At 44.7% G+C, this 136,309-nt stretch overlaps 3 protein-coding genes across 4 annotated transcripts; all 3 read right to left on the minus strand.

Moving 5' to 3' along the window:
* Positions 1-380: 380 nt before the first annotated feature.
* Positions 381-65,436, minus strand: KNG1 (kininogen 1). Its single transcript, XM_084845708.1, has 19 exons — positions 65,097-65,436; positions 52,533-52,643; positions 47,244-47,328; positions 33,884-34,056; positions 33,434-33,541; positions 25,547-25,628; positions 22,468-22,634; positions 20,121-20,228; positions 18,721-18,813; positions 15,359-15,426; positions 14,058-14,113; positions 13,711-13,849; positions 12,125-12,272; positions 6,238-6,345; positions 5,553-5,645; positions 4,831-4,913; positions 3,466-3,618; positions 2,087-2,252; positions 381-440 (listed from the first exon to the last, which is right to left on the minus strand). The coding sequence occupies exons 1-19, from the start codon at positions 65,280-65,282 to the stop codon at positions 381-383; spliced, it is 2,187 nt and encodes a 728-aa protein (XP_084701834.1). The 5' UTR covers positions 65,283-65,436.
* A 13,912-nt stretch (positions 65,437-79,348) lies between these two features.
* Positions 79,349-89,789, minus strand: LOC146351599 (T-kininogen 1-like). 2 transcript variants are annotated; one of them, XM_084847623.1, is made up of 4 exons: positions 88,364-89,789; positions 87,230-87,337; positions 83,309-83,401; positions 79,349-80,614 (listed from the first exon to the last, which is right to left on the minus strand). In XM_084847623.1, the coding sequence occupies exons 1-4, from the start codon at positions 88,505-88,507 to the stop codon at positions 80,540-80,542; spliced, it is 420 nt and encodes a 139-aa protein (XP_084703749.1). In that variant the 5' UTR covers positions 88,508-89,789; the 3' UTR covers positions 79,349-80,539. The 2 variants fall into 2 exon arrangements, with proteins under 2 accessions (XP_084703749.1, XP_084703748.1); XM_084847622.1 differs by having other exon boundaries at positions 79,349-79,776; positions 88,364-89,318.
* LOC146351600 (T-kininogen 1-like) lies at positions 88,364-110,318 on the minus strand. Its single transcript, XM_084845709.1, has 13 exons — positions 110,121-110,318; positions 106,907-107,017; positions 104,870-104,957; positions 103,172-103,344; positions 102,747-102,854; positions 102,357-102,390; positions 101,125-101,258; positions 100,012-100,101; positions 99,120-99,201; positions 93,480-93,649; positions 92,421-92,528; positions 90,831-90,923; positions 88,364-90,219 (listed from the first exon to the last, which is right to left on the minus strand). Exons 1-13 carry the CDS (start codon positions 110,295-110,297, stop codon positions 90,148-90,150), a joined length of 1,440 nt encoding a protein of 479 aa, XP_084701835.1. The 5' UTR covers positions 110,298-110,318; the 3' UTR covers positions 88,364-90,147.
* Positions 110,319-136,309: the final 25,991 nt, after the last annotated feature.

A 136,309-nucleotide genomic window follows, 5' to 3' on the forward strand; every position in this document is an offset into this window, starting at 1 on the left:
CCTTAAATCTTTGCGGGAGGGATATACTTAGGGTAGAGGGGGCTCTTAGTCTCAGTCTGATTCAACACAGTCCCTCTCTCCTTCTAAAATCAATACTGGTTTATATCCTGCCTTGATTCAGAGGCCATTGTTTGGTTTGAGGACCTAGAAGCTGAGCCCCAGTCTGTGATCATATTCCCATCCCTCCTTAATTACTGAAGGTAATTTTGCTGGTGCAGGAGCTTTTGTCAAATTTTCATTTCATAAAATGCCTTGCAGGTCGGGAATCTGAGGCTTTGTCAATCAGTGGCAGGGCAAGAGGGGCTACCATCCTCTTGTTCCCAAATCTCCATCTCTGAGGGGTCCTTCACACGGAGCTTTTATCCTGCTATTGAGATGGCTCAATCACGGAAGTTGGCAGGCTCTTTAGATGCCGCATCTTGCCGCTTTCTCTGAGGGAACTGAAGCGGAACACAATGGGGTAATTTGATAGCTCATTATCTGCGATCTATTTGAAAACGGAACAAAGGGCATTTAGTGCAGGAGACGCCTTGGAGGTTCACGGCATCATGTAAAGAGCCTGCAAACCTCTGTGACTGAGCAATCTCAATAGCAGGATAAAAGCTCCATGTGAAGGAGTCCATGGAAGACTCAGATATGGGGAGAAGGAGAGGGAAAGGAAGCATGTGAAAAAGGTAGTCGTTGTCATCCTGCATTTAAAATGGAAGCAGAAAGCCCTGTTTTAAATGCAGGATTTTAGGCTGGTGTACAGTATTATTTAAAACAAGAATGAGCGGAAGTCTCCACTGTGCAGGGCGCAAGTGAGATGTTAACTGTAATTTTTAGGCATGAAGATATCTCAGGTTGTCCCTGATACCGGGCCAACCTTATTTAATAGGCTAAACTGTCAACATCTTTTGGCAGAGCTGAGGTGTGGCATGTTATTATCTGCATAACCCCTTTTCTGCATGCTATCAAAAACAGGAGGGCTGAATGATAAAGGAGAAGAAAGAGATTCTAGTTCAGAATAAGCTGCCATGTAATGGCCAAAGTGAAGAAACAGGTGGTTGTTTGAAGCAGTTAATAGCTGAAAGAAAACTCTTCTGGGGGTGTGGTGCCCTCCAGTTGTGTTGGACTACAACTCCCAGCATCCCCCCAGCCAGCACAGCCAAAGGTCATGACTTTCCAATTAAGTATATTTCATACGGTGATGCTTTGATACTTGGTTTTTATTTGCTATAGCTAAAGAAGAAAGCAAAGCCAAATTTACTGCATTATAGATTTGAGTACATTCTCTTTTCATTTTTACTGTTTAATGCTAATATCGTTCTACTGACTTCAGTGAAATTAGTTCTAATGTCTCAGAAAAAACAATCAGGTTCAGGACGCTAAATCACACTTGAAATTCTTACAGAAAATGACTGATCAACCAAGGCTGCAGACAAACAGAACATTTATCTGAGCAGTGGGGCTGCTCTAGAAGCGCAATTACCATGTTCTGTTCAAATGGACAATTTTCTCTCTAGGATTAAGGCAGGGATAACTGGTTCTGCAAGTTTGCTGCAGAAGCCAGCTGTGTATATTGCTGATTGGCTGACACCAGTGATGTCCTGAACACCCCTACTCCCCACTCTACCTCAATGCCTGGAGCAGTTTGAGAACTCTTCGAATTTGCTTTTGCTTTTTGAAGACCAGGGAAGGTGATGAATGTTTAAATAAAGATGCACACCGCACTTTAAAAATAAAAGGAGCGAGCCCATCTGAAGCATCTTGGTGGGGGGGGGGGGTAGAAGCAAGATTGCTGATGGAATTGGTGTTTAATATTTCTGGTTTGTACATCTGTCAATTACACTGCAAAGGCAGCAGGAAGCCAGGCTCAACTATCTGCAAGAGAACAATCTGCTCCTGTAACTCCTGTTTCAATGTTATGACTATATGCAGCCCCAAAGTCCCAAGAACCTTTTTACCTCCATTGCAGCAGGGTTTTATGAGTTCTTGAAGACATAATAAATTGGTTTTTGCATTACAGCAGAGCATCTGCAAGATCAAAATTTCCAAAGTCTTTCTGATTGGTATCTGTATCTGTTTTGTGGGGTTCAGCCGTTACTTCATCAGGGAGAGGTAGAAGATCTGCAAGTGTGAAGTCACTATGGTCTTCTTGAATGGGGGTTATGGGAAGTATAATAGGTTTCCATGGTCTTCCTGGACACTTTGGAGCAAGTGGTTCTGGCAGATCCAGCAGTGGGTCAAATAAAGACATTGGACGTGCAGGGCTGTCTTGTGAAGGGGGGTCGGGGAACCTGAAAAACTCTTCATTTGGATTTCTTCTTACATCTTCCTCTTGTAGAACATGTTTTGAAGTGGTTGGTTGATTTAGGATTTCTTGCTTTTGTACATCTTCATGTGATTCCTCAGAAGACCTATCCTTTGTCTTTGTACGATCGTGGCTGTGGTCATGGCCTTGTCTATGACCATGACCTAGCCTTTTTCCATTTGCATCTTTGTTTAGAGGAGCACTTCGGAAAGGGGTAAAACCTGGAAGCCTCCTGTCCAAAGACTGAAAAACCATCATAATATATTAAGTTACTTAAAAATGGTCCAACCCATCCTGTAGGTTGAGGCTGTGTAATAACATGCAAACTTACACATTACATAACTATTAAAATAGTTAAATGTAAATGGACAATTGACTCTCCGATCAGGCATAGTCCAGAATCCTGTCTAACCCTCCCCCACCCCACCCCAGCCCAAATAAAGAGCCTTCCAAAAGTTTGTTCAGGTCTTTAAGGGCATATCTACACTACAAACGTAAAGTGGTTTAAATGTCATCCCCTCTTCCCAGGCTGGGATCTCCTGAGCTGTAATTTGGTGAGGGGAGTCAAGATCTCTAACAGAGCATTCTCAGCTCACACATCAAACTGTAATTCCCAGTATTCCTTGGGGGAAGTCATGATGACTGTTAAACTGGTATAGGTTGGTAGTGTAGGTGTGCGCAGAATGTTTTAAGAAAGCTGGTTCCAAAGCTGCTACTGCATATTCCCCAATCCTACCTTTGTATGGATGACTTCTTTAAGGGTTTCTTTAAGATCTGTTTTTCTCCCCCAATCCAATAGTCTACAATGGCACACAGGGAAGAAGGCTTCTCAGAGATAGTGGATTAATAAGGGCTTCATTGGCAAAATACATTCAACATCTCGATTTGGGTCCTGGAAGTGGACCATTGACTCACTCCAGTCTGTACCAATTGTAACTTCTGAACATAATAGTTTAGCTGGGAGTGCACTGTTGTGAGGATGCAAGCTCACATGATGTCCTCAACCTGGGGGTGTCAGGCAGGATTTCAGTCTCTACGCCACCATAGTGTAGAGGATTTCAGTCTCTACACTAAGGAGCTTTGGGCAAAGGGAAGAACTCCCAAGACCATGAGTGAGATCTGCAGAAGGTTCCACTAGGCCAGAGCAGGTAATGTGGTAAAGTCTAACACACCCCCTGTCCCGTAAGAACTTTACGGTGAGAGCTGCTTCTTGGCTCTGAACAACGAAGGGTCTTGGTTTGTTGCTGCTCCCTGCCAAAGACTCAGCTTTCAACTTTTGCCAGTGCCTCATCTTCTCATCTTTAGACTTAGCCACCTCATATAGCCTGCAGTGAATTTTCAGGTGCTGTTTCTGTTATCATAGCCTTGTCTGTAAGTTGAGTCGATGAAAAATGCTTTTGGCTGTCTCCATAATCTGGAGTTCCTTGTGTGGCAAGAGCTAGTAAAGGCTTGGTCTAGGTGACCAAAAAAGACTGAATTGTAATTATTATTGGTATTTATTTAATTTAATTTGTATCCCACTTTTCTATAAATATTTGCAGTCAAAGCAGCTAATCACTTGATGTTCCTATTTCCTGCGTATCATAGGGCCAGCCAGTCATGGTTACTTCCGTCTTGCCTGGATTTAATTTCAGCTGCGTCATCCACATTGTCCACAGCCATGAGCCAGGTAATTATTATAGGCTGGAACTGAAATGCTTCAGTCAGATTAAGTGGCGTAATGGAGGCAGTGGAGGAGCAAGATGTCCCATCGCCTGGGGCAGGAGGACCTGTGCTGCACTCCCGCTGGGTGAGAGATTGGCTGGGCAGCCCCTTCACAGAACCACCCAGGCCTGAATGCCATGCTTTGGGGGGTGGGGTCCCTTCCTTAAGCAAAGCCTTGTGAGTTGCCCCTGGAGATTACATTTGTGTGGCTGACACGGCTCTCTGGACAGGCTGCTCACCCGCCCGATCTCTCATTTGTGGGGAGTCTCCCAGACTAAGAAATGGTGTGTGTGTGTGTGTGTGTGTATGTGTTGCTCCTCCAAGGAGTCTTGCATTTGCTACAGCAGGAAAGCGGGGCTGTTGCAGTGGTGGCATGCCCGCAGGGGCCTTCCCGGTGGAGTGTGTGATCTGCCGCTTCTCCCGATCTGCCGTCCGAGTAGGGGATTCACCCTGCCTCATGAGATGGCTGGCTGTGGATGGAGGTGGAGATCATCACCATATTGTTGATGCCTCATGCAAGTTGTCTACACCATCTACATTTGGTTACATGTTGAAGGAAAGTGAAGGATAAGATGGAATCCTCTGGACTAGGGGTAGGGAACCTCAGACCCAGGGGCCAAATCTGGCCCTCCAGGGTTCCCCAGATGACAGTGCCCCCTTTCCCCGCCTCCACTTCCTTTCCCCCAAACACCAATCATTTGGTAGTTTTGTACAGTTCCCTCCCCCCTAGTCTAAAAAGGTTGAAATGCCTCTCCTAAGAGCTTTAATCTAAAATATCCTGGCATATTTTTTTGTATTTTTGGCCCCACCCCTTTTACTTTGGCCCTACCTACCATTGGGATGAAGCCCCTGAGAGCTTCTTCAGAACTAAATTTAACTCTTGTGTCGAAAAAGGTTCAACACCCTTGCTTTGCAGCTTCAGAGAGAAGATCCTGCTGAGATGACTAATTATCCCATATTGTCACCTTCTGGAAGTTACCCTCGTAACCCTCCCATGTTTTCCCAACGCTTCTTCTGTCACTTGTTTTTACTGCAGAAAATCTGCTAAGGAATAAAAAAGACATAATTGCTGCACAGTAACTTCTGATTGGTAGCACTAGGAGCCCTCCATCTGGAGGACATCAGATTACAGGAACCATCTGCTTGACAAATTAGTTCAAATCTCTGAGCTTCTATTCTACCAAAGTGTCCTTCTCCATCATATACTACTTCATATACTATGTTAAAATTATTATATTATATCATTTTAATATTTAATTATTTTATGTATTACATTTCTACAGCACCCAAAAGCCAAAACATTCTGGGTGCTTTACAAAAAAATTTATTATATTATATATGTATTTTAGTGTGAACTAGGTAGAGATTTTACTAATATTAACCATTATAGAAGTATTATAAACAAATACATACTCTAAGTTCTTTGGTTTATCTTAACCATTTAGAATAGGATAGATGAATGGGTTTGGTTATTAGCTTCTTGGGAAGTGGACTGATCTTTTGCCAATTAATTATTACTAATACTTCTTTATTTTATTTTTTTGCATTTTCATACCTCTTCAGGTTGTTCATCAATGCAGTTCACTGTAGGCAAGATTACTGACTCCCTGGGTCTTTCATAAATCGAAGCATTGCACTTCATCGTTTGCTGTGAACAAAACAAAATTGAGCACAGACACATCTCTAATCAAAGATCACCATACAGAACAAAACACGGCATATATAATTATTATAACTGGAGCGCTGCCTTTAAACCTTGTGGAATTTTCTTCTCTTTACAAGGGATAGAGCTGAGACAAACTTCCATTTGTTTTCTAACCTGTTGTGCTGGGCTATTTTTGTGAAGAGGAAGAAAATGAATTCAACAAGTTATGGCAGGAAACACAAATTAAGGCAACAAATGTTAACTGAGTTATTGCTTATCAATATTACTAAGGAGATAATACTGGGATTTAAACAGGAGACTACAGCTGCAATCCTATACAGTATGCACACTTACCTGGAAGTAAATCCTATTGAACTCAATAGGACTTACTGAATAGTAGACATGCATAGGATTGCGCTGTAAAAAAAAGTTATGTCAAAGCTTAAAAGATTCATGGATCAAGAATGAATTTTTGTACAAGTAACAATGCAAATATTCATATGGGATTGCGATATCCACCCCACATCCAAATTTATGATTTATTTTAGCTCCTGAAAATAAACTATTCATCTTGAAAGTACTGCCTGTAACTTACACCGTCTTCTCTAGCAGTACAACTTTCATTCATTTTCGGGAACTCAGCCTTGGAACAATTTGTCTTCTGAACAGTGAAGTCTATTCGATACATCATTCCAGACACAACCTGAAATTCAAGCAGAAAGATGACTAGTAGGAGCCTCTTTTAATTTGGGTTGTAATGGGCTCAGAGGAGCTTGAACCGTGTAAAACTCAATGCCAAGCCCCCCTTTCATGTTCAGCAGTGACCCCCTGAAAGGAACAGGGCAGGGGTGTGTATGAACAGGGCAGAGGTGTTTGTTTTGTCCTCCTCCAACATCATAGTGATCTTACTGGGAAAGACGGTGCACTGGGGTGACGCTCCTTGCACGCATGCTTTCCCTCAACTCCTGTTTTGCTAAATAAGGGCATTTCTACACAAGGCTTTTATTGTGTGCTCATAATCACTCGCTTTTTTCGTGAGTCTTTTTACATGACGTCATTAACCTCCAGTGCCCCTCCCATGCTTTCTTGCCATTATAGCAGTGTAATTCTCAATGGCGATAATGTGCTTTTATCATGCTTTAAAGTGATACATTTCTGGTGAATTTCTGGAATGTCACTTTATCGTGGTGCCATCGTGGCTGTATAATTAAACATATCGAACTTGCCCAGAAAGAAGCCCCCCAGAAACAACCACGTGTAAAAGAGGTGATCTTAATCCCACAAGGAATCTGGAAGCAGACGCCCTGGTAAAGCTGCAGGATTTTAACCTCATGTGGAGAAGCTCTGTTCTTCATGTCCTATTCCCCAGCAGAACTGATTTTTCTGGGAAACATGGCATGCAACAAGAGTTAAGGCATGAGAAGGGTGGTTCAGAGCCTGTTGCACGCTGGCCCAGAAAGGTGGTTGAACTTTTTTGTGATCTACTTTGGATGCTCACCTCGTTCTGTTTTCTTGAAACTTTGGATGCCCGCTGAGATTTAGTTGCTAGGCTTTTTGAGGATAAAACTGCTTGCATTTGTTGGAACCTTGCCTCCATTATTTTGGCAGATCAGTCCCAAGAAGTTTCCAAGAGTGCTGTCTGGTTAAGTTTTAATGGATGAGTATGGTTTAAGGATACAGAAAAGATTCTTGCACAGGTACATGCAACCACTTGCACGTTGGATCCTTGCCCTTCATGGCTGGTGAAATCTAGCAGGGAAACTACAGCCGGTTGGGCCAGGGAAGTGATAAATGCCTCCTTACAATAGGGAATGGTCCTGGGCTGCCTCAAAGAGGTGGTGGTGGTAGCACCTTAACTCATCCTCCCTGGATCCAGCAGAAGATGTGAATAATTTTAGACTGGTTGCACCAGACCCTTTCCTGGGCAAGGTTCTTGAGTGAGTGGTTGCTGACCAGATCCAGGCACTCTTGGATGAGACTTAATTGCTAGATCTATTTCAATTAGGGTTCAGGCCTGGTTTTGGTACTGAGACCACCTAGGTTGCCCTGCATGATGACTTGTGTGGGGAGAGAGACAGGGGGAGCATGCCCCTGTTGATTCTCCTTTATCTCTCAGCAGCATTTGATACCATTGATCATGGTATCCTTCTGGAGCCAGTGTCCAATTTGGGAGTTGGGGGCACTGCTTTGGGATGGTTTCGCTTGTGCCTGGAGTGGACAGTTGTTTCCTCAGGGGGTGGTGCTTCTGGGGTAATACTCAGCCCCATGGAGCCCCCAGGGTGGGGTTTTGCAGGAGTCGATCCTATTCCCCATGCTGCTTAACATCTACATGAATGTGCTGAGCGGGGTCATCCAGAGTTTTGGGGTAGGTTGACATCAATATGCTGATAACATCCAACTCTACTTCTACTTTTCATTTTAAGCAGGTGTGGTGGTGAATATGCTGAACTGTTGTCTGGCCTCAGTAATGGACTGGATGAGAGCCAACAAAACGAAACTCGGTCCTGACAAGACAGAGGCTCTGTTGGATGGGTCCTTTGTCTGGATGTGGGGAGTGCAGCCAGCTCTGGATGGGGTCACATTTCCCTGAAGGAACAGCCGAGCAGCTTGGAATTCAGAAGCCAGGCTTCTGACCCAGGCAAAGCGTTTTGAATATATAAATCCAGTCCTTGCTTGCCTGCATTGGTTGTCAATATGTTTCTGGGCCAAATTCAAAATGCTGTTTTTAACCTATGAAGCCCTCTATGGCTTGGGACTAGGGGTGGACGAAAGTCACTTACCTGTCCTCGAAGCTTGTTCGCGGTGGGGGGGAGGCGCTTCCCCCGTGAAGTTCAGTCCGGGGGGGGAGGTTCCCGCCTCGCCCGGCCGAAATTCAGGCCGGGGGGGAGGCTTCCCGCCTCGCCCGGCTGAAATTCAGGCCGGGGAGGAGGCTCCTCGCCTCGCCCAGCCGCGAACTCAAAAGTTTAAAAAAAAAAAAATAACGCCCCCGTGATAGGCTACGTGACAATTAACATAGCCTATCACGGCTAGATCTGCAAAGTCAGCTGTGATAGGCTACGTTAATCGTCACGTAGCCTATCATGGGTGACTTAAAAAAAAAAAGCGCGTACGCAAATGGCGGCCCCCATAGGGAGCCGCCCCCATAGGGAGCCGCCCCCATAGGGAGCCGCCATTCGCGTTCCTTATTTGGTCGCTGTAGTCTACGTAAATCTTTATGTAGACTACGGCGAAAATAAGGGCAACGCAAATAGCGTTGCCCTTATTTTCGCCGTAGTCTACGTAAATCTTTACGTAGACTACAGCGACCAAATAAGGAACGCGAATGGCGGCTCCCTATGGGGGCCGCCATTATCCGTACGCGCTTTTTTTTTTTTTTAAAGTCACCCGTGATAGGCTACGTGACGATTTACGTAGCCTATCACGGCTGACTTTACAGATCTAGCCGTGATAGGCTACATTAATCGTCACGTAGCCTATCACGGGGACGTGTTTTTTTTTCTTTTATTGCAATGGCGGCGGCGGCAGCCGGTCAAAAGACCGGCTGCCGCTCCCGCCCTGGACGAACACCCGCCGAACCGCCGGTCGGACCCGCCGCCGGGAGGGACATTCGGCAAAGGTAAGTCCCATCCCGGGGGGGGGGTGCGGGGGGGTGCGGAGAATTTCTCCCCGAAACTTGTTCGGGGGGCCGAACACGTTGGCGCTCGGCCCCCCGAAGTTTCGGGGAGAAATTCTCCGCCATCCCTACTTGGGACCGCAATAGGTCATGGACCACCTCTCCTCGTATGAACGTGTCCTGTCCCAGAGATCAGCATCAGAGGCGCTTCTCTGTATGCTCACTCTGAGAGAAACTAGGGTGGTGGTAGCGGTTCAGGATCAGCCTCTTTCAGTAATAGCCCTGCGTCTATGGAACACTTTCTCCAAGCATGCTCCCCATGATACTGACACTGTCATCTTTTTTGCACCAGGTGAAGATCAGCACAGAATTGCAGGGATGGCGTCAGGGAGGCTAAAGCTGAGAACGTGCTGAGGTTAGCGCGGGATGCTAAAAGCAACAAAAAGGCTCTCTTCAGCTACGTACATAGTAAAAGACAGAGGAAAGAAATGGTTGTTCAGCTATTAAATTAGGATGGCAAAACGATAAGAGATGACAAGGAAAAGGCAGAGGTGCTCGATTCCTACTTTGGCTCAATCTTCTCCCAAAAGAGGGTCTATGACCCCCCTGGCAAAGGCAAAGTAGAAGCTGAAAGGGCAGGATTGCAGCTTGAGATTGATAGGCGTATGGTCAAGGAACACCTAATTACTTTGAATGAGTTCAGATCTCCAGGGCCAGATGAACTGCACCCTAGAGTAATACAGGAACTGGCAGAAGAACTCTCAGAACCACTGTCTATTCTCTTTGAGAAATCATGGAGGATGGGTGAAGTGCCAGATGACTGGAGGAGGGCTAATGTTGTCCCTATCTTCAAAAAGGGTAAAAAGGAGGAACCTGGGAACTACAGACCAGGCAGTCTGACATCAATCCCTGGGAAAATTCTGGAGCAGATGATAAAGCAATCAGTCTGTAAGGACCTTGAAAACATTGCAGTGATTACTCGAATCCAACATGGATTTGTCAAGAACAACTCCTGCCAGATGAATCTGATCTCATTTTTTGATCAAGTAACCTCCCTTGTGGACCATGGGAATGCTGTAGACATAATATACCTCAACTTCAGCAAAGCTTTCGACAAAGTGCCCCATGATATCCTGATGAGCAAAGTAGCTCAAAGTGGGCTAGATGAAACAACAGTCCGGTGGATCCACAGTTGGCTACAGAATCGGACTCAAAGAGTGCGTATCAATACGATCTTCTCAAACTGGGGAGAGGTAACGAGCGGGGCACTGCAGGGCTCAGTCCTGGGCCCAGTGCTCTTCAACATTTTTATTAATTATTTGGAGGAGGAGATGCAGGGAATGCTGATTAAATTTGCAGATGACACCAAATTGGGTGGGATAGCTAATACTTTGGAAGACAGAAACAAAATTCAAGGTGATCTTGATAGACTGGAGCGCTGGGCAGAAAACAACAGAATGGCATTTAACAGGGATAAGTGCCAGGTTCTGCACCTAGGAAAGAGAACCAAATGCACAGTTACAAGATGGGGGATACGTGGCTCAACAACACTACAAGCGAGAAGGATCTTGGAATTGTTGTCGATCACAACAAGCTGAATATGAGCCAACAATGTGATGTGGCTGCAAAAAACGCAAATGCTCTTTTGGGCTGCATTAATAGAAGCATAGCTTCCAAATCCCGGGAAGTACTAGTTCCCCTCTCCTCAGCACTGGTTAGGCCTCATCTGGAGTACTGTGTCCAGTTCTGGGCACCACACTTTAAGAAGGATGCAGACAAACTGGAGAGGGTTCAGAGGAGGGCAACAAAGATGATCAGGGGACTGGAAACAAAGCCCTATGAAGAGAGACTGAAAGAACTGGGCATGTTTAGCCTTGAGAAGAGAAGACTGAGGGGAGAGATATGATAGCACTCTTCAAGTACTTGAAAGGCTGTCACAGAGAGGAAGGCCAGGATATCTTCTCCATCACCCCAGAGTGCAGGACACGGAATCATGGGCTCAAGTTACAGGAAGCCAGATTCCGGCTGAACATCAGGAAAAACTTACTGACTGTTAGAGCAATGTGACAATGGAACCAATGACCTAGGGAGGTGGTGGGCTCTCCCACACTGGAGGCATTCCAGACGAGGCTGGACAGCCATTTGTCAGGGATGCTCTGACTTGGATTCCTGCATTGAGCAGGGGGATGGACTCAGTGGCCTTGTAGGCCCCTTCCAACCCTACTATTCTATGATATACATATTTTCTCAGGTGTTCAGATATTACTTATGGCTTGACTGTTGTGCGTTGCTTTCGTGGTGTTCATTTTAGGTTGTGGGAGCAGGGAGAATATTTGGCTGTTTGTTTTGTGCATTGGGATGAACGCTTTTAGTACTTATTGCTTTTAGATTATGTTTTTATTATGTTTGTTCACATTTCTATTATTGTGTCATAGTGATTTTGACTTTATCTTCTTTATTACATTGATTATGGGTATTGTGTATTCTTCCTTGTGTAAGTCACTTTGAGACTACTTTTGCAGTAGGAAGTGATGCATTCTCAGCAGAATTGGGTAACAGGTTGCGCAGGGACGAGCTCCCTTGCACATCCTGTGTTGTGGTAGTGGGGGTGATTTTGGAAGGTGCACAATTCAGGTTGGAAACGAAACTTCCACGTAGTGCAGCCACAGACACGGAACTCAAGGGCTACTGCATGGGATGGCTAGAGCAACACAGGAGTGTGTCTTATATGAAAACTACTGGCCCTCTGGCATCACCTCTGTGTTAAGCAAACGGACTTGAAAAGAACTCAAATTCAATTTGAATAGGTCATTCCCATTTGAATGTGGTTTTCTTAATACAACTGAAACATATATGTAGCAGTGCAGACCTGGCTTGTAGCTTTTGTTATCGTAACAGCTTTATAATAGAAGTCATCATGGCTTTCTGAATTATACTTTTCCACAGCAGCTGCCAGAGGTTTCTGCACTTCTGAACTGTCCGTTGGAATGTTCCTTCCGCAACCAGGACATCCATGACTGGGAAGAACAACATTTTTATGAACTGTAAAAAAGCCCCAAAATACTAGATGTTATCAAAATCAAAAGAAGATTTACAGTGTGTCTGAGTTCTCATGTTATTTCATTACATGGATTATCATTAGGGTTGGCGGAGAATTTCTCCCCGAAACTTCGGGGGGCCGAGCGCCAACGTGTTTGGCCCCCCGAAGAAGTTTCGGGGAGAAATTGTCCGCACCCCCCCCGCCCCCTGCACCCCCCCGGGACGAGACTTACCTTTCCCGAATGACCCTCCCGGCGGCAGGTCCCGGCGGCGGTTTGTCGGGTCTTCGTCAGGGGCGGGGGCGGCAGCTGATCTTTTGACCGGCTGCCGCCGCCGCCATTCCAATAAAACTAAAAAAAAAACAACGCCCCCATGATAGGCTACGTGACGATTAACGTAGCCTATCACGGCTAGATCTGCAAAGTCAGCCGTGATAGGCTACGTAAATCGTCACGTAGCCTATCACGGGTGACTTTAAAAAAAAAAAAAAAGCACGTACGCAAATGGCGGCCCCCATAGGGAGCCGCCATTCACGTTCCTTATTTGGTCGCTGTCGTCTACGTAAAGATTACGTAGACTACGGCGACCAAATAAGGAACGCGAATGGCGGCTCCCTATGGGGGCCGCCATTTGCGTACGCGCTTTTTTTTTTTAAAGTCACCCGTGATAGGCTACGTGACGATTTACGTAGCCTATCACGGCTGACTTTGCAGATCTAGCCGTGATAGGCTACGTTAATCGTCACGTAGCCTATCACGGGGGCGTTTTTTAAAAAAAAAACTTTTTATTTCGCGGCCGGGCAAGGCGAGGCGCCTCCCCCCCGGCCTGAATTTCAGCCGGGCGAGGCGGGAAGCCTCCCCCCCCCGGCCTGAACTTCGGGGGGAGAGCAGCGAAGTGCCTCCCCCCCGCGAAAACCTGCGAGACCAGGTAAGTGACTTTCGTGCACCCCTAATTATCATAAGAACATAGGAAGAACCATACTGGATCAGACTGAAGTCCTGTCTAGTCCAGTATTCTGTTCACACAGTGGCCAACCACAAATAGGATATGAGTGTAACAGCACCCTCCTGCTCTTGTTCCCCAGCAACTGGTATACAGAGGCATACTGCCTCTGATACTGGGTGCAACATATAACCACCATGACTAGTGGCGATGGATAGCTTTATTGTCCATGAATTGTCTGATCCCCTTTTAAAGCTGTCGAAGTTGGTGGCCATCACCACATCTTGTGGTAGCGAATTCCATAGTTTAACTATGCGCTGTGTGAAGAAGTATCTCCTCTTATCTGTCCTGAATCTCCCGTCTGTCATTGGATGACCCCGGGTTCTTGTATTATGACAGCATATTTTGTACACCTCTAACATGTATCTCCTTACTCGCCTTATTTCTAAGCTAAACAATCCCAGCTGTTGTAACCTTTCATCATAGGGGGAGTTGGCTCTGGCAAAGGCTTGGCTTGTACATTCCTGGCCTTCTCTTCCTCTCTCCCTCTCCCTTTGATGAGAACTGCTGAAGTCTTGCGACTGCATGAAGATGCACTTTATCTGTCCTGAATCTTCCTAAAGAACTCTAAAAAGTTAGTGAGACAGGACATACCTTTGTGGAAGCCATGTTGATTCTTTTTCAGTAGGGCATGTCCTTCTATATGCTTGATAATTTTATCTTTAATAATCTTTTCACCCATTTACCCAGAACAGATGTTAAGCTAACTGGCCTGTAATTTCCTGGATACCCCTGGATACCCTTTCAAAAACTGGCATTACCTTGCGAACTCTCCTGTCCCCTTGTAGAGAGGCTGATCTTAGCTGTCTTATATCTTCTGCAGTGAAGACCAATGAAAATAATTCATTCAGCTTCTCTGCAATCTCCTTATCCTGCTCTAGTACTCTTTTGTTGTCATTCAGCTATCCAACTGGCTCCCTTGCCAGTTTTCTGCTTCTGATATATTCAAAAGATTCTTTATTATTGTCCTTGATATTATTAGTGATATGTTCCTCAAAATACTTTTTTTGCATCCCTTATTGTCTGCTTGCATTTCTTTTTGCAAGTTTGTGCTTCTTGTTTTCCTCATTTGGGAAGACGTTGATTTTCTGAAGTAATCTTTCTTTTCCCTAATAGCTTCCTTGATACTGCTGCTTAACCATACTGGTAACCTTTTGGACTTTGTCCCGCCTTTCCTGATCTGCAGCATACATTCTAGTTGAGTTTCTATTATTGTGGTTTTGAGTAACCTCCAAACATTTTGGAGAGAGTTAACCATCTTGATTCCCCCTTTCAACTTCCTTTTTTACGCCTTCCCTCATTTTAGAGAAATTTATTCTTTCGAAGTAAAACGTAATTGTGTTGGACGTACTTGACAATTTTCTAATTAAATGTAAATTAAATTTGATAGTACTGTGGTCAGTTTCCAGTTGGTTCAACAATACTCATATCTCACACTAGGTCCTGGACAGTACTATACAGGATTAAGTCCAAGGTTGCTTGTCCTATAGTCGGTTCTATAACCAACTGTTCTAGGGCACAGTAATTGAAGATATCGAGAAATGTAACCCTTTGTCATGATGTAATTGAAGCCACTCATTACTACAACACTTTCTAGTGTTGTACTACAAGACTTCCTTCTTGCCTCAGATGAATCCTACGGGAGCCTTTGCTTGAATTGAACCCATGTTAGTGAAAACTTGTTTTACAGCAATTTGGAGACTGCTCTTTCTGTGATGGTCCTGTTAGGTTGTTTTCTGATGTCACTACTTAGGCACTTAATAGTGTGGACAGTGTCCACAGTACTGTAATTTTTTATTCTGCCTTACCGCAGATAATATGTGAAACAGTGACTAATCTGGGGGCTACTCTTTCATCCCCAATGTCTGTCCTGTCCTAGGAAAACTTAGATCCCTCCTCTGTGAACTTGCCTAATCCTTCAAGGCTTTCTAAGCTATTAGGAATAATAAAGACACACCATACCAGAGGTGTCCACAGAGCTGAATACATAAACTGTGAATGTGTTAAACATCCTATAGTTATGAAACATGGAAGCAGCAATCAGAAACCGTGATGTTTGCACTTCTGTATGGCATGCACAAGCTTGTTTGTAAGTTCCACATTGGCATTAGCTGTACAGGTACCTTTATGCTGGAGGGGGACAAAAAGAAGAAAAAGAAAAAAATCAAATGACCATTAAGTCCTGAACACAAAAGCAAATAAGCAAGTACTTCCTGTCAGCCCTCAAACTTCACCCTTCTAGATGTCCCATTTCAAGATTTGGCATTCTTGGCTAAATTGGAAAAGGAGGTGGAGTAGGGAAAGGGAATACAGTCCTTTGAATCTTAGTGGCATCCCCATTTCTTCCCCTAATCAAATTCCTTGTTCTTCCTTATAGGGCAGTGGAGATTTTCAGACTTTTTACCTTCAAGGGAACTTTCCACATGGTGCCTCATACAAGATGTCTACATCATCTCACATAGTAGGCCTGGTTACATGTTGAAAGAAAGTGGCAGGTAAAATGGAATCATCTGAGCAAGGGTGGGTAACTTGTGGCCCTCCAGATGGTTTGGGCTAGAACTCCCAGCATCCCTCACCATTGGCTGTGCTGGCTAGGGCAGCTGTAGGCCAAAACTTCAGGAGGGCTAAAAGTTGCCCACCCCTACTCTGGAGCTTCGGAGGGGAGATCCTGCTGAGATGACCAATTATCCCATATCGTCATCTTCTGGGAGTCATCTTCTGGCTGGGGATGAGTTTTGAGCTGGATATTCCCTTGCTTGCAGCACACACTTTCAGCAGCTATACTATACTGGGGTGCTTATAGATGGCGGGATCTTAGTGGTAACTATGAGCTATATGGTAGCTATGGTACAACTGGAGCTGGGTCATCAGAGGCAGAGCCAACTAAAGCAGGGGTCTCTAATGCGGTGTCTGCAAGCACCACTTACCAAGCTAGTCCCCCCTCTGCAAGTTAATGGAGCAATTCCTCCATTGGTATCTGCAGGGAGGGGAAAAAGTCCTTCCTGCTGACTAGAGGGTAGGTGGGGAAAAGCTCCCCTCCCCCAGACCTTTGGGGCAGCAGGGTCCTTGGAGTGGGGTGACCTTCATCATCCCTCCAAACATTTTTTAGCAGGGGAGCTTTTCCCTTCTTCGTATTCAAGCCAATGGATGGATCAGTCCCTTAACTTAAGTAGAGTGGGGGAAAGGTCTACCTTGCTGAAAAACAGCTCTGTGTGTGTGTGTGTGTGTGTGTGTGTGTGTGTGTGTGAAGCCCACCCCCACCAAAGACCCTTGAGGCAACAGGGTCCTTGCTGGGCGGTGACCTTCACCCATGTCCAGCCAATTTTCAGCAGGAGGGGTTTTTTGTACCATGCAAATGAATGGAGAAATTACTCTATTCACTTGCATTGGGATGGGAAGGTAGGGAGAGGGAAAGAGGAGCAAAAGAGAAAGAAAAGGAGAGAGAGAAGAGGAGAGTGTGTGTGTGAACCTGAGAAAGGAGCCAGAGAGAGAAAGAAAGAGAAGCAGTAGAGATGAAAGGAAGGAAGCGAAAGATTTATATGATCTGAAGAGAAACCAGAGTATGAAAGGAAGGACGGAGGGAGGAAGGAAGGGAAAGAGAAGCCAGAAAGAGAAGAGGAGCAGGGTGGGGGGAAGAGATGGAAGGAAGGAAAGGAAGAGGAGGCAGAGAGAGGAGGAAGAGCCAGAGAGCGAGAAAGGAAAGGGGAAAGAGAAAGGAGGGAGGGTCAGAGAGATGGTAGGAAGGAAAAAGGAGACAGAAAGAGACAAAAGGAAAGAAAGAGGAGAAAGAGAGAGAAAGGAAGAAGCCAAAGAGGTAGAAGGAAGGAAACAGAGAGAAAGAGAGCAAGAGAAGAGCCAGAGTGAGTAGCACACACACAGGGTACACAAACAGAAATGTGGGGGGAGGGCGCTCCCATCGTTTTTGTGATTACTCCCCACCCACGACATCCAATTTGTGGTGCTGCCCAGGCACTGTTTCAAAATGCCAAATGTGCCCACAGGCCCCAAAAGGTTGGAGGCCCTATGATAACGGCTGAAAAGCATGGGAGAGGCCCTGGAGGATGACAATGTCGTGTGAAAGGCCCACAAACTACTGCGAGTGAGCAATCACGAGTGCACAATAAAAGTCTCGTGTAGAAAGGTTTTCACGTATCACCTTGGCCAAAGCATGCCAACCACAGTAGCCAAGTCTGAAGTTAGCATGGAAATTGATCTCTACATATGTTTGTTCCTGACCAAGTTCTACTGAGTCAGCAACAAGAAAGTGACACAGGTATACAGAACAGTCACAAACTCCTGTGGCTGTAATACAGATTTATTAGACACAAGATTCCTAAACACATTTCCGATTACAAAGAGTTCTTCAGGAGAAATGGTATTCAGTATAACATAACGGTGGACTTGTTGTTTCTTCTTTCAAAAAGTTTCGTTATATGGAATAGTATTTTCTCTGAGGAGGAATTCTTTGTTGGGAAAAACATGGTGGGAATCTTGTGATTGGCAAATCTATGTGCTCCCTCAGATGCTCGTTGCTGTTACAATTTACAGGGAATGTTGGTCTCTGTTCAGAAAAGCATTAACTTTCCCTCCAATTCCCATACTTTTTGTCTAATTTTCTTTTTTAAAGATTGTGAGCCTGCTGGCAGGAATATGTGCCACCCACTCTATTTTTGTACAGTACCTGGTGCACATTGGATACTTCTGCAAATACTGAATTATGAGGATGGTTATGGTAAGGGTGAACTGACCCATGCAACACAGTTTCCAGTGGCACCTGCAGAGATTCCCAAAGCCTTTCAGTATAGATGCAGCAGAATAGCTGCTGATTAAATCAACATTGGCCTGTGGTAAATTCATAATGCATGCAGGCAAAGCTCTTAGGGTGCTTCCAGATGAGGCTTTTATTGTGTCATTGCCCACTTCGTTGAACATAATTTTTCAGGGGATCCAGACAACATTGTTGTCTTCAACTCATAATTCTCCCACTACTTTTTTCTTACTGCAGAAAATCTTAAGGAAAAAAGATGGAATTGCTGCACGGTGCCTTCTGACTGGTAGTGCTAAGAGCCCTCCATCTGGAAGCACCCTTGCAGGAGTCATCTGATGGCACTATAGTCCATATCTCTGAGTTTCTGTTCTGTTAAGACGTCCTTCTCCATCATACACTACTTAATAAAATTATTCGTCATTTTATATTGTATTATAGATACATTTTAGTGTGAATTGCTTAGAGATTTTATTATAGTAAGCATTATAGAAGTATTATAAATAAATAGATTCTCTAAATTCTTCCATTTATCTTAACTGTTTAGAACAGGATAGATGAATGAGTTTGATGATTCGTTCCTTGGGAAGTGGACTGATCTTTTGCCAATTAATTATTCCTAATCCTTCTCCAAGTACGTTTTGCTTGCATTTTCATACCTCTTTAGGTTGTGCCTCCATGCATTTCACTGTGGGCAAGATTACTGACTCCCAGACTTTCTCATAAATCGACGCATTGCAGTTCAACGGATGCTGTCATCAAAACAAAATTGAGCAGACACACATCTCTAATCATAGATCACCATACAGAACAAAACATGGCATATGTAATTATTATAATTGGACCTCTGTCTTAAAAACCTGTGGAATTTCCTTATCTTCACATGAGACAGAGTTGAGACAAACTTCCATTTGTTTTCTAACCTGGGCTGTGTCTCCATGACAATGGACGGAGAAGGGAGGAGTGGCTTACCCACATTTTTCTAGGAGCTGATTTTGGTCCAGGCAGGGCTCCACGAGGGTATGCATCGCCCCATTTTAAGTCGCTTCACACAACATACTTCCTGGTGGGGTGGGGTGGGGGTTGAAGTGAACGTCATCTGAGTGGCAGGGGCTGCTCTACCAGTGAGACAGGCTTCCCCTCCCTCCAGGCTCTCCTCCCTTTCTCCATAACGGAGAGGGGAAGTACTTACTTCCTATGTGCACATTTGGCAGACAAACCTCTAAAGGAGCCCCAGGCTTCCTAAAGCGTTGCTGTGCTTGAGCACTGTAATGGAGCGGGGGGGGGGGTAATTACTTCCTATGAGCACATTTCCTAGACAAGCCTCATTGAGTACAATGGGTGTTACTTCTGAGTAGACACTAATTGGTTTGTGCTGGGAAACAGACGGAAACACCCCTTGACTGGGGTCATGGTGAGAGGCACGCCCTTGGGCAAGGCTAGCATACCTGAGGTCAGTGCGGGGGCTGGGGCACACAACAGCTATACCGAGGAGAACCCAACTTAAGGAAAAGAATTGGACTTTAAGTAGTCTCGGAAAACCTGGTTTTTCTCTGATAAGCTCCGGGGTGGCTTCTGGATGGCTACGATGTCATGTATCCCTAACAACCTCAACACACAGCCAGCTCGGAGTAAATTGCTGGTGGAAACACCCCCTGTTGTGCTGGGCTATTTTGTGTGCGTGCGTGCATGAAGAGGAAGGATTCAACAAGTTAAGGCAAGAAACACAAACTAAGGCAATAAACGTTAACTGAGTTATTGCTTAGCAATATTACTAAGGAGATAATACTGGGATTTAAACAGGAAACTAAGGTTGCAAATCTATACATACTTATATGGGAGTAAATCCTATTGAACTCAATATGCATAGGATTGCACTGTAAAAAAAAGTTATCTCAAAGCTTAAAAGATGCATGGATCAAGAATGAATTTTTGAAAAAGTAACAATGCAAATATTCATATGGGCTTGCGATATCCACCGCCCCCCGGTCCAAATATATGATTTATTTTAGCTCCTGAAAATAAACTATTCATCTTGAAAGTACTGCCTGTAACTTACACTGTCTTCTCTAGCAGTACAACTTTCATTCTTTTTCGGGAACTTGGTCTTGGAACAATTTGTCTTCCTAATAGTGAAGTCTATTCGATATATTATTCCAGCCGCAACCTGAAATTCAAGCAGAAAGATGACTAGGCGCCCCTTTTAATTTGGGTTGTAATGGGCTCAGAGGAGCTTGAACAGAGTAAAACTCAATGCCAAGCCCCCCTTTCATATTTGGCAGTGACCCTCTGGAAGGAACAGGGCAGCTGTGTGTGTGTACACAAATGTGTGGCTTGCTTTGTTGAGCTACTTGAAGCTATTTTTTCTGCCTAGTGGCACAATTAACTGTTGCACCTTCTCTTTGACTGTGGGCTGTTTTGCACAGAAGGTGGTGTTTCTTGGGAGCAGACAGGGCCATTGCCAACTTCACACAAAAGCACCATTTGCATGAACAGGAAATTTGCTTGAGGTGGCAGCACATTATCGCCCAGCCCTTGGGGATGCAGTGTCACAAAAATAGCACATCAGGAGCTAAGCCTGTGTGTGTGTGTGTGTGTGCGCGTGCAAGCCAGCCATCGTGTGTAAATCAGCTTTAAATTACACTATAGTTTGGAATGTATGTGGTGATGGGTTGGTCCAACCTTATGGTAGAGGTTAGACTGGATGGCCTAAGCTACGGTGATAAGAAATTCTTTCCCCTCTGGTCAGCAAGAGGAAAGTATCTGTCCTGCTCTATGCCAATGAAGGGATGCTTCGATCTCAAAACGTACGCTGGAATGTAGGGACTGCTAGTTACCCTGAGCAATTACTGCCCTGGAAAGTTAATGTATTAACTGTGCATGAGTCAAAGTGGATATGGTATGGCTCTCATCTGCATATCTGGCCCATTCAAGTATAAAGTAGGGATGAAGTTACGCTTTATTAAATGAGCCACAACGAATGTTCCTGTGTTTTCCTTAGGAGCCAAGACAGGAGTTTTGCCTGTAGATATTAAGATTCAGCTAAGTTTGTTTAAATAATCCAGCCCTGAGTGGGGGGTATTTTCACTGGGACCACAGCAGGGGATGAAAGGATTGTAAAATCCCTCCTGACACCTGCTATTAACAATTTTTAAGCAATATTTGACATCTTTAGCACCACATCTAATTTGGCCCTAAGAGACTAACAGAGACTAAGATTTAGCTTGCTAAACCAGGGGGGTTTCTCCCTGACAATGGAAGGAGATGGAAGTAGACACCAGTCATGGCTTACCTGGATTTTTCAAGAGCTGGTTTTGCTCCATGCAGGGGTCCATGAGTGAGTGTACCCCACCAGTAAAAGTCACTTCACTGAACATACTTCCAGGTTGGCGGGGGGGGGGGGTTGGAGTGAATGTCATCTGACTGGCAGGGGCTGCTCAACCAATAAGAGAGGTTCCCCTCCTCCAGACTCTCCCCTCCTTTCTCCTTTGAGAATAAGAGAGGCTCCCCCACATTTCAGGAACAAGCCTCATTAACCACAATGGGAGTTACTTTTGAGTAGACACACATATGTTTGTGCTGGGTAAGAGGGAGGGGAAACAAAGGGAGGGGAAACCAGCCCCCTTTCTAACCAGACGCTGTGCAGGATTGGATGATTTAAGGTGGAAGTAGTTACTTCTGAATGGCAATAAACCAAACAACAGAGAATCGCAGATTGGGAACCATTTTACAGCCTTTAGGGAATTAGTGCTTTAAGATGTGTTATTTCAGTTGAGGGGGATCTCTGGTGTGTGCATTCAGGGGACAAGCCTCATTGACTACAATGGGAGTTACTTCTGAGTAGACACACATATGTTCGTGCTGGGAAAGAGGGAGGGGAAACCAGCCCGCTTTCCATGCTGTGCGGAATTGGATGATTGAAGGTGGAAGTAGTTACTTCCAAACGCCAATAAACTAAACAACAGAGAATCGCAGCTTTGAGAAAGCGCTTTTTGGAAGGTGCACAATTCATGTTAGAACGAGTAAAGGGCTGGATGTGCCTGATCTAGTCTGATTTCAGAAGCTAAGCAGGGTCAGCTCTGGTTAGTACTTGGATGGGAGACTGCCTGGGAATCAGGCTTCCTGCATTGAGCAGGGGGTTGGACTCGACGGTCTTGTAGGCCCCTTCCAACCTATGAAAGGAAACTTCCATGTAGTGCAGACACAGACATGGAACTCAAGGGCTCCTGTGTGGAATGGTTAAAGCAAGACAGCCTTATATGAAAAGTACTGGCCCTCTGGCATCACCTCTGTGCTAGGTAAATGGACTTGGAAAAGAATTCAAATTCAAATTGAACAGGTCATCCCAATCTGAACCTCCTTTTCTTAACTAAATGGTAATATAATGGTAGCAGCAGAGTCCAGACCTGGCTTGTAGCTTTTGTTATCTCTTCAGTTTTATAATAGAAGTCATCATGGCTTTCTGAATTATACTTTTCCACAGCAGCCGCCAGACGTTTCTGCACTTCTGAACTGTCACTTGGAATGTTTACTGGGCAACCAACACACGCAGGAGGAGGAACCTTTTCATTAACTGTAAAAAAATTCCCCACAAATACTAGATGTTACTGAAAACAAAGGATTCTTGACTTACAGCCTGTCTGAGTTCACATGCTATTTTCATTACCTTGATCATCATAAGAACATAAGAAGAGCCATGCTGGATGAGACAAAAGGCCTATCTAGTCCAGCATTCTGCCCACAGTGGCCAACCAGATGCCTATGGGAAGCCCAAAAGTAGGACATGAGTACAACAGCACCCTCCCCCTTGTGTTCCACAGCAACTGGCATACAGAGGCATACTGCCTTCAAGTCTGGAAGTACTATATAGCCATTGATAGCCTTATCCCCCATGAATTTGTCTAACATGCTTTGGTGGCCATCACCACCAAGGAGAGATTTTATTATATTCAGCAGTATATAAATGCCACAAATAAATAAATACATCTTGTGGTAGCAAATTCAATAGTTTAACTATGCGCTGTGTAAAGAAGTACTTTCTTTTATCTGTTCTGAAACTCCCATCATCCAGATACATGGGATGATCCCTAGTGTTGGTATTTTGAAATATAGTCAAAATCTCTTTCCATTTTCTCCACACCATACATACGTTTTTTTACATCTCTATCATGCCTTTCCTTACTCGCCTTTTTTCTAAGCTAAACAGTCCCAGATTTTGTAACATTTCCTCATTTTGGTTGACATTTTCTGCAAATTTTGAACTCTACAATATCCTTTTTTAGGTGTGATGACCAGGACTGTATGCAGCATTCCAAGTGTGGTCGCACAATAGATTTATATAAGAGCAGAATGATATTGGCAGTTTTATTTTCGATTCCTTTCCTAATTATGCCTAAATTGAATTTGCCTTTTCACAGCAGCTGCACTCTGGGTCAACATTTTCATCAAGCTGTCCACCACAACAACCCCAAGATCTCTCTAGGTCAGTCATCACTAGCCACTTTAGTATTTATATGAAGTTGGGATTTGTTTTGTCCCATTGTGCATCACTTTGTACTAACTTACATTGAACTGCATTTGACATTTTAATATCCATTTGTCCAGTTTGGAGAGATCCTTTGGGAGCTCTTCACAATCTCTTTTTGTTTCAACCACTCTAACTAATTTGGTGGTGAAACAGTTACCATTTATTCCTACTCTCTGCTTTCTGTTCTTTAACCAGCTACCGATCCATAAGACAACCTCTCCTCTTTTTCCATTACTGTTATGTTTGCTCGGGAGCCTTTTGTGAGGGCTTTTTAAAAAAGGCTTGTCTAAAGGCTTTTTAAGTCTGGGTAAACAATGTCTACCAGATCAGTCTTGTCCATATGTTTATCTATACTCTCAAAGAACTCTAAAAGGTTACTGAGGAAGGACATACCTTTGTGGAAGCCATGTTGATTCTTTTTCAGCAAGATTTGTCATTCTATATGCTTGATAATTGTATCTTTAATACTGGTTTCAAGCAATTTACACAGAACAGACAGTAAGCTAAGTGGCCTCTAATTTCCTGGATCCCCTCTGGATCCCTTTTTAAAGAATGGTGTTACATTGGCCACTCTCCAGTTCTTTCGCACAGAGGCTGATTTTAGGGACCTGTTACATATTTTTGTTAGAAGATCAACAGTTTCACATTTGAGTTCTTTAAGAATACAAGGATGGATACCATCTGGTCCCAGTGATTTCTTAGCCTTCAATTTGTCAATAAGGTCTAGAACGTCATCTACTGTCACCACTATTTCTCTCAGTTCCTCAGATTCCTTTCCTGAAAATATCAATTCAGGCACAGGTATTGCCCTACATCTTCTGCAGTGGGGACATACTAAAATAATTCATTTGTCTTCTATGAAATCTGCTTATTCTCCTTTAGTACTCCATTGTCATTCAACAGACCAACTGCTTCTCTAAAAAGTTTCCTGCCTCTGATGTATTTAAACAATTCTGTATTGATTTTGTTAGGAATATGCTCCTCAAAATACTTCCCCCCATCTCTTATTTCATGCTTGCATTTCCTTTGTACAAGTTTGTGTACCTTTCCCCCCACTCTTCATTTGGGCAAGACTTCCTGTTTCTGAAGGAATCATCCTTTTCTACAAAAGACGCTGCTGATTAACCATGCTGGTGTCCTTTTGAACTTGGTGCTACCTCTCATGAACTGTGATATACATTCTAGCTGAGTTTCTATTATTTATTCTGTTCTAACACAGATAATTCGTGAAGCAGTGGCTACTATGGGGCTACTCTTTCATCCCCAATGTCTGCCTTGTCCTAAGAAATCTGAAGGTGCATTCTGTAATGCTGTCACCAGGTGTCACTAGCCACTATTTCTCACTTGTCTCCTTCGGTCTGAAAAAATGAACACTGTTCTATAACACTTCTGGCCAAAACAAAATGAATTACTGTATTCTCTCCAAAACCAAACTAAAAAGTCCCCAATCCATTTTGTTCTTACATGGAGATGATGTATATTAACTGAAGGCAAAAGGAGAAGGGGACGGCAGAGGATGAGATGGCTAGATAGCATCACCGATGCGATGAATATGACCTTGAGCACGCTCCAGGAGAGAGCGGAGGACAGGAAGGCCTGGCATGCTATGGTCCATGGGGACACGACTGAACGACTGAACAACAACATCTGCATCTAACCCCGGGAAACAAGTATGCCAGTTGCTTCTGGATAGTCACAACCAGACCATAAAGGCGATGAGCTCCCCAATTTATTTCCAGCATCCAGTACTCAGAAATATACTGATATACTCAAGGCTTAATTGAGTTATGGGTAATAACTTTTTACAGACCGCTCCTCTATGGACTTGTCCAATTTTTCAAAGCCTTTCTGAGATATTAGGAATGAAAAAACACACCATGCCCACAGAGCTGAATGCATACAATGTGAATGTGTGAAGCTCTCAGTGTTTATGAGGCATGGGAGGGACAATTACAAACCTTGAAGTTTGCACGTCTGTGTAGCACTCACAAGCTTTTCTGTAAAGTGCACATAGGCAGTGATTGTACAGGTACCTTCACGCTGGAAGAAAAAGAAAAGATGAAGTGGCCATTAAATCCTGAACACAAGTGCAAATACTTCTTGCCAGTGTTTATATCTCAAGCGCCACCCTTCTAGATGTCCAGTCTCAAGATATGGCCTTCTTGGCTGAATTGGAAAAGGAGGTGGAGTAGGGAAAGGGAACACAGTCCGCTGAAACTTAGTCTCCATTTCTTCCCCCAATCAAATTCTTTTTTCTTCCTTACAGGGCAGTGGAGATTTTCAAAACTAGGGCCCCATCTAGATGGGGGATTTACTCTGATTCTACTGTGCCTTACAGATGATTGTAGCACATGATGTATGCCCCTCGCTGCAGCAGTGATGGGGTTTCATGCCATAAAACCTGCTTTTTTGAAAACTGGTTTTGTGACAGATTTTCCCATCACAGCGCCTTCAGTGCGGTTTGGGAGTCTGTGTAACCTCAACTGACTTCAGTGTGGGCTGCGGGGAGCAGTGCTGATAGGCAGAAGAGAAATTTCAGCATGAAGGGGTGGACATGAGGCATGGGCTAAACATGTCTACTCAGACATAACTCATTGTCTTCAATTGCACTTCACTGAGTACAAGAGTGGAGAGACGGGTTGGGAGAATTCCTTTGCTTGTTGGTTTAAATCTTTGCTCACCCAGACCATGGTAGGTGCGGAGATGTTTAATGAGTTTAAAGGTGATCACCACCAAGTGACCCTTACTCCCACTGAGAAAGGGTGGACACGAGGGGAGGAGTGGGCTAAACATGCCTACTCGGAAGTAACTCATTGCCTTCTATTGCACTTCACTGAGTGTGGAGCAGGGAGAGGGGCAGGGAGCAAGCCTCCGCTCATTCACAGCACCATTCCTACGCAGTTGATGACGTTCTGTTCTACTCGTGGGACTGTGCCCACCCAACCCCAAACTAATGCGGTTTCAGGTGCTGTTTGCCCCATCAAAACGGGTTTTTAAAAATGTATACACCGCTTTACTGGCTACAGCAGGAGCACATTTGAATTCATGAAAATCCAGCTTTAAATGGAATTGCATCATAAAGCGTCTCTGTGTAGAAGGGGCCTAGCTTTATTTATAGACCATTACTAAAGCACCAAAATAAGAACTTCTCTGCACCATCCGACAAAACGGGGTGAGACAGAATTTTATCTAAACTATCTTGAGAATCATAGTTTGCTGAGGGTGATGAGTATTACCAACCTCTAGCCTCTCAGAGAACTACAATTCCCAGGACTCTCTGGGAAGAGGGAATGGCAGTAGAGCAATAGAGATCTGTAGGTAAATCAGTGAGGTGGGGATAATGATGCTGTGGTGTGGAAGTCATGCTGTGGTGTGTTTGAAAAACCCAACTAGATATGCCCTCCAGCACAGAAGGCAGGAAGTGCACAAGGTGTTTTCTTTGAAAGGTAAAATAAATGTTAAAAGGCTCAGAAAATAGTGGGGTGGAGTGAGAACCCTGGCTGTTCTTCACCATGCTGACAGATGGCTTTAGTGCTAGGGTTACTGAGCAAAGGAGCTCCAAAAATGTAAACAAACAGCCTCATGCCAAAAGCTCAGATAAATGGATGCAGGCAAGCTCACCATACGGTATAGTGCAAAGCTGGCATAACGTATACAGAAACAGGGAACAGCAATGAAGTTACCATGCCTAAACCCAACCAGCAGGCAGGATTTATTTCCTGGTTCAGAGTCCAGTCTCTAAACCACTGCACCATACTGGCTCTCATGATTTAATGGTTCGTTTTGGATCTCTTTTAATTTGTATCTCTTCCATACAGACTTAGGTTCATCTGCACATTTACTTAAAAAAATGTGCAGGTCACAGCCATGTGGAAGAAGAATCATACTTTCTTCTGCTAACCCAGATTCCCCATCCACCTTAATCCAGCCATGACCACTAACGGGGGAATGGGGAGGGAGAAATGCACAAGGCTAGAGCAAGCAAATAGCTGTTTCCCTAACACAGTGCAGTAGCTGGTAAATTCCAGGCGAGCCTGGCTAGAATGTGTGCGCCTGTGTAAATAATTCCACTTGAAGGTTCCCTCCTCCAAACTGCATTACAGATGCATACTGTAGAGGATTATTTAACAACTTCCTTTTTATGGACATCTCTGCCCGAAGTTAAATTGCTTTCTCTCTTAATCTTTTTATTTCTTTTGGCAACTGTGCCAACGCAGCTCTCTTTGCCAAGAGGAAAAGCACAACTTATTACACTGCTGTTTCCTGAAGTGCTTTGGCTGCACATCAAAAGGTCTGGGGGGGCGGGGGGGGGAGAATTGCTGTAGTCCAATAGTTAGTCAGAAGTTTGGTTTCCACCTCTGCCCTGAAGTTGTTGTCACCTTAGTCAATTGTCTCTCTCTCTCGCCTTTAGTTTTTCCCACTCTGTAAAATGAGAAAACCAGTGGCTTATGTCACAAGGTTGTTGGGATATCCAACACAATACATATCATGGCATGCTGACTGGGGGTTGATGGGAGTTGTAGCCCAACAGTTCTGGAGGGCACCAGGTAGGGGAAGGCTGTTCTAAATCAGAAGTACTATATGAACAGGAGGATGTCTGGGGCTGGACCTAGTCCAGTTCAATGTGTTACACAGGTCAAACCTATCCAGTGCGACACAAGCATGAATGAGCTCTATGCGTAGGGTTGCAGTCATGCTGATCCTAATAAATGGGGTTGTGAAGGTTTGAGACATACAGAGGCAAAGGGAAAAATGGTCACACTTAGAGGCCTGGAGTTTTCTGCTGGGAGGGGGTATCCCTGAGAGGAGTAGTTTCATTTCCTTGGTTAAGTTTCATTTTCATTTCCCCATTTAAGTTTCATTTCTTCGGTTTGAAGCAGTACTTTCTGTTTTGAGGGAGGAGAGTAGATAGAGTGAGAGCCAGTAAGAGCAGAGTTGAGGAGACCAGAGCCTGAAGAGGGAGCAAGAAGAGGCAGCCTAGAAAAGCCTAAGTACCGCTAGGGTAAAGGAACTTGCATTTTGCAACTTTTATTTTCTCTTAAGGCCTTTTGTATCACTCACCTCTATTGTGTAAATACCTTTAGTTGTGATTTGCTTGCTTTAATATACCAATAAACTATTGTGGTTAAACCCTGGGTCTAGAGTGTCAATCACCTGACACCTACAGCCTAAACTCCATGTTACTGGAAAGGGGAAGGTAAAAGAAGGAAGGAGGGACTCTTAAGGAGGCATGAGCTTCTTAAGGAGTTGCTCAGGGAGTCCAGGTCAAAAGGGGAACACTGACAGGTGTATTGTGCTATGTACCGCTGTTCATTGGTGTGTGTGTGTGTGTGTGTGTGTGTATGTATGTATGTATGTATGTGTATGAATGAGTGTATATGCCAGGAGTGTTGAATTTCAGGCCCAGGGGACAAATCTGGCCACACTCCTTCCTCAGATGGCCACACTCCCCACATCACCAGGTGGTTCTCATTTCCCTCTCAGTCACTGATTGTTTGATTGTTTCCTAGCTTTTGCATGCCCCCCCCCATCTCATTCTACAACATGGAACTGCTTCCCTAAGGTTTAGTTACTGGCAGTAAGCGTTTTAAGCTAAACTGTGCTTGTATTTTTGGTATTTTGGTCCCGCCCCTTTGCCTTTGGCCCCTCCCATCTATCTTCCGCCCCACCCACCACTGGCATATGGCCCCTGAGAACTTCTCCAAAATTAAATTTGGCCCTCAGGCTGAAAGAGTTTTGAATGATGCACTGTCATGGACGCTCCTGGATATTAACATTTCCCACTACACCATTGGATTTGAACCTCTACATGGGGCTGCTCTTGAAGAAGATTTTGAAACTGCAGTTTGTAGAGATCTACCAGTACCAGAGCTCTCTGTTTTGCTCAGTCCTTTCCTCTTTTCCATTAGTTTCCTGGGAAATATTTCTAGGAATTGTTCCCTTTTTTCAAGGAGTAGCACAGGGAGAGATACTTCCGTCCTCTCCCCCCCAAACCTGAACACTTCAAACACTTATTTTGAACTGCCTTTTCTTTCTCTGGGGGTAGGGAAGGAGAAGGAGTTGGTTCAGGTTCAAAGTAATTGAGAATGTTTTAGTTGGAGTTCAGTTCAGGTTTTCTTTCTTTTTCTTTAAAAAAAAAAAAAGAACAACCCTGTTGAAACTGTTTCATGGTGTTGTTGTTGTTGACTTCTGAGTGTTTTGAGAGAATAATCTCTCTCTATTCACTGACCTGGTTCACACATAATGCTAACCACATTTTATTTAACCCATGGTTAAATGGGTAAGCTCTGATGTTTTAAATCTGTATTTTAAATCTCTGCATTGCTGCTAGGTTTTATTATGGTTGTACTGTTATATTTCTAATCAAAGCTATGGTTTTCCCAGTAGTAATGTATGGCTGTGAGAGCTGGACTATAAGGAAGGCTGAGCGCCGAAGAATCGATGCTTTCGAACTGTGGTGCTGGAGAAGACTCTTACGAGTCCCCTGGACTGCAAGGAGGTCAAATCAGTCCATCCTAAAGGAAATCAACCCTGAGTGCTCATTGGAAGGACAGATAATGAAGCTGAAGCTCCAATATTTTGGCCACCTAATGCGAAGAGAAAACTCCCTGGAAAAGACCCTGATGCTGGGAAAGACGGAAGGCAAAAGGAGAAGGGGACGGCAGAGGATGAGATGGCTAGATAGCATCACGGATGCAATGAATATGAACTTGAGCACGCTCCGGGAGAGAGCGCAGGACAGGAAGGCCTGGCGTGCTATGGTCCATGGGGTCACGAAGAGTCAGACACGACTGAACGACTGAACAACAACAACAACAACTGTTATATTGTGGTTTTAAGCTTTCATATTTTATGAAATATTTTATATTGTTTTATGCTGCACTCCGTGGTTTTAATTATTGTGAACTGATTAGAGAGCTTCGGCTATTGGGAGGTATTGAAATGGAATGAATGAATGAATTAATAAATAAATAAACAAACCCATTTTTGTTTACCTATCCAGGGTTTGTCTGGCAGATGATCTAACAAACCTTGTTTTGTTTTCTCAATCCCTGGGTTGTTTATTATCTTCCCCCTCCATCCACTCCCACCCTGTATCCCAAATGCCCTTGTGGTGCTGTAGTATGGGCATGTAGAGTGGCTGGGTTCGTTTTTTTACCACTCTTGCCTGCTGTCTCTGTAGCATGGTGAAAAACCCATGAACAACCCATGGTTCTGTATTAACGTGTAATGACAATCCATGATTTAAACAACCCAGAGTTCACAACCCAACAACAACCCATGGGTTCTCTTTCTAGGTTGTTAGTGGTTAACAAAGCATGGTTTATTAGTGTGGCTGTTTCCACACATCACAAAATCCAGAATTCAACAACTGTGGGTTAGCATTATGTGCTAACCAGGTCACTCTCTCCACCATGCATTTCAAAGGGTAGGGGTGGGGTGGGGTGGGGTGGGAGGAAACCCAAGGCTTCATGCATGCCATTGACTCTCATGGGAAATAAAAAAAATGGCTATAACCTTTTTTTCTTTTGGTCAGAACTTAATTATATTTTCATAGAATCATAGAGTAGTAGGGTTGGAAGGGGCCTGTAAGACCATCAAGCCCAACCCCCTGCTCAATGCAGGAATCCAAGTCAAAGCATCTCTGACAGATGGCTGTCCAGTCTCATCTTGAATGCCTCCAGTATGGGAGAGCCCACCACCTCCCTAGGGAATTGGTTCCATTGTTGTATTGCTCTAACAGCCAGGAACTTGAGCCCATTATTCCATGTCCTGTACTCTGGGATGATCGGGAAGAGATCCTGGCTGTTTTCTCTGTGACAACCTTTCAAGTACTTGAAAAGTGCAATCATATCTCCCTTCAGTCTTCTCTTCTCAAGGCTAAACATGCCCAGTTCTTTCAGTCTCTTCTAGTAGGGCTTTGCTCCCAGTTCCCCGGTCATCTTCACTGCCCTCCTCTAAACCTTTTCCAGTTTGTCTGCATCCTTCTTAAAGTGTGGTGCCCAGAACTGGACACAATACTCAACATGAGGCCTAACCAGTGCTGAGTAGAGGGAAACTAGTAGTTCACGTGATTTGGAAGCTATTTCAGACACAGTGACCTGTTAGGAAAGAATTATGCCTGCCAAATTTCAGAAAAATAGGTGCAGGTGTTGTGCTATGCACCTTTATATTATGAATTTTTTAAAAGGGAAATTCTGATAAATTTTTAATTTTTTTGGCAGGACTGGATGAAAATTGCCAAGATAGTTGCCCTTTCTGAGTGGATTAAACCTGCCAAATCTCAGAAAGATAGCCAAAGTAGGGGTTTTGTGCAACAGCAGCCTTGACATTTTCAGGGTATCCAAAAGAGGATGCACTTATCCTCCTATATTTCTTGTGGACCAGTGTCCTGAATATGACAGACAGCCTAGAGATGGCCCTAACTAAGAAGCCTACAAAGCTTCAGAAGGATAGGTGTAACACTTTATGTGGAAGGGGGGATCTCACATTTAGGGTGCGGGGAATGATTCACTTCCCATTCCCTCCCCTCATCATTTTTTGGGCAATTTGTATGAAAATGGCAGACATCATATAGATGTCCTCAGGCAAGAAACAGTCAAAGGATAAGTGCAGAAGGATAAGTGCAGGGGCTAGGGAGTTATGATGCTTTAAAACAAGTTCACGGCTCTTTCACAGTGAAGCGTGGTGGCACTGGAAGAATGGCCATCTCATAGTCCCATCCTTGCCCAACCCTGTTGGATTGAACTGCCTGCCTAAGACACACAAAACAGAGGGAATTTCAGGAGGAAAGCTAACGAATAAATAAATAAATATAATATTATAAATTATAATTAATCAATGTTGGTGCAAAATGTACAGAATGAAACCAGGAACAAAAGGAGAATGGCAGCAAAATGATGAGGGAAATCCAATTAAAAAAATTTCAATCAGGAGGGAAAAATAAGAACTAAGACATGGTAAACCACTTGCTGAGAAGCAAAGTAAGAGACACAGACAAAAATGGGGGGATAATATCACACACACACACACACACACACACACACGTGCAGGACAACAGGAAATAAAATCATTTCTTTTTCTTAACTAGGGGAAGCGGAAGTGGATTCACTACCTAATTTTACACAAAGAAGCACACCAACAGTGACACAGAATGACTGAGAAACTAAAGGCTATCTCAGTTAGAAAGATTTTGCAGGAAAGAGAAGGATTGAGTTAAAGCAGGAAGAATGAAATAGTGAACAGATGCAACATGAAAGCAAGTGACTGCACCCCAACACACAAAAACCATCACTTCACTACTAACCCATCACTACTCCCAACTGCTATACTGTACAACTGAGATAAAATGGAAGATAGTGAAAATTTTACTGAAACATTCAACAGAACTCAATCCCTCCCCTAAAGCACAGTGATTGCAGCCCCTAGTAAAACATGCCATAGGATCAGAAGGCGAACCTTTCAGTCACTCAACTGCACTCCCTCCCCCTTTCCCTGCTGAGTGTTTTAGAGAAACAAAATGAAAAGACGCTATTTGCAGGATACATAAATTTTCCACATCTCCGAATCACCAGATGGTAATGAAGCCTCATTCAGCTTCAATTCTGGTTCAGTTTGGAGGGAAGCCCGCTTCACCTCGGGAAGCACCAGAACTGGACCAAAGAGGCCGTATTGTGCTTGGGCTTCAGATGAATCTGATGGACATTCCTAGTATGCACTCTATATTTCTCCCATATCTCTCTATCTTATTTCAGACCTACTTCCATATATAAATATATATTGCACAGAATTATGGAACCTTTATATATTTGGGGATAGCAATATATACAAAGAGGATCACTTACATCTCCAGGAATGATTTTGCATGTTGGAGTCATAATCGGAAATTCAGCCTTGGAACAATTTGTTTTTTTTACTGAATACTCAACTTTGTAATTCCATCCAGAGACTACCTGGAAAAAATATTTAGGAGAGTTTGCAAGTGACTCACTAAAGCACATGGTTGGGAGCCATGTGTGTGTGTAGCGTGGGAACAGCTTAAATAAAACATCACTGCCATCATCAGCAAAGATATTTGTATTTTGCCTGACTTTCCATCCAGTCATCTAATAGGTTTTTTTTTAATGCTGCAGTTTTTAAAAATATAAAATGTGGAGCAGAGAGAGGATGGAATTTCTCCCCTTTCTCTCTGCCTAGCTTTCTGGACATTGTTTTTTGCAGACCTGACCATAAGTGTATCCAGACAGTCTCCTTCTGCAAAATGAAGATGGGCAATTCTTACAACACATACGAACCTGACGCTGTGCTTTTAATATTTTCCCAACATCAAAAAGGGCGGACTCGTCACTTTTGTTATTAAATTGCTGTATGCCATATCCCACAACAGGCTGCAATTTCAAGCTCTTGGTGTCTATGGATTGCCAGCAGCCAAGGCATACAGAATGGGAGATGGTCACCCTCCCTGGGCCTGAAAAAGAAGCAAATAAACCACATGAAACACAGCTTCAGCTTCACTGCACAATGCACAAACAGGTAATAAGTCTTATAGGTAACGAACAGGTAGCAAAAGTCAAAGATTTGGGGGGGCAAATCGTTTCTGGGGGCAAATAGTTCACACCAGAGAAATAATGGTAGTAAAAATGTTCCAGTCCAATATTTTCCTCCTGCAGTGCTTTGAATGGAGATTTAAAGAAAAAAGAGATTCGACTATGGTTCTCTAACAACTAACATAGCTTCACCCTTGCAGTCCTGGATAAAGTGAATATGCAAGAAGACTGAATGAGAGGATCACTGGAGGAACAAGGGGGGTGCCTCGACGACAACAGAAGGAGAAGTGAATGGTGGCTTACCCAGATTTTTCAAGGAACTGGCTTTGGTCTGTGCAGGGCTCCACAAACGAGTGCACTGCACCATTCTAAGTTGGTTCACGGGAAGATACTTCCAGGTGGGGTGGGGTGATTGGAGTGAATGTCATCAGACTGGCAGGGGCCACTCAACCGTAAGAGAGGCTCCTCTCCCCCCGACCAGGCTCTACCCCCCTTTCTCCTTCCCCTGAAGCTCCCGTAATGAGAAGGAGTGAAGCTTTGCATTAATTACTTCCTTACAGCAACAAAGCAAACACTAAAGAAATGCAGTATCGATATTTAGGGAACAATCCTCATTGACCACAATGGGAGTTACTTCTTTTCTTTTTTAAAATACTTTTAATACTATTTTTAGTCTTTATAAATTAAATAAACAGTACCAACAACCTAGTCATTATCTACAGTTTCCAACAATACAGTATTCTTAGGAGGACACAGCAATTAATGAAAAAAGAAAAAACAACAACAGAAGAAGGAAAAGGAAGAAGAAAGCAAGAAAGAAAAAGAAAAAATATAAAAAGTTACTTTAAAGGATTAAATTTAAACTCCATTACACACAAACTTCAAGTATCATTCTACTTAAAAGTTATACCTATAACATTGCCAATATTACAATTCAGTACAGCATAGGTAATCAACCTTACATTTCAATATCATATCATCAGTCTTATAGCAAGGGAGCAAGCCTACAATTCATTTCCAATAACCATATATTGCCCTTCAGTTAACATAAAATAGTAAAGCTTAACAATTTAACCAGCCAAAAATATTACTAATCAAAGTCTCATAATAATGATAGTAATAATAATTTAAAAAGGAAGGAAATTGAAAAGGATAAGTAATAATAATAACAAATCTCTAATAAATTTTATGCTATCTATATTTTAGATAGTGTCATTTCTAAATCTAAATATGAATGTATACATATCTATACACACACAAACAGGAATTTTATTATACAGTATATTATGTCTAATGTAAAAAAAGAGGAAGTAAGAAAAAGGGGGAGAAAAAAGGGGGATATATGTAAACAGTCCTCTGCACAGGCATACTGCCTGGACCTTATAACCCAAACAAATCCGAAGTACAGTAATAATTGAAAAGTTCCCAGCTGATGAGGCTGGGGAAGATGTCTCCCGTGCCTTACTTTGAATGCCAGCTAGCCAAGCCTCTGCCATTTCATGATTTAAAAACTTTTTCATCTGGCCTTCAAAAAGAATGCAAAATATAGCAGGATATTTGATATGATATTGCAGATTCATTTGTCTTGCCTGATTTCTCACCTTGGTAAACTGCCTTCTTTTGTTAGTTATTTCTTTAGTGTAATCTGGAAATAACGTAACTTTGTCTCATGTTGGCCCCCCCAAAAGTTCTCCCACTTCTCTTGCCAAGTGCAAAATATGATTTTTTGTAGAAACTCTTGCAAATTGAACTATAACAGTATAGGCAATCCCTTTGAGAGCCAGTGTGGTCCAGTGGCTAGAGGGCTGGACCGGGAGCCGGGAGATCCGGGTTCTAGTCCCCACTCAGTCATGGAAGCTCACTGGGCGACTTTGGGCCAGTCACAGACTCTCAGCCCAACCTACCTCACAGGGTTGTTGTTGTGAGGGCAAAATGGAGAGGAGGAGGATAATGTAAGCCGCCTTGGGTTCCTTGCAAGAGGAAAAAAGGCAGGATATAAATGAAATAAATAAATAAATAAATTTGATGCCACGAACTGGACATGGCACACGGTATGCATGCTCAATATCGAGTAAATAATTAGATGGCAGAGCAAGTAGCTCATGCAGAAATTTATCCAAGAATTTAGTCAGACTTATATCAGCAGGCAGATCTTTGATACCAAGGATACGCAGATTTGCTCTACGAGTATATGCCTCCAGTTGGGAAATTCTCACAGACAGGATATTATGGGAGGCATGCATAGCCGTCTCTTGTGCAGACACCTGGTCTTGGAGAGCATTAACCTTCAATTCCATCTTTTGTAAAGAGCTATTAGTTAAAGCCACAGCCCCTTGAAGGTTAGTAATAAAATCTTGGATCGTATCCAGCCTAGGGATGTACAAAAGTCACTTATCTATTCGATGGGGTGATTTGCGGTGGGGGGGAGGCGCTCCGCACCTCCCCCCGAAATCCTAACCCGGCCAGCTTCGCTCCATGGAGATTCTGCGGAGCCGCCGGCCAGGGCCGCCCGCAGCCAGACATCCGGCTGCTGGGCAGCCTGCAGGCAAAAAAACCACAACAGCATACGCAAATGGCAGTGGCTACGGTGGCCGCCATTTGTGTTCCCTTTTTTTCACTGTTTTAGCCTACGTAAATATTTACATAAGCTATTATGGCGAAAAAAAAGGGGAATGCAAATAGCATAGTGGGCGCCATTTGCGTTCCTTCCCCCCCTCCGTTTTAGCCTATGTAAATATTTACGTAAGCTATTATGGCGGGAAAAAAAAGGAACGCAAATAGCGCCCACTACGCTATTTGCGTTCCCCTTTTTTTCCCGCCATAATAGCTTACGTAAATATTTACGTAGGCTAAAACAGCGAAAAAAAGGGAACGCAAATGGCGGCCGCCATAGCCGCCGCCATTTGCGTACACTTTTTTTTTTTTTTAGCTTGCCGTGATAGGCTACGTAAATACTTACGTAGCCTATCACAGCCTCTGCAGGGATGCAAATGGCGTCCCTGTGTTAGCTGTGATAGGCTATGTAATTATATACGTAGCCTATCACAGCTATGGTGAGGAAGCAAATGGTGGCTGCAGCACAGCTGCCATTCGCAAGTCAGCGCGGACGGCAGCAGGTAAGTGCTCTGTTTCGCGCGCCTTTCGTGGGGGGGGGGGCGGGGGCTTTGTTCCGCCACGGATTTTGGGGGGCCGAATGCATTGGCATTTGGCCTCACCGAGATCCGTGGTGGAATTCTCTGACATCCCTAATCCAGCCTATTAGCCTGTTCTACTAAGCCAGCAACTCCTCTACATCTCCGGCATCTCTAGAAACCTTTGCCAAGGGAGGAGTTGGGGGAGTTGGCGGTGGTCCCACAGCTTTTTCCCTTCCCCTTGATGCTGCCATCCTCCTTTTCCGTAAAAAAAGCAAGTAATTATAATTACAAACAAACAGTCACTTCAACAGATTTTGCAGGTCCTTATATATTGTTGGTATTTTTAATTCATAAATACTTTTGGAGCTTGTCAGCCCTGAAGTCTCCTAATTGCATAGGAGTTTCAAAACAGCTCTGAGTAGATGACGCTCAGGAAAACCGACCTTAGAGTCCAGCTCTTCTGCTGCTCTGCAAAAGGAGTTGTTCTTCCAAGATCTTATCCAGATGGTACTCTAGCTTCCCCTTTTAATTCCAGGGGAAGATGAAAAAGTTTTTCAACCTTTTAAAAGCTGTTTGAGGAGCCGACATGCGGATTCTCCGCAGGACGCTTGCCAGGGCGACATGGCTCCTGCTGGAAGTCGCTCAATGGGAGTTACTTCTGAGGAGACACTTGCTTTCCCTACCTATGCCCAATTCCGCTAATTTTTTTATTTCTTTCCCTTTAAAACCACATTAGCAAGCACTACCCCATCTCACTATCTCCCTATCTCACATTTGCCAGCAATTCCTATACCTCCCACCTCACTATCTCACTATTGCGCAACTGGGGGTATAGGAATTGCTGGCAAATGTGAGATAGTGAAATAGGGGGTGTAGGTACTGCTGACAAAACCGCTATTTCGCTTTAATGCTTTACTTCTTTAAAAAAAGTTAGAGGGTACCCGGAGCAACTTATACTTTGCAGGGATGGCCACCACAATTTAGCAGTATGCAAGGTGAAGTAACACCACGAGGTAGCTCAGAACTCTGATGGCCAGCTGTGAAAGGGCGGAAACATTGGGGAAACACCCCTTGACCGGGTCAGTGAGGTCACGGCCAGGTGAAAGACACACCCCTGGGCAGGGAAATCATGCTGGAGTAAATGTAGAGGGTGGTACACACCACAACAGAAGCACAGACAAGCCGAATTAAAGAAAACAATCAGACTAAAAGTAGTCTCAGAAGAACTGGTTTTTCGATGCGAAACTCCAGGGTGGCTGCGAGATGGCCATGACATCATGTGCCCTGACATTGAGCACTGCAACCTTGCAGTAAATCGCTTGTGGAGACACCTCTAAGGTGGAAGGCACAGCAGCTGTAAGCACTGTAAATCAAGAGTGGGGAGACTTCAGGCTTGTGCGATCCACTTTTTTTTTTTTTAACTTGAACTCTGAGATCCATCAGGTGGAGCCAGGAGCAAAATAGTGATGCAGGCGAGCAGACATGCACAAAGAATGAAGGAACAGGGTACCTCTGAGCATGCTAAGCCCAGGAATTTGTGATCATTACCATAACCAAGCTCAGAATTCCGTTCACAGAAAATCCACTCCTGGTTTCCCCCCAAGCTTTTTCAGAAAACTAATTTAGGGAGCAAAGGCTTTTTAGTTGTTGCTATTGTTGACAATTGGGAGGGAGAAACCCTTGCAGATGTATTGCAAATCACTACCTTTTGCCCATCCCTGCTATAAAAAAATGTGTTGTTGTTGTTGTTGTTATATCCCTCCTTTCCCCCCAATACTGGGACTCAAGGCGGTATTATTATATTTATTGTTATTTGTTGTTGCAGGGCTTGAACTTGGCAATCCTACTCAATTACTAATTTCCCACTCCCCTGCCATGTGAATTTGTCCAGATAATAACATATTAGCCTGCATATAGTATATCCATTTCATTAGATTTGGATGGATAGGGGAAGATTGCTTATAGTTCTGTTGTTAAATACAGTGAGGAACTTTTCTCAGGCTTTGGAATCACAGCTGTGTTTCCCAGTGATGTACAGCAGACATGCCCAGTGCATATAAGTTTAGATTTCAGCTTTCAGAAGTCAGAAAATCCCCTTGTGAAGTATACACATCTGCCATTTAATGTCAGTGACAACTAGGTGTCACCATTGCCTTATAAATATGTCTGAAAGCTAGATAGACTTGCTGGTAGATAAAAAAATAAAATAAAACTGTTTATGAAAGAAGCTTAACACTGGGCTTCTTCACACGGAGCTTTTATCCTGCTGTTGAGATTGGTTACCCACGGATGTTTGCAGGTCCTTTAGATGACGTCATCAACCTCCAGGGTGTCTCCTGCACTAAATAACCTTTATTCCATTTTTTTAAAGATCGGAGATAATGAGCTATCAAATTATAGCGCTTGTGTTCTGCTTGAGTTCCCTCCTTGAAAAGAGGAAAACTCACAATAAGAGGAGCTAGACCATGGTGCCATCTAGCAGCTGTATAATGAACCATATGGAAGACTCAGATAAGGGGGAAAAGTGGGGGGAAGGAAGCCTATGTAAAGGGAGTCATCATGATCCTGCATTTAAAATGGAAGCAGAAAGCCCCATTTTAAATGTGGCATTTTAGGCTGGTGTAAAAGTCCTATAAGATGCTCTGAAAAAGTGCTGGTTCTTAGTAATTTGGATTGTGCTTGCACAGACACTTGCACATCCACAATGTTCCTTTCCTGGGCAAGGTCCTTGAGCAGGTGGTTCCAACCAGATTCAGACATTCTTGGATTAGACTGATTATCTAGATCAATTTCAGTCGGGCTTCAGGCTGGGTTTTGGCATGGAAACAGCCTTGGTTGCCCTGTATAATGACATATGTTGGGAGAGAGAAAGGGAGAGTGTGACCTTGTTGATTCTCCTTGATCTCTCATTGGCTTTCAGTTCCATCCACCATAGTATCCTTCTGGGATGATTGTCTGAGCTGGGAGTGGGAGGCATTGCATTGCAGTAGCTTTGCTCCTATTTGGATGGTCGGCTCCAGAAGGTGGTACTCGGGGAATATTGCTCAGCCCCGTGGATTCTCCAGCATAGGGTTCCACAGGGGTCAGTTTTGTCCCCCATGCTATTTAACATCTACATGAAACGGTTGACTGCGATCATCCGGAGTTTCGGAGTGTGTTGTCATCAGTATGCTGGTGAGACATATAGCTCTATTTCTCCTTTTCATCCTCAGGTGAGGCTATGGATCAGTGCCTGGCTGTGACAATGGACTGGTTGAGGGCTAATAAACTGAAACTCAGTCCAGACAAGACTGAGATGCTGTTAGTGGGTGGTTCTCCTGACCAGATGGAGGTTGCTCAACCTGTTCTGGATGGGGTTGCACTCCCCCTGAAGGAGCAGGTTCGTAGCTTGGGGGTTTTCCTTGAGCCATCTTTGTCATTTGAGGCTCAAGTGGCCTCAGTGGCACACAGTGCCTTCTACCAACTTCGTTTGGTGGCCCAGCTACACCCCTATCTGGACAGGAATAACTTGGCTTCAGTTGTCTATGCTCTGGTATCCTCCAAGTTAGATTACTACAATGCGCTCTCTGTGGGGCTGCCTTTGAAGATGGTTCAGAAGCTGCAGCTTGTGCAAAATGCGGCAGCCAGACTCATAATGGGGACCAGAAGGTCTGAACATATAAGATTGATTTTGGGCTGCTTACACTGGCTGCCTATATATTTCCAAGCCCAATTCAAAGTGCTGGGTTTGACTTATAAAGCCTTACACAACTCGGGACCACAGTACTTGACGGAACGCCTCTCCTGGCATGAACTGACCTGTACACTATGCTCTGAATCTAGGGCCCTCACCTGGGAGCCTCCTCCTAGGGAAGCTTGGAGGGCGGCAACAAGGGAGAGGACCTTCTCAGTGGTGCGCCCCCCCCCCATTTATGGAATAATCTCCCTGACGAGGCCTGCCTGGAGCCAACATTGACATCTTTTTGGCACCAGGTTAAAACTGCCCTCTTCTTTCAGGCATTTGGCAGCACAGAAGAAGTCTCTTTGTCTATGGTTCCGGCCCAGCCTATATGGTTGGAACCTACATGGTTCCTATATGGTTCCGGCCCAGCCTATCTTAAGGAGCGCCTCCAGCAGCACCAGACAGGCCGCTTAACAAGATCAGCCTCGGATGGCCTTCTCTCTGTCCCATCAGCCAGGACAGCTAGACTGGTGGGGACGAGGGAGAGGGCCTTTTCTGTGATGGCCCCCACTCTGTGGAACTCCCTCCCTAGGGAACTCCGTCATGCCCCCTCTTTAATGAGCTTCCGTCGTGCATTAGAAACGTTGTTGTTCAGGCAGGCATTTGGGGTGGGTTAGGGTATTTTAGAAAATGTTTTTATTGTAGAATTTTATTGTTTTAAACTGTTTTTATTGTATGTTGTACATCGCCCAGAGTGGCTGGGTGACCAGCCAGATGGGCGATTAATAAATTTAATAATAAATTAATAAATAAATAAATGGCTGATTATTTTAAAGTGTTTAAGGTATATGTTGTTGTTGTATGTGCTATTTGTTCTATGTCATTACATGAATGGTTCTATACTTTGTATAATGTATTTTAATTTTTGTGAACCGCCTAGAGAGCTTCAGCTATGGGGTGGTATAGAAATATAATAAATAAATGAATGAACGAAACATAACTTGCACTCATGTCCTACTTGTGCTTTCCCACAGGCAGCTGGTTGGCCACAGTGTGGACAGAATACTGGACTAGATGGACCTTTGGTCTGATTCAGCATGGCTTTTCTGATGATTTATTTATCAAGGAAGGGGAAAAAGGGAGAAGAATCAAAACAAAACATTCAAATGATTGAGCATTTTAAAGTAAGACGTTAAGGGTGCAATCCTATCTAGATAGGCTGCCGCCTCTGAACTTGGAGGTGACCGCCGATCCAAAGCAAGGCAGGAGAAGCATGGGGGGATCGTTCGCTCTGTGCCTCTCCTGCTCTGCTTCTTCTGCTAGACCACCGATTTCGGGGGAGGGGGGCTGAGCGGGAGAGGAGGCTGATGTACGACACATAGGATGTGTCGTACATGCAAATCCACTCTCCCTGTGCTGGAACGCCCCCAGCCCCGCCCCTTTTCAGCTGCTCTGCGCTCCTCTTCCGAGCATGGAGGATAGGGCTCCTCTGTGCTGCCTCTAAGGCAGCATGGACCTGCGGGGAGGTCAGTTCCCGGAAAACAGCATATCCTATGGCCATCTAGCTGCTGTCTAGGGGCCATAGGATTGCTCCCTAAACCATAAAACAGAGGGAAGGGAGTCCAACTGTAATACTATCCACAGATGTAGATGGTGTCTTAAGACATGTCTCAAGCTGTGCAGTTCTGTACTCAGATGTAGCTGTACTAGGCCTCAGTTACTGGGAGGTGGTTGTGGGGCCGCTGCTAACTGGTAACTGGGGGGAGGTCAGAATGCTGCTACTGCTTCTGCTCTCTTTCCTGGTCTTTTCTCAGCCTTCTTAGGGCCTGTCTCTGCCTCTTCATAATGTCTTCAGAACCTTCTTTTATAACAGGGGTTCCCAACCTTTTTGGCCCCATGGGCACCTTTGGGAATTTGAGAAAGTGCTGTGGGCACCACCACAAAATGGCTCCCATGGAGGCTCTGGCTAGTCAAAAGAGGTTGTGGGAGGGAAAAATGGCAAAAATATCAGTGCTAGAGGCTGGGAGTGGAGAAATAGGTCTGTGTGGATGGAAGAAGATTGGGTGGAGCCAGGAAGCAACTATTTCCTTCTCTTCCTGCCTACTGAACAGCGGCAGGTTCAGGAACAAGAAGGAGAACTTAGCGCCCTAACATTTTTCAAGTTTTTTATTTAAAATAAATTTTTGAAGGGGGGTGGGAGTGGAGAGCTTTGCAGGTGCTGCGTTGGGGACCCGTGCTTTATAATCTCTGTCTTCTTTTCTCTCCTCCCACTCTCCCTCTCTCTCCTTTTATACTGACCCCTCCCTACAGTGGCTCATCAGGGCCAAAAGGTTTCGAGATGCTGGTATTCCACCAGGCAACTTTACTGCACAGGGTTACACTTGGATGAAGCTGTTTTTCTAGATCCATTTCAATATGGGTTTTGGACAGAAACTGTGATGACCTTTGCTGAGAGAGAGAGAGAGAGAGAAGGGGGGAGTGTGACCAGGTTGATTCTTTTGAACTTCTCAGCAGCTTTCAATACCATCAATCATGGTATCCTTCTGGATCCACTGTCTGGGTTGGGGGCAGTGTTTTACAGTGGGTCTGTTCCTACGTGGATGGCCATTTCCAGAAGGTATTGCTGGAGGATTATTGCTCTGTTCCATGGGAATTACGTCCTGGGGTTCCACAGGGCTCAATTTTATCCTCTATGCTATTTCATCCCCTATACTATTTAAAATCTACAAGAAACCACTTAGGGAGGTTATCTGGGGTGTGGGCTGAGAGATGCCATCAATATGCAGATGACGCCCAGATATACCTTTCCCTTTCATCTACCCTAGGTGATGTGGTGAATATTCTGAATTGGTGCCTCAGCAGGGTAACTGGATGAGTGCCAACAAACATAAGCTCAATCCTGACAAGATGGAGGTACTGTTCATGAGTGGGTCATCTGCCCAGCTGAGCAATGTTCAACCTGTTCTGAAGGTTGCAGCCCCCCTGACAGATGAGCAGCTTGGGGGTGCTTCTAGTCCATCATTGTCAGTTGAGGACAGGCGGCCTCAGTGAGTGGGAGTGCCTTTTCTCAGCTTAGGTTGATATATCAGCTGTTGACCCTATCTGGACAGAGATAGCCTGGTGACAGTTATCCACGCTCCGGTAACCTCCTGGTTGGATTCTGCCATGTGTTGTGCATGGGGCTACCTTTGAAGACTGCTTCCAAACTTCGGTTAGTTCAAAATAGAGCGATTAGGCTACTAACTGGGACTGGTTGATGTGATCATGTGACACCAGTGCTTCATTAGCTTCCAGTTCATTTCTGAGCCCAATTAAAAGTGTTGGTGTTGATCTTTAAAGCCCTAAATGTCTTGGAACCAGAGTATCTAAGGGAATGTCTCCTCTGGTATGTATCTGCTCAGTTCCTTAAGTCATCTTTGGAGGCCCACCTCTGGTTGCCCCCGCTGAAGAAAGTTTAGTGGGTGGCTGAAAAAGAGAGGGCCTTCTCAGTTGTGGCACCCTCTTTATGGAATGCCCTCCCCAAGGAGGCTCACCCGGCTTCTACATTGTTATCTTTTCGGTGCCAGGCAAAAACTTTTCTTCCAGACATTTTAGAGTTTACTTTTTAATATTTTATGGCTATATATTTATTCCTGTGAAGTTTGTTGTTTTTACATTGTATTTTATTCTTTTAGCTTTCATGGATTTATATTGTACTTTATTGTTTAAGTTCTTGTGATCTGCCCAGAGAACCTCTGTTATTGGCTGTAGCTGGATTAAAAAAATAAATAATAAATAACTTTATAATAAAGATATTCTCTCCTTTTCCTCTTTTTTGTCTCTTGCCTGTATTTAAGAGTGCAAGCAGTATACCTGCTTATTTTACCCTTTTGCAAAGCACTTTGTATATTTTAGAACCTATAAAATAAATCTTTATAATCTTTATCTGTAACAAACCTTCCCCTGGTTCTGCTTGCGCTCTAGCCTAGTCCTCAGAATGGTCACATGAACGTCTGCTGGATTAGGTCAAACCAAACATTTTGGCTACAGCCTGCCCTTCTCTCATCAAGATTCGTTAGCCCCTTGCTCCAGTTGTGCAGTCTTGCCTGGTGTTGCAGCGGTAAATGTTGAAGTGCAGGTGGTCATCATAGCCACGCCGCCAACGAGAGTCCAAAATGCAGGCAGCTGTGTTCATGCATGTGTGTGTGTATCCCCCCACCCCCACCCAAAGAGCAGCAGTACCAGTGGAGGCTGGTGGCTCTGACGTCAGTGGGGCGGCAACTCCGGGTTTCAGTCAGAACCAGTCAGAACTCTAGAGGAGCTCTCCAAGGTGCTTGGCCTCCACTGAGCAGTGCATAGCATAATACCCAATTAATGAGGATGACGTGCGTGTGGTAGAATAGAGATATGGCAAAGGGCAGTGTTGTTAGCATGTTAGACTTTGGCTGGAGAGACCTGAGATTGCATGAGAATGGGTCCCCAAATAACATAAGACCACCAGCTCAAGGTTTTACAGGAGTTTCTTCTATCTCAAAGTCAAGAAACTAGTTCAAGCAGTTTTCATTTCCATCAAGAGCAGATCTTTTGTAATGCTAATGCGTATTAATTACCCATTCAAAACCAAGCTGCCCCACAGAGCACAATACTTCGCAGTATAACAGGGATAGCTCACAAAAATAAACTGTTGCTGGGAAAATAAATTTCCCCACCAGCTACTGTGAGGATTGCAGCTAAACTCAGAGAGAATGGAGAAGCCTGAACAGAGAAGGTGTGGCGGATGTCATCTTCATCCCAGCTAATCAAAAGGTCCCAATGCTTTGACCCTGGGATTTACTCCAGCTCTACTGTGCCTCACAGGCAATCATGGCACATGATGCACACCCCTTGCTGTTAGGGATGGCAGAGAAATCTGCTGCAGATTCAAATCAGGCGGGATTCTCAAGAATCTGATCTGCAAAGTCTGCAGCGGACTGACCCCACTCACCTCCGGGTCCATCGTATTTCCCACAGGGCAGCTCTCCATTCTAAATGGTGCTGATTGCCGCTGAGGCTTTCCTCCCTGTGCTGGCTGTCAAGGGCTTCCTTAACAGCCAGCTCGGGGAAGAAGGGTCCCAGCGCGGCTAGCCCCCGGTGCTCTCGCCCTTGTCTGCCCTTGAGGGGACCAGGGCGAGAGCGCTGGGGTGCCGCAGAGGTCCTTTCTGCTCGCACCGGCTGTCAAGGGCTTCCTAACAGCCAGTGTGGGGAAGAAGGGTCCTGGTGCAGCCAGCCATCACGGAGGAGAGCCACCCCACAAAATCCGATGGATGCGTTAATGCTCCAGGGAACTCCACAGGCCCCAAGCAGCCCGGATTTCCCGGCTATGGACCCCCCCAGACCTGAAGTCGTGGGGTTCACACACCCCTACTCGCTGTAGCAACTGTGGGTTTTCATGCCGTAAAACCTGCTTTTTTGTTTGTTTGTAGTCCTCCAATCATGGAGAAATAGCTAAATCTGCCATAATATACCTGTACTACTAATCTTTTTTGTGTGGTATTTTTCAAGGGTAGAAATGTTGTTTGCAAATTACGACCATACCGTCCAATGGTAAGCCACCCATAAATGTAATAAAAGAGAAAGAGACCTTCAGATGTCTGGGCCCTAATCACTGAACTGATGTGAGTGACTCACTTCTCAGCTAGTCTTGCCCTGGGTGTACTGAATTAACACATCACAAAATCAAGCTTGGGGTACTTATTTGTTTTGTTTGTAATACTATTTTATTTTATTTTATCTGTACCTCACCTTTCTATGAAGAAAAATGGCAATCAAGGCTGCTTACAAACATAAATAACACTTGATTAATAAGAACAATAAAACAAATGCATTAGGACACAACAATAACAGAATAAAAACAACCCCCAACCCAACAGACCCGGTTACACGCCAAAGGCTTGCTTGAATAAAAAGGTATTTGCTTGCTGGCGGAAGGATAGCAAAGAGGGAGCAAACCTAGCCTCCCTTTGCAGGGAGTTCCACAGCCTGGGAGCAGCTACCAAAAAAAAAGGCCCTTTAATCAAATCTCTAAGTGGTACTTCTGTGCCAGATTTTCCTGGGGAATGTCTGCTTACACTAGCCTTCCCCAACCTGGCACCCTCTGGATGTGTCACACTACAACTCCTATCATCCCCAGCCAGTATGGCCAATGTGGGAGCATGGTGGAAGTTATAGTCCAAGACTGGAGGGTACCAGGTTGGGGAAGGCTGCCTTACATGCATCAATAGGGACCATTCTTTTGGCCATTCCTAGCCATTCCCATTCAGTCCATCTTCTGAGTGCTAACTCAAAATTTACATACCTGGGATAATTTTGCATGTCTGTTGAACACTGGAAAGGTTTAGAGAGTCATCAATATGAACTTCGGCTGTACACTCGCCTGATTCCTACAAGGAGAAACCAAAAAGGGCAACAGTTAGCTTTCATCTAATCAAACATCTAAGAAGGAAGGACTTTACGCAGCACATAGTTAAACTATGGAGTTCGCTACCACAGGATGTAGTGATGACCACCAATTTGGATGACTTTAAATGGGGGTTAGACAAATTCCTGGAGGAAAAGGCTATCAATGGCTTCTAGTCTTGATGCCTATGTGCTACATCCAGCACCAGAGACAGCGAGCCTATGTACCCCATTTGCTGGGGAACATGGGTGGGAGGGTGCTGTTGCACTCATGCCCTGCTTGTGGGTTCCTGGTCAACAGCTGGTTGGCCCCTGTGTGAACAGGATGCTGGACTAGATGGACACTTAGTCTGATCCAGCAGGGCTCTTTTTATGATCTTATGATCTTATCTACCTCATGTAGAAATCAGGTAGCACCATATTTACCTCTCTAGTAGTTAGGTACATTAAAATGTATTGTGTTTAATCAGTGCATTATGGGTAATATACAAACAAGTAAATATGTTTAAGAAGATCCTTCCTGTATATTATCTTAGGATGAAGACAGATCTGAAGTAAAAATAGAGTGAGTCCCTGAGGCATGAGGGTGAGCCAGTGCCATATAAAATCATATAATGGCCCCTTTTGGGTGAAAGAGCTCCTGAGGTTTGAATGGAGGGAAGTTATCTGAAGAAAAAAGCTAAAGAATTGCGAAAGCAGGTGACTCTATATGCAAAGCTAACTGTGGAATGTGAACAACAAGATGCAGTTGATTAGCTGAGTTTGGGGGGGAAAATACTGGATAGAGAAACTCCCCAGATAAGGCCAAAACCTGAGGCAAAGGTCATATAATTCAGGAATTTTGCCAGCAGGTGAAGTGACAGTCCAGGTTTCTGAGAGAAAGGCGATGTTCTACAGCACTGGAAAAAGGAATTTCCAAAAGAGATAGGACACGTAGTCAAACATGTTTTTCCACATTGTGCAAAGACTTGGGAGAAAGAGTATTTAAGGGCACAGTCCTATCAGGATGGCTATAGGCCTCCAAACTCAGGAGCTTACAGCCATCCAATGCAGAGTGGGAGGAGCAGCGGAGACGATCTTCGCCATATCAGCTAGATGGGCTTTTTTGCCCATCTAGCTGGGACTCTGTGGAGTGGGAGCGAAGGAGGCTGGAGAGGCCTGGGGATATGGTGTAAACTGGCCTCCGCAGTCCCCTCCCCTCCCTGCCCACTGGCATGCCCCCTGTGCAACCTCAGAGAGGCAGCCAGCCTGGTTTATTTATTTATTATTAAATTTATTAATCACCCATCTGGCTGGTCACCCAGCTACTCTGGGCGATGTACAATAAAAACAGTTTAAAACAATAAAATTCTACAATAAAAACATTTTCTAAAATACCCTAACCCACCCCAAATGCCTGCCTGAACAACAACGTTTTTAATGCACGACGGAAGCTCATTAAAGAGGGGCGGGGGGAAGTTATCTGAAGAAAAAAGGTTCTTTCCATGCTGGCTGCAAGGGGGAGGGGAGCTTGGATTCCTGGCTCCGAGGCTGGAGATGGAGCCAGGAATCCATACTATCCTACCCCCCTCCCCCAGTCTCTGTCTAGGCACCATAGGATTGCTCTCCCTGATACATCAAAAGCAGCAGAACTCTGAAGAAGACATGGACACCAGAGAAGCAGCAATCACAATAGCACACCTCCTGCTTCAGAGTATACGACCTGGGTTGGTCATCAGGTTCTGTTGCTCCAGCACTGTTAACTATTTGAGTGAACGTGGGAAGTGTGAATGAACTGAAATTAACTTTATTTTAGTTAAATAAGGATGTTCTAAGAATAGCATTTACAACTGAAATAGCAGATGTACATATCAGCAAATTGAATACTGCCTTATCTGTCAGTCTTGTCCTAGCCCGCTGCTTCATGTGATCGGGCTACCTTTTTATTTTTAATAGTGCTACATAAATTATTTGTTGGCCATTTGTTCATTGCCTTACTTTAAAAAAAAATGTTGTGGGTTTTTTTTAAGTGCATAACTGATCCAAGGACTGGAAGGCAGATTTCTTGGTGATATCACAGGTAGCCAGCCATTCAGTGCCATGCAGAACCACTTTTTCACTCTCTCCAAAACTCAACCCTGGAAGATTTGGGCTGAATGAGGGCACTTCCATAATGGTGTCACAACTGTAAAAACATTAATAACTCCGCACCCAGAGAACGTCTTCTCCTATACATCCCTTCCCATTCTCTGACCTGGTTTACATGTAACGAGAAGTCAATGTGGATGAATTTCCCCACAGGGCTTCTCATTGTGGTGGCAGCCACCATTTTGAATATTCAAGCTACAGTGGGGGTTAGCCATAGCTTGTCGCTATGTGCGAACCTGGTGGGGGTGGGGTGTTGGGGTGGTTGACAAGCTACCCAGAACCCATGGGCTGTTTTAGGGTTGTGGGTGGCTTGTCAACCACCCCAACAACCTATCTTTGCTGGGTTCGCATGTAACGAGAAGCTACAGCGCTCCCCCGCCGTGCCCCGAATATTGAGAATAGTAGCCGCAGCCACAATGAGAAGCCCCACGGGGACATTCACCCATGGTGGCTTCTCATTACATACAAACCAGGCCCCTGAATTCTAAGGGGGATGCTCTGCTGCATGTTCCATCCTTTGCCCAAGTTAAACCAGTGAGGACAAGGAGTAGAGCTTTTTCTGTTGCTACACCCACACTATGGGGCACCCTCATAATGGAAAGCCTTTATGTTATTCTGTCAGAAAGTACAAATATTTATTTCTAAAGCATCTGTTGGTAGCTACATGGGTGTTCTGATGACAGTTGCTGAACTTATTATCTCGGAGTGCTACTGTTTTACTATTGTACCTGTTGCCATTGGATTGGATCCAGGATCTGCCTTCTGTGGACAGGAGGGCTTCACTCAAGGAAGGTGTCCTCACCTGATTTTCATGAACTTCCCTGCCCTCCCAGAGCTCACACCATTCGGTCCTCCAACCCTCTGTTATCATTTTCAGATGGCTGAAGAGGCTGCTGTGGGAGAAGGGGGCAGGCAAGTCCACTTCCACCATCCCAGTTTCATGCACCTAAATTTGGATCCAACCCAGTGACTTTTAACTGATATTTTTAAAGTAATTTATTGACCTTCTATTTTATCATTTTAGGATGTGTTTTTAAAATTCATAAATCACTAAATACATAAATTACATTTGATATATGAGCTGATCTTGCTAAGTAATTCTTTTTAAACTACCATTTTGCAGTGTTTTCATTCTGAACTTATCCAGATATGACTCTTTACACAGATATCCTGAGATCCTCTGATTTGTTTACACAAAGGATTAAAGTAATGTTGAAAGTAAGTTGAAAGTAAGGAAGCAAAGAAATGTTATCATATAATGGATAATTGCTGGAAATGTGGTTTAGGAGGAACAGATTTTATCCATTGTTGGTGGCTTCATAAAGAGAAGAAAAGATTAATGTTTACTGGAGAACTGCTTAACCGTAATTCATGAAATGACAGGGTATTTGAAGCACTGATAATCTTGGGTAGTTATTTGAAAGAGTGTAGGGACAAGTCTGATATGGAGCTAGTAGTGAATATATTGATCTCTGTAATAGATGGGATTAGCATGGAAATGAAAGTCTTTAGAATTGCCAGCAGCAAATCTCTATTTTCTAGCACTCCAGTCCAGCAGTTGCTTTGCCAGGGCAGCAAGGGCGTTGTTCATGTGGCTAGCTATCATGTGAACAGACAACCACACTGGATGCTGTTACATGTGTGATTGTATGTGTGTATGTATTTATTTGTTACATTAATATCTTGTCTTTCTTCCAAGGAGCCCAAGGCGGCAACGTCTGCTGCTGCATGTGGGTAATCTGGGAATCACGTGTTTATATGGCTGTTTACTTATTTCAAAATTTCGTAACCCACTTTTCAACCATTTTTCCCCAAAGAGGTGTACAAAATGATTTTTAAATACAGTAAATAAAAGTCACATAACATTAAAACTCAAGCATTAAATAATAATACATTAGCAGATAGAGCAGCAGCTACTCCAACAACAAAACTTCCCACTATAAAATATGTGATAAAACAACAGTCACATGAATAACTTCAGAATTCTGGTTCATTAAAATGCACCAGCAAAAAAAAAGGACTTCACCAGGTGCCTAAAATACAGCAAGAAAGATGTTAAGTGACCATCTCTGGATAGGAGAATCTATAACATGGGTATTACCACAAAGGCCATGGTTATCACCAGTCTATAACAAACAGGGAACCACCCAAAAGGCTGCAATCTCTCACCACCACCTCTACTTCTGAAGACAAGGACACCCAGTGGAAGAACCTCAGCTGAAGGTCTGACTACCCAAACAGTTTCATCTGGGAGTAGGTAGACCTCCAGATATTAGTGTGGTTTACAGATATGTACTGTAATTTGCCTGGGTGTGGAGCCCACATAATCTCACCCTTGCTAAGGACATCAGTGTAGATGGTACCAACGCACACAGTTTTTCCATGTTCTTTTCTAATCTCATCCAGTGTCTTGTTACACATGGCTATTCCGCCAGCCAAGGGTGTTGCTAGACACGTAAAACATTTGGGGCTCAGGCCCATAGGACATAAATCTGCATAAAATTTGCATATGTTGATTTATAATTATATATGCACATGTAGAAATAATTACTAGGATTTATTTAAATTTCAAGGAGGCAAAACTAGCTAATTAATTTCTCATCCAAATAATCTCAAATAAAATAAATTCTTCAATTAATTTGTACTCTGTCCCAGATTGTCCCAAACCAGTGGGAAAAGGTTTTCTCTAAGCTTAATTGCTATGTAGAGAGAGAGAGATCTGGGTGTGTGTGTATGTGTGTGTGTGTGTTGCAGCATGCAGGGAGGGGAGAATTAACCTTTAAATTGCCTCTGCATGGGAATTAAGCTAGGAAAAAACCTTCCATTGGCACCAATGGGGACACTCAGGGCTCTGGGAAATAAACCCAGGGCTAGGAAATAGATTTCAGTCTGGCGACCCATGGGCCCAAGGCAAGCAATGCCCTGCTGCCAGCTCACTCTGCCACAGCTGAAGATGGGCACTGTCTGTTCTCCTGCTGACCCCTCTTGTGCCACCTTCCTGCTGAACTTACACACTCACACACACACACACATTTTGAAGAGGAGGCATATGTATACTTACTCCCTCCGAGGCTGCTATGAATTCGCAGTTTTGCCAGGAAACACCTTCTCTAGCAGCACAAACGGTTTCCCTTACTTGATACTTCACAAGGAAATTTTTGCCAAGGCCTGCCTGGAGAAAACATTTATGCAAGTGGTCTTTATTTCCATAGTGAGAGATGGAGCAACAAATTGTTGGGAGGAAGATTTTCAAAGGGATTTCTTAATGGTGTATTGCACAGCATTTAAAATTGCTTCAAAGGAGGCCTATTCTCCACAGTCTCAAATGAGCAGGGCCCTGGGATCCTTCTGTGGTGGAAAAACTGTATTTTCTAAAAGTGTGCAAGGAACCCTGCCAGATTTCCCAAAAGCCTTTGGTAGACAGCATTTTGACAACTCTCCTGTCCAGGTCATCTGGATGGCCGTTGTGATAAACTGTAAGTATAAGATATTATGGTGGGCTCTTGTTAGACGCTTTATTTATTTTATGTGTTTATTTACAATATTTGCATACAGCTCCATATCTAAAACATTTCTTTTTTAAAAAAAAAATAATTTCTATTCCATTTTTAATTTTTATAAATGTAATGAACAATAACAACAACCCAGTCATTATCTACAGTTTCCAACAATACAGTATTCTTAAGAGGACACAGCAATAACAAGGGAAAAGGGGGCGGGGGAGGAAAAAAGAAAAGAAAGAAAGAGAAGAGAGGGGGAAAGAAAGACAAGGGGGAGGAAAACAAAAGGGGAAAGGAAAAGATATAAAAAAGTTACTTCAAGGGATTAAATTTAGATTGGATTACACACAGACTTCAAGTATCATTCTGTTTCAAAATTATGCCTATATCATTGCCATTATTACACTTGATTTGTAACAGTACAGCATAGGTAATCAACCTTAAATTTCAGTATCATGTCATAACACAGAAGGAAGCATACAATTCATTTCCACTAAGCATATATTGCCCTTCAGCTAATGTATAAAAGTAGGGCTTAAAAATTTAGCCAACTACAAATATTACTAATCAAAGGCCCATAATAATAAAGGTAATATTAACAGTAAGAAAAAGAAAAGAAAAAAAAGGATAAAAAATAATAACAAATCACTAATATATTTTATACTATCTATATTTTAAATAATATCATTTCTAGATATATATATGAATGTGTACATATCTGCACACACTCAAATAAAAGTTTTATATAAAGTTTTATATAAAGTATATCATTTCTAATATAAAAAAGAAGTAAGAAGAAAACAGGAATATATCATATCTAAAACAGATTTCAGAGCGGAGAACATAAAAGGTAATATAGTAAAAGGATACAAAGATTAAAACACAATATTAAAATTATGCTTTTTAAAAACAGAATGCTATTAAAACTGTGGCTGGTCAGGTAAGGAATGCCTCCTGGAACAGTGCTGTTTCAGGAGGCGCTGAAAGCAACACAGTGTTGGTACCTGCCTGATCTCCACGGGCAGGGAGTTCCAAAGAAAGGGGGCCACCACACTGAAGGCTGTTCTCCTGGTGAACTCCAATCAGGCCACAGATCCATGTGGAACCACCAGGCGTATGCCCTCTGATGACCTCAGTGACTGGGCAGGTTGGTAAGGGAGAAGGTGCTGTCTCAGGTATCCTGGTCCCAAGTTGTTGAGGGCTTTGCACACTAGTACTAGAACCTTAAATCTGGCCCAGTAGCTAATAGGTGGCCAGTGCAGTTCCCTCAGCAAAGGAGTTGCATGCTGAAAAGGGGCAGCTCCAGACAGGGTTGAGCTGCTGCATTCTGCACTAGCTCCAGCTTCTAGAGCAGCTTTAAGGGCAGCCCCACATACAGCGCATTGCAGTAATCCAGTCTTGAAGTTACTAGTGCCAGTTCCGCTGTGGCCAAGCTATCCCTGTCCAGGAGAGGCTGTAGTTGGCGAACCAGCCGAAGCTGGTAAAAGGCACTCCAAGCCGCCATGGCCACTTGGGCCTCCAGTGACAGAGATGGATCTAGGAGTACCCCCAAACTACGGACCTGATCTTTCAGGGGGAGTGCAACCCCATCCAGAACAGGCAATGAGCCTATCTCCTGGACTCGGGAACCACTCACCCACAGGGCTTCTGTCTTGCCAGGATTCAGTTTTAAAACTGTTCTACATATTACACAGAATGAGGCCCAAACAAAACTTAATGGGAGCAGCCACTTTGGTTTATTCATATGCCTCCATCTATAAAGTGGAGTAGGAATTTTATTTTGACTGCAAAAAGGAGTGTGCAGGTGAGGGGGCCGCCCCACGCTCAGTTGCTTCCAGCATTTTTTTCCCTCAGCTGTGAGGCACTGTGGGAAATTTAACTGGTGAGAGTGGTTCTCAGAGCCAGCCAGCCAGCCAGCCAGTGCAGGAGGCCCATGGCAGATATCAATGGAACTGTGTACAGTGATATCAGGGCACTGGGACTATGGTAACAAGGACCTTGGCAGCTGGTGGAGGGTTGTAGATATAAAATGAAAAACATTGCATGTTATGCTAACTAGGGATGTACGAAAGTCACTCACCTTTTCGCGGATTGTGTTCGTGGTGGTGGGGGAGGCGCTCCGTCCCTCCCCCTGGATCCTTGACGGGGGGGGAGGCGATCTGGTCCTCCCCCCCGGATTCCTGCCTGACCGTCTCTGCTCCGCAGCAGCTCTGCAGAGCAGCCAGCCAGCCAGGGCCATCTGCAGCCGGATTTCTGGCTGCGGACTGGCTAGTGCGGACTCAAATGGCGGCCGCCGTAGTGGCCACCATTTGCAACCAGCCAGGCAGCTGTGATAGGCTACGTAAGAATTTACATAGCCTATCACGGCTAACCCCCCCCCAAAAAAACTGGTGTACGCAAATGGCGGCGGCTCTGGCGGCCGCCATTTGCGTTCCCTATTTTTCGCCGTTCTAGCCTACGTAAATATTTACGTAGGCAATTATGGCGAAAAAAAGGGAACCGCAAATAGCATAGTGGCCGCTATTTGCGGTTCCCTTTTTTTTTCGCTGTAATTGCCTACGTAAATATTTACGTAGGCTAGAACAGCGAAAAATAGGGAACGCAAATGGCGGCCGCCGGAGCCGCCACCATTTGCGTATGCTGGTTTTTCTGGGGGGGTTAGCCGTGATAAGCTACGTAAATTCTTATGTAGCCTATCACGGCTGCAAAGCCGCCAATGGCGGCTGCAGCAGCCCGGCTGTAGCTGGCCAGGAGAGCAGCTGCCGCCGGAACCGCCGCTGCCGAATCCACCGCATCCGCCCCAGGTAAGTGCCGTCCCGGGGGATTCCGCGGGGGGGGAGGAGGCTGTTCCGCCATGGATTCCGGGGGGGCTCCTCACTGGAATCCGTGGCGGAATTCTCTGCCATCCCTATGCTAATCCTGCAGCATGTAGCTGAGGCATATCTATAAAAAAAACACTCTGTCGTGTAGCTTATGTGGCCCTAATTTGGTCTGGGACCACCGCACTACAGGAGAGGAGGATTAAACCTCCCACATACCCTGTTTCTGGAAACCCCCCCGATGTGTGTGTGTGTGTGTGTGTGTGTGATACAAAAGCGGGGGAAGCCTCCATCGACACCAACAGAGACCTTTTTTCTTTTGTTAATACCCCTGTGTATGTGTGGGAGGGGGGATTTTGGGAAGCAAACAATGGTGGTGGGGAAGGTTTAATTCTTGTCTCCCAGAGTGCTATGGTCCCAATCCAAATCTGGGCCACACGCTCTTACACTAGAGTAAAAAAATAGAAGCTTCAGCCAGGCACTGTTTGATTAGTGTTAACGTTTAGTTTGGCTCTAAGGCCTAGTTTTTGCAAACAGTGATAAACGTATGTCTAGGCTATACCACAGCATGTGGGGACTCTCATATCTAAATGCTCCTCTGACCACCCAATATGGAGAAAAAAAAAGATGTCACCAAGAAGAGGCTCTTGTCTAGCTTTCTCTCTGACATACTGGTTTTATGAGTATAGTACACAGGTTTACCTCATCTACTGTTTTTGAGAACTAAGCCTCAGTCTTGTACCAAACTAACTTCACTGTAGTCATTATACCAGATTTATATTAACGACTGAACAACAACAACAATAACTAGAATGTAATTGGAGCCAAGATTTTCTTGTGCTCCTCTGCTATGTGCTATGAAACAGCCCTTTCAGCTTGTGAACTCATTTCCATGAACTGTGAACAAGAGCAAACATTTACAAAAAGCCTGACTAAATATTTAAACACTATGACTAATACCAGGTTTTTGACTCAAGTGCTGTGAATTATACAAACTGAAGACGTTGTCCATTCATGGTCTAAGCTCTGCTACGGTTTACACCAGCCTTCCCCAACATGGCAACCTCAAGATGGGCTGTACTACAACTCCCACCATCCCCAAACAGTTTGGCCAGTGGCTGTGCTAGGTGGGGTTGATGGGAGTTGTAGTACATGTCTGGAAGGAACCAGCTTGGGGAAGGCTGGTTTAAACTTAGTGTCACACAATGCACTTCTCTGAGAAGTTGATAAGAACCATATATCTAAAAGGGCAACCAAAATGATCAAGGTGCTGGAGCATCTCCCCTATGAGGGAAGGTTACAACACCTGGGATTGTTTAGCTTGGAGAAAAGGTGAGTAAAGGGAGACATGATAGAGGTGCACAAAATTATGCATGGTATGGAGAAAGTGGATAGGGAGACATTTTTCTCGCTCTCTCATAATACTAGAACCCGGGGTCATCCTATGAAGCTGATTGGAAGGAGATTCAGGACAGATAAAAGGAAGGACTTCTTTACACAGCACATAGTTAAACTATGGAATTCACTTCCACAGAATGTAGTGATGGCCACCAATTTGAATGGCTTTAAAAGGGAGTTAGACAAATTCATGGAGGATACGGCTATCAATAGCTGTTAGTCCTGATGGCTATATGCCACCTCTAGTATCAGATGCAGTGTGCCTATGTACACCAGTTTCTGGGGAACATGGGCAGGAGGGTGCTGTTGCATTCATGTCCTCCTTGTGCGTTTCCCGTGGGCAGCTGGTTGGCCAGTATGTGAACAGAATGCTGGACTAGATGGACCCTTGGTCTGATTAAGCGTGGCTCTTCTTATGTTCTTCTCAATATTTCTCTCCCTCAATAGCCACTTGCTCTTTTCTTCAGTACCACCTACTGTGTCTGAAACAGAGTGACTTCGGTCTCTTATGAGTGAGCTTTTATGTTTAATTAAAGGTAAAGGTAAAGGTGTCCCCAACCAGTCGTGTCCGACTCTAGGGTGCGGTGCTCATCCCCATTTCTAAGCTGAAGAGCCAGTGCTGTCCGAAGACGCTTCCGTGGTCATGTGGCCGGCATGACTGAACACCGAGGTGCACGGAACGCTGTTACCTTTCCTGCTGTGGCGGTACCTATTTATCTACTTGCAATTTCTTGCTTTCAAACTGCTAGGTTGGCAGGAGCTGGGACGGAAGACGGGAGCTCACTCCGTCACGCAGCACTCGGGTCTCGAACTGCTGACCTGCCAACCTTCCAGTCTGCAGTTCAGCGTCTTAACCACTAAGCCACCACGGCCCATGATAAGCTAATGATAATTAGCTTATTGATAAGCTAATTAAATTTATGTTTAATTAGCTTATCAATAATAGATGGCTTAGAACAAACCACTTAAGTAATGCAAACTGGACATCAAGGGCTGTGTTAAAGAATAAATCATAGATCAATAGATGGATTTAAGAAGATGACTGACCCAAATCTCACCAGTGGGATTTGACAGCAGCTGCAGCTCCTATGCTAACATCTGCATCAGCTCAGAAATTCGGATGAATTTCAATATTACTGAAGCACTTTAGATCATGTAAATTCACATAAGGCAAAGATAAATTGGAAGTGCCTGCATGGTTTGCATCTTTAGAGTGGTCACTTATGCATTGCTAAAAGAGGTGGGGAAGGGTAACAGATTTGCATAAAATTGGCATTTGCTAATTTGCATGTATAGATGCAAATGTGAAATAACTATAATTTATAAAGAAATACAATCCACCATAGTGAGGAAGTCTGTGATGAGGTGACCTGTGTGCCTGCTCAGTCTGCTGTGCAGGTGCTAATTATTAATGGGCAACTTCAAGGACCCTGATTTTCTTCTTCTGGTTCTTTATCTTTAAACTGGATTGGACTGGACAGTCCTTCAAAAAGAGGATGCCTTCAAATAGAGGACTGTCCTCTGTAAAGTAGGACACATGGCTACCCTATGCATCATGCAGGGGTATAACAAAAAAGTGGGATAGAGGAACATTAGCGTTCCTCTCTCTCTCTCTCTCTCTCTCTCCTGTTACTAGCATTTGTGGGTCACCGAATGAAGTTGATTGATAATAATCTGGACTGAAATGCCTCATCACGCAGTCTGGACCAGAGTACCATTTGGTCCAGTTTTATTGGATGAGTTTCAGTTATTGAGGCCCGAGGATGTGGACAAGGTGCTTGGCCAAATCCGATTGACCACCCGTGTGCTCGACCCTTGCCCTTCATGGCTTATTAAATCAAACAAGGAGGGGATGTCTGGCTGGGTCCAGGAGGCTGTAAATTCCTCCCTGAAAGAGGGAGTGGTGCTGTCTTCTTTAAAAGAGGCAGTAATCAGGCCACTCCTGAAAAAGCCTAACTTGGAATCTGAGGATGTTAACAACTATAGGCTGGTGGCTAATATCCCCTTCCTGGGCAAGGTGCTTGAGCGGGTGGTTGCAGGACAACTCCAGGCACTCTTGAATGAAACAGATTATCTAGATACATTTCAATCAGGCTTCAGGCATGGTTTTGGAACAGAAACTGCCTTGGTTGCCTTGTGGGATGACCTTTGCTGGGAGAGGGACAGGGGGAGTGCGACCCTATTGATTCTTCAGAATCTCCTGGCTTTCGATACCATCAACCATGGTATCCTTCTGGATAGGTTGTCTGTGCTGGGGGTTGTCTGCTCCTACTTGGATAGCCAATTCCAGAAGGTGGTGCTGGGAGATTATTGTTCTGTGCATTGGCAACAATGCTATGGGTTCCACAGGGCTCTATTTTATCCCCTATGCTGTTCAACATCTACATGAAACTGCTGGGGTAGGTTATCTGGAGGTGTGGCCTGAGGTGCCATCATATGAAGTGACACCCAGCTCTACCTCTCTTTTTCATCAAATCCAGGTGAGGCAGTGGCTGTTCTGAATCAGTGCCTCGGCACGGTAATGGACTGGATGAGGGCCAATAAACGGAGACTCAATCCAGGCAAGATGGAGGTACTGTTAGTGGGTGGTTCATCTACCCGGCTAGATGATGTTCAACCTGTTCTGGAAGGGCTTGCACTCCCCCTAAAGGATCAGGTTCGTAGTTTGGGGGTGCTCTTGGACCCAGAACTGTCAGTTGAGGCACAGGTGGTCTTGGTGACATGGAGCATCTTTTATCAGCTTAGACTGATATACCAACCACGCCCTTATCGGAAGATAGCCTAGCTACAGTTATCCATGCTCTGATAACCTCTTGTCTGGATTACTGCAATGTGCTATATGTGGGGCTGCTTCTGAAAGTGGTTCAGAAACTTCAGCTGGTCCAAAACAGGGCAGTAAGATTGTTAACAGGGACTGGCCAATGAGATCACATTAAGCCAGTACTTTTCCAGATGCACTGGCTGCCAGTCCATCTCTGGGCCTGATTCAAAGTGCTGGGTATTAACATTCAAAGCCCTAAACAGCTTGGGGCCAGGTTATCTGGATGAGCGCCTCCTCCCATATATACCTGCCTGGACCCTAAGATCATCTTCAGGGGTCTTTGTCTGGGAACCCCTGCAAAAGGAAGTGAGTCAAGTGGCTACCAGGAAGAGGGCCTTTTCTGCTGTGGAATGAGTTCCCTCGAGAGGCTCACCTAGGGATCTTGAGAACATTCGTTTCCTACTTCGTGTTTCATGATCTTCTCTCTGTTCAGCTCCCTGAACTGAAGTTTGCGAACCCCTCCTTGCCTGCCCCTGCTCTGCTCCATTTGAGAGATTCCCATGAAGTCTCGGGTGCTATGGCGATCCTGTTTGCCAGCTCCCCCCAGCTCTCGTCGATGGTCTGTTCAGTGAATGGCTTCGGCGGCTATCCCTTCAGTTTTGCGCATTTGCCCTTCTTTTTTTCGCATTTGCCCCCGATGTGCACATCTGCGTATATGAGCATTTTTGGAGCGGGGGGGAAAAAAGCGCAGCTGCCAGAGCCCTTTTGATTTTGCGCATTCAATGAATTGAGAAATGACACAGCCACAGAGAGATCCAGAAAAAGATGAGATCAAGCAACCCCCTTCCTACCTGAATGACAGTCATTTCATTCAGAATGAAATGGGCATTGCCCTCAATTTCTGAGTAACAATTAGAAAGTACTATTCCTTCACAGTGGCAAGTTGAGATAGCCACCGCAAGGAGATGTTGCAAATCTCTCCTAAAACTTAGAATTTAACTCCAACATTTGAGAGAATATGTTCCCACGCAGAACAAACGGAAAGAAAAAGATAGTTTCTTCATTCATAAATCAGGTGAGAGCAAACTAGCCCAAGGAGGAAATAAATAATTGTTTTACAGTGTGCTTTTTGGTTGTAATTTCTGTGAACGGTGGCCCAGAGAGCTTCGGCTGTTGAGGGGAATAGAAATGCAATACTCAAATAAATAGATAGATAAATACATAAATAATAAAAGGGGCAGTGTGGTCTTGGTCTCTTGGTTGTGTGGTGTCATTTTGTGTGTTTGTGTTTCGGCTTGGCCGGGGTGACCACTGGGCTGTGAGAGAACCAAAAGGACAGCCCAAGAAATATGCCCATGATGGTGATACCACTGTCACACTAGTGAGAATTATATACTATATATATCTGGAGAAATGGGAAGTTCCTTTTCCAGCTGCTGCAGGCATGGTCCTATACCTACGTAATTCTTTTCACCTCCTCCTTGCCAGTCATCCAGACTGGAAATGCGCACAAACCTCATTTTCAACAATTATGCTTCCGGTATCAGTGCTGGCGAAATGCGCACATACCTGATTTTATGTATTTCTGCTTCTTGCATTTCTGTGTGACTGTTGCAGTGTGGAAGCCATCAGAACCCCCGCCCCCCAAAACAAAGGTCACCATGTCTCATAGGAAACAGCTGGAAGACCTTCATGAGTAGGAAGAATTGCTGCGAAGGGCTGGAGTTTCTTGTGGCCCACTGAATGTGCAGTGCATTTTTAAAAAGTTCTCCTTTTTTCCTCAATTTCTTGTTATGATTTAACTGGAGCTGTACATATCGGAGTACCGTTGTGTGAGGAATTTAACCAGCAACACATCCCAATATTGATAACAGAAGACAGAAATGTGCCTTTTCTGCACAGCAAGAATTACTCCAACCCTCCTACCACTCTGTTCTGAAAAGTATTCTCCTCGCCAATAACAAATAGTCAGATTGCTGCTGGACTGGGTATTTGGGTACCATGGCATCTCACAAACATACACATACCCTCAGTGCAGGCTGCCCTCACTCCCATTCCCACCACTGCCCGCCCTCAGCCAGGGAAATCATAGGAGGCCTGGAATGTCTGCCTATTCAGGCTTAGGAGGCAGAAAATGGGAAACTTCCCTGAAAGGAAATCAGAATCTGTCATTCCCTGCAGGTGAGAGAGACCATTCCCTTCTCCTTTTTCCTCAGAGAAACAAGCAAGTCCCTCTGCTCTAGCCATGCCTGTGTCTCATTCAGAAGAACCCACAAACTAAAGCGACTGATACACTTTCTGGCACAGGATAGGCAGTATCCTAGCAGGAAGGAAGCCAGATGATGCCAAAGGGGACAGAGCACCTGAACTTTCAATGGCTGAATAGAAGGAGACTTTCAGCATGTATAGGTGATCATGCAAGTAACACTGCTGAAATTCCCTCTTCCACACAACTATTAAAAGTGCAGGAGCCTTGCTCTGTTTTGCATCTGGCAAATGTTGCACAGATGTAGCTGAATGTGCGCATTTCAGAGATTTAAGTGTGCACAAATTCAAGGCTTTGTGTGCAAACTTGCCCTTTTTTGTGCAAAAGGGTTCCCGAGTCACACACACACCCCCCGGCGAAGCCACAAACGCTTTCTGGGACGATCGACAGTGACCGCTGATGGCTTGCGTGCTTCGACGAAGGGGAGGAGAAGCGAGCAGCGGGGGGTTCTCACATCCCTAGGTTCACCTGGCTCCTACTTTGTACTCCTTTCAGCGCCAGGTGAAGACTTTTTTATTTTCCCAACATTGTAGCATTCTAGTCTTTTAGCTCTGCTGTTTTTAATCTGTATTTTAAATATCTGTGTTGCTGCTAAGTTTTATTCTGGTTAAACTTTTATATTGTAGTGTTAAGTTTTCATATTTATATTGTTTTATGTGGTACCTTGTGGTTTTAGTTTTTGTGAACTGCCCAGGGAGCTTTGGCTGTTGGGCGGTATAGAAATGAAATACATACATACATACATACATACATACATACATACATACATAGATGTTTAAAAAAGTGGACCCAAAATTGAGGGGTATGGGTAGGGTGACTTTGGCATGGGGGGGGGGGACAGCTGAGAAAAATGTTGGATAAGATTTTACATGTGATCAGTACAGGAACAACTGACATCACAGTAATGGGCTTCACTTTCTCTATGTAGTAGTTGGTTACATAGCATCATAACGTCAGCATGTTGGTATATGATCCCTGATTGATTTGGAGCAGTCAAGGATGGGTGGGAGGGAACAGTCATGAAAGCAGCCATTTTAAAAGCAGTTGGGGGAAAGTAGCTAGAAACAGCTGAGGAAAACCATGAGAAAGAGTAGGATCAAGAGATTTTTCAGGGAGGATTTATCTCTGCTTAGTAAGTACTTATAAGGAGATAATTGGACCTAGAGAACATTTGGCCTAACTCTAATAATTTGTAGGTTAGATGGCTTTTTTAAAAAAATCGAGCATAGTAGGTCTATCAATGGCCATTAGATGCGGTAGCTAAATGGATCCTTCCATGTGCAGCAGCATGTGAATTCAGGCACTCTGAATACAAAATGTTGGGGGAAAGCAAGAGATGAATGCTGTTACTTATTTCTGAGATTCCAAGAGTCATTTGGTGTAGCCGCTGTTGGAAAACAGAATGCTGGACTCTTGAACTGTTCTACAAAGGCAATTCTTTATGCTCTTAATATTCTAAAGCAACATTCTCCAATCTGCTGTCCTCCAGGTATGTTGGACTACAACTCCCATCATCCACTGCCAGCATGCTTTTATGGCTTTAAAAACACACGCTCACATACACATACATGCAAGCAATCTGGATCTAGAGTGGAAACCTTGGTAAAATTAAGACTAAACATTAGGAAGGATGTTGCGATGGAAGAAGCTGTTCTGCAGTGGAAGAGGTGGACTGTCCTTCCTGAGAGGTTTTTAAGTGAAGGCTGGATGGCCATCTATTAGGGATGCTGCATGAGTGGCTCTCCTGCATCAGCAGGGATGGCTGGCCAGGTGCCCTCTTTTGTGTTGGACCACCCAGTATTTTAAGAGCTGTCCAGGAAAGCGTCCGGGTTCGATATGTTCAGTACTGGACAAAAAGGATGAAACAAGGTGGCTGGCTGATGTGGCTGCCTTTTTTTTTGAAGAAGGTAATAAAGCTAGCCAAACGCAAGGTGATGCAGCAGCTCAGCTCAGCTGCCTGGCACATGGCATGAACTCAATGTCTCTGCATAGGGAGAGGAGGGAAGTGACGTTGTTTCCATTTCTTTTACAGGGAAAATTGTATGGAAAAAGAAACGGGCAGCCTATGGCAGCCATTTCTTTTTCTGTACAATTGTCCCTATAAAGGAAACAGAAACAACATCATTTCCCTTCCTACTGAGAGGTATTTTAAAAATATTTTAATGTTTTTTGATTTAGTCCCTGTGATGTGGTTTTACCTCTTACACCTAATGTAATATTTTATGCTGTGTCGACATGTTTATTAGTTTTATATTGTTGATTGTTTTTATTGGGATTTTATTTGTGTCATTACGTTTTAAATTGTAACGTCTAGAGACATTTATTTTCTGAGGCATTTAATAAGTAAATACATAAATCCTATAGGAGGGATGTTGGATTAGATGAACTTTGAGGTTCTTTCCAACTATCATTATATGAACATTTTGGGAGAGGCTTGAAGTCAGGCCAAATGTTCAGCAAAATTGCATGGTAGACCCTTTCCATGAGGGTTTCTCTTAAGAATATCATGTTGATTTTTAAAATTATACCTGCATGTGCTCTGTCTCTCCATCTGTCTGTCTCTCTCACACTCAGACCTCTGCAGTGAGAACTATTAATACAATGGAAATTATAATTAAACAGATCCCTATTAGTGCTAATTTCATTTTATTTTGGCCAGAACTATTAAATATAAAAGATAGAACTATATGAGAGAAAACTACATAGAGGAACAATTAGCACCAACTGTGACTGATGTCATAGTCTACGAACAGTCCCACTGATTTCTATTAAATTTCTTCTGGTACCACAAGTTGCTAGTCCTTATGTGTAAAGGGTTCAAAAATCTGATGTGCTCATAGATTATCTTTTTGTTGTTCTTGCTATTGCAAAGTTTACTTACTGTTCTATTGGCTTCAAGGATCATACTGAGGGCAAGTTGATTGCCACCTCCTCTACCGCCGTTATATTCCTTCAGTGCTATATCCACAGCATTGAAGACTTCATGGTCATCGCAATCCAGGCCTTGCAGAGGAATGGTTTGGGAACAACAAAAACCGCTGAGGAGGAGTAGAATAAAGAGTTCCATATCTGGATAAAGAAGCTCCTTCTGGGGAATGAGGAAGGGGGACTCCTTAAAAAGCTAATGGGGAAGTGTCTTTTTGGCAGACTCTTCAGCCTGTTCTTGTCCTAAGTAATCAAGCAAAAACTGTGGGCAGCATTGCTTGATGGACTCTTGTCTCATCCTGTTTACAGTGCAAACAACTTTGTGGATTTATCCAAACATCTGCTATTTTTTTAACCTATGCTGTTATGACACCATGTTTGTCTACCTGCTATTCATGTTACAGGATGAACCTCAGAATGTCAGGGTTAGAAGATAGACTGCCAATCAGATTTCGGTCAGATTTTGTTAGTGCTAGAACATTCTGCAGACTTGTTGCTGATATGTTGATTTCAAAATTCCCTTTCATAAAAGCAGAGAAGGTACAGCCTGAGTCTTACATTTTAGATAGATGGATAGAACAAAAACACTGTTACATTAGAGAAACTGTGGAATTTAATAATTTAATAATAATTTAATAATAAGAAGAATTTAATAATTTAATAATTCCACAGTTGCAGTATCAACCAGGGGCTCTGTTCACTCTACACTGGCAGCCTTCAGGAGATGCGGGTTCGCGAGGTGGAGTGAGGGTAGAAGCAGCGTAGTGGAGATGCAGGGCCAAGAGGCATGGAAACTGCTAACTCCTAGAAGCAAAATAGATTGGCATACTGGATATAGTATTAGATTTTAGACCACCTACCCAGACACTCTCTTTTAGACGAAACTCAATCATGTATGTCTGCTCAAATGCTAGTCCTATTACCTGATCGGTGCTTTGATGAGAGAACCTTGAGCACCGCATAAGCTGCTCAGAGCATTCTAAAGGAATATAATGTTATCTGTTCGGGCTAAGTCTAAATGGCCTTCAGATTCAGGATCCCACCCAACTCTGTAGCTCTCAATTCTAACATTTCAGTAAGTAGAGCTATCAGTGCAGATGCCTGGGGCAACCCCTCTGAAAGACCTGACAATAGGCCCCTGATAGCCAGCAAACTGTTCTGTTGATATGTTTTGATGGGAGCTGGGATGGGCCAAGAAGATATGGTTGATAAGGGGTTGATGGTTCATCCTTTTGTCCTACTAGGCCAAGGGGAGAGGATGAGTGAGGTCTATGTGTATAGCATGAAGTCAGTGACCTGGTTCCCACAATCACTGCAATTCACTATGGCTTATTAGGCATGGTGGGTTGCACTGCCTGTGGGTGGCAGATTAGCAATTCAAGCCCCTGCTGCAGCGGCTTCTCATTACATGCAAATCCAGCGAGGGTGGATTGTTGGGATGGTTGACAAGCCACCCAGAACCCATGGGTTGTTTTTGGGTTGCAGGTGGCTTTTCAATCATCCCAACAACCCACCTTCGCTGGGTTCACATGTAACAACAAACTATATCACATCCCGAATATTCAAAATAGCACAGGCTGCTGTGACAAGAAACCCCACAGGAAAAGTCACCCATAGTCCTTCTCATTACATGCAAACTGGGCCAGTCTGTGATAGGACCAAAACTGGAAAGGAGGCAGAGAGATCACTTTGTTCTCTGCAGAGGTCCCACAGGACTGTAGGTTCTCCTAGACATGTGATGGGGAACGGCGGCCTCTTGGAGTTCTGTTGCTGTGATCACCCCCCCCCCCGGCCTTTCTGGCCCATCTTATTCTCAGCCTGCATATATGTATAAATAAACCTTATATTACAGAAACACCATAAGTCTCCAGCGACCTCTTCTAAGGAAACTGAACCCTGAGTAAGTGTGGGAACCCGTGAAACTTCTCACCACTTGAAAGTGGGGTGGATGTGTGTAACAATCATCTATGACCATAATAAATGATAGCGTGTTGTGATATGGTAGAGCCCAGACCTCCTGGTGGAACAGATGTGAACCTTGTCCTCATTCTGTTCTCCTTCCATCATAAACATGGCCATCTACTCACATCCCTTTACCATTGATATACCTTACTAATTTCTTTTGAAGGAAAGATGGCATTGTTTCTGAATGTACACAATACAATTTCATGTTTTAAAGACATTGCATTGGGCCCCATCTACACGGAGACGCTTCATGACGCGATTCCGTTTAAAAGCAGATTTTCAAGAAATCAAATTAGCTCTTTCCGTGGCACACAGAGCCAATAAAGCGGTGTATACATTGACAAAAAATGCTTTCATGGGGCAAATGGCACTTGAAGCCGCATTAGTTCGGGGGTGGGTGGGTGGACTCCTGCAAGTAGAATGGAGCATCATCAACTGCATAGGTGTAGTGCAGCAAATGACCACAGGCTTGCTCCCCTCCCCTCTCTTTGCTCTGGTGCTCAGTGAAGTGCAATTGAAGGCAACAAGTTACTTCTGAGTAGACATGTTTAGCCCGCTTGTCCCCTTGTATTCAGCCTTTCTCAGCAGGAGTAAGGATCACTTTGGGGCGATCACCTTTTAAACTCCTGCACACCTCTTGATGAGCAAAGATTTAAACCAACAGGCAAAGGAATTCTCCAGACCTCTCTATCTGCTGTGTACTCAGTAAAGTGCAATTGAAGACAATGAGTTACTTTCGAGTAGACAGGTTTAGCCAACTTCTCTCCTCTTGTCCACCCTTTCATGACACAACTTTCCCTTTCGCCTATTACTGCTGCTTCCCTCAGCCTGTGCCAAACACAACTGAGGTCATGCAGACTCCCAAACACCACTGAGGCTGCTGCGAGGAGAAAATCTGGTGCAAAAAGACTTTGCAAAAAAGTGTTTTTGGGGGCAGAAAAAAAGTGACTGATGCAGAATGGGGGTAACGTGGTCTACTATGATCATCTGTGAGGTGCAGTAGAACTGGAGTAAATCCCACATGTAGACAGGGCCTTGGTTGTTTCCAGTTTTGCTTACAAATTGGGGCTCTCTCTGACGCTAATAGCTACTAGTGAGATACTTGGTGTCAAATTAGAGGTCAAATAGACATCCAGTTAATAGTCAAAATCTTTAGAAACCAGTGATATATATTCAACAATGGTTCTAATTTTTATGTCTTTTGGGTTTGTTTTTTTTTTTTTTGCTTTTTATAAATGTAGGAGGCTTCAATCAGGAACCTCCTGCTCTGAGTCTGGGTCTTAGCTTAGTGGTGCAGTGTGTGCTTAGGGCTTGGAGCACTTTTTAGACACAGGAGGGAAAATGTGTGTGCAACTTCAAACTGTAGCTCTGTCATAGAGCACGCCCTTGATTCAATCCCCAGCAATCCAGGTAGGACTGGGGAAGACTCCTGTCTGAAACCCTGGAGAGCAACTATCAGTCGGTGTAGACCATGCTTGACAGAGTGTGGCCCTCAACAGATAACAGGGACCGGATCTACATGGCAACAGAATGAGAAACGTGTCGGGGTATTATCTGGATTTTATGAAATCAGCTTTGGTCCATCAGGGGCACGTGAAGCAAGAAAAGTGGAGTAGACAGCCCTGCTCACGCTTTCCCAGTCACATGGGGCTTGAAACTTCGGGTTTGGGTGTGTGGAGTCTGGGAGGAGAGCTGAATGTCATCAACCTGGGAAGTGCTGCTCAGCGAACAAGAGAGGCTTATTTCCCATCCCCTAGCTCCCCCAGCTCTTATGAATTGGAGAGCAAGTAATATGTAACTAGCTTGCCTTGCCCATTCATCAAACTGCTACACCTCCCCATCAGAATGGTAATTTACTTCAGGGAGACTAACTAACCTGCCTTGCTAATGCATAAAAGTGCAACAGCGCTATTCCTCCCCATCAGAATGGCGATTTACCTAGAAAAAAGGAGGGTAAGGGGAGGCATGATAGAGGTCTACAAAATTAGGCATGGTGTGGAGAATGTGGATAGGAAGACATTTTTCTCCCTCTCTCAAAATACTAGAACCCAGGGTCATCCTATGATGCTGATTAGTGGGAGATTCAGGACAGAGAAAAGGAATAACTTCTTTACACAGCACATAAACTATAGAACTCACTACCACAGGATGTAGTGATGGCCACCAATTTGGATGGCTTTAAAAGGGGGTTGGCCAAATTCCTGGAGGAAAAGGCTATCAATGGCTACAAGTCGTGATGGCTATGTGCTATCTCCAGTACCAGAGGCAGTGAGCCTATGTACACCAGTTGCTGGGGACCATGGGTGGGAGGGTGCTGTTGTGCACGTGTCCTGCTTGTGGGTTCCTGGTCGACAGCTGGTTGGCCACTGTGTGAACAGAATGCTGGACTAGATGGACCCTTGGTCTGATCCAGCATGGCTCTTCTCACATTCATATGTTCATATGTACCTCAATGGCGGCTTATGGATCCAAATGGATTCCTGACTGGGCTTGGGGATTCTTTGGAGCGCGCAAACAGCCACTTGGCTGAGACTGCAATGCTGCAATCACCGGGGCATTAGACTGTGTGGCTCTGAAATGCCCTCTCCCCCTGAAGAGAGCTCAGACTGCACCATGGTTCACCCCACAGTTGTGAGCTCTGAAGTGGGAGGGGAGATGGCTAGAGCGCTGGTGGCAGAAATCTCGCTCTGAAGATGATTTGACACAGGTTAGAGCTGTAGCTGCAGCCTACCACATGGTGATAAGAGCAGCAAAAAAGAATTTTTAAGCTGCCTCTATGGCGTCTGCAGAGTGCTGTCCCAGGAGGCTGTTTCAAGTGGTCCGGAGCCTGGTTGGTCCAGTTTTTCTGGAACCAATGGAGCATTCTAAGGCCTACTGGGATGAGTTTGCAAAGCACTTTGCAGATAAAATCGACTGGATCAGGAGTGCTATTCCATGCACTGTGGATACAGTTAATGAATGAGGGGCAGCCAGTGGCAGACCAGTTGTGTGGGATCAGTTCCAGCTTCTTCTGAGGAACTGGACAAGGTGCCTTCATCTTTAAAGCCGACCACCTGCTTACTTGATCCTTGCTCATCTTGGCTCATTATGAGCTGCAGGGAGAGACTTCGGGAGGGGATCAAGGCGGTGCTGAATGACTCCCTTGAGGAGGGACTGATGCCATCAGTCCTCAAGGAGGAGGTGATAAGACCACTGTTAAATAAGCCCTCCTGGGATCCCCAAGACTTGACAACTTTCGCCTGGTCTTGAATCTGCCGTTTTGGGGCAAGGTGATTGTCAGGGTGGAAACAGAGCCGATAGAACCCCAGAGCAGTTCTGATTCTGAGGAGGATCAGCAAGCCGTGGAAGAGGAGCCAGCTCATCCCTCACAGGCACAGCAGCTGGCAGAGATTCCTCCTGCCAGCATTCCTGAGATAGATAGTGATCCTAGCAGTGAGAAAGTGCAGGAACGGGGTTTGCTAGACACTCGACGCAGATGCAGGGAGTGACGTGCGATGGAGGGCGCGGAAAGGAGGCGTAGCGCCCGTTTGGCGTGCAAGCAACGGCCACCTCCCATGGACCCAAGGGAAAGAGGGAGGATCTCTCTCTAGCCCATAAGTTCAGGGTCTTCAAGTGACTCTCCTTCAAACGGGGATCAACTGCTTACTTGGAGCATAAGCTACTCTGCTGTTCCTTGCTTAGTCGCTAGTGATTAGCATCTGAAAGAGTCATTAAGTTGTAAAAGGATTAAAGCCTTAAAAAGAATCCTTTCATCTGTGTCTTGAGTTGGCTATTGGAGTCTACTGAAAGAGGCTGCTAGGGCGCTTCTGACAGTGATTGAGTGAGTGGTGGTGTTGCAGTTGCAGGCATACTTGGAAGAAGTTGATTATCTGGATCCATTTCAATTGAGCTTCAGGCCCGGGCATGGGACAGAAACGGCCTTGGTCGCCTTGGTGGATGATATGAGGAGGGCTCTGGATAGGGGCCAATGCTTCTTCCTTGTTCTCCTCGATCTCTCAGTGGCTTTTGATACCATCAACCACGGTATCCTCCTGGACTGCCTGGAGGGGTTGGGCATAGGGGACACCATATTATGGTGGTTCTGTTCCTTCCTTTCTAGCAGGCACCAGAGGGTAGCTCTGGGGGAGGAGACTTCAGACCCTTGGCTGCTCACTTGCGGGGTGCCACAGGGTTCCATTCTCTCCCTGATGTTATTTAACATCTATATGAAGCCGCTGGGGGCTATCATCAGGAGGTTTGGGGTGCAGTGTCACCAATATGTGGATGACACACAACTCTGCCTCTCATTTAAATCCTCGCCAAGGGTGGCTGTAGAAACCCTTTCCAAGTCTCTGGAGTTGCTGAGTGGCTGGATGGGAAGGAATAAGCTGAAACTGAACCCCAACAAGACTGAGGTACTTTTGGTGGGAGACAAGGGGAGGTTGGGGGATGTTGACCTGGTGCTGAATGCGGTGCGGCTGCCCCTGAAGGACCAGGTCTGCAGCCTGGGGGGTCATTTTAGACTCCCAGCTGTCCATGGAGGCTCAGGTGTCAGCTGTGAGCTGGGCAGTGCTGTACCAACTCCATCTGATACCGTGGCTGCGCCCCTACCTCCCTAACCATCTGCTCCCATCAGTAGTTCATGCCCTGGTCACCTCTCGCCTAGACTACTGTAAAGCGCTCTATGTGGGGTTACCCTTGAAGACGGTTCAGAAGCTTCAGCTGGTACAGAACACGGCAGCCTGCCTGATTAAAGGCAGCCATCGGCGAGTCCACATCACTCCAATGCTGAAGGAGTTGCACTGGTTACCATTTTTCCAGGCCCAAACAAGGTGTTGGCATTGACCTTTAAAACCCTATATGGTTCTGGCCCAGTCTATCTTAAGGAGCACCTCCAATAATACCAGGGATGCCACTCAACGAGATCAGCCTCGGAGGCCCATCAACCAGGACAGCTAGGCTGGTGAGGACTAGGGAGAGGGCCTTTTCTGTGGTGGCCCCCACTCTGTGGAATTCCCTCCCAAGGGAACTCTGCCATGCCCCCTCTTTGATGAGCTTCCACTAGGCTTTAAAAACCTGGCTGTTCAGGTGGGCATTTGGAGTGGGTTAGGGGTTTTTAGAGCAGTGTTGTTTTGTTATGTTGTTTTGTTCAGTTGATTATGTAAATTTGTTGCATTTTGTGCTGTTATTAGTATCGTACGCCACCTAGAGTGGCTGGGTAGCCAGCCAGATGGGTGGCTAATAAATCTAATGAATGAATGAATAAATAAAATGGGACTAACTAGCCTGCCTCGCTCACACATAAAAGTGCCACAGCACTATTTCTCCCTGTCAGAATGGTGATTTACGTCAATGGGACTTGTCACCCTCCTGTAGGAGGAGGGGGGATGACAGCCTCCTCCTCCCTGCCCCGATTTATAAATGAGAAATGGCAGAGAGTGAAGCTGCTACTTCTCTCCCCGACCCCACCATCCCTGATGTCAGGGTGGAAACTGAGCCAATAGAACCCCAGAGCAGTTCTGATTCTGAGGAGGATCAGCAATCCGTGGGAGAGGAGCCAGCTCATCCCTCACAGGCACAGCAGCTGGCAGAGATTCCTCCTGCTGGCATTCCTGAGATAGACAGTGAAAAAGTGCGAGAACGAGGCTTGCTAGACGCTCGACGCAGACGCAGGGAGCGACGAGCGATGGCGGGCGCGGAAAAGAGGCGTAGCACCCGTTTGGCGCGCAAGCAACGGCCGCCTCCCGTGGACCCAAGGGAAAGAGGGAGGATCTCTCCCTAGCCCATAAGTTCAGGGTTTTCAATTGACTCTCCTTCAAACGGGGACCAACTGCCTACTCGGCACAAAGGCCTCTCTGCTGTTTCCTTGCTTAGTCGCTGGTAATTAGCATCTGAAGTGAAGAGAATCCTTTCATCTGTGTCTTGAGTTGGCTATTGGAGTCTACTGTAAGAGGCCGCTAGGGCACTCCTGACACCTGCTGCCTCTTGCTTGCTCCCTCCTTGGCTCACATGTTACTCCAGAAGGGCAGGGCGCTTGTTATGAATAGGCAAAGAGGCTACAGCAGGAAGTGGGAAAGGAAGCCTCCAAAAGCCCCTACTGCGAATGGGGGGGAAAGGGAAGGGGGGGAGGAGGCCCCACCCCTTGACCATGTCACTGCCAGGTCACAGCCACGTCACAGAGGCATGCCCAGGATTTAATGTGTGTCTGGGTGTGTGGGGGGCACACAGCAGTGGGGCTGCTTGGGAGCCACTTTAACTTAAAAAACCTGGAGTAACAGGAATTTTCAAAAATGCGGGTTTTCAAGACAGAAACTGCTTGGTTGGCTGCGGATTGGAGACAACGTCATGTGATGTGAACAACCTCAAAGTGCTCTCACTCTGCACTAAATCAACTGTGAAGATGGCCCCAGGGTGATAAAAGTTCCCCATGACTTCATATGTTTCCCTAATATATGTGCAATTTGCTTTTGGAAAACATAATCTACATCTTCTGCTTGGATGGGTGGTTTGTAGTAGATTCCACCTACAGTATTGTTTTTATTCCTTCCTCCATTTATTTTAACACAAATGCTTTCAGCAGGGCCACCATGTTCATTCTCTTGAATTTCTATGCAGGTGTGTGTGTACGTTTCTAGCATATAGTGCAACTCCTCCCCGCTTTCTATGGCTTCTCTTAATTTTGATGAAGAAGGGGGAAGACAGGATGAGAAAACGAAATGTATTGTGTTCTACTCTTGAAGCCTATTGCTCTCACATAGGTTTCAGGAGTAGTGTGTGCAAGTATCCAGAGGAAAGAATATTTGTGTATTTCAGAACAAGAGACAAAACAGCTTTTAACAGCTCCTGAAGAAGGACATATTCCGAAACGCATAGAACACAATAATTTTTTTTTTCCTCGAGCACCAGCGCCTGTCTCTCCCTTTTATTTATTTATTTATTTATTTATTAATCGCCCATCTGACTGGCCACCCAGCCACTCTGGGCAATGTACAACCCACCATAAACAATTTAAAACAATAAAATTTTACCATAATTTTTTTTTAAAAAAAATACCCTAACCCACCCCAAATGCCTGCCTGAACAACCACGTTTTTAATGCACGACGGAAGCTCATTAAAGAGGGGGCATGACGGAGTTCCCTAGGGAGGGAGTTCCACAGAGTGGGGGCCACCACAGAGAAGGCCCTCTCCCTCGTCCCCACCAGTCTAGCTGTCCTGGCTGATGGGACAGAGAGAAGGCCATCCAAGGCTGATCTTGTTAAGCGGCCTGTCTGGTGCTGCTGGAGGCGCTCCTTAAGATAGGCTGGGCCGGAACCATATAGGGTTCCCTTCTTCATCCTTAGTCCACGGTGCTCTTTCCCTCTTCACTTCCCTTAATGCTGAACCAGTTATATCCTTCAATTGATATAACCAAGTCTCAGTTGTACCTATTGAGTCATATTTACTTGAGGAACGGTGAGTTTGATCAGAAGGGCTTTAAACTGAATAGGAACACAGGGAGCTGCCTTATACCAAGTCAGACCATTGACCCCCCTAGCCCAGTATTGTCGACACTGACTGGCAGCGGCTGTTGAGGGTTTCAGGCAGGATGCGTTCCTTGCCCTACTTGGAGAAGCTGGGGATGGAATCTGGGACCTTCCGCATGCAAAGCAGGTGCTCTGTCACACTAAGCTATGGCCCCTCCTGTGTGTGGGACAGAGATGAAAGCCCAGAAGTAAGGACTACTATTAAGGACCAATGCACTGTTGAAGGAATTGGGAGAATAGCTGTGGTTGAGCCTGCCCATATGCCCCACAACACGTTTGTATCAGAAGTGAGACTTTTTATGCAATCAGATAGCACTTAAAAAGACAGAAGAGATTTCTTTTTCTTTCCCTTTAGCAGGAGATGGAGGAATCCTATCTTTGTGTTGTGCATTAATTAATTTGGAAAAATGAACACCCAGTTTCTACTTCAATTGAAAAGGTGGGGGGAAATACTGCTTTTTATCATCTTGATGGTGAGAGTGATGGGATGAGCAAAGGATATTAAGGGATAACTAATTTTACATTTAGGGATCTTGGGTATGTCCCCAGCAGGTGTGGGCTTTGCGCAATAGGGCGAAGATGTCTGCTCCTCCTATATGAGGTTATGATGGCTTCTGCGGGGATGTTTGGGTGCAAGCAATGGAGAGAATGGCATACACACCATCTGTCCCTGTTTATCAGGCAGAGAACCTATTTTGTGGTCCCTCTCCCTAGTGAATCACCACTGTCTGTTATGTCCCAATGTTTGCATTTTGGGGATGACTTGTTAAAATTTTGCTAGCGTGAATTGTTAGAGATGCCATTCTTCATGGTCCAACCACCTCCTCACAGTCTCTTGAAGGCAGGTAATAAATCTGGGTGTGAAATGAATGAATCTTGTTGTTTCTAGTACACATGCATGTATATGCACATTCATGAACATTAAGGCCCTGTGCAGCCATTGGCCAGTATCCAGTGGGGCGCTTATACCCATGCTGATTCTCCTGTGCCCTGCCGATTCCGTTGAGCAAGTGGCCCTCACCACTTGCGCCATGGCGATTTACCACTTCTGGGAGCAAGCTGATTTGGGGGCAGCTGTTTCTGGAAGGCAATCTGTTTCTGGCAGGAGGCAGGTCGGCAGAGCTCGCATAGGGGTATGGAATAGGGTATATACTTCAGGGTACAGGGGCCCCTTAGGCCTCAGTATGATTCAACACAGTCCTTCCCTCCCTTCCTCCCTCCACTTCCTCCCTCCTTCCTTCTTAAATCAACACTGGTTTATGTCCTGCCTTGATCCACAGGCCATTTTTTGGTTTGAGGACCTAGAAACTGAGCTCCAGTTGGAGATCATATTCCTATCTCTCTTTAATTACTGAAGGTAATTTTGCTCATGCAAAATTTTGCTGGTGCAGGAGCTTTTGTCAAATTTTTATTTCATAAAATACCTTCCAGGTCTGGAATCTGAAGCTTTGTCGATCAGTGGCAGAGCAGGAGGGGCTACAATTCTGTTCCCAAATCTTCATCTCTGTGTATCATTTAAAACAAGAATGAGTGGAAGTTTCCACTGGGCGGGCTGCAAGTGAGATGATGACCTTGGCACATAGCTGTTAGCTATGGGTTAAAGAGCCCAGAGTGTTGGGATCTCACATCACAACAACTATTCAGAAATGGGGCGTTCCTGAGTTTTTACAAAGCCAGATGTAAAGCAGAAGTGATGAGTGCATGGTACTCAGTGTGCTCGTTTGCCACAGAGGGCCATGGCTAATTATGGGTTGTTTAACCCATAGTTAGCTGTTACGTGTGAACCAGGTCATTGACTGTTAGTTTTAGGCATGAGCCTATCTAAGGCTGTCCTGATAATGGGGCCAACCTTATTTAATAGGCCAAACTGGTGGCATCCAGATGTGTTGGACTACAACTCCCACCATTCCCCATCCAGCATGTCCAAAGACTATGATCTTCCAATGAAATATACTTCATACTATGATGCTTTTATGCTTGGTTTTTATTTGCACTGCCTTGTTGGGGCGAAGGGGCTTGAGTAACTCAGTGAAGCCATAAGCTATGCCGTGCAGGGCCACCCAAGACAGACAGGTCATGGCAGAGAGTTCTGACAAAATGTGGTCCACTGGAGAAGGAAATGGCAACCTACTCCAGTATTCTTGCCAAGAAAACCCCATGGAACTTATCACAAGGCTAAAATATATGATGCCAGAAGATGAGCCCCTCAGGTCGGAAGGTATCCAATATACTACTGGGGAAGAGCAGAGGGAATTTCCAAGTAGCGCCAGAAAGAGTGAAGCGGCTGGGCCAAAGCCGAAAGGACACTCAGCTGTGGATGTGTCTGGTGGTGAAAAGAAAATCCGATGCTGTAAAGAACAATATTGTTTACGAACGTGGAATGTCAGATCAATGAATCAAGGTAAGCTGGAGGTGGTCAAACATGAGATGGCAAGACTGAACATCGACATCTTGGGAATCCGTGAACTAAAATGGACAGGCATGGGCGAATTTAATTCAGGTGACCATTATATCTACTACTGTGGACAACAATCGCTTAGAAGAAATGGAGTAGCACTCATAGTCAATAAAAGGGTGGGAAAAGCAGTACTGGGGTAAAATCTCAAAAACGATAGAATGATCTCAGTACGAATCCAAGGCAAACAATTCAACATCACAGTAATTCAAGTCTATGCCCCAACTACTGAGGCCGAAGAAGCTGAAGTTGATCGGTTCTATGAAGACCTACAGCACCTTCTAGAACTAACACCAAAAAAAGATGCCCTTTTCATCATAGGGGATTGGAATGCTAAAGTAGGAAGTCAAGAAATCACTGGGATAACAGGCAAGCATGGCCTTGGTGTACAAAATGAAGCAGGACAAAGGCTAATAGAGTTTTGCCAAGAGAACATGCTGATCATAGCAAATACTCTTTTCCAACAGCACAAGAGGCGACTCTACACATGGACATCACCAGATGGTCAATATCAAAATCAGGTTGATTATGTACTTTGCAGCCAAAGATGGAGAAGCTCTATACAGTCAGTAAAAACAAGACCTGGAGCCGACTGTGGCTCAGATCATGAGCTTCTTGTTGCAACATTTCGGCTTAAATTGAAGAACGTGGGGAAAACCACTAAACCATTCAGGTATGACCTAAATCATATCCCTTATGAATATACAGTGGAGGTGACGAATAGATTTCAGGGATTAGACCTGATAGACAGAGTGTCTGAGGAACTATGGACGGAGGTCCGTAACATTGTTCAGGAGGCAGCAACGAAATCCGTCCCGAAGAAAAAGAAATGCAAGAAAGCCAAGTGGCTGTCTGATGAGGCTTTACAAGTAGCTGAGGAAAGAAGGGAAGCAAAAAGCAAGGGAGAAAGGGGAAGATATGTCCAAATGAATGCAGAGTTCCAGAGAATAGCAAGGAGAGAAAAGAAGGCCTTCTTAAATGAACAATGCAAAGAAATTGAGGAAAACAATAGAATGGGAAAGACTAGAGATCTTTTCAAGAAAATCGGAGATATCAAGGGAACGTGTTGTGCAAAGACAGGCATGATAAAGGACAAAGAAGGCAGGGACCTAACAGAAGAGGCAGAGGAACCAGATATCAAATCACCAATATTCACTGGATCATGGAGAAAGCAAGAGAATTCCAGAAAAACATCTATTTCTGCTTCATTGACTACACTAAAGCCTTTGATTGTGTGGATCACAACAAACTGTGGCAAATTCTTAAAGAGATGGGAGTACCAGACCACCTTACCTGTCTCCTGAGAAACCTGTACGAGGGTCAAGAAGCAACAGTAAGAACCGGACATGGAACAACCGATTGGTTCAAAATTGGGAAAGGAGTACGACAAGGCTGTATATTGTCGCCCTGCTTATTTAACTGATATGCAGAGTACATCATGAGAAACGCCGGGTTGGATGAATCACAGGTTGGAATTAAGATTACTGGGAGAATTATCAACAACCTCAGATACGCAGACGATACCACCCTAATGTGAGAAAACGAAGAGGATCTAAAGAGCCTCTTTTTATGGGTAAGAGTGCAAAAGCTTGTTTGAAATGCAACATTAAAAAAACTAAGGTCATGGCATGTGGCCCCATCACTTCCTGGCATATGGAAGGGGAAGAAATGGAAGCAGTGACAGATTTTATTTTCTTGGGCTCCAAGATCACCGCAGACGGTGACTGTAGCCATGAAATTAAAAGATGCTTGCTCCTTGGGAGGAAAGCTATGGCAAACCTAGACAGCATAGTAAGAAGCAGAGACATCACCTTGCCGACAAAGTTTTGTCTAATCAAAGCTATGGTTTTCCCAGTAGTAGTGTATGGCTGTGAGAGCTGGACTATAAGGAAGGCTGAGCGCCAAAGAATGGATGCCTTTGAACTGTGGTGCTGGAGAAGACTCTTACGAGTCCCCTGGACTGCAAGGAGGTCAAATCAGTCAATCCTAAAGGAAATCAACCCTGAGTGCTCATTGGAAGGACAGATACTGAAGCTGAAGCTCAAATATTTTGGCCACCTAATGCGAGGAGAAAACTCCCTGGAAAAGACCCTGATGCTCGGAAAGATTGAAGGCAAAAGGAGAAGGGGACGGCAGAGGATGAGATGGCTAGATAGCATCACCGATGCAATGAATATGAACTTAAGCACACTCCGGGAGAGAGTGGAGGACAGGAAGGCCGGCCTGCTATGGTCCATGGGGTCACGAAGAGTCGGACACGGCTTAACGACTGAACAACAAAGAAGACAGTGAAGCCAAATTTACTGCATTATAGATTTGAGTACATTCTCTTTTCATGTTTACTGTTTAATGCTAATATTGTTCTACTGACTTCAATGAAATTACTTCTTGTGTCTCAAGAAAAAAAACAGGTTCAGGAAGCTACATCTCACTTGAAATTCTCACAGAAAATGACTTAATTAACCAAGGCTGCAGACAAACATAACATTTATCTGAGCGGTGGGGCTACTCTAGAAGTGAAAGTACATGTTCTGTGCAAATGGACAATTTTTTTCCCAGGGTTCTGACAATTCATTCTGCAAGTTTGCAGCAGAAGCCAGCTGTGCATATTGCTGATTGACTAACACCTGTGATGTCTTGAACCCATCTACCTCCACCACTGCAATCCCTGGAGCAGTTTGAGAACTCTTCAGATTTGCTTCTTCTTTTTCCCTTTATGAAAACAAAGCAAGATGATGAATGTTCACATAAAAATGCATGCCGCACTTTAAAAGAAGCAGAGAGCCCATCTGAAGCATGTTGTGCGGTGGGGGAGAAGCAAGATTGCTGACCAAATTAGTGTTTACATTTCTGCTTTGTATGTCTGCCAGATACACTGCAAAGGCAACAGGAAGCTGTGCTCAACTATCTGCAGGAGAACAATCTGCTCCTCTAACTCCTGTTTCAATGTTATGACTATATGCAGCCCCAAAGTCTCAAGAACTTTTTCACCTCCAGTGATACAGGATTTTATAGGTTCTTGATGACATAATAAATTGGTTTTTGCATTACAGCAGAGCATCTGCAAGATCAAAATTTCCAAAGTCTTTCTGATTGGTATCTGTATCTGTTTTGTGGGGTTCAGTCGTTACTTCATCAGGGGGAGGTAGAAGATCTGCAAGTGTGAAGTCACTATGGTCTTCCTGAATGGGGGTTATGGGAAGTATAATAGGTTTCCATGGTCTTCCTGGAGCAAGTGGTTCTGGCAGATCCAGTGGTGGGTCAAATATAAAGATTACACTTGCAGGGCTGTCCTGTTATAGGGGATCGGGGAACCTGAAAAAATCTTCATTTTGATTTCTTGTTACATCTTCTTCTTGCAGAAAAGGCTTTGAAGTGGTTGGTTGGTCTGGGATTTCACAGAAGACCTATCCTTTGTCTTTTTACAATGGTTGTGGTGGCCTCATCTATGACCATGGCTTAACTGAGCTGTGTCTCAGTTTGCAGGGGAGGATGTGTTTACAAACAAACTTCGGAAAGGGGTAAAACCCGGAGGCCTCGCCTGCAAAAACTGAAAAGCCATTATAAAATATTTAGTACTTGAAATTGTTCGACCCATCCTGAAAGTTGAGGCTGTGTAATAACATGCAAAATTACACATAAAATAACTATTAAAATAGAGTTGAAAGGAAATGGACAATTGAGTCTCTGATCAGGCTTAGTCCAGAATTGTGTCCCCCTTCCCCCTCCCCAGCCAAAATAAAGAGCCTTACAAAACTTTGTTCAGGTCTTTGAGAGCAAGAGCATATCTCCATGACAGATTTAAACTAGTTTAAAAGCCATTCCCTCTTCCCAGGCAGGGATCTACCGAGCCGTAATTTTGTGAGTGAAGCTCGAGATCTCGAACAGAGCATTCTCAGCACACTCACTAATCTGCAGTTCCCAGTATTCCTTGGGGGAAGTCATGATGACTTTTAAACTGCTATAGGTTTGTAGTGTAGGTGTGCCCAGAGTGTCTACAGAAAGCTGGTTCCAAAGCTGCAGCATATTCCCCAATACTACCTTTGTATGGATGATTTCTTTAAGGGTAATGAAGATTTCTTTAGGAGTGGGTTTTCTCCCAGTCCAATAGTCTACAATGGCACACAGGGAAGAATGCTTCTCAGAGCGTTAATAATGGGTTAATAAGGATGTCATAGGCAAAATACACTCAGCATCTTGATTTGGGTCCTGAAGGCTACAGGAACCATTGACTCCTCCAGCTTGAGCCAGATGTTACTTCCAAACATAATAGCTTAGCTGGGATTGCTGTGAGGGTGCAAGCTCACAGGGCATCCTCAACCTAGAGGGTGTCAGGCAGGAATTCAGTCTCTGCACCATCATGGAGGTCTGGACAAAGGGAAGAACTCCCAAGGCCATGAGCCAGTCTTGCAGAAGATACTACTAGGCCAGAGCAGGTAACGTGGCAAGGGCTAACCCCACCCCACCCCTGCATAAAAACTTTCAGGTGAGAGCTGCTTCTAGGGTATGAACAACTAAGGGACTTGGCTTGTTGCTGTCCCTGCCAGAGACTTAGTTCACTCTCAACTTTTGCCAGTGCCTCGTCTTCTCACTCGTTAGACTCAGGCACCTCACATAATCTGCAGTGACTTGTCAGGCACTGTTTGTCTTAATCACAGCCTTGTCTGTAATCTGAGTTGATGAAAGGCGCAGATGGAAATTTGGAGTTCCATCCACAGCAACAACCACTTATGGCTTAGTCTAGGTCACTGAAGAAGAGTGAATTACAGTTATTATTACTATTTATTTTATTTATTTCATTTATATCCCACTTTTCTATAAATTGTTGTAGTCAAAGGAGCTAGCCTCTTCATTTCATTTCATATATTTCTATACCGCCTCATAGCTAAAACTCTCTAGGCAGTTCACAAAAATTAAAAAAACATTAAAATTAGGGATGAGTGGATTCCCTACCTTCCGGTTCATGGGGGAATCTGCCGGGGGGGGGAGGGAGGCGATCCGTTCCTACTCCCCGGAATCCTCTGGAGCGGCTCTGTGTTGGGAGGATTCCACGGAGTCACACACCGGCTCCGTATCACTGGCGATACAGTAATGGCGGCTGCCATTACCGTGTCTCTGGGAGGAATACAGCTGCAAATGGCGTAGTGGACGCCACTTGCGGCCGTAAAGCGCTTAGTTTAACCTAAATGCAGTCGTAAATGGCTGCATTTAGGTTAAACTATGGGCTTTACGGCTGCAAGTAGCGTCCACTATGCCATTTGCGGCTGTATTCCTCACAGTGATACGGTAATGGCAGCCGCCATTACCATATTGCAAGTGGTCTGGAGCTGGCGTGCCATTCCAGAGGGAATCCTCCGGAGGTGGAGGTAAGTGATCCGTTCTGCCACAGATTCCGGAGGCCGGATTCAAAAGAATCAGGCCTCATTTGGGTCCACGGCGGAATTCTCCGCCATCCCTAATTAAAATACATTATATAAAGTATAAAACCATTCACATAATGACATAGAACAAATAGCACACACAACAACAACATATATCTAAAACAATGTAAAACAATCAGCCAGAGACAATAAAAGAGACTCATTATATGTTGCCAAATGCCTGAGAGAAAAGGGCAGTTTTAACCTGGTGCCGAAAAGATGACAATGTTGGTGCCAGGCTGGCCTTGTCAGGGAGATTATTCCATAAATGGGGGGCCACCACTGAGGAGGCCCTCTTGATGTTCCTATTTCCTGTACATCACAAGCGCTGCCAGTCCAGATTACTTCTGTCTTGCTTGAATTTAGTTTCAACTTGGTCGTCTTATTACTACACAGTGCCTTTTGATTGGCAGTGCTAGAAAACCTCTGTCTGGATTGACCCTTAAAGAAGCCATCTGATTGACAAGGTAGTTCACATCTATGAGATTCTCTCCTATGAAGATCTCCTTCTCTATCATATACTACTTTATATACCATGTTTAAATTATTTATTATTTTATACTGTTTGAAGATTCTTATATGCATATTAGTGTGAACTGCTTAGAGATTTTACTATATTAAGCAGTCTAGGAGAATTATAAATATATTAAATAGATACTTTAAATTCTTCAACTTCTCTTAATAACGGTTTATAATAGGATAGATGAATGAAATCAATTGATTAATTGCTCCTTGGGAAGTGGGCTGATCTCTCACAAGTTAATTGCTGCTAATCTTTCTCCAATTACATTTTGCTTGGGGTGGGGAAAGCTGCATTTTCATACCTCAGCAAGTTGTTCCTCTGTGCATTTCACTGCAGTATTGATTACTGACTCCCATGCCCTCTCATAAATCGAAGCATGGCAGTTCAAGGGTTTCTGTCACCAAAACAGAATTGAGCACAGTCACATCTCTAAGCAAAGATCACAATACAGAACAAAGCATGGCATATAATGATTATAACTGGAGCTCTGTCTTCAAAACTTGCAGAATTTGCCTGTCTTTATAGCTGTGGCAAACTTCCATTTGTTTTCTAACCAGTTGTGCTGGGCCTTTTTTGTGTAGAGGAAAGAAATGAATTTAACAAGGCAGGAAATACAAATTAAAGCAATAAATGTTAACTGAGATATTACTAAGGGCCAATCTACACTTACGGTTTTTTACGCTTCCAATCAGGTTTCGTCCCCCGTGTTTCACATTATGCCGTACCCGCTTCGTATTGGAGCCGCAATTTCCCGCCTCCCTGCTACCGCTTTCAATACCCCGATATCCCGGTATTTCCCATTCATGTGCTCTGCTCGTCCGTGTTCGTTACCTTATAAGGTCGTAGTACCCTCCCACGCCTGTCCATATATGGTGGTGTTTGTATTTCCCTCCTGTCCAGTCACAGCTCTCGATGCCCCCATCTGGTCTTCCAGCTACTGATAGCATAGCTTCCTCAGCACTGGAAGTTTTCTCAGTAACAAGCAAGGGGCTGGAGCTGCCTGCTCTTGTCTGATCTGGGAAGCTCAGCAGGGTCAGTTCTGGTCAGGACTTAGATGGGAGGCTGCCTGGGAAACAGGCTTCCTGCACTGAGCAGGGGGTTATTTTCCCTTCAATTGACACTAACTCTTACCTCCTTCTATCCCCTGCTTTGGCTTATTTATTTATTTTTTAACTTAAGGGGTTAACTTTGAATATTCGAAGAAACGTAGCTTTTCCAGCCCGATTTCTCTGCACACTAGCAGTCCGTCCCCCCCATGCTCGCAGCAGGACAGACACACCCACACATCCAGGCAGACAGTTATCACTGTTCACGGACTAACATCAATAAAAATGTCCGTGGACAATTTCAATGTCATCTCATGAGCAGGGGACAAAAACAGGGCATTCTTCGAAGCTTCGAAGACCGCCCCCCCGCCAACCCGAGTGTCTTCTGCCTCCACATTTCTCAGTCGGAGGGAGAAGAGGGTAAAATGTCTCCTTGCAATGAAGGGAGACACATCTGATCCCCCACCCCACCAAGCACAGAAACAACGTCGTTTGCTGTTTCAGAGTGCTCTGTTAGGTTCAATGGGGCTTACTGGAGGGATGCAGAGTTACAGGGTGATCTTATGTCTACTCAGAAGTAAGTCCCATTGAGTTCCATGTGGCTTACTCCCAAGTACGTAAGTGCTCAGGATTGGGGCCGCAAGAAAACAGTACAGCAGAAGTTAAGCTACTGGGGTAAGGGGGGGGGGTAAGGGAGCGTGTGTAAAGGCAGTCAGTTGTGATCCTGCATTTAAAACAGAGGCAGAAAACCCAATTTTAAATGCAGGATTTTAGGCTGGTAGAAGAGCCATATTTTTCAACTTCAGCCCATGGAGGCAGGTGTTCTCTGTGATATGATGGTGTTTGGGGGTATGTGTCTTGTTAAAACCATGAGGATCACTGGGGATCCCTGCCTCAGATCCCTGCTTTGGGGCTGTGGCTGCACACATGGTGGTTTGGGGGGGTCTCCCCTTTAAAAATCAAATGAAACGATAAGGATCCCTTTTTGATTGCCTGGATACTTGTTTTACTTTCTTCCCAATGTGTTTACTCAATGTGCGTACAGCCAATGTGTTTACTCAGAACTAAGCATTGCTGTGTTCGGTGGGATCTTGGAGAAACCTTGTGGAATTTACAGCTTAAGCCTGTGCATGTCTACTCAAAAGTAAGTCCTATTGATTTCAATGAGAGTTACTCTTGGGTAAGTGTGTATTAGATTGAAGGCAAGAATGATGTCAATGGGTGTTTTTCCTCTCTGCAGGCAACTTCCCAGCAAACAATCTTTCTGGAATGCCCATGAAAGGATACAAAATTCCAGGAACTGCACCTTCTCGGCCACCTCTGCCAGGGTAACCCAGAGCAGAAGCAATATTGTCCAGTTTCATTCCAGAGAGGCTTCACTGGGTCCCACGTATATAGGCACAGGCGTGCACACACTAGGGATGGTGTAGAATTCCGCCACGGATTTCAGTGAGGCCGAATGCACTGGCATTCGGCCCCCCGAATTCCGTGGCAGAATGGCCTGCCACCCCCCACCTGCCCTGCGGATCCCCCCTAGGATGAGACTTACCTGGGGCGGATGTTCCGGACGACGGCAGCAGCTCCAGCGGCGGCGGCTGGTCTTTCGACCGGCTGCCACAGCTGCCATTTGCAGTCTGGTCTTTTTTTTTTTTAACCCAGACGTGATAGGCTATGTAAAGACTTACGTAGCCTATCACGTCTGGGTAAAAAAAAAAGGCGTACGCAAATGGCGGCGGCTATGGCTGCCGCTATTTGCATTCCTTATTTTTTGCCGTTTTAGTCTACATAAATATTTACGTAGACTATTACAGCAAAAAAAAAGGGGAACGCAAATAGCGTAGTGGGCGCTATTTGCGTTCCTTTTTTATTTGCCGTTTTAGCCTACGTAAATATTTACGTAGGCTAAAACGGTGAATACAAAAGGAACGCAAATAGCACCCACTACACTATTTGCGTTCCCCTTTTTTTTCGCCATAATAGCTTACGTAAATATTTATGTAGGCTAAAACGGTGAAAAAAAGGAACGTGAATGGCAGCTGCCATAGCCGCCGCCATTTGTGTACGCGCTTTTTTTTTACTTTGCCTTTTTTTTTACTTTACTAAATATTTACGTAGCCTATCACGGTTAAATACAGGGATGCAAATGGCGGCGGCTACAGCAGCCGCCATTTGCGTCCCTGATGCCCAGCGGCTGGATGTCCGGCTGCAGGTGGAGCCGGCCGGCAGCTCCGCGGAATCCCTGCGGAGCAGAGCTGGCTGGGCAGGACTCCGGGGGGAGGGACGGAGCGCCTCCCCCCCCGTTGAGGATTCCGGGGGGAGGGACGGAGCGCCTCCCCCCCACCGCGAAGCAGATCCGCAAAACAGTAAGTGACTTTCATACATCCCTAGCACACACACACAGGAAGACGCGCACGCGCGCACACGCACACACACAGAAAATAGGGAAGACTGACAGCTAACAACATAGCCAGCCATGTACAGATTCTGATCTTCATATCATGCAAAAAAAAAAAGTACAGCACACAGAAGGAGCAGTCCCTCCAAAGGATTGAAGTTTTGGAAAGCTGGCAGGGAAAAATAATCAGTGGGGCCAGGTGCTGAAACAGTTAATGTTGAGGTCCGTAGAACAAGGAAGGCGGGGGAGAGGGCTGGGAATTGGGAGAACCAGTAAAAAGAGACTGTTCCCCTTCCGCAATCCGCCCAACTTCTACCGCATTGAAGACTCTCCGATTGAACAGTATGTATCAAGGTTATGGTTTCAAGGAAGTACTGAAACGGGGAAACAGAGTGAGTGTGAATAATCACGTTTTAATGCGATTGAATTTCTACTGACTTCTTTGCGCTAGCAATCAAAATGTAGATCGCCCCTTAGAGAATGCTGGAATTTAACCAGGGAACTAAGCCTGTAATCCTACACAGTATACACACTTACCTGGGAGTAAGTCCTATTGAAAACAATAGGACTTACTGAATAGTAGACATGCATAGGTTTGCACTGTTAAAAATGTTTAAATCAAAGTTTAATAGGTGAGTGGATCAAGAATGAATTTCTCAAAAAGTAACAATGCAAATATTCAATATCCCCCATGCACCTACCCACTAAGAATCCGGATGTAAGGTTTGTGTTAGCTCTTTGAAATAAAATGTGCTTCTTGAAAGTACAGCCAGTAACTTACGCTGTCTTCTGCAGCAGTACAATATTCATTCGGTTTCGGGAACTGGGCCTTGGAACAATTAGTCTTTATAATGCTGAAGTCTATGCGATATATTATTCCAGCCACAACCTGAAATTGGAGCAGACAGATGATTAGCAGCCACGTTTAGTTGGTATTATACTGAGTTTGGAGGAATTTAAACAGCGTGCAACCCAAAGCTAAACCTCCTGTCAGATAAGGTAGTGACTCCCTGGGAGGAAGAGGGCAGGTGTTTGTGTATGGACAAAGTTACAGTAGTGTGTGTCCTGGGCAAAGGCAGGAAATGAACTGGAAAGGAGCCAATCAGAGGGACTAGGCTAAAAGTCTGGTCATGTGATCCCTGCCATGCAGTGGGGTGATGGGGGAAGCATATCCCATAGTAGATGCCTCTTTGCTAGAACAAGGAATGGGCTTTTTCTGTGGTAGACTTGCATTTATGGAAGTTTGCCTGCTCTGACACTGTCACATGTTCAGTGCTAGACAAAGGCATATTTATTTTCTCAGATGTATGGCTATTAGTTATGGCCTGATTCTTGTGGGCTGCTTTTGTGGTGTTCATTCGGAGTTGTGGGGGCAGGAAGAATATTTGGGTGTTTGATTTGTGTATTGTGATGAACACTTTTACTATTATCTTGTTTTTAGATTATTTTTGCATTCTGTCTGTCTATATTTGTGTTATTGTGTTACATTGATTTTGACTTTGTCTTTGTTATATTTAGGATGGATATTTTGTATTCTTTCTGCGTAAGTCACTTCAAGACTGCTTTTGTGGTGGGAAGCGACACATAAATGTAATAAATGAATTAATGTTTCCTAAAAGAATCAGATTCAGAAAACAGGACACGCGTGGTTGTCGTCTGTTGTGATCCCTGTGTTGCGGGGTGGGAGGGGAATATGCAAGGTGCACAATTCAGGTTGGAACGGACACTTTGATGTGGTGCAGACATAAATGCAGAACTCAAGGGCTCCTGCGTGGCACGGAAGAGCAACACCTTTGTGTGTCTTTTATGAAAATTACTGGCCCTCTGGCATCACCTCTGTGTTAGGGAAGTGGACTTGGAAAACAATTCAAATTCAAATTGAACAGGTCATCCCAATTTGAACCTAATTTCAAACCTGGCTTGTAGCTTTTGTTATCTCTTCCACTTGATAATAGAAGTCAGCACTGCTTTCCGAGTTATACTTTGCCAGAGCAGCTGCCAAAGGTTCCTGCAGTTGTGGACTGTCAGGTGGAATCCTTACTGGGCAACCAGCACACATAGGAGGACTAGTAGGATCTTTGTGAAATGTAAAACACACACACCAAAATATCAGGTTTTATCAAAATCAAAGGATGCATGATTTCCACCCTGTCTGAGTTCACATCTTATTTTTCATTATCTTGATCATCATAAGAACATAAAGAGAGCCATGCTGGGTCAAACCCAAGGCCTATCTAGTCCAACGTTGTGTTCACATGGTAGTCATCCAATTACCTGTGGGAAGCCCCAAAGTAGGACATGAGTGCAATAGCTCCTGTTTCCTAGCAACTGGTGTACATAGGCATACTGCCTCCAATACTGTAGGTTATATATGGCCATCATGACTAGTAACCACTGATAGCCTTATCCTCCATGAATGTGGTTAATCCCCTTTTAAAGCCATCTAAGAGGTAGTGATTATATAGTTCAACTATGCACTGTGTGAAGAAGTCCTTCCTTTTATCTGTCCTGAATCTCCAACCATTCAGCTTCATAGGATGGACCCCTTTGGGTTCTAGTATTATAAGAGGGGAAGAAAAATGTCTCCCTGTCCACTTTTTCCACACCTTACGTAATTTTGTTCACTTCCCCTTACTTGCCCTTTGTTTTGTATAATTTTGACTCCTTACTTGCCTTTTTTCTAAGCTAAACAGTCCCAGACATTGTGACCTCTCATAGGGCAGTTTCTTCAGCCTCTTGATCCTTTTGGTTGCCCCTGTCTTTCTAAGTTATCGAGAAAGTTAACCTCTTCACTGTGACAGGAACATGCTTTTATCCAGTCAATGTGAGGGTAACTGAAGTCACCCATTATTACTACAATGCTTTATCATGTCATACTACAACACTTCCTTCTAACCTCAGACTCATACCTCATGACCCCTTGCTTGTTTTAACACCACGCGGTCACGAAGAGTCGGACACGACTTAACGACTGAACAACAACAACAAACAAAATACTGTTTTACAGCAATTTGGAGAATGCTGTTTCTGTGAGGGTCCTACTTGGTGATTTTCTATGGTAATTCCATTGGCACCAATTTATGTGTACACTGGCCACAGTACTGGAATGGTTTATTCTGTCCTACCACAGATAACTCTTAAAGCCGTTGCTAATCTTGTGGCTAGTTTTTTATGTCTACCTGGTCCTAAGAAATCTGAGGTGGCATTCTATAATGCTGTCACCAGGTGCCGCAATTTCGTACTTGTTTCTTTGGCTTGTAAGAATTAGTGCTGTGTTCTGTAATACTGTATTCTGACCAAAACAAAATTGCCCCACCTGTTTTGTTCCCATTTGGAGGTGATGTGTATTAACTACAGGTATCTGCATCTAATCCCAGGAAATCAATCGCAGCCCAATGCCTCTGGCTAGGCACAAGCAGGCCATCAAGGTGATGACCTCCCCCTATTTATTTCCAGCATCCACGGTATCCAGAAATATACTGCCTCTGTAAAAACAAGGTTCAGTTTAACTACCATGGGTAATAGCTGTTCACAGACTTCTCCTCACTGAACTTGGCCAATCCTTCCAAAGCTTTCTAAGCTATTAGGAATGAGAAGACACACCATACCAGAGGTGCCCTCAGAGCTAAATACATAAAATGTGAAAGTGTGAAACTCTCCATGTTTATGGGAATGCAGCAATCAGAAACGGTGAAGTTTTCACTTCTGTATGGCTTGCACAAGCTTGTTTGTAAGGTCTACATCTGCATTGGCTGTACGAGTACCTTTATGCTGGAGGGGGACAAAAAGAAAGAAAGAAAAGAGACCATTAAATTAACCATTATATCCTGAAAACAAAACCAACTACTTCCTGTCAGTCTTTACATCTGCAACATCTGATGCCCCATCTCAAGATAAAGTCTTTTTGGATGAATTGTACGAGGAAGTAGGGTAGGGAAAGGGGAATATGGTCCAACGAATCTCAGTGACTTCCCCCTTCCCTGCCCCAAATCAAATTCTTTTTGTTCCTTATAGGGCAGTGGAGATTTCCAAACTGCTTGCCTTCAAGAGGCCCCTTCCACATAGACTCGCCTGCCAAGCTAGTCGTAAACATCATGCCACAGAACCACAAACCTCTTTAGGGCACAAAAAAATCAGTTCATGCAGGGCACTGGCAGGCCTGCTGGGCCTTAGCTTACTGTTGCCGCACTTGAGACTGTACCGTAGGTAGAGCAGAATCTTTAAATTCTTCCATTTATCTTAATAAGTGCTTATAATAGGATAGATGAATGTGTTTGATTAATAGCTCCTTGGGAAGTGGGCTGATCTCTCACAAAGTTAATAGCTGCTAATCTTTCTCCAGTGACACTTTGTTTGGGGTAGGGAAAGTTGCATTTTCATACCTCTTTAGGTTGTTCTTCCGTGCATTTCACTGTAACAGAGGTTACTGACTCCCAGGGCCTCTCATAAATCGAAGCATGGCAGTTCAACGGTTCCTGTCACCAAAACAAAATTGAGCAGACACACATCTCTAAGCAAAGATCACCATACAGAACAAAACACAGCATATATAACTATTATATCTGGAGCTCTGTCTTTACAACTTGCAGAATTTACCTATCTTCATAGGTAAGAAAAGCTATGGCAAACTTCCATTTGTTTTCTAAATAGTTGTGCTGGGCTTTTTTTGTGTAGAGGAAAGACATGAATTTAAAAGTCAAGACAGGAAACACACATTAAGGCAACAAACGTTAACTGAGTTATTACTTAGCAATATTACTAAGAAGTTAATACTGGGATTTAAGCAGGGGACTAAGGCTGCAATCTTATACACGCTTACCCGGGAATAAGTATTACTGAACCCAATAGGAGTTACTGAGTAGTAGACATACACAGGATTGTATTGTTGAAAAAAGTTTTAAATTAGGGCTGTGCAGGGACCCCCCGATCCGGCTCGGGCAGATTCAGGGCCCCCCCGACCTGCTTCGGCCCCGAACCCAAAGTGGGGTTCGGGTGGGGAACCCCACTTTGTGTCCCCCCCCGACGCCCCTTACCTGGGCCTCCTCCTCTGCCACCGCTGCCTTCTCCATTGCCACGCCGCTGCCTTCTCCGTTGTGCTGCTGCCTTCACTGTCTTCTTCTTTGCTGCCGCCCACTGCTGCTGTCTTTGCTGCTGCCACCGCCATCTCCTAAGGCCTGGATGCACGGCGACTGGTCTTCTTCCAGGGAGTTGCCATGTTTAAAATGGCAACCTCCTGGAAGTTCCAGGAAGTTGCCGTTTAAAAAATGGCAACTCCCTGCAAGAAGAGTTGCCGTGTGTCCAGGCCTCAGGAGATGGTGGTGAAGGAGAAGATGGAGGCAGCGGTGAGAGCAGAAGCGACATGCCACCGCCTGTTGCTGCTACCCGCTGCTGCCTGCTGCCAGCCCCTGAGGCCTGGATATGCAGCAACTTTTCTTGCAGGGAGTTGCCATTTTTAAAATGGCAACTTCCTGGAACTTCCAGGAGGTTGCCATTTTAAAAATGGTGACTCCCCGGAAGAAGACCAGTCACCACGCATCCAGGCCTCAGGAGATGGTGGTGGTGGCGGTGGTGGCGGCAGGCAGCGGTGAAGAGAGCAGTGGTGGCAGCAGCGGTGAAGATAGTGGTGATGGTGGCAAAGGTAGTGGCAGTGTGGCAGTGGTGGCGAGGAGAAGGCAGCTCAGGTAAGGACCTGGAGGCACTGGGGTGTGGGCTGGGCCGGGTGCTGAAGCTCCAAAGTGCACCGAGCACTTCGGTGAGCCCCTGACCCACTCCAGGCTGCTTTGTGTCCCATGCACAGCCCTAGTTTAAATCAACACTTAATAGGTGCATGGATCAAGAATTAATTTCTCAAAAAGTAACAATGCAAATATTCCTATGGAATTGCAATATTTCCCCTCAACAATGCAAATTTAAGATTCATTTTAGCTGTTTGAAATAAATTATTCATTTTAGAACTACTGCTAGTTACTTACACTGTCTTCTGTAGGAGTACAACTTTCATTCCATTCTGAGGACTCGGTCTTGGGACAATTGGTCTTCTTAATACTGAAGTCTATTTGATACATTATTCCAGCCACAACCTGGAATTGGAGCAGAAAGATGATTAGCAGCCACTAGTTTAGCCCTAAGAGACTAAGGGTTTTTTGCCATGAAACTTTTAACCTGCACCTTCACTGAGGCTTCTGCCTCTGGATTATTTGTGGGATTTAGCTCAGCTCCTTTACACGTGTGTTTCCCAAGGGTTCTCTTTCTCTGCCTTTCTATATGTTCCATTACACAACCACAAGGTGGTGCAGTGGTATAGTGGAATTGCCCAAATATATGAGGCTTCTATAATGCCATTGAGAAAAATACCAGACTTTCCTTGTTAGGGGAAAAAACCTGTGATAGTGGTTGTAAAGCATGGGAGAGGTGCTGGAGGATGACGATGTTGTGTAAAGGACCCACAAACCACCGTGACTGAGGAACTGGGAGCGCACAATAAAAGCCTCGTGTAAAAAAACTCTAACAGAGCAATCCCAACCCCCAGCTCTAACTTGCTGAAAGGGATTAGGATCAGTGAGAGGTGCCCCTCTGCAATCCATTGCCTGGAGGGGGAGGGTCTGAAGTTGCAGAGGCCCCCACTATGCCTGCAAAAAGGTCCACAGGTGTGAGGCTATTGCTGGCAGTAGCTGACAGAAGGCCACAAACTAAGGCATTCTGAGGGTGGGGTGTCACAAATAGAAGGGGGGAAAACAACAACTCCACACCACTGGGGGAAAATACCACCACCCAACCATCTGTCCTGGCTGGCATGAGCCAGTAAGGCTTTGGATGAGGTGGTACATCCTTCGCTCCCCCCTGCCCCACTGTTGAAGATTACTGCGATGGGGAAGAGGCATTAGGAAGTCTGAGTAAGGCCCACCGCAGTGATTCAACTGGGAAAGTTAACATCTACATGCAACTGCTGAGTAGGGTTATCTGGAGTTCTGGGATCTGAACCTGATTTTCTTAACTAAATTGAAATACAAAGGCAGCAACACAGTTCAAACCTGGATTGTAGCTTTTGTTATCTCTTCAAGTGCATAATAGAAGTCAACTTTGCTTTCTGAGTTATACTTTTGCAGAGCAGCTGCCAAAAGTTTCTGCAGTTCTGGACTGCCAGTTGGAAGGCTTACTGGGCAACCAGCACACATAGGAGGAGGAGGAACGTTTTCGTTGACTGTAAAAACCCACACAAATATTAGATGTTATGAAAAACAAAGGATGCGTGATTTACAGCCTGCCAGATTTCACATGTTATTTTCATTACCTGGATCATCATAAGAACATAGGAAGAGCTATGCTGGATCAAACCAAGGGTTCATCCAGTCCAGCATTCAGTTCACACAGTAGCCAACCAGATGCCTATGGAATCATGTTCCCCTGGAACCAGCACACTGGAGGAAACATAGGAATATAGGAAGCTGCCTTCTACACTCAGACCCTTAATCCATATAGCCCGGTATTGTCGACACTGACTGGCAGCAGCTCTGCAGAGTTTCAGACAATAACTTTTCATCCCTATCTGGAGATGCAAGTGATTGAGCCTAGGACCTTCTGGTTGCAAAGCAGGTGCTCTACCACTGAGCTATGACCCCTTCCTAATATAAACCCATCATGATTAGTAGGCATTGATACTTTTATCCTCCATTAATTTGTCCAATCCTTTTCTAAAGCTATCCAAATTGGTGGCCATCATTACATCTTTGGATAGTGAATTCTGTAGTTTAACAATGCACTGGGTAAAGAAGTACTTCCTTTTATCTGCCCTGAATCTCCCACCAATCAGCTTCATGGGATGACCCTGGGTTCTACTATTATAAGAGAGAAAAATGTCTCCCTATCCACTTTCTCCACTCCATGTATAATTTCGTACACCTCTATCTTGTCTCCCTTCACTTGTCTTTTCTCTAAGCTAAATAGTTCCAGACATTGTAACCTTTCCTTATAGGGGAGTTACTCCAGCCTCTTGATCATTTTGGTTGCCCTTTTCAGCACCTTTTCCAACTCTACAATTTATTTATTTATTAAATTTATTAATCGCCCACCTGGCTGGTCACCCAGCCACTCTGGGCGATGTACAAAGCACACAATAAAACAGTTTAAAACAATAAAATTCTACAATAAAAACATTTTCTAAAATACCCTGACCCACCCCAAATGCCTGCCTGAACAACCACGTTTTTAATGTACAATATACTTTTTGAGGTGCAGTGACTAGAATTGTACACAGTATTCCAAGTGTGGTCGCACCATAGATTTGTATAAGAGAAGTATGATATCGGCAGCTTTGTTTTCGATCCCTTTCCACATTATGCCTAACATGGAATCTGCCTTTTTTACAGCAGCCACACACTGGGTCAATATTTTCATCGAGCTGTCCAGCACATCCCAAGATCTCTTTCTTGGTCAGTCACTGCTAGCTTGGATTTAATCAGTGTATACATGAAGGTGGCATCAAATTATTTGGGATAGTTTTAGTAATAAATACTAAAAATAGTTGTTGTTCAGTCGTTAAGTCATGTCTGACTCTTTGTGACCCCATGGACCATAGCACGCCAGGCCTTCCTGTCCTCCGCTCTCTCCCCGAGTGTGCTCAAGTTCATATTCATTGCATCAGTGATGCTATCTAGCCATCTCATCCTCTGCCGTCCCCTTCTCCTTTTGCCTTCAGTCTTTCCCAGCAACAGGGTCTTTTCCAGTGAGTTTTCTCTTCACATTAGGTGGCCAAAATATTTGAGCTTCGGCTTCAGTATCTGTCCTTCCAATGAGCAGTCAGGGTTGATTTCCTTTAGGATTGACTGATTTGACCTCTAACACCAAAAAAAGATGTCCTTTTCATCATAGGGGATTGGAATGCTAAAGTAGGAAGTCAAGAAATCACCGGGATAACAGGCAAGCATGGCCTTGGTGTACAAAATGAAGCAGGACAAAGGCTAATCGAGTTTTGCCAAGAGAACACGCTGATCATAGCAAACACTCTTTTCCAACAGCACAAGAGGCGACTCTACACACGGACATCACCAGATGAAATCTGAAATCAGATTGATTATGTCCTTTGCAGCCAAAGATGGAGAAGCTCTATTTGTTGTTGTTCAGTCGTTCAGTCGTGTCCGACTCTTTGTGACCCCATGGACCATAGCACGCCAGGCCTTCCTGTCCTGCGCTTTCTCCCGGAGCGTGCTCAAGTTCATATTCATTGCATCCGTGATGCTATCTAGCCATCTCATCCTCTGCCGTCCCCTTCTCCTTTTGCCTTCAGTCTTTCCCAGCATCAGGGTCTTTTCCAGGGAGTTTTCTCTTCGCATTAGGTGGCCAAAATATTGGAGCTTCAGCTTCATTATCTGTCCTTCCAATGAGCAGTCAGGGTTGATTTCCTTTAGGATGGACTGATTTGACCTCCTTGCATTCCAGGGGACTCGTAAGAGTCTTCTCCAGCACCACAGTTCGAAAGCATCAATTCTTCGGCGCTCAGCCTTCCTTATAGTCCAGCTCTCACAGCCATACATTACTACTGGGAAAACCATAGCTTTGATTAGACGGACCTTTGTCGGCAAGGTGATGTCTCTGCTTCTTACTATGCTGTCTAGGTTGGCCATAGCTTTCCTCCCAAGGAGCAAGCGTCTTTTAATTTCATGGCTACAGTCACCGTCTGCGGTGATCTTGGAGCCCAAGAAAGTAAAATCTGTCACTGCTTCCATTTCTTCCCCTTCTATATGCCAGGAAGTGATGGGGCCAGATGCCATGATCTTAGTTTTTTTAATGTTGAGTTTCAAACCAGCTTTTGCACTCTCCTCTTTCACCCTCAACAAGAGGCTCTTGAGATCCTCTTCGCTTTCTGCCATTAGGGTGGTATCGTCTGCATATCGGAGGTTGTTGATAATTCTCCCAGCAATCTTAATTCCGACCTCTGATTCATCCAACCCAGCATTTCTCATGATGTACTCTGCATATAAGTTAAATAAGCAGGGTGACAATATGCAGCCTTGTCGTACTCCTTTCCCAATTTTGAACCAATCGGTTGTTCCATGTCTGGTTCTTACTGTTGCTTCTTGACCCTCGTACAGTCAGTAAAAACAAGACCTGGAGCTGACTGTGGCTCAGATCCTGAGCTGCTTCTTGCAACATTTCAGCTTAAATTGAAGAATGTAGGGAAAACCACTAAACCATTCAGGTATGACCTAAATCATATCCCTGATGAATATACAGTGGAGGTGAGGAATAGATTTCAGGGATTAGACCTGATAGACAGAGTGCCTGAGGAACTATGGACGGAGGTCTGTAACATTGTTCAGGAGGCAGCAACTCAATCCATCCCAAAGAAAAAGACATGCAAGAAAGCCAAGTGGCTGTCTGATGAGGCTTTACAAGTAGCTGAGGAAAGAAGGGAAGTGAAAAGCATGGGAGAAAGGGGAAGATATATCCAACTGAATGCAGAGTTCCAGAGAATAGCAAGGAGAGACAAGAAAGCCTTCTTAAATGAACAATGCAAAGAAATCGAGGAAAACAATAGAATGGGAAAGACTAGAGATCTCTTCAAGAAAATTGGAGATCTCAAGGGAACGTTTTGTGCAAAGACGGGCATGATAAAGGACAAAGAAGGCAGGGCCCTAACAGAAGCAGATGAGATTAAGAAGAGGTGGCAAGAATACACAGAAGAACTATACAGGAAAGATCTTAATGTCCCGGATAGCCATGACAGTGCGGTCACTGAACTTGAGCCGGACATTCTAGAGAGTTAAGACAAGTGGGGCTTAGGAAGCATTATTAACAACAAAGCTAGTGGAGATGACAGTATTCCAGATGAGCTATTTAAAATCCTAAAAGATGATGCTGTTAAAGTGCTGCACTCAATATGCCAACAAATTTGGAACACTCAACAGTGGCCACAAGACTGGAAAAGGTCAGTTTACAACCCAATTCCAAAGAAGGGCAATGCCAAAGAGTGTTCGAACTACCGTACAATTGCGCTCATTTCACATGCCAGCAAGGTGATGCTCAAAATCCTACAAGCTAGGCTTCAGCAGTATGTGAACCGAGAACTACTGGAAGTACAAGCTGGGTTTCGAAGAGGCAGAGGAACTAGAAATCAAATCGCCAACATTTGCTGGATCATGAAGAAAGCAAGAGAATTCCAGAAAAACGTCTATTTCTGCTTCATTGACTATGCTAAAGCCTTTGATTGTGTGGATCACAACAAACTGTGGCAAATTCTGAAAGAGATGGGAGTACCAGACCACCTTAACTGTCTCCTGAGAAACCTCTACGAGGGTCAATAAGCAACAGTAAGAACCAGACATGGAACAACGATTGGTTCAAGGAAAGGAGTACGACAAGGCTGCATATTGTTGCCCTGCTTATTTAACTGATATGCAGAGTACATCACGAGAAACGCTGGGTTGGATAAATCACAGGTCGGAATTAAGATTGCCGGGAGAATTATCAACAACCTCAGATACGCAGACGATACCACCCTAATGGCAGAAAGTGAAGAGGATCTAAAGAGCCTCTTCTTGAGGGTGAAAGAGGAGAGTGCAAAAGCTGGTTTGAAACTCAACATTAAAAAACTAAGATCATGGCATCTGGCCCCATCACTTCCTGGCATATGGAAGGGGAAGAACTGGAAGCAGTGACAGATTTTATTTTCTTGGGCTCCAAGATCACCGCAGACGGTGACTGTAGCCATGAAATTGAAAGACACTTGCTCCTTGGGAGGAAAGCTATGGCCAACCTAGACAGCATAGTAAGAAGCAGAGACATCACCTTGCTGACAAAGGTCCGTATAATCAAAGATATGTTTTTCCCAGTAGCAACGTATGGCTGAGATCTGGACTGTAAGGAAGGCTGAGCGCCGAAGAATTGATGCCTTCAAACTGTGGTGTTGGAGAAGACTCTTACGAGTCCCCTGGACTGCAAGGAGGTCAAATCAGTCCATCCTAAAGGAAATCAACCCTGACTGCTCATTGGAGGGACCGATACTGAAGCTGAAGCTCAAATATTTTGGCCACCTAATGTGAAGAGAAAACTCCCTGGAAAAAACCTTGATGCTGGGAAAGACATCATCACTGAAGGCAAAAGGGGAAGGGGACGGCAGAGGATGAGATGGCTAGATAGCATCACCGATGCCATGAATATGAACTAGAGCACACTCGGGGAGAGAGTGGAGGACAGGAAGGCCTGGTGTGCTATGGTCCATGGGGTCACGAAGAGTCGGACACGACTTAACGACTGAACAACAACAGTGACTGACCAAGAAAGAAATCTTGAGGTATGGTGGACAGCTTGATGAAAATGTTGACCCAGTGTGTGGCTGTTGTGAAAAAGAGAAATTAACGAATCCTAGGGAATTAACCACTGCCAGTTATTTCCAGGCAGTCACTAGCAGACCATAAAGGCGAAGAACTCCCTGTATATTTCCAGCATCCAGTACTCCGAAAATATACTGAAGGTTCAATTTAGCTATCATGGTTAATAGCTGTTCACAGACCCTTCCTCTATAGACTTGTCTAACTCTTCAAAGCCTTTCTAAACTATTAGGAATGAAAAAAGACACACCATAGCTGCAGAGGTGGACACAGAGTTAAGTACATAAAATGCGAATGTGTGAAACTCCCAGAGTTTTATGTGGCAGGGAAGCAGCAATCACAAACCTTGATATCTGCACGTCTCTATAAGATGCACAGCCTTGTTTTTAGGGTCGGCATAGGCACTGACTCTGCAGGTACCTTCGTGCTGCAGGGGGACAAAAGCAAGAAAAATAAAAGATTAAATTACCATTAAACCCCAAACACAAAAGTAAATAATTCACGTCAATCTTTATATCTCAAACTTCACTCTCCTAGATCTTCCATCTGAAGATACGGCCTTCTTGGCTGAATTGGAAAAGGAGGTGTGTTTGGGAAAGAAGAATACAGTCCACCTAATCTTAGTGACATTTCCATCCCTACCTCCAATCAAATTCCTTTTTTGTTCCTTATATGGCAGTAGAGATTTTCAAACATTTAAGCTTTAGGGGTCTTTTTCCATATAGACTCATCCGCTGAGCAACTGGATGTAACCAATCCTACAGAGGGTCATTGCAGTAGTTGACCAGTGGTGTGGGAGGCCAGGGGGGGTGTTGAAACCATGGCTCCCTTTATCCCACCTTTAAAAAAAAGTAACTAGATGAGCCCTCTAGCATAGAGGGCAGGAAGTGAAGGAGTTTATTTGAGAAGCAAAATAAAAAACAAGGTTTACAAAATAGCATGGTGGAGAGGAGAAACCCATCTGCGCTTCACCATGCTGACCGAATATTCTACTACTGGGGTTACAGAATAAAGGAGCTTGTAAAATTAAGATAAACAACCCCCTGCCAAATACTCAGAAAAATGGACTTGGTCATCAATATGGGGTAGTGGAGTAAAAACATGGGGGAGCACAGCTCTGGGACTTTTTCAGAGCAGGGGGCCATCTACACGGCACCGCTTTTGCCGTTCACTCTGCCATAACTATGCAGCATTGCAGCTGCGAATTAGCTTCTGCTGCAGTACACGCACAATTTACCTCTTCATGCTCCTCTGTGCAATCCACTGTAGAAGAGATTTTTGATTCCCAGCGTCTCTCATAAATTGAAGCATGGCAGTTCAACAGTTGCTGTCACCAAAACAAAATCGAACACAGACACATCTCTAATCAAAGATCACCATACAGAACAAAATATGGTATATCATTATTATAACTGGAACTCTGTCTTGAAAACGTATGGAATTTCCCCATCTTCACAGGAGACAGAGCTAAGACAAATTTCCATCTGTTTTCTAATCAGTTGTGCTGGGCTTCTTTTGTGAAGAGAAACGAAATGAATTCAACATGTTAAGGCAGGAAAGACACATTAATGCAACAAAACTTAACTGAGTTATTGCTTAGCAATATTACTAAGGAGGTAATACTGGGATTTAAATAGGTAACTAAGGGCACAATCCTATGGTTGCTATACAGTGGCTAGTTGGCCATAGTATTGTTCGGCTTTTGTGAACTGACTTTGGAGCCCGTGCTACGAGGTCAGTTTCTGGAAAACCGCCTCCCTGCCCCCTCCCCTGCCTCCTTGTAGGTGGTGTGGATTGTCCCCGGGCTCCACACTCAGAAGAGCAGTGTGGAGCGGGGCAACAGTGTTCACGGGGAGGGTCGGGGAGTGCGGAAGTGGTGGTACAACACTTCATATGTGTTGTCTGGCCCCCTCCCCCCTCCCACACCAAAGTCCTGCGGCTAGACAGGTGAATTGAGCTGTCTAGCCACAAATGCATGGTGGCTGGAGCACGGAGGAGAAGATCCCCTCTCCGCTCCGCCTGCCCTGGATTGGATAGGTGGTCACCTCCGAGTTCGGAGGCAGCCGACTATCCCCAAGGATTGCTCCCTACAGCTGCAAACCGATACACACTTACCTTGGAGTAAGTCATATTGAACTCAATTGGACTTACTAAGTAGATGTGCATAGGACTGCACTGTTAAAAAAGAAGAAGCTTAAATCACAGTCTGTGGATCAACAGTGAATTTCTCAAAAAATAATGTAAATATTCATATGAAACTACAGTATCCCCCACCCGCACTCCCAAGAATCTACATTTAAGATGTATTTTAGCTGTTTGAAATAAAATGTTCATCTTGCCAGTAACTTACACTGCCTTCTATAGCAGTACAATATTCATTCAATTTCGGGAACTCGGCCTTGGAACAATTGGTCTTCCTAACGCTGAAGTCTATTTGATATATTACTCCAGTGCCCTGGAGGATGACGATGTCATGTATAGGACCTGCGGACATTCAAGAGTGACCAGTCACAAGTGCACAATAAATGTCTTGTGTAGAAATGGCCTGTGACGTCGCTAGAGCATAGTCAACTCTCACCTGAACAGCTGTGCTCTTTAGAACAAGAATGGCAGTGGCAGAGAAATCTGACTTCATGAAAATATCCAACATTGTTGGTCTTCCCAAGTCAGAAGCCCCTGGCAAGCTTCCAGGGAACTTGAAGGTCCCCTGGAATGCAATCTGAAAAGACTATTTATAGGCCACGACTGAAGTTCTTACAAAATAAGAACTTCTCTGCACCGTCTAGCAAAACAAACTGTGCTGGGATGTTATCCTTTCCGTGGTGCTCTTAAGACAATTACGAACATTCTCCGTTAGTCTAACTGTCATGGCAAAGTGTCTTGAGAACCGTAATATGCCGAGAGTGGTGAGAATTCCTACCCACTGCCAAATTCCTCAGGGAACTACAGTTCCCTGGACTCTGTGGCAGAGACATGTTCCCACAAGTCAAGGTCCAGGGTCAATGGAGCAAGGCAGACCTGTAGGAAATGAATGGGGTGGGGGCAATCATGGTGTGGTGTGGGGGGTTACAACCATGGCTCCCTTCACCCCACCTTAAAAGCCTAACTAGATTTGCCCTCCAGCATGGAAGGCAGGAAGTGCCCAATGAGTTGTGTTAGAAGGGTAAAACAAAAATTAAGGTTTGCGAAAAAGCAGGGTGGAGAGGAGAAACCCTGCTGTTCTTCACCATGCTGACTGAGTGCTCCAGTGCCAGGGTCACAGAGCAAAGGAGCTCCAAAAATTAAAAGAACCACAGCTCCGCCAAATACTCAGATAAATGGCTGCAGGCATGCTCGGCATACTGTGTAGTGCAGCAGGAACGCAATGGAGCAGAACATCTGGGACCTTTTCAGAGCTGGAGTGGGGGGTTGGTCATCTGCTGGAGCACACTAGTGCAACTGATGGATCTTCTTTGCTCTGGCAAGTCACTGAGGCACTGGAGGCTGGTGGCTCTGATGTCGTTGGGGCAGTGAAGCCGCTCCATGTTTTAGCCAGAAGCAGTCAGAACTGTAAAGGAGCGATCTTCTAAGGGGCACACTGACATTGGAGCCGCCAGCCTTCACTGGGCTGAAGTGACTAGCACAAAGGAAATCACAGAAAGAGGAAAACATAACCAAGGAGAGGCTGGGCATTCCTTTCCTTTTCTTTGATGATATTCATTCTTCATGCTAGCCAGTTAAATGGTGACATTTATTTGCAAGTTGTTTGCATTTGCAATTAGATATTGACGCTCGCATTTCAGCTGGCAAAAGCACCTACTGCCAGTAACAAAGCAGTGGCACAGCCAAGTCCGGTTGCGGTGGGAGGGGTGCGACCTCAACTGCTTGCCCAACTGTGGCTGGCATTTTAACATCTTTTTTTTCCTCCCTGCGCAGCATTCTGGAACCCAGCTGTATTTGGGTATATCAGTAGATAGAAGGAGGGTGACCTACACTTCCAGGAATGATTCTGCATGCCGGAGTCAAAACTGGAAATTCATCCTTGGAACAAGTCGTCTCTTTTAATGAATATTCAACTTTGTAGTTCTGTCCAGCGACCACCTGGAAGAAATATTTGGGAGAGGATTGCAAGCGTCTCACTAACACACCTGGTGGGGAGGTGGAGTGGGAGGAACATCTTAAATAAAACTGCACTGCCATGATCAACAATGACATTTGTATTTTGCCCGATATTCCACCCAGTCATCTAACAAGACTTTCTTTAAAAGTGTAAAATGTGGAGCAGAGAGAGGAGGGAATTTGCCCCAGTCCTCTCCCTAGCTTCCTAGACATCTACTTTTGCAGACCTGACCATAAATATATCCAGAGAGCCTCCTTCTGCAAAATGAGGATGGGTAAATACTATAACACATACGAACCTGAATCTCAGCTTTTGTTATGTCGTGAACATCAAAGAGGACAGTCTTATCACTTTGGTTGTTAAATTGCTCTGTGGCGCTTCTCACAATACGCAGCAGTTCCGGACTTTTGATGTCCATGGAGTTCCAGCAGCCTGGGCATACAGAATGGGAGGTGGCTGCCCTCTTTGGGGCTGAAAACAAGCAAATGAAACACAACGTGCCAATGTTGGCAAGTAAGGACCACTTCAGCTTCACTGCCCAATGCACAAACAGGTAATAAGCTTTACTGGTAAGGGACAGGTTCTGGGGGCAAATAGCAGCTGCAGAAGGTGCAATTCACATCTGAGAAGTAAAGGTAGTGAAGGAGAGGCACCTCGAAACCGCCTTTGTCCGGAGAGTCTCCATACACGTTCAGCCTCAAGAGTATGTATGTATGTATGTATGTATGTATGTATGTATTTATTTCATGCCAGCAAATTAGCTACTTATTACTTGCAAATTATCCATTTACAGCATTTGTTGTTTTAACAAAAGAAATGCAAGGTGCAAGCATAGAGCTCCACAAGGAGCTCTTAATATTTTAAAGGTCACTGTTCCTTCAGCACAGCAAGGAATTCCTCTGTCTTCCTAAGTCTGCCTCAGGTAATTTATCTTCTTTCTTGAGAGTTAGGGGGAATTAGCCCAAGAGCAACAAACCCCCCCCCCATATTTTTCATATATATTTATTCCTGTGCTGTTTGTTGCTTTTGTTTTGTATTTTATTTTACTTTTTCCGCTTTCTTGCTTTGACATTGTATTTTATTCTTTAGTTCTTGTGATCTGCCCAGATAACTTCTCTTATTCAGCAGATTAAAAATACGTGTCATATTTATTTATTTAGCGTATGGCACACGTTGCGTGTCATAAATAAAGTAATAATACCAATTCCCTTCTATTTCTCTTTTCTTTTGTCTCTGACCTGTCTTGAGATTGTAAGAAGTGTACCTGCTTATTTTACACTTTTGCAAAGCACTTCCTGTATGTTAGATCCTATAAAAAAAATCTTCATAGCCTCCTGTTCACTTCCAGTACTAAGATTGGGAAGGTATGTTCCAGGTTATTCTGTAACACACCGTCCCAGTTACCAAGCTAGTATGCAGTGGAGATGCTCTTAAGAACGTAAGAAGGCCACGGTGGATCAGACCAAGGGTCCATTTAGTCCTGCATTCCATTCACACAGTGCTCAACCAGCTGTCGACCAGGAACCCACAAGCAGGACACAAGCACAACAGCACCCTCCCGCCTATGTTCCCAGCAACTGGTGTACATAGGCTCACTGCCTCTGGTACTGGAGGTACCACACAGCCATCAGGACTAGTAGCCACGGATAGCCTTCTCCTCCAGGAGCGCTTCCCCAAGGCTCTGCTTTGCCTCCAGCCCAGCCAGTGTAAAACTGCTGAGTCAGGGAAACCAAACCACAGCCTGCCCTTCGTTGCATGACGGTTTGTTAGCCTCTTGCTCCAGCTGATCCGTCGTGCCTGGTGATACAGTGGGAAATTTGTAATGGCCAACAATGGCCGTGTTGGCTGCAGATGGTGGGAGTTATAATCCAACATGTCTGGAGAGCACCAGATTGGGGAAGGCTGCCTTATCTGTATCAATATGGACCATTCTTTGGCCATTCCTAGAGATTCCCATTCAGTCCATCTGCTGAATGCTAACTTAAAATGTACACACCTGAGATGATATCGCATTTCTGTTGAACACTGGCAAAGTCTAGAAAGTGTGAATCAGTGTGAATTCTGGCTGTGCAGTTGCCCGAGTCCTACACGGAGAAGAACAAAGGGCAGCAATTAGCTTTCATCGGTCCCATGAAGAAATCCAGCTGCAACATGTTAACCAGTACACCATATTTATCCCTCTAGTAGCTGGGTACATTAAAATGCATTGGGGTAATCAGTACGAACGAGTATGTTTACAAAGACCTTATGTGTACATTATCTTAGGGTGAAGTAGGATGTTAAATAAAAATAGAACTCAGAGTGAGTCCTTGGGGTATGGGAGTGAGCTCAACTTCCATCTGGTTTTAGAACTGAAATAACAGATGTACAGAATGAATAGTGCCTTACCTGTCAGTCTTGCCTTCTTTCCCTAGTTCAAGTGATTGGGCTACCTTTTTCATTGGGCTATCTGAATCAATGTTCATTTGTTCATTGCCTTACTAATTTTTTAAAAGTCTTGTGGGTGGTTTTGAGTGCAAAACTGTTCTGGGGAAAGATTGGAGGAAAGATTGGAGGAAAGATTTCTTTTTGATATCACAGGTGGACAGCCAATCAGTGCCATGCACAGCCAGCTTCTGATTCTGTTCCAGGGATTGGAGGGGAGAGTTCTTTGTGGTATCACAGGTGGACAGCCAATCAGTGCCATGCACAGCCAGCTTCTGCTTCAGTTCAAACTTGCTGGACCAGTTTTTTCAGAGCTCAGCCCTGAAATATTTGGGTTGAAAGAGGGCATTTCCAGACTGGCCTCACAACTTTAAAAATGTTACTATCTTTCTTTGCTCCTAGGGAAGGTCTTTTCCTCTATATCCCTTCCCATTCTCTGAGTGCTAAAGGGGATGCTCTGCTGCATGTTCCAGTCTTTCTCCAAGTTAAGGAAGTGAGGACAAGGAGTAGAGCTTTTTCTTTTGTTGCATCCACATTGTGGAGTGTCCACACTATGGAGTGTCCCCAAAGGAGATCTGCCTCACTACCACCTTTATGTCATTCTCCCAGCAAGTAAAAATGTTTGTTTCTAAAGTGTTTGCTGGCAGCTGCATCAAAGTTCTGCTGACAGTTGCTGAAGTTATTATCTGTGTGTGCTACTGTTTTACTATTGCTCCTGTTGCCATTGGGTTGGATCCAGGATCTGCCATCTGTGGATTGGTAGTGGTGGTAGTGGTGGGGTCTTTGCGCATGGAAGATGCCTTCACCAGATTTTCAGGAAGCCCCCTGCCTTTCAAAAGCTCTCACCTTTCAACAGCCACTCCAACAGGAGAACCACCCCCCCAGTATAAAACACGTGATAAAACAACAGTCACATAAAAAATAGAATTATGGTTCATTCAAAAGCTTCAGCAATTAAAAAGGTCTTCACTGGGCATCTAAAATGTAGGAACAAAGATGTTAAGGCACCATCTCTGGGGAGGACAATCCAGAAAAGGGCTGCCACCACAACCAAAAGGCCATGGTCACCGTTAGTCTCTCTTCTAAATGTAGGGGCATCCAGAGCAGGAATCTCAGATAAAGATCTTAATACCCAAATGGGTTCTGGGAGTAGGTATTACTGTGCGGTGCTATTAGGGGTGCTATTCTATGCATGTTTAGGCAGAAAAAAGTCCTAAAACTCCCAGTATCCCCCAGCCAGCAGCATTTCCCAGCCAGCCATGCTGGCTAGGGAATGCTGGTTGTTGTAGTTCTTTTTCTGTCTAAACATGCATAGGATTGCTTCCTAAATAGCTCTCACACACAAGTGGTCATATGCACTAAAATATGCCAACAACATTTTATCATTGGCACCCTTGGTTCAATCTGATATTCTCAATACACACAGTTTTTCCATGTGCTGTTCTAATCACATGCATTGCCAATGGGTGAACGTGGCTATCCCACCAGCCCACCCTGCCACAGCTGAAGGCGGGCACTGTCTGTTCTCCTACTGACCTCTCTTGTGCCACCTTCCTGCTGAGCTTACACAGACACAGACATTTTGAAGAGGAGGCTTACGGATACTTACTCCCTCCAAGGCTGCTATGAATTTGCAGTTTTGCCAGGAAACACCTTCTCCAGCAGCACAATTGGTTTCCCTTACTCGATACTTCACAATGAGAGTTATGCCAAGGCCTGCCTGGAGAAAACATTTATTTAAGAGGTCTTTATTTCCATAGTGAGAGATGGAGCTACAAATTGTTGGGAGGAGGAAGATTTTCAAAGGGATTTCTTAACAGTGTATTGCACAGCATTTAAAATTGCTTCACAGGAGGACCATTCCCGACAGTCACAAATGAGCAGGGCCTTGGGATCCTTCTGTGGTGGAAAAACTATATTTTCTAAAAGTGTGCAAGGAACCCTGCCGGATTTCCGAAAAGCCTTTGGTAGACAGCATTTTGACAGCTCTCCTGTCCAGGTCATCTGGATGGCCAGTTTGATAAGCTGTAAGTATAGGATCATAGGCATAGCCCTGCTATGGTTTACACCGGCCTTCCCCAACTTGGAACTCTCCAGATGGGTTTACAACAAGTCCTATCATCCCCAGCTAGCATGCATTAGAGTGGCCACTTACACATCACCAGAGAAGAGGAAATAAATCTCCAAAGAGAGGAAATAGATATTTGCATAAATTTGTCATATGCTAATTTTTATGGATGGATGCAAATGTGATAATAACTCTAATTTAAATAGAAATAAAATGCATTTCACCAAAGTAGGGAGGATTGTGAGCAGGTGACCTGTGTGCCTGGTCGGTCTGCTGTGCAGGTGCTAACTGCTGATAGGCAACTTCAAGGCCCCTGATCTCTGCCTGGACAGCCTTTCAGACAGAGGACACCTTCAAATAGGGACTATCCTCTGTAAAGTAGGACACATGGCCGCCATCCTGCAGGGGCATAACAAAAAAAGTGGGATAGGGGAACAGGGACATTCCTCTCATGCAATACTAGAATTTGTAAGTCTGACTGAAGCTGATTGGGAATAATCTGGACTGACAATAGGAAGTGCTTCTTTATACAGTGCTTGAAGAAGTATTTTGAGCCAAATTGAGGTTAGGGTCAGTTTCACAAAAGTGTTCATCAGAATGGAAAGAGTGACCCTGCTAGAGCGCCAGAGACAAACAATATTGAGGAGCAACCCATGGCAGAGGACCGGGAGGCGCCTGGGCCCTTGGGGGACATGCTTGTGGGTCCATCCCCCCAAGAGGAGGGGAGCTCTGCCTCTGAGATAGAGGCAGACCTATTCCCTAGCCCTCAATGGCCCAGCCTCCTCCTGGTTTTCCGCCAAGGGTTGACCCGCAATATTGCTTGTCTCTGGGAGCTCTAGCTCCTCTTCTGATGAGGACCCCCTTCAAGAGGAGCATCACAACCCCTTTGGCAATTGTGGGGGAGGGAGATTGTTGCAGAAGAACTGAGAACAACGTTTTATAAGATTGCCCATGTGATCAGTACAGGAAGAATTGCTATCACTCCAATGGGCTTCATTTTCCATATGTAGTTGTTGGCTACATAGCATTGTATCGTCGTCATGTCTGGTATGTGGTCCCTGATTGATTGGGAACTCTCAAGGCGTGCTGGCAAAGCCACAAAAGCAGCCATTTTGAAAGCAGTAGGGGGAAAGTAGCTATAAACAGCTGCAGCAAACCACAAAAAAGAGTGCAGTCAATAAATTTTTGTGGGGAGGATTTACCTCATCCTAGTCAGTACTTATAAGGAGACAGTCAGACCTGGAAATCATTTGGCTCACCGCTAATAGAGTGGTAGGCAGCAGTAATGCAACCGAAACTCTCCCCATGACCTGAGTTCGATCCCAGCGGAAGCTGGTTTTCAGGTAGCCGGCTCAGGTCGACTCAGCCCTCCATCCTTCCGAGGTCGGTAAAATGAGTACCCAGCTTGCTAGGGGAAAGGTAGTTAGGACTGGGGAAGGCAATGGCAAACCACCCCACTATACAGTCTACCAGGAAAATGCCGAGGAAAAACAGCGTCCCTCTAGGGGTCAGTAATGACTCAGTGCTTGCACAAGAGGAATCTTTCCTTTCCTTGATAACTTAAAAAAAAAGAAGATAATTTCCAGGAGGATAGTAGGTCTATCAGTCAGATGTGGTAGATAAATGCATCCCCCATGTGCAGAAGCACTATGTCTCTGAATAACAGATAGTGGGACAAGCAAGAGATGAATGCCATCACTTTCATATTTCTGCATTTCCAAGAATCATTAGGGCTGGCCCCTGTTGGAAAACAGAATGCTGGACGTTTTCCACCAAGGCAATTCTTTATGCTCTTAGATTGTTATCCTATGGTCCCTGGGCGAGCATCCCAGGGACCATAGGATGGCTCAGATTATCCCCTCCGAGGTCAGAGACAGCGCCCCAACCTTGGAAGGTGGAGTCATAGATCTGCACCCCTCTGCAGCCAGCATGGATAGAACTGTTCTGGCTACCTCTCTGAGGTTGGAAAATCGACCCTGGAGAGGGGGGAAAGGGTGTGTTCCATATAAATGGAAGGAAAATTATTTTGGAGCAGGATCTGGATCATCTTGGGGTAAATTGATTGAATAAGAACTGCTTCTGGTGACCTGGGGCGAGGTGCAAATTCATTTAATAATTTTGGCGTGTGATTTGGATAGGAACTTAATTGTTGTGTCTTCTGTGAAATTTAAATTCTAGTAATTATTTCCAAATTTTCTTCTATACATATACATTTGCATATGTAAATTCTATGTAAAGTTGTGTCCTCTGTGCATGCCCTCTTTGTTCCCTTCCAACTGTATGATTATGAAAATTTTGGGAGGAGCTTAAAGTCAGGCTAAATGTTCAGTAAAATCATATGGTAGGTTCCAATTAAAAATATCACATTGATTTTTAAAATTCTACCTGCATGTAAACATTCTGAGGCTGTTTGGATGACGTGGCAGCCCATCGCACGTGCACACTTCTCTATAGTGAGAATTACTGATACAATGGAACCATTAAACAGATTTACACTGTGTTAATTTCATTTTATTCTGCTTAGATTTATTTAATATTAAAGAGAGACAGAACTATAAGAAAGAAAACTACATACAGCAACAATTAACACCCATCATGAGTGATGTAATATTCTACAAAGAGTCGCATTGATTTCTATGGGTTTTTTTTCTTGTACTACAAGTTGTTAGTCCTTGTGTGTGAACTAGGGTACAAAAATCTGATGTACTCAGAGATTATCTTTTTTGTTGTTCTTGCTGTTGCAAAGTTTACTTACTTGTCTATTGACTTCATGGATCACTTCAACACCCAATGCATTGCCACCTTTTCTACCAGCATTATATCCCTTCAGTGCTAGATCCACAGCATTGAAGACTTCAGGGTCTTGGGCTTGGAGAGGAATGGCTTGGCAACAAGCAACAACACTGAGGACTAGCAGAATAAAGAGTTCCATCTTTGGTCAAAGAAGATCCTTGTAAAACCTGGTGAGTGAGGAAGGGGACTCTTTATAATGCTAATGGGGGAGTGGTTTTCTGACAGATACAGAACAGTATCTTCTTATTGGTGATCCAAAACAGCAAGTGGGCAGGAGTGTTTGATGGACCATTAACTCTTGTGTACAGTGCAAACAAATTTAGGGGGGTTATTCAAACATCTGTATTTGTTTTCAACCTACAGTATTATGACACCATATTTGTCCACTGCTACTCATGTCAGGATGAGAACATAGATTTCCAATTCTGGATCAGACTTTGTGAATTCTAGAACATTCCGCAGAGTTGTAGTTAATATGCTGATTTCAAAACCCCCTTAGATGAATGCAGAGAAAGTGGGGCCTGAATTTTAGATATAAGGGTATTGCTAGGTACTTAAAAGATCCGGGGCACAGGCACATGACACAAGTGTGTGTGTGTCTGCAAATTTAGAATTACTAGAATTTATTTACATTTCAATATGATAAAAAATAACAGTGAAATAAAGACTGCATATACAGAATGTTATTCCTTCACCACTGAACAATTACAGCCTCCCAATTCCTACATACATAATAATGATGGAATATATCCCATACAGATTAAAACTTTAGCATTCCCTTTTTAGGGATTAAACACTGACCACACTTGTTGCAAGAAAACTACAACTACCTCACATACGTTGTGTTCCCTGCTATGCAATAATCTCTCCTCATTTTTCTGTCCTCCAGCAACTCTTCATAAAAACAGATACTTTGTCTTTTGCAACTCTACCTCTTCCTTGTTATGTGCAAGCTCTCCTTCTCTCTCCCCCCCGCCCCGCCCCCAATTACTTAATTTCTCCCAGGGTTTCACCAGGGCATGTCACTACTGCACATTTCCGCGAATGAGTAATCTCAATTGTAGGATAAAAGCTCAGTGTGAAGGAGCCCTGAGGGGGTATCCTAGTACATGCAAAGGCCCCTGAACAAGAAGTGGTATATTTGCATATAGTCTGTGATAAACTAAACTGTGTGAAACTGAACACAAAGCAATGTAAATTGTTCCAGAAACAGGTTACATACTTGGGGCAGACCTTGATTGAAAGGGGAATTGCAACAGACATGGAAAAATGGCCACCATAAAATCCTGGCTCACTCCTAAGGTGCTGAGGTACAAAGTTGAGCTCTTCTCTTACTATTGAAGGTATATCGCTGGATTTGCCAATATAGCAAAATTCCTGCATGGGCTGGGCAAGAAGGGAAGGTGCTTCCAGTGGTCACCTGAACGTGATAGGGCTTTTCAAGGGTTAAAAAGGGCACTTGTAAATGCACCAGACTTAACTTACTCAAGTTTTGAGACCCCATTCCTTTTAGATACTGATGCTATGCCAGTGATTATGGCATGGGTGCTCTGCTGTCAGAAGAATGTGATGAGTTATAAACGCCAGTTGCTTAGTTCAGTAAAAGCTTAAGTACTGCAGAAAGAAAATATTGTACCATGAGAAAAGAGCTCCTTGCAACTGTCATGTCCATAGAACATTTTCACCATTATCTATCTAGGAGAAGGTTTGTGGTGAGAACGGACCATTCCTCTCTACAATGGCTATTTCTGTTCAACACCTGGAGGGGCAGATGATGGCAAGGTGGCTACAGATGCGGCAACAACATGACCTCCATCATGCACAGGCCAGGGGTAAAGGATTCTAATGCAGATGAATTGTCCTGGCTGCTGCTGCTGCTGCTGCATGTGTTTAATTGTAATTTGAATGCTTGTGTTTTTATGATATTGTAAGCTGCCTTGTGGGGGCAGTGTGCCCCCAAATGGGGGTGGGGTTTAAACAGTTTAAATAACTTGGAGTTCCTCTCTGCCAAGATTATCACTGGAAAGGATGCAACTTCCAATTAAAGAAGATGGATTTGGTTTTCTGGATCTTGCTTTATGTGATCAGGCTTACCTCCTCACTCATACTGAACATTGGTCTTTCCCATCTGCATCACAGCTTCTGCCTTGGTCATTTTTGGAATCTTCTTGTCTGGTTCCTCTCTCTACATGGATGCTATTAGGTTCTAGACATGCAAGAATGCATAGGGTTCCTCCCACAGTTTCTACAGTTAGAGATGTGTGGCATATACTGTCATGTCAATTAGACTTTGATCCATTTCCTCCTTCTAAATTGCCTTTATAGGGGAATCCCGATCTAAACATTGATAAGAGAACATTTTTGTGGTGGACACAGACAGATAAGGTAATGTTTTACTTTGGATAAACTGGTGGGTGCCCATGATGAGTTCTTGTCATTTTCTATCCTGCATGCCAGACATGACTTGCCAGCTATGACTGATGGCAATACTTGCAATTGCAGCATTTGTTAGTAACTAGCTTTGGCCCAGCCACTTTTACAGCATCACAGCCTCCATCATTATTGGAAGCACTTATTGAGGCTGGTCAGGCAAAGTGAATCATGTATGTATGTATTTATTATATGGGACATTTACATCGCATTACAATAAAACATAGAGCATAATAAATATGAAATGGAAAATATAAAATATAGACAGGAATATTACAAACGTATGTCTAGGTTACAGAAATAGTTTTTTACTTCTGTTGTCACAGCCAGGAAATCAGCAAAGTCTCCATTGTAGGCTCGGTTTTGACACTCTGTTGCTATGTGTTGGATAGTTTGTTTTTCAGCCCCACAATCACAATTTGATGATGTTGTTTTGCCCCATTTATAAAGGGCATCTGCACATCTACCATGACCTGTGCAAATTCGGTTCAAGGTTGTCCATATCGCACGGGGCTGGTCAAATCCAGGTGGTTTTTCCAAGATGCAGGGCAAGCTTCGGCATTGTGGAGGGCAATTTCCTAGCCAATGTTATTTCCACGTGTTGTGGATATTGAAATCGTCTTCTAGAAGAGCTTTAGCAGTAGAAACAGCTCGATGTCTCAATCGAATGTTTCGCTCCAAGTAGGTTACGTCATTTAATATCGGTAGCTGGAGATTGTCAATAATCTTCCGGTATTCTTGAAGAAGGGAGCTCTTTCATCTTGTATCTGGAGGTGGTATATGGCTCAAAACAGGCAGCCCGTATGTGGGAGTAGATCATATCGTCCCACTAACAATATGCATTGACTCATGCAGTTGTGTATCTATCTTTCTCGAGTGCGGACTATTAAGCCACACTGGGGCACAGTACTCTGCTGCTGAGTAAACCAGACTGAGTGCAGTCGTTCTTAGCGTATCCGCTGTCGAGCCCCAGCTAGTGCCGCATAGTTTGTGTAGAATGTTATTATTTCTACTTCTCAGTTTGGCAGCCATCTTCATCAAGTGTTCTTTATAGGAAAGTGTCCTATCCAGTGTGACCCCAAGATATTTGGGATGCATGTTGTGATTGAGCCGGTTCCCTTAAATTGAACGTTGAGCTCTCTGCCTGCTGATCTATTACAAAGGTGGAGGCACGTTACTTCCGTCTTTGTTGGATTGGGCTGTAACCTCCACTTACAGAAATATTTATCCACTGTGTCTAGATCGGAAGTGAGGACATCTTCAGTTGTGTCAAAGGATTTATGTTGTGTGGCTATAGCCCAATCATCCGCATAGCCAAACTTCCTAGACTTTGTGTGTGGTATGTCAGCTATGTATAGATTGAAAAGGAGAGGTGCAAGAACCGAGCCTTGTGGTAGTCCGTTGTTTCAAATTTTAGGGACGCTGGTATCCTCTCCTATAGTCACAGAGAAAGTTCTTCCAGCAAGCATATTATCAATAAGTCGGGTAGTTTTTCGGCACAAGGTTACTTGTATTAATTTATAAAGTAGTCCATGTCTCCACACTGTATCATATGCTGCACTTAAATCTATAAAAGCAACTGATGTTTTTTTGCTTTGCCTGATATCCTGCTTCTATATGGGTTGTTAGTGAAAGCACTTGGTCAGCGCAGCTTTGTGCGGGGTGAAATCCAGCTTGTTCCACTGGAATTATCTGGAGTATCTTCTGGCTGATTCTATTATGCAGAAGCCTTTCGAGAAGCTTATAGACAGTGCTTAGCAGTGCAATTGGTCAATAGTTCTTTGGTTGGTCATTTGTTTTTCCTGGTTTGAGTATTGCGATGATTTTTGCTTGCTTCATCTTGTGTGGTATTATACCTGTTTCCATAACATCCGAAAAGAATTCTGCCAACCATCTTTTTGCATAGTTTCCACAACGCAGGAGGAATTCAGGATGTATACCATCATGTCCAGGTGCCTTGCCAGCTTTTATATCCTTGAGTGCGTTTGTAATTTCAAAGGGGGAAAAAGGGCATGAATATTCAGATTGTTCAGGACAAGTAGTTTTAAGAGCACTAAGTTTTTGTCTAATTTGTCTTGTATGGACTTTGTCCCTTGTAGCTCTAGATGTAGACAATATGTGTGCCACAATCTTATTGGCTGAAATGTGTCTTATTTATTTTCTTCTTACTTCCCCCTAATTTCCGTAGCAATGACCATGCTTCTCTACTAGACGTTTTAAAATTCAGTGATTCTACAGTCTCCATCCATTTCTCTCGCTGTGCTATATCGAGGCTATGTAACAAGTCATCTGCGATATCATGGTCTCCATTTTTAAAAAATTCTTGATACAGGTTCTCGCAGGTATCATTCCACCTTGGAATATATTGCTTGCGGTATCCTCTAGGAATAGCCTTTCTTGCTGCACATATAAATGAGCCTGTAAGTCTGTCATAATTGTTGGATTTAGGGGAGATCCAGCCCAAGCATTTGTCTAGATTTTCAGTAAAGACATCCCATTTCGCCTTCTTGAAATTCCACCTTGGGTGGGGAAAGGATGACATCAGAGGTATACTTGTGCCAATTTCAATCAGAATTGGGCAGTGCTGGCTATGGGGGAAGTCTGCTAGTACCAGTCGAGAGGTTTTCACTGGCAGTTTTTCCTCGTTGGTGGTCACAAAACACAAATCAGGGTTGTATTCCTTTCTCCAAGCTGCCGACTTATATGTTCCTCTGCCCTTTGCATCGAATATCAAATACAAGCTGTTGTATTTGGGAATTATGAATTGTGAAAGTGAATCATGATCCATATCTATAAATACTTGGTATTGGTGAATAAATATGATATACAGGGTTTTAAGCCGGAATGGAATAGGGAATTGGATTGTCCCATTTTGCCTAATCAGTGGATCACTACTTTAGTGTCTATACTTATTGCATTATGGATCTTAGACTGCACATTATTCAGCAAAAACTTTTGTTCCATGTGTTGAAAACCACAACATCTCATTAATATGGGATGCTCTAATTTGGCTAAATGCTGGTGGCGTTGCAGCTAATGCTTCTTTTAAACCTATATTTTGGCAAAGTCCAGTAGTTGCTTCTGAGACGAGTAACCTCTTCTCACTCCATCCATCTAGCTTGTTTCCCAGCCTTGAATGGCTGTTTTCTGAGATTCACCAGCTCAAGAGAGAATACAACAGCTTTAAGGACAGACCCCACTCAGTGATCCATTTGTAATCTTTACTAAGTGTTTAGGGCTTCAAGGATCAATGTGTGGGAAATGGTCCTTGAAACCTCTCTCAAGCCAGACAACACAAATATGGTATTAAATAATATATATTTATTGCTCAAACAGTCTAAGAGAATAACAAGCTATAGCTAAGATGAGGCAGATTACAAACATCCCTAAATACACACAAGTTATAATAACGAAAAGTATAATGAAAATAGTAGCAAGCATATTGTTAACAGAGTAAAACCTAGGTTCCTCTAACAGTTACTATCAAAGTTTCATATTAATCTAAATGGAAGGCATGGTGGCTGAAGCCAGCCTAAGCACATATGGTGGGTTCCTCATTCTCCCAGGATCTCTCTTCCAAACAAATCAAGCCCCGGTGTTTTATAACTCCCAGGAAGTTGATAACATCCTTAGTTTCAGACCTGGTCTTATCACTATTCCCATTGTTCTCAGTGTAACCAGGCCTGCCATTGACACCAGTAACACCTAGACAAAGGTATCCCTGCTAAACTAAGCAGCTGGCTGCTTCCAGTACCTAACCAACCCACTTGTGGCAGCCTCCCTTCACTCCCAAGAATACATTCCAGTACTCATAGTTATCTCACAACACATACACAGTCTCATCTACAAAATACAACAAATTCTTAGCAATTCCACACAGTACAATGCATATTTGACTACACTTCTTTTTGGGAGGAGGTTATTATATGGACAAATTTTGTACTGGAACAGTCTTGAATTTTTCACTTATATACATGTTATTTTAGTACTGTACTACTAGCTCCCCTGTACTCAGCACTGGTTAGGCCTAGGGATGGCGGAGAATTTCTCCCTGAATCTTCGGGAGGCCGAATGCCAATGCATTCGGCCCCCCGAAATTGGTGGGGAAATTCTCCACCAGCCCCCCGCCCCGGGATGGGACTTACCTCCTGCGAATGTCCCTCCCGGCGGCGTTTCGGCAGCGTTTCGTCGGGGACGGCGGCCGGTCTCCTGACCGGCTGCTGCTGCTGCCATTGCAAAAAAAAAAAAAGTAAAGTAAAAAAAACAACAACACACCCGTGATAGGCTACGTAACAATTACGTAGCCTATCATGGCTAGATTTCCAAAGTCAGCCATGATAGGCTACGTAAATCGTCACGTAGCCTATCACGGGTGACTTTGGGGGAAAAAAAAACGCATATGCAAATGGCGGTGGCCCATGGGCGCCGCCATTTGCGTTCCTTATTTTGGCACGTCTAGTCTACGTAAAGATTTATGTAGACTACGGCGAAAATAAGGGCAACACAAATAGCGTAACATACATCTTTACGTAGACTAGACGTGCGAAAATAAGGAATGCAAATGGCGGCGCCCATGGGCCGCCGCCATTTGCGTACACGCTTTTTTTTTTTTCAGAGTCACCCGTGATAGGCTACGTGACGATTTACGTAGTCACGGCTGACTTTGGAAATCTAGCCATGATAGGCTACGTAAATCGTTACGTAGCCTATCACAGGTGTGTGTGTTTTTTTGGGTTTTTTTTACTTTTTTTTTCGCGGCCAGGTAGACGGGGCACTTCTACCTGGCCTGAATTTCGCCGGCGAGGGATGGGGCGCCTCCCCCCCTCGCCTGAACTTCGGTGGGACAACCGAAGCGCCTCCCCCCCACCGCGAAGCAAGCTTCGAGAACAGGTAAGGGACTTTCGTCCATCCCTAGTTAGGCCTCATCTGGAGTACTGTGTCCCATTCTGGGCGCCACACTTTACGAAGGATGCAGACAAACTGGGGAGGGTTCAGAGGAGGGCAATGAAGATGATCAGGGGACTGGAAACAAAACCCTATGAGGAGAGACTGAAAGAACTGGGCATGTTTAGCCTTGAGAAGAGAAGACTGAGGGGAAATATGATAATGCTCTTCAAGTACTTGAAAGGTTGTCACAGAGAGGAAGGCCTGGATCTCTTCTCCATCATCCCAGAGTGCAAGACACGGAATAATGGGCTCACGTTACAGGAAGCCAGATTCCGGCTGAACATCAGGAAAAACTTCCTGACTGTTAGAGCAATACGACAATGGAACCAATTCCCTAGGGAGGTCATGGGCTCTCCCACACTGGAGGCATTCAAGATGAGGCTGGACAGCCATCTGTTAGGAATGCTTTGACTTAGATTCCTGCATTGAGCAGGGGGGTTGGACTCAGTGGTCTTATAGGCCCCCTCCAACCCTATTATTCTATGATTCTATTTACATGCTTCATGGAAATTAATGTACAGTCAGGATAAATGGATTCTCTGTGTCCTCTTGACAGCTAAAAGACTGATATTACAACACTGGAAGGATAAACACTAACCTCCTATAATGCAATGGACTGAGAACCTTATAATGCTTTCAACATTTGAAGGGGTAGCATATAGGGTTGGATATCGGGTCAGCTTTTGTGGAAGCCTGTGCATAATTGCTAGTAAGTTGTATTTTCCTATGTGTGGATTTCATATGTATTCATTGCTATGGATATATACAAAGTCACGTAATTAAAAATACATACATACATACATACATACCCTGGAAATTATACATCCAGTCAACATTACTGGGAAGGCTTTCTGGTCTCAATGGAAGAGTTTAGCGCTTAGGGATGATGTACTGTACAGATGATAGACAGAGCACATTGGAGTTGGATAGAGGTGGGAGATGAACAGCTGAAGAGGAAAGTGATGATGTCGTGCTATGATGCTAAAATGGCTGGACATTTTGGCACAACAAAAATCTTCACCCGAGTAAGAGAAAACCTTTATTGGGTTAAGTTCAGGTATGATGTGGACCATTGGTGCAGAATGTGTGATGCTTACCTGCCAAAATGCACCCCCATACCCCAGTACAATGCAGCAATATCTTGTGGGTGCACCAATGGAACACGGGATTTGATAATCTTGGCCCCCTGCCAAAGACAGAAGTTGACAGTTGTTACATCCTGGTTGCCATGGATTATTTCACATGGTGGCCAGAGGCCTATGCGATAAAAAAACCAGGGCCCTATTTTCACTACAATGGAAGGGTGAAGCAAATGGAGGAATACTGGATTTTTCATGGAATCGGCATGGCTCTGTGAAGGGCTCCATGAAGGACTGCCCCGCATCATTATAAGTCGCTGACAGAAAATTACTTCTGGGTGTGGTGGGTGGATTGGAAGTGAACGTCATCAGACTGGCAGGGGCTGCTCATCCAATAAGAGAGGCTCCCCTCTCCAGGCTTTACTCCCCTTTCTCCTGCTCCTGAAGCTCCAGTTAGGCAATGATGCAAAGGACTGAAGCTGGCATTAATTACTCCCGAAAAGCCTTGAACCAAACAGCAGAGACACGCAGCTTTGGAAATAGTGCTTCACAGCCATTAGGGGAGTTAGTATGCCTTTCAGCTGATGAATACACAGTGTACCCTGGGTCCACTTAGTGTTTTTGGCTTAATGGCAATCTCAAGTAATTTCAGGAACAAGCCTCAATGACCACAATGGGAGTTAGCAGGAACCCCTGAACTAATGTGCTATCATGCAATACCACAAATGCATGATAGTGTTATTTTGAGATAGAGTTATACAGTGAAAGTAGGATACTGACATAGAAGGCATGTGTATTAGCGATGGAGGAGAAATCCGCCACGGACCCCAATGAGGGGACCCCAAATATTTGCATAGCCTATCACGTCTAAAAACAGGGCCGCAAATGGTGTAGTGGACGCCATTTCTGGCCGTAAAGCTGGTAGATTAGCCTAAATGCAGCTGTAAATGGCTGCATTTAGGCTAATCTAGCAGCTTTATGGCTGCAAATGATGCAAATGATGCCCACTATGCCATTTGCGTCCAGAGCCTGATTTACAGCGATATGGCATGGCAATGGCTGCCAGCCGTATCGACATTCGCCAGCGAAGTGGAGCTGGCGGCCGGCACCGCAGGATCAAGGCGGAGTGGAGTCAGCCTGGATGGATTCCAGGGGGAGGAACGGATTGCCTCCCCACCCTGCGGACCCCCCCACCCGGAACGGGGTAAGTGATCCACCCATCCCTAATGTGTATTCCTGGAGAAATGCACAATAGTGTTATAATGAGATGGGGGAGGAATGTCCTGGAGACTAGGGCTTTTTTGCGATTGCGTGATCGTGATGCTTTCTAAATGCACAACTGAGGACTCTGCAGTTAATACCTCTGGAACTGCGATCTGGCCAAGAACTTATAGATGTACACAGACCCCCATGGTGCTTTTAGTAGTGTAAGCCTTAGCCCCTGATGGAGTAACTACTTTAAATGTACAGTTCACAGTCCACAGGCAGCTGCTGGTGAATGTGGAGTGCTTACTTCGAGTTCGCGATGTCATGCTAAAGCACTGTTTCAGTTTAGAATCATAGCATCATAGCATCATAGAATCATAAGGTTGGACGGGGCCTACAAGACCATCAAGTCCAACCCCCTGCTCAATGCAGGAAGCCTGATTCCCAGGCAGTCTCCCATCCAAATACTAGCCAGGGCCAACCCTGCTTAGCTTCCAAGATCCTTTACTTTTTTTTTTTTTTAAAGAACTCTGGTCAGCAGCCGGGAAATGGCAGAAACATCAGGGAAACACAGGTGAGGAAAACATTGGGGAAACACCCCTTGACCTGTGTCATGGTGAAAGGCACACCTCTGGGCAGGGCTAACATATTGCAGTAAATGCTGAGGGTTGGTGTACACCACAACAGAAGCACAGATAAGCCAAATTAAGAAAAAGAATCGGACTATAAGCCGTGTCTAGAAATCCAGTTTTTCCTCAATAAGCTCCGGTGTGGCTGCTGGATGGCCACGATGTCATGTATCCCTAATGACCTCAACATGCAACCGGCTCGGAGTAAATCACTCATGGAAACAGGCCCTAGGAATCTGTGATGGTGGCAACGACTTTGGGGACAATTTCTTCTCAGAATTTAGGGTATCGGGGAAATGACAGTCTGATCAAGGGAGAAACTTAAGAGTCAAGCACCAAAATCTGTCTTGGTTTTGCATGGTTGAGGTGGGATTGGAATTTGGGGCTTTCCTTGCTTTGTTGTAGGAATTTTTCTTAGAGTTTTTTGTATTGCCTTTTGGGACTTATCTCACTGTTTTTTATTTGTATCCTGTGCATGTTAATGGTAGTGGTATTGGGGATTTTTACTGGGTTTTATTTTAGAAGCATCCTGTTTAGGTATTTGCCAATATGTGCTTTTAATCATGTATGTTCTTTTATATTTTGCTTGGTGCATTTGTGTCTTACAGGAGAGGCTGTTATTTTGGTTTGCCTATTGGTTTGTTTTTAGTGCCCTGGGGTCCAGACTTCTTCAGAGGGGTGTTATGTGTTTGGATTTAGGATCCCTCCCAACTCTGTAATTCTTCATTCTAAGATTTCAATAAGTAGAGCTATAGGTGCAGATGCCTGGGGCAACCCCTCTGAAAGACCTGACAATAGGCCCCTGGTAGCCAGTAACTCTCTGTTGATGTGTTTTAATGAGAGCTGCCTGGGATGGGCCAAGAAGAATAGGGGATGTGGGGGAGAGCTGACTCATCCTTTTGTCCTCCTGGGCCAAGGGGAGAAGGCAAGTGAGGTCTAGTAGGAAGTCAGTCTGTACTGGGACTAGAACTGGAAAAGTGCCAAAGAACTTACTTTTTCTCTGTAGGAAATCCTATGGGACTATGGATTCCCCTAAACATCTGATGGGGAGCAGAAGTCTATTGGAGCTCTAGTGGCATGGACCCCCATCTAATGCTCATCCTGTGTATATGTGTAAATAAGCGCTACATTACATCAACACCATAAGTCTCTACTGACCTCTTTTTAAGGAAACGGAACCCCAAGGAAGTGCTGGAACCTCTGAAACATCTCACTGCTTGGATGTGGGATGCACACATAGGGTTTGAAATGGGATTGCGTGTCCTAGAAGAGGAACTGTGAGCCAAGGTATGCCCTAGCAAGAATGGGGAGAGAAACAGCAGCACTCTGGGAGCAGATAAAACTGAGGTTTAGCAAGCTTCACAGTAACAAATGGAGGCCTTGAGGCAGCAGAACCAGCAGCATATAGAGGCTTCACTGCAGCTTAATGAGAACTTCAAGGCCATTTTGGAAATGCAGCTGATGGAGAGGCTCCACAACAGGATATCACAGCCTTGCTGGACCATAAACTACAAGGAGTTAAGGCTGTCCTAGAAGCCCAGTTACAGGGCTCCCAGTCTGGATGGCAAAGTAAATCAGGGAGGTGGGTGGGAGACTGATTAACTTGGGTTCCAAGTCAGTAGCTGTAAACCAAAAGGTTTTGACCAACTTGGAATTGGTTAACAAAGAGGTAAATGAAAAGCTTCACAAGGAGTTATAGGAACTGGAAAGAAGGCTGCAGGAGTTAAAGCAAGAATGGTAGCCCACCATAGCAGTGAGCAACTATGGGTAAGAAATCCCCTCTTTTACCCTGTATGCTTCCCATAAAGCCCCAAAAGGGAACTGGAGTAGTCCAGAAGCACTCTCATTGTGATGGCAAGATATCCTGGGGAAATAACTTCCCAAATAAACGGCTGAGATCATGGACAGAGAAATGGACAGAGAGAGATTCCTGGCAGCCAACCTTAGCTGACCACTGTGCAAAATTTACCACCAGATAATTGACCCAGATTTAAGGTAACCCAGATTTAGCATTACCGAGATTTAGGAAAAGCCTTAGATCTGTGCTTTGGAGCAGTGCATCAACTGGAGTTAGCCAGAGGCAGTTCAAAAGATGCAGGAAGAATACAGAAGAGCTGCTTAGAGAGTTTGCTGAGGATCTGAGACATCTCATGGGAAAGCATACTGGGTTGCCAGGGACAATATGCTGGAGACACTGGCAAAGAAAGGACCCGTTTCTTGATGGTCATAGTGATACGGATGTCAGCGGGAAAATTATGGAGTGGTGTCTAAAGACCTTGAAGGAACCAATGGAAGTTGCTGCAGGGATAGAAGTTTCCTCTGCAATTCTCAGCATGGGGGGAAGGCAGTCCCTCATGAAAAAAACTGTTGTGGATAAGCATGCATCTTTTTCTACTGTGAATAGGGGTGTGAAAGGTCTGACTGGGCAGCTAATGTTTTAGACTGGTTAGAGGAGTTCCTAGATTCAGCTGAAAAAGCTAAGGCAATCGGCAATGGCAAATGATTTAGGGGGAAAGTGCCATTTAGTACTGGCATGGAACTGTGACAAAACTGCCCATATAAAAAGGAACTTTGATCTTGCCAAAAGGAGTCAGGTTCACAAGTGCCAAAAGATCATGAATTGGCTATGGCAAATGGCTCCACCAAGCTAAGGAGGCAAAGAATGGGAGGGGGAGGGAAGCCCCACAGTATGTGCTTAAATCTGGGCAACTGAACCATAAACATGGCAGTTTAGCAACGGATTGTGAGATAGATAGTGTAATGAACAGGGATAGTAGACACAGGATCAGATATCACCGTCCTTCGATCCTACATGCTGGGCCTGCTCAGGAAGAAACTATCCCGAATGGGAAAGATCAAGTAGTCTGAAATGGAGATGGTAAATGGTATGCCAGTGGAAGAACGTTGGCATAAAGCAGGGGTGGGCATCCTATGGCCTTCCAGATGTTTTGGTGCTATACTAGCTAGGGCTTATGGGAGTTGTAGGCTAAAACATCTGGAGGGCTACTAGTTGCCCACCCATGGCATAAAGGTTGGCCATACGTTGTTGCAACATGTAATTGCCCTGCAGGTGGGGTGGATATTATGGATCAATTTATAATAGGCCTGGATTTCATGCTTTTTCTTACTTCTTTTTTTCTTTTGTGGCTTTCACCCCCTCCCCTTTTTTGTTTTTTGTTTCTGTTTATTATTGTTATTCTTACAAATACACACACACACTCCTGGTTCTCATGCTTCCTAAAATTCCTGGATCTCATGGGCCAATTTGCATGAGCCACGGTGAACTGCAGGGCACATGACCATTTCGAATATTCGAGTCACGGCTACAGCTTGTTATGTCATCTGAACCTGGGTGGTAGGGGTTGTGTGAGGGTTAAAGAACCCTTGCATAACCCATGACCTCTTCTAGGGTTATGCAAGGGTTGTTTAACACTCGCACAACCCTGCCCCCCTGCCTGGGTTCAGACGATATGACAAGCTGTGTCTGTGGCTTGAATATTCAAAAACTGCCTGGCATGGCCACCATTACTGAAATAAGCCACGGTGGGCCATCCTGATTGTGCAAACCAGGTCAATGATTGCATCATTGATACTCAAAGGGTGATTGTACACATGCAGTCATTTGAAGTGCCTCTCAAAGAACTAGCTAAAATGAACAGATGCTTTGTAGGCACCTGGTGTGTGGGGAAAGGGTGGTCCTGCTCCACAGAGCCGAGACCATCATCATGGCAGAACGCTCTGCGAACCACCACACAACAAAGCATTGGGGACTGGTGGATATGTCCCCAATCCTGCAGGAGTTAGAGCAGGTCACAGCTTCTAAGGCCCCTGTGGATTTGGGACAGTCAAGGGTGGCAGTACGGCTGCTGAATGTTTCTGTTGTGTCTCAGGTAGAAAAGGCCTAATGGCTGTAAAGTTCACCATTGCACACAGCTGAGGGTTAAAGCATTTTAACGCAGATTAATTGTTGAGGTGACTTTGGGTGTGTTTCCATGCTATCGGCTTCACCTGGCTTGCAACTTTGTTGACCCAGATGTCAACACTATGTGTGGGTGGAAAACTAACTCACCAGTCTATCTACCATTTCCGAGCAAGGTCTTGGCATGAGTGGTGTCATTTGATGTCCAGGCAGTTTTGGATGACCCTGATTACTTAGATCCATCCCTGTATGGCTTCTGGCTTAGCTTTGCAACAGAAATGGCCTTGGACACCCTGGTGGATGATTTACACCAAGGAATGGATTGGTGACCATATTGATTCCCCTATATCTTTCATTAGCTTTTGATACCATTGACCATGGTATCTTTCTGACCACTTTTCTGGGATGGGACTTAGGGGCACTGTGTTGTAGGGGCCCCAGTCCATCTGGGAGGACAGACCCAGAAGATGGTGCTGGAGGATGTTTGTTCTGCCCCTTGGCCATTGTCCTTTGGGGTGCCTCAATGTTCCTTCTTGTCCCCCATGCCTTCCATTGTCTACCTGAAACGGTTGGGTGAAGTCATCTGGGGGTTTTGGCTGAGGTGTCATCAATACATGGATGACACACAGCTCTACCTCTCTTTTCCATCATCTAATCCTAGGGAGGCAGTTGAAACCCTCAAGGGGTGTCTGGGGCAGTACTGGAATGGATGAAGGCTAACAAGCTCCTGGACCTCTACAAAGCAAGTGTTGTGGCCAGTCTCCTCCTTGCCTTCCCAGCCCCTTTGTTTTACTTTAGAGAAGGAGCGAAAAAGCAAAGTGCTGTGTCTGGAGCATCCCCCACCCCTTTAAACTTTCTTTCTTGCCCCTAAAACAGGTGCTTATGTGTGCATCTTTTCATCTCTGCCTGACTGCTCCCTCCAGGTTCATCTCCCTCTCTCCTTCACACAACATCCGGCTGGCGATACGTCCCCATGGGGCGGCTACACGCCCCACGGCAGGACTAGGATATCGAACCCAGTGTGCGTGTGGAAACAGCTCCAGACTGGAGCCGAAGTAAACAGGAAAAGTCAGACTATAAGCAGTCTCAGAAGAAGTGTTTTTTCAGCAATAAGATATGGCGCAGGTGCTGAATGGCCACGACGTCATGGAAACACAGAGACCTCACCGTGCAGCCAGGTTGGAGTAAATCGCTGGTGGAAACACACCCTTTGTTTGCAGAACAATTGCCAGTTGCAACTACTGCCCAAGGTGGGAAGGCAAGGAGTTGGCTGCTCAGGTGAAGGATAGGGGGATGGGCAGGAAGAGTTGGAAGGCCCCAGCCTATCAGTTTGCAGAGGCAGAATGATTCCTTTGTTAAAGCATGTGACCTTGTGGGGGTGGCCCCTGAAGTAACTAAAGGATTAACAAAGGGACGACCTAGATGTTTGTTCTACCCCTTGGCCATTGGCCTTTGAGGTGCCTCAAGGTTCCATCTTGCCCCCCATGCTTTTCATTGTCTACCTGAAACTGTTGGGTGAAGTCATCTGGGGGTTTAGGCTGAGGTGTCATCAATATATGGATGACACACAGCTCTACCTCTCTTTTCCATCATCTAATCCTAGGGAGGCAGTTGAAACCTCAAGGGGTGTCTGGGGCAGCACTGGAATGGATGAAGGCTAACAAGCTGAAACCTAATCAGATAAGATGGAGGTACCGTGGGTTGGGAATCTGCTCATCTGGTTGGTGGTTTATATCTGACTTTGGATGGGGGTCACACTCCCCCTGAAGGGCCAGTGATGCAATCTGGGAGTGCTCCTGGACTCAGCACTCTTTATGGTAGTGCAGGTGGTGTCAGCTCGCAAGAGTGCTTTTTCCATCTTAGGCTGATTCAGCAACTGCAGCCCTTTCTAGAGAAAGCTGACCTAGGCAGTGTTACATCCAGGTTAGGTTACTGTAATGCACTTTACATGGGATTGTCCTTGAAGATGATTGGGAAGAAGCAAATGGAATAGAACGTGGCAGCTAGAACGCTTGTGTGAGCTAGATGTTCGGATCATATTATTCCTGTTCTATAATGTGTATATTGGCTGCCTGTTAGTTTCTGGGCTGAATTCATGGTGCTGGTTTTGGCCTTTAAAGCCCTAAATGATTTGGGACCACATTATCTGAAGAAACGCCTGCACCTTTATGAACCGGCCCAAGTACTGGCACTGTGACAAAACTGGCCAAAGTGAAGAGGACTTTGATCTTGCCAAAAGGAGTCAGGTTCACAAGTGCCAAAGGATCGTGAATCGGCTACGGCAAACAGCTCCACCAAGCTAAGGAGGCAAAGAATGGGAGGGGGAGGGAAGCCCCACAGCGTGTGCTTAAATCTGGGCAACTGAACCACAACCACAACCATGGCAGTTTGGCAAATGATTGTGAGATGGATGGTGCAAAATGTACAGCGATAGTCGACACAGGATCAGATATCACTGTCCTTCGATCCTACATGCTGGGCCTGCTCAGGACGAAAGGATCCCGAATAAGCAAGTCCAATATGTCTCAAATGGAGATGGTAAATGGTATGCCAGCCCCAATTACGAAATGGGAGAAGGTGGGCATAAAGCAGGGGTGGGCATCCTGTGGCCTTCCAGATGTTTTATTGCTGGCTGGGGCTCATGGGAGTTGTAGGCTAAAACATCATTGCCTACCCCTGGCATAAAGGTTGGCCATGTCTTGTTGCAACATGTTATTGGCTTGGGGGTGTTGTGGATATTGTGGATCAATCTATAAGAGGCCTAAAATTTCTTTCTTTCTTTCTTTCTTTCTTTCTTTCTTTCTTTCTTTCTTTCTTTCTTTTTCTTTCTTTTTCTTTTCTTTTGTGGCTTTCACCCCCTCCCTTTTTTGTTTTTGATTGTTATTGTTATATTTACAAATACATACATACATACATACATATATACATACATATATATATATTTTAAAGTCCTGGATCTCATGCTTGCTAATGGGCCAGTTTACATGATCAAATAAGCCACGGTGAGCTGTGGCACGCTGAACCATTTTGAATATTCATGTCACTGCTGCAGCTTGTTATGTCATCCAAACCTGGGTGGCAGGGGTTGTGTGACGTTAAAGAACCCTTGCATAACCCATGACCTCTTCTAGGGTTATGCAAGGGTTGTTTAACACTCGCACACACACACACACACCCCAGTCTGGATTCAGATGATACGACAAGCTGTGTCTGTAGCTTGAATATTCAAAAACTGCCCAGCATTGCTCACCATCACTGAAATAAGCCACGGTGGGCCATCCTGATTGTGCAAACCAGGTCAATGATTGCATCATTGATACTCAAAGGGTGATTGTACACGTGCAGTCATTTGAAGTGCCTCTCAAAGAACTAGCTAAAATGAACAGATGCTTTGTAGGCACCTGGTGTGTGGGGAAAGGGTGGTCCTGCTCCACAGAGCCGAGACCATCATCATGGCAGAACTCTCTGCGAACCACCACACAGCAAAGCACTGGGGACTGGTGGATATGTCCCCAGTCCTGCAGGAGTTAGAGCAGGTTACAGCTTTTAAGGCCCTTGTGGATTCGGGACAGACCAGGGAAAAGTCTAATGGCTGTCAGGTTCACCATCACAGACTGGTCACAGATGAAGCATTCTAATGGAGAAGCATTGTTCAGGTGGCCTTGTTTCCAGAAGAATTGTAACTGTTGCTCACAGTGGGAAAGCAAGGAGTTGACTGCTCAGGTGACGGACAGGGGGCAGGAACAGTTTGCAGAAGCACAACTATTCCTTTGTTAGAGATTGTGGGGGTGGCCTCTGAAACAACTGAGTGATTTACAAAGGGAGGACTCAGATGTCAACATAGTGTGTGGGTGGAAAATTAACTCACCAGTCCATCTACCATTTCAAGCGAGGTCTTGGCATGAGTGGTGTCATTTGATGTCCAGGCAGTTTTGGATGACCCTGATTACTTAGATCCATCTAATGCCCTTGCCCCCTACCAGAGACAAAGGTTGGCAACCACTACATCCTGATTGCCACAGATTATTTCACCTGGTGAGCAGAGACCTATGCCACAAAGAACCAGGAATCTGTGATGATGGCAACAGCCTAGTGGCCAATCATCTCACAATTTGGGGTCCCAGGGGAATCAAGGGAGAAACTTTGAGTCAAGGGTGTTCCAAAACTGTGTGAAATTCTTGGAATTCACAAAACACAGACTACCTGAATGCTGTGGGGGAGTTTCTTGTAGCTAGAACTGACGATCCTGTTGAGGACCTTGTCTCACTATGGAATGGTGAGGTAAGGCTGGCCATGAACACGATCGCTTTTGAGTACCCTCTTCGGCATTGTAGAGCCTGAGTGGCTCCATAGTTTTTTGCAGAGCTTCAAGTGATGACAGAGGCTGGACAAAGTGTTCTAGAGCACTTTTGGCCTAGAACTCGTGGTGAAATACTGAACGCGGCTGAGAGGATATAATGGCGCTTACTGCACGGCATGGAAGTCCGCGAAGGGGGCTCACACTGCTGGCTCCATTGCATCCTCAAGAAGTCATCTAGCAGAGTTTTTTCGAGAGGTACAAGGCTTAGTGTCATCTGCCCCAACAAACAGTATGGTGATATCCTCCCTCACACGCCTGCTGTGACAAATTTGCTAGGAACTTTGACTAAATAACTTGTCTTCATAGTAATCTGAACGCCAGTGTTGAGACAGGTTGTGCACCAACTTACCTAGTGTTGTGAGATCAACTTCAGTTGATGAGGCTGGATGATGTGGACAGAATACTTGCAGCTAGGGTGGATAAAAATCAATGATTTTTAAAGAATTAATGAAAAAACTAGGATTTTTAATTTTTTTTAAAAAAAATCATACATAAAAAACTAAATTTCACTAACTTAAAAAATAACATAGTTACAATTAATCTCATTGCAAACATGCTAAACCTATCTTTGTTGTTGTTGTTCAGTCGTTCAGTCGTGTCCGACTCTTCGTGACCCCATGGACCATAGCACGCCAGGCCTTCCTGTCCTGCGCTCTCTCCCGGAGCGTGCTCAAGTTCATATTCATTGCATCCGTGATGCTATCTAGCCATCTCATCCTCTGCCGTCCCCTTCTCCTTTTGCCTTCAGTCTTTCCCAGCATCAGGGTCTTTTCCAGGGAGTTTTCTCTTCGCATTAGGTGGCCAAAATATTGGAGCTTCAGCTTCAGGATCTGTCCTTCCAAGGAGCACTCAGGGTTGATTTCCTTTAGGATGGACTGATTTGACCTCCTTGCAGTCCAGGGCACTCGTAAGAGTCTTCTCCAGCACCACAGTTCGAAAGCATCAATTCTTCGGCGCTCAGCCTTCCTTATAGTCCAGCTCTCACAGCCATACATTACTACTGGGAAAACCATAGCTTTGATTAGACGGACCTTTGTCGGCAAGGTGATGTCTCTGCTTCTTACTATGCTGTCTAGGTTGGCCATAGCTTTCCTCCCAAGGAGCAAGCGTCTTTTAATGTCATGGCTACAGTCACCGTCTGCAGTGATCTTGGAGCCCAAGAAAGTAAAATCTGTCACTGCTTCCATTTCTTCCCCTTCTATATGCCAGGAAGTGATGGGGCCAGATGCCATGATCTTCGTTTTTTTAATGTTGAGTTTTACACCAGCTTTTGCACTCTCCTCTTTCACCCTCAACAAGAGGCTCTTGAGATCCTCTTCGCGTTCTGCCATTAGGGTGGTATCGTCTGCGTATCGGAGGTTGTTGATAATTCTCCCAGCAATCTTAATTCCGACCTCTGATTCATCCAACCCGGCATTTCTCATGATGTACTCTGCATATAAGTTAAATAAGCAGGGTGACAATATGCAGCCTTGTCGTACTTCTTTCCCAATTTTGAACCAATCGGTTGTTCCATGTCTGGTTCTTACTGTTGCTTCTTGACCCTCGTACAGGTTTCTCAGGAGACAGGTAAGGTGGTCTGGTACTCCCATCACTTTAAGAATTTGCCACAGTTTGTTGTGATCCACACAATCAAAGGCTTTAGCGTAGTCAATGAAGCAGAAATAGACGTTTTTCTGGAATTCTCTTGCTTTCTCCATGATGCAGCGAATGTTGGCGATTTGATCTCTAGTTCCTCTGCCTCTTCGAAACCCAGCTTGTACTTCCGGTAGTTCTCGGCTCACATACTGCTGAAGCCTAGCTTGTAGGATTTTGAGCATCACCTTGCTGGCATGTGAAATGAGCGCAACTGTGCGGTAGTTTGAACACTCTTTGGCGTTGCCCTTCTTTGGAATTGGAATGTAAACTGACCTTTTCCAGTCTTGTGGCCACTGTTGAGTGTTCCAGATTTGTTGGCATATTGAATGCAGCACTTTAACAGCATCATCTTTTAGGATTTTAAATAGCTCGGCTGGAATACTGTCATCTCCGCTAGCTTTGTTGTTACTAATGCTTCCTAAGCCCCACTTGTCTTAACTCTCTAGAATGTCCGGCTCAAGTTCAGTGACCGCACTGTCATGGCTATCCGGGACATTAAGATCTTTCCTGTATAGTTCTTCTGTGTATTCTTGCTACCTCTTCTTAATCTCATCTGCTTCTGTTAGGTCCCTGCCTTCTTTGTCCTTTATCATGCCCGTCTTTGCACAAAACGTTCCCTTGAGATCTCCAATTATCTTGAAGAGATCTCTAGTCTTTCCCATTCTGTTGTTTTCCTCGATTTCTTTGCATTGTTCATTTAAGAAGGCCTTCTTGTCTCTCCTTGCTATTCTCTGGAACTCTGCATTCAGTTGGGTATATCTTCACAGTCTCATAAAAATGAAGTCAGTGGAGGCTGGTGGCTCCGATTTTGGTGGGGCTTTAAATCCATTCTGGGTTATAGTCAGAGGCAGCCAGAACTCTATAGGAGCTGTCCAAGGTGCTGAACCCTACCCCAAATTAGATTTAGCACCTTGGATAGCTTCTTTGGAGTTCTGCTTCTGGCTAAAACCCAGGATGGATTCACAGTCCCACCGAAATTGTTGCAACCAGCCTCCACTGAATGAAGTTACCTACCAGTCAAATATGGGCATTCATTTTAGTTTTCCATCTCATGAAAATGGCTCTGTCCAGCCTAACAGTTTCTGCTTCCTGAAAGTTCTGGGCTTTCAGTTTCTCTGACTAAGGTCACATCTGCAAAGACACAGTCTAGGTAGGATTGGAGTTCTGTCTGTGCTTATGTGGTGGTAGAATTGGGCCAAACAAGGCAGAGGAGTTAGTGAAGACCCCGGCTCTTGGGCGGTATAGAAATGTAATCAATAAAGGCAGACAGACAGACAGACAGACAGAAATACAATACAGCAGGATGGATAAAAAAGTATGTGGGTTTTTTTAAGTGTTTTTCAGCCCAGGCATTTTGCTTTTGTTTGCTTGTTACATTGGGTTTTTGTTTTTTTTTTGTGAGGGCAAGGCTGGGCCAGGACAGAATGAAGCAGAGTGGAGCAACATGGGAAAGAAAAAGAGAAGACAAAATTGTCTTATGTGCATCTTCCTGAATTCTCATACTAAGGCTGCAGACCTATACCCACTTACCTGGGAGTAAGCCCCATTGATCTCAATGGAACATTTCTGAAGAGACCTGTGTAGGATTGTGCTGTTAACTGTCTTTTTGGCCAAGGTGCTCGAGACGGTGGTGGGCAGCACAGCTGCAGAGGCTGTTGGGGAGATATACATACAGTATGTGGAGTCATTTGAGTCTGAGTTCAGCCCTGGTTTTGGGATGGAATCGGCCTTGGTTGCCCTGATGGATGACCTTTATCAGGAGAGGGACAGGGGGAGTGTGACCTTGTCACAGTGTCTTTTGATATCATCAACCATGGTATCTTCCTGGACCATCTCCAAGAGTTTGGAGTAGGGGGCACTATATTGTAGTGGTTCCATTCCCCTGCAGGGTTGGTTCCAGAGACTGGCATTGGATGATTGTGTCTTGGCCCCCTGGCAATTGTGTTGTCGGGTGCCACAGGGCACAGTCCTGTCATCAGAGCTTTGTAACATCTATATGTTGGGGGCAGTCATTAGGGGATTTGGGACAAGGTGCCATTAATAGGCAGATGACACCCAGCTTGATTTCGCTGTTACATCTGAATCAGGTGTGGCCATGCATGACCTGGACTGGTGTTTGCATGCAGTGGTGGGTTGGATGAGGGCCAACCAATTGAAACTGATTCCTGGTAAGATTGCAGCTCAGTGTGTGTGCGCTTCCCAGATCCAGGAGTCAGTTGATTTACCTGTCCTGGATAGGGTTGAACTCCCCCTACTGTCAGGGTGGACACTGAGTCCATAGAAGCCCAGAGTAGTTCTGATTCTGAGGAAGAGCAGCCGCTCCTGGGAGAGGGGCGCGCTCATCCTTCCCAGGGCCAACAGCTGGCAGAGATTCCTCCCACCGGCATTCCTGGCATAGATAGCAGTCCCGGGAGTGAGAGAGTGCGGGAAGAAGACTTGCTGGATGTGCGACGCTGACGCAGGGAGCGGCACCAGATGGAGGGCACGGAAAGGAGGCGTAGTGCCTGGTTGGCGCGCAAACAACGGTTGCGCCCAGAGGATCCAAGGGAAAAGGGGAGGGACTCTCCCTAGCCCATAAGTTCAGGGTCTGCCAGTGATTCTCCTTCAAACGGGGACCAACTGTTCCAACTTAGGGCATAGGTACTCTGCTGCTCATATCTAGTTGCTAACAGTAGAGTTGTTAAGTTGTAAAAGAGGAATAAAGCTTTGAAAAGAATCCCTTTGTCTGTGTCTGGACTTGGCTAGAGCCTCTTGTTGAGGGTGAAATTGGAGAGTGCAAAAGCTGGTTTGAAATGCAACGTTAAAAAAACGAAGATCATGGCATCTGGCCCCATCACTTCCTGGCATATAGAAGGGGAAGAAATGGAAGCAATGACAGATTTTACTTTCTTGGGCTCCAAGATCACCGCAGATGGTGACTGTAGCCATGAAATTAAAAGACGCTTGCTCCTTGGGAGGAAAGCTATGGCAAACCTAGACAGCATAGTAAGAAGCAGAGACATCACCTTGCCGACAAAGGTCTGTCTAATCAAAGCTATGGTTTTCCCAGTAGTAATGTATGGCTGTGAGAGCTGGACTATAAGGAAGGCTGAGCGCCGAAGAATTGATGCTTTCGAACTGTGGTGCTGGAGAAGACTCTTACGAGTGCCCTGGACTGCAAGGAGGTCAAATCAGTCCATCCTAAAGGAAATCAACCCTGAGTGCTCCTTGGAAGGACAGATATTGAAGCTGAAGCTCAAATATTTTGGCCACCTTAATGCGAAGAGAAAACTCACTGGAAAAGACCCTGATGCTGGGAAAGATTGAAGGCAAAAGGAGAAGGGGATGGCAGAGGATGAGATGGCTAGATAGCATCACCGATGCAATGAATATGAACTTGAGCACACTCCGGGAGAGAGCGCAGGACAGGAAGGCCTGGCGTGCTATGGTCCATGGGGTCAGGAAGATTCGGACACGACTTAACGACTGAAAAACAACAACTGGATTAGACTGAAAGAGGCCTCCAAGGAGCCCTTGACACCTACAGAGACAGGTGCATAGTCTAGGTGTGATCTTGGATTCATCTCTGTCACTTGAGGCCCAAGTGGCTTTGGTGGCAAAGACCACTTGTTACCAGCTTAGGCTGGTACAACAGCTACAGCCATTCTTGGACAGAGGTACCCTGGCCACAGTGATCCATATACATTGTTAACCTCAAAACTGGACTACTGTAATGTGCCTTGCGTGGGGCTGCCCTCGAGATTGGTTCAGAAGCTACAGCTAGTGCAGAATGCAGCAGCTAGATTTCTCAGTAGAGCGTCTTACTGCACACAAAATACTCCTGTACTGAGAGCTCTGCACTGGCTGCCAATTAACTACCCAGCCATGTTCAAGGCATTATCCCTGGTTTATAAGGCCCTAAACAGCTCAGGACCAGATTATCTGAGAGACCCTCTCCTCCCATATAGGCTGCCCCAGTCCCTGCATTCTGAGGGGAAGGCTTTGCTTACCATACCTGGCCTGCTGAGGCTTGTTGACTATGGTGTATAGAAGGACCTTCTCAGTGTTGGTGTCTACCCTGTGGAATGATCTCCCCATTGAGATCAGCCAGGCTCCTAATGTGGAGTACTTCTGCTGACAACTGAAGGCACACTTGTTTGCCAAGGTGTCTCCCTGATCGCCAGCATTGTCTTCTACCCCTGGTTATTTTAATGAGATTATATTGCTCTTGTAATGAATTATTTTATTGAATTTTATCATGATTTTATCTTGTAAACCACTTTGGGTGTTTTTTTAATGAAAAATGGTATAGAAATTATTTCAAACAAACAAACAAACAAACAAAATAATCCTGCCCACCACCAGACTGATGGCATGGTGGAAAGGTTCACCTGCACCCTAGGCGTCCAGTTGGCAATGTTTGTGCAGCTGCATCAAAGGGACTGGGATGGGCATATCCCACCCCCTCCCCCCACCCTCCAATGGCATATAGGACTGATTTTAAGGAAAGTACTAAGTATACCCCAGTCAGACCTGCTCATCTTTGGCCATGAATTGAGCCCTGCACCAATCTCCTTTATAGCATTCCAGATGGTGAGTGGAATAAGGGGTGGGGAAACCTTTTTCAGCCTGTGAGCTGAATTCAATTTTGGAGAAGCTCTCAGTGGGTGTATTCCAGTGATGGGTGGGGTAGAGGGCAAGGGAGCAACCCCAAAGGCAAAAGAGGTGGGGCCAAACGTACAAAAATACCAACCTGTTGTAGCTTAAAGATCTTAGTGCCAGTTTCTAAGCCTTAGGAGAGGCAGTTCAACCTCGGGGGGAGGGGGGGGCGACGGCTCCAAAGCAAGGAATCCACCAATTGATCAGTTGCTGGGGAAAATGGGGCAGGGGAACCCCAGAGGGCCAGATTGGGATTGGGGGTGGTGGATTTCACCCCCAGGTCTGAGGTTACCCACCCTGGACTATGTGAAAGAATTACACTCTTAAGCTAGAGAGGGTGCATCATCTTGCAAGAGAAAACCTAAGGATTGCCTCAGATAAAATGAAGCCACTGTATGATGTGAGATCAGATAGGGAAACCTTTGCGAGGGTGGTGATTTTACAACCCAGAATGGAAAAGGGGCAGGAACCCTAGATTGGAAAAGCTTTGGGGACTTAGGTGGTCCCCAAAGCTTTGGGGACCACTTTGGAAAAGCTTTGGGGACTTTCTGCAATATCCAGCGAGCAAGCAAGGTCGTGTTAAATACCTTTACCCCTTTCAATGCCAGATGTATCTGTTAGTAGTGTGTGATTAACACTAATGTGAAATGGGGTGCGGTGTGTGCTCGCCTGGGGCTGGGATGACACAGTGGAGTGGAGACTTAGGGCTTTATTCATAAAAGAGTGAACTGGGGGGAATTGAGAAGGCGATTGCAAAATGAAGGGCAAAATAGCAGAGTTCTACATGTAGCTGAATTGAAGATTTTTGGGTTTGCGTGTTTGTGGCTGGCTGCAGGGCCTCCTGTAAGACAGGGCATTAGGGGGAGCTGCCCTGGGCTATTCACACTGCACGGGCCACTGAGTCTCCATTTCGGCCCTACAATTGCTGCCGCTTTTAGTTCACATTTTCACTTGCTGGAGTGTATAACAGGAGTCACTGGGTTACATTATTACTTTGTTTCTACTTTCCCTTACTAACTAGTATACCCTCTCAATCATGGTACAGGCCAGGTTTCTGATTTCAGCTACCAGCCATCCTATTGGCCATCTTTCATTCTATTGGTCTCTCTCCCATTCACTCTGACTTCCTTCACCTTGGATTGGTTGGCTGCCGTTTGTTCCCTCCCCTTATGGTTTCTTTTTTGACTGTGGAGAGCATTTAGTTTCTCTCCCCTGTTGCTGCAATATCAAGCAAGGAAGCCTCTGTTGAACATTTTAATAGTGGTATGAGATTCAGTGTGGATTATATTGTAGTAGTGCTTAGAG

This window comes from Heloderma suspectum, chromosome 3 (genome assembly GCF_057233095.1).
Source record: "Heloderma suspectum isolate Gila_16-S chromosome 3, 16-S_ref, whole genome shotgun sequence".
NCBI lineage: Eukaryota > Metazoa > Chordata > Lepidosauria > Squamata > Helodermatidae > Heloderma > Heloderma suspectum.

What these genes read in the sequence shown, in the direction of transcription:
- KNG1 (XM_084845708.1), bottom strand. Translation starts at nt 65,282, where the DNA reads ATGGAACTCTTTATTCTACTCCTCCTCAGCGGTTTTTGTTGTTCCCAA. An exon ending in GCAAAATCATTCCTGGAGAT is followed by an intron (nt 25,629 to 33,433) that starts GTAAGTGATCCT and finishes TTTTTCTTCCAG; the next exon opens with CGTGAAGGTACCTGTACAAT. An exon ending in TAACAAAAGCTACAAGCCAG is followed by an intron (nt 20,229 to 22,467) that starts GTCTGGACTCTG and finishes CTTGAATTTCAG; the next exon opens with GTTGCGGCTGGAATAATATA.
- LOC146351599 (XM_084847622.1), bottom strand. Translation starts at nt 88,507, where the DNA reads ATGTGTGCTGGTTGCCCAGTAAGGATTCCACCTGACAGTCCACAACTG. An exon ending in TAACAAAAGCTACAAGCCAG is followed by an intron (nt 87,338 to 88,363) that starts GTTTGAAATTAG and finishes CTCCAATTTCAG; the next exon opens with GTTGTGGCTGGAATAATATA. An exon ending in GTACTGCTGCAGAAGACAGC is followed by an intron (nt 83,402 to 87,229) that starts GTAAGTTACTGG and finishes TTTTGGTGACAG; the next exon opens with AAACCCTTGAACTGCCATGC.
- LOC146351600 (XM_084845709.1), bottom strand. Translation starts at nt 110,297, where the DNA reads ATGGAACTCTTTATTCTGCTAGTCCTCAGTGTTGTTGCTTGTTGCCAA. An exon ending in GAAATGCGATATCATCTCAG is followed by an intron (nt 103,345 to 104,869) that starts GTGTGTACATTT and finishes GCTTGTTTTCAG; the next exon opens with CCCCAAAGAGGGCAGCCACC. An exon ending in GTACTCCTACAGAAGACAGT is followed by an intron (nt 90,924 to 92,420) that starts GTAAGTAACTAG and finishes TTTTGGTGACAG; the next exon opens with GAACCGTTGAACTGCCATGC.